General features: G+C 39.4%; 4 protein-coding genes across 22 annotated transcripts in view; all 4 read right to left on the reverse strand.

The window, feature by feature from the left end:
* Positions 1-1,043: 1,043 nt before the first annotated feature.
* fgfbp1a (fibroblast growth factor binding protein 1a) lies at positions 1,044-4,945 on the reverse strand. The gene has a single exon (XM_061787832.1). The coding sequence runs from the start codon at positions 4,477-4,479 to the stop codon at positions 3,925-3,927; it is 555 nt and encodes a 184-aa protein (XP_061643816.1). The 5' UTR covers positions 4,480-4,945; the 3' UTR covers positions 1,044-3,924.
* A 1,076-nt stretch (positions 4,946-6,021) lies between these two features.
* On the reverse strand, positions 6,022-59,535 carry prom1a (prominin 1a). 12 transcript variants are annotated; one of them, XM_061787839.1, is made up of 29 exons: positions 59,073-59,534; positions 46,071-46,129; positions 45,730-45,756; positions 43,104-43,309; positions 33,453-33,573; positions 31,351-31,414; positions 30,373-30,462; positions 28,885-28,908; positions 26,570-26,799; positions 25,733-25,807; positions 25,546-25,609; positions 24,441-24,600; positions 24,102-24,254; positions 23,077-23,200; positions 22,900-23,003; positions 22,267-22,351; positions 21,341-21,487; positions 20,859-20,930; positions 20,000-20,092; positions 17,359-17,412; positions 16,896-16,976; positions 16,751-16,819; positions 16,555-16,644; positions 16,082-16,197; positions 15,058-15,126; positions 12,708-12,816; positions 10,806-10,844; positions 9,318-9,367; positions 6,022-8,819 (listed from the first exon to the last, which is right to left on the reverse strand). In XM_061787839.1, exons 1-26 carry the CDS (start codon positions 59,320-59,322, stop codon positions 12,747-12,749), a joined length of 2,697 nt encoding a protein of 898 aa, XP_061643823.1. In that variant the 5' UTR covers positions 59,323-59,534; the 3' UTR covers positions 6,022-8,819; positions 9,318-9,367; positions 10,806-10,844; positions 12,708-12,746. The 12 variants fall into 12 exon arrangements, with proteins under 12 accessions (XP_061643823.1, XP_061643822.1, XP_061643821.1 ...); XM_061787838.1 differs by having other exon boundaries at positions 10,806-10,941; XM_061787837.1 differs by lacking the exon at positions 10,806-10,844.
* Positions 59,536-63,005: 3,470 nt separating this feature from the next.
* On the reverse strand, positions 63,006-81,916 carry tapt1a (transmembrane anterior posterior transformation 1a). 2 transcript variants are annotated; one of them, XM_061787750.1, is made up of 15 exons: positions 81,668-81,916; positions 80,424-80,554; positions 77,568-77,686; positions 76,701-76,733; positions 75,781-75,943; positions 75,254-75,389; positions 74,961-75,058; positions 74,057-74,126; positions 73,640-73,720; positions 72,235-72,344; positions 70,471-70,530; positions 70,335-70,403; positions 70,171-70,247; positions 67,647-67,819; positions 63,006-65,205 (listed from the first exon to the last, which is right to left on the reverse strand). In XM_061787750.1, the coding sequence occupies exons 1-15, from the start codon at positions 81,912-81,914 to the stop codon at positions 64,910-64,912; spliced, it is 1,863 nt and encodes a 620-aa protein (XP_061643734.1). In that variant the 5' UTR covers positions 81,915-81,916; the 3' UTR covers positions 63,006-64,909. The 2 variants fall into 2 exon arrangements, with proteins under 2 accessions (XP_061643734.1, XP_061643735.1); XM_061787751.1 differs by lacking the exon at positions 76,701-76,733 and having other exon boundaries at positions 81,668-81,912.
* Positions 81,917-84,527: 2,611 nt separating this feature from the next.
* ldb2a (LIM domain binding 2a) overlaps positions 84,528-144,179 on the reverse strand; it is a 68,328-nt gene continuing 8,676 nt past the window's right edge. Inside the window, exons 2-9 of one of the 7 annotated variants that reach the window (XM_061787691.1) lie at positions 134,099-134,201; positions 113,450-113,622; positions 105,710-105,832; positions 100,588-100,671; positions 96,461-96,584; positions 94,388-94,441; positions 92,951-93,081; positions 84,528-87,009 (exon numbers count right to left, since the gene is read on the reverse strand). In XM_061787691.1, the coding sequence (XP_061643675.1) occupies positions 86,776-87,009; positions 92,951-93,081; positions 94,388-94,441; positions 96,461-96,584; positions 100,588-100,671; positions 105,710-105,832; positions 113,450-113,622; positions 134,099-134,201 (1,026 nt within the window). In that variant the 3' untranslated portion in view covers positions 84,528-86,775. Of the gene's footprint in view, positions 87,010-92,944; positions 93,092-94,385; positions 94,442-96,460; positions 96,585-100,587; positions 100,672-105,709; positions 105,833-113,449; positions 113,623-134,098; positions 134,202-144,179 lie in introns of all 7 variants that reach the window. The other 6 variants (XM_061787690.1, XM_061787689.1, XM_061787688.1 and 3 more) reach the window with 6 other exon arrangements.

A 144,179-nucleotide genomic window follows, 5' to 3' on the forward strand; every position in this document is an offset into this window, starting at 1 on the left:
TAAACATAAATATATATATATATTATATATTGCGTTAAACATAAATATATATATATATTATATATTGCGTTAAACATATATATTGTAACGCATATATTTGTAAACAAAAAATCTTCAAATAAATTTTATTCTGGTAAAATTGTGACTTCAGGTAAATGTTACAATTATTTTCATGTAGTAATATTATAATAGATAAATGTAAATATTACTATTAACTACTAACGATTTTGCCCTCTTAAAATGTAAAGTTTGTCTTGGACTTTTTTTCCTTGCAAAATTCCTATTTCCTTCTTGTAATGTTGTGCAGTTCTAATATTATCTATATAATAGTATTTAATATTACAATTACCAATTGTTTTTAAAATATATGAGTCAGCAAAAGGTTAGCAGGCACAGTATCCATGCATGTCATGCTATGTGCTAATGCTAACAATGACCTTTGTGCTGTTTCACCACGGTGCTCTGTTCTTTGTTAGGTGCTTACAGGCCCAACAGCGCTTTAATAAGCGCACAAACACTCTCACGCACACACAGGCTTTCATCGCAGTGTGTAATCTGTTTGTGGCCCCACAGTCGGCCTGGTGACCAATTGGCCAATCAGAGGAGACGAGCGGTTGGGCCCACCTGTAAATCCGTTCCGGAGCAACTCGAGGTTTTTGGCCTCAAAGAAAGGCAATTTAAAGAATTTAAAGCCAGTAGGGGCTTGTAAAAGTTCAACGAAATAATGTGACAATAATTAGATCGCTAGCAACATACAGTAGCTAGCTGGTAAAATAGCCCCCTCGTGCAGTTGTCTGTTGTTTTGTTGATATGATTATTTTGCTGAGTTTTTTATAACTTCTTTGGGGTGTTTGTGAAAACCCCAATTCCAATGCAGTTGGGATATTGCGTTAAACATAAATAAAAACAGAATACATTGATTTGCAAATCATGTTCAAACTATATTTAATTTAATACACTACAAAGACAAGATATTTAATGTTCAAACTGATAAACTTTATTGTTTTTCGAAAATAATCATTAACTTAGAATTTTATGGCTGCAACACGTTCCAAAAAAGCTGCGACAGGACACTAATTGTTGAAGCTTTGTCGGTGGAATTCTTTCCCATTCTTGTTTGATGTACAGCTTCGGCTGTTCAGCAGTCCGGGGTCTCCGTTGTCGTATTTTACGCTTCATAATGCGCCACACATTTTCAATGGGAGACAGGTCTGGACTGCAGGCAGGCCAGTCTAGTAGCCGCACTCTTTTACTACAAAGCCACGCTGTTGTAACACGTGCAGAATGTGGTTCGGCATTGTCTTGCTGCAATAAGCAGGGGCGTCCATGAAAAAGACCTTGCTTGGATGGCAGCATATGTTTCTCCAAAACCTGTATGTACCTTTCAGCATTAATGGTGCCTTCACAGATGTGTAAGTTACCCCTGCCATTGGCACTAACACAGCCCCATAGCATCACAGATGCTGGGTTTTGAACTTTGCGTCCATAACAGTCCGGACGGTTCTTTTCCTCTTTGGGCCGGAGGACACGATGTCCACCATTTCCAAAAACAATTTGAAATGTGGACTCGTCGGAGCACAGAAACCTTTTCCACTTTGCATGAGTCCATCTTAGATGAGCTCGGGCCCAGAGAAGCCGGCGGCGTTTCTGGGTGTTGTTGATAAATGGCTTTTGCTTTGCATAGTAGAGTTTCAGGTTTCACTTACGGATGTAGCGCCAAACTGTATTTACTGACATTGGTTTTCTGAAGTGTTCCTGAGCCCACGTGGTGATATCCTTTACACATTGATGTCGGTTTTTGATGCAGTGCCGCAGGAGGGATCGAAGGTCACGGGCATTCAATGTTGGTTTTCGGCCTTGCCGCTTACATGCAGTGATTTCTCCAGATTCTTGGAACCTTTTGATGATATTATTGACCGTAGATGATGAAATCCCTAAATTCCTTGCAATTGCACGTTGAGGAACATTGTCCTAAAACTGTTGGACTATTTTCTCACACACTTGTTCACATAGAAGTGAACCTCGCCCCATCTTTGCTTGTGAATGACTGAGCCATTCAGGGAAGCTCCTTTTCTACCCAATCATGGCACCCACCTGTTCCCATTTTGGCCTGTTCACCTGTGGGATGTTCCAAACAGCAGTTTGATGAGCATTCCTCCACTTTCTCAGTCTTTTTTGCCACCTCTCCCAGCTTTTTGGGAACGTGTTGCAGCCATAAAATACTAAGTTCTTGATTATTTGCGAAAAACAAAAGTTTATCAGTTTGAACATTAAATATCTTGTCTTTGTAGTGTATTCAATTAAATATAGGTTGAACATGATTTGCAAATCATTGTATTCTGTTTTTATTTATGTTTAACACAAAGTCCCAACTTTATTGGAATTGTATTTCATTAGTTTCATCTGTTGTATTTTGTTGTTGTTTTTTTTGTTAGCGGTAGTGTTTTTTTTTTTTTTTTTAAATAATTTTTATTGTTATTTTGTGTTTTATTAAAAAAAATTTGTACTTTGTTTTTCACAATTCCAGACTTTAATGTGCCACATCAGGTTTATTTCATTCTGTAGTTTTGGTTGTTGGTCTTCTTTAGTTATTTTGTTGTTGTTGCTCCAGAGAGCAACATAGCTAGATGTTCTTTTGGTATCTTTTCATAACATTTTAAAGCAGTCTACTCAAGCAGTCAGATATATTATGAATATCTAATGTTGTGGTTAGCGCAGCACTCGCTGCAGTTATTTAGCGTCGCCCTACTAATTTGGTCCTCTGAGGTTCAAAAGCAACGTGCGGAGAAAGCAAACTGGATGCGTTCTTTCCTCCGAGAATAAATGTTAGTGTGACACCAGGAGGGCAATTTTGTGTCATTAGAGGAGGAGAAAAGTCATTTTGTCATTCTATGTGTTGTCTAGCTAGATTTTTTTTTTTTTAGAATCTCTTGGTTTACATGATAAAAGCCAAACCTCCACTCCTCACCAAATGCTAACCCAAACATTAACACAAACCCTGAATAAATCTAGACCTAACTTCATCCTATACAATCATAAACTTGATTGTTTTTTAGCAAATAATCGTTAACTTGGAATTTTAGGGCTGCAAACGTTCCAAAAAAGAACAGCTACTTCAGTTCATTCTCAACGGAAAACTTTTAGAATACACGAAGCATACTGGAACGCTAACTCGATAATCTCCTCTATAGTTCCTGCGCATGAAACAGATTTTAAATTTCACATCCACGTCGGTTGATTCACAAGCTCATTAGCATTCCAAGTATTTGAACACCTACCCACACTCAGAAAAAAAAACAAAAAAAAACAGCACGGATGTTTTCTATAGGACAGTAACCCCGTGAATAATAATAAACACCCCACAGCTGACTAAATAAGATGCAGTAATATTAGTTGTTTTTGCAGAGGATAAAGAATATATGCCAGCAAGGATTATTTGATCTGTCCACGACTATCGGTGCTATAAATTAGCCTGCCTATGACGTTTTACATTGTGTGTTAGCATTAAGCTGTTGGACTTTCCAGAGGCAACATTGATTGATTGTTTTAATTGCACAATGTGAAATTCTCTTGAAGAATTGTTCACGATCTGGCCAAACAGCTGCGTGTTGTGAAGTCACTTAAATTGAATTTGCATTTGCAGATATCTAGTGCTCAAATCTCCAATTTTTACTCGCAAGTCACGGTCTAAAATGAGTCGTGCTGTGGATCGTATCTCAAAAAACTTGAAGTCGGGACACACGTAAGTTAAGGCACCACTGTACTTCCTTGGCACCAAGATGGCGCCAAAGCCCTACGACTACTTTTCTATTGGACAAGGCTTTGGCGCCATTTTGTGGCAGTTCAGAAAAAGCACAAAAATAAGTGAGCTTTCCAACAAATAACAGAAGGTAGGCGGGGACGCTATCATTTTTCATTTTTGTCTCAGCATGCGTCTCCTTGCACCATAGTGAACAAAAAGGTGCATAAATCGGACCAGGCCTCTTTGCAGTACTCCCTGGCCAACTTCCTGTTCTCGGGGATACACGACTTCACCGAGGTTGCGGTCGGGGTCTCCGTGGTCTTCAGTCTGAAGTGAGCCTGTGGGGGTGCGCCCCTGCACAGCGCCGCCCTGACCGGCGCGCTGCCCTCCCGGCACAAACTCCCGTGCCTCCTCAGCGCCCGTCCCATTTGCTTCCAGTACAGTTTGGAATCAGCGGCGTAGCGGGCGCACGAGCAGGGCGTGGCGGCGTACTGGCAGACGAAGGCGGACCCCCGTTCGAGGCAGGTGACCACCAGGGTGACGTCACGGTCCTCGCCCGACGCGGCCCAGCTGCACCCGCGCTTGTCCCTGCCCCGAAAAAGCCGCGAGGATGCCTTGTGCGCGTCCTTGTCGGCTCTTCGGTCACTCTTCTGGTTTCCGTGACTGCTCACCGGCGCCAACTGCTGGCACAGGCACACCAGCAAAAGCAGTAGGACCATGTTGGAGACCAAAGCCATCAACACAACCTGTAGCAGGACCAATAATAAGTAACAGATGTGCGAGTTGTAAATAAGTCTCAAGTCTTTACCTTTCAGTTTCAAGCAAGTTCCAAGTTACCGTGGCAACAATCAAGCAAGTCGAGTCACCACACACACACACACACAAAAAAATCGGGTTAAAGGTCCTCTTTAAACCTCCAAACATTGGCACTTATTTTAGAGTTCTGGACTTAAAAATGAGGTCTGCAAAACAAAATAAAAATAATAATAATTATAATAAATCCTCCCAAAAAAGGTTGAGTATTTATTTTCTGATGGTTTTCAGCAGATCTTGTCCCGCCCACATTTTGATGGAAAACCTGCTTGAGCCTGTGACGTACGTCAACGCCAGAAGCCGATCTGATTTCCCCAAACTAGTCAACATACTCGGTTGCAACACAAGCAAGCTTGCGGCGTAATTGTCGACTATATTCAAAGTCCGGGTGTTTTCTTTAGACAATAACGAGTGAAAATAGTGAAGTTAGATACATTTGTGGAGGCTTTTTTTTTTTTTTTTTTTTTTTTAAATTGATTGCTGTTATGCCTCCTTATATTCATGAGTTTTGTGGTCTTTTCGCTGGCTTGATTGCATCGCTCGCCTTTGGAAAAACAGTTTTGGAAGAAGAGGTAACACAGGCGTTTGCGTTTATGCCATTGAAATACTTTTTCTATGGTCATGCGGCTCGGCGGACTGCAGACTTTTTGAAATCAACCCCAAGGCCAATTGAAGCAATTACAAACAGTAAGAAGAAAGTCAAACAAATGAACACTAAATATGTCTCTCATCTTGGGATCACGGATTGCAATGCAACAATTTGCAACATTTCACACATGAAAGTTACTTTTACAAAAATAAAACTACTCCTCAAAAACTAATTAACTTACCTTGATAAGAATAAAACAAATCTAATCGAGCAAAGCAAAATTTTTCCAGGTGAACCCGTTTGCTGCCTTGCTTCTGTTTGCAGCAATTTGAGGAATTTGCCCTCCCCTGCCCTCCACGCACGCACACACAAGCGCCCACACACACACATTTTTGCTGCAATAGAACTTTTTTTTAATGAAGTTATGTGTTACATACGTTTTATTAATCATATCATAAGGGAGAGGACCATCTGCCGTTACTCTTTAATATAAAAACCAAAATGAGTTCAAACCTTGTGAAAGCAGCCTGAAGACGTCTTTACAGTCATATTGATGGAGTGGCCTCCTTGTTTAAGCAACAGTGACAGTCAATGGTGTAGCAGGGAACTGCATCTATACTTGAAAATATAAACTTCTCGTGAAACGTCCCAAGTTCAATATTGTGGCACATCCATTTCTTATCGTTTTGAAAATGTCTTGTTTAAGCGCACAAAGGATGCAAAAGATTGGGCCGAAAAGTGACAATATGTCCACAGATGCATTAAAGCTCCGCGGATTCGACATTTTCAACGAAACAAAGCGATGCCAATCCTGCAAAAGGATCGTTACCGAGTCACCATAACCAAACACACGAGAAGAAAGACTCGAGAAAATAGATCCAAGCGCAAATGAAAACTTTATTCACAGTTTGCACATTGAAGCACTCGAGAAAAATCAAGCGCTGGCCACTCTATGAATGGTTCACATCGGAAATTATTTTTTTTTTTTCCCCACTAGCAAGAACCAAACCCTAAGCCAGAAAAATTAGCAGACATGTGGGAAGGTCTTTTAAAAATCATACTTGAGTAAAAGTTATATTACTGTATGCTATGTGTGCACTCTGTAGCTATGCAGAGAATTTTAGCGTGGAAATATGTTTCATTTAATTCAACTGTATGCAGAAAAAAAATAAAAAAAAAAAAGGGACGGCTAGCTTTCTCGCTAGCAGCTAACTTGGATTAACATCGGTAGTCAGAGTTCTTTCCGTCCATCAAAATTCCATTTTTGATATGACATTTCAACGTTACTTTGCACCGAAGACAGTGTTACCTTGACTTGCAAGTTTAATTCATTGGGCGACCACGTTTGTAACTCAATTCATTCATTTATCAAATCAATATTCCCCTTTGAAATGAAATATGCCATCCATTCTAGCGCCCCAAAGAACACCACCATTTTTTGTTACGTTTTTAATGAATACAAATAGGACTCTATTTTTATAAAAACTTCATAAAGGAGAATGTAAAGAAATAAAGTGTAATTACTGTAAGCATTGTCGTCATGTGTTGGGGTTGTCCCTTTAAGGGGCGTGGCCGAGTGAGTGACATCAGGAGCTTTAGTCGGTTAGTCTGCTTGTGAGCGTCCGGGTGTGAGTCGTGGCCTACAGCAGCTCTTTGCAAGTTCAATAAACTCCTGAAATTACATTCATTTTCTTTTACATTAGTCATGGGGCGGCGTATCTGAACTCTTAACTCAAATTTTGGCTTGCAACCCGAAGCAAAAAAAAAAAGTCACAGCTCGTAACTTGAAAAACTCGTAAATTGGGGCACTCAGAAGTCAAGGTACAACTGTAGCATAAAACCAAGCTAACAGTTGAGTAAAAATGTTCTTAAAACCTCAAGAATCAACCAAATGACATCATTTTGATGAATGGTTCACCTCAAGATGATGTTTTTTTTTTTTTTTTTCAAATAAATCTTGAATTTTTGAATTTGTATTTTGTTGGTAGAAGATTTCAGATGCTAGCTAGGCACTAGCTTGCTGTGTCGTTTTGCTTATTTTCTCTTATGTATTTTGTTTTTCCACACCAAAATGACGTATTTTATCATAAGCAGAATGTCTTGTGTTTTTTTATTTTTGATTTTAAACATCAACAGCAATTAGCAGCAACTAGCCTGTAACCACGGAGGCGATATATTAGCAGGACGTATTAGCGTTAGAGTACAATGTACAAAATGACAAAAAAACTAAGTGGAATACATTCGCTTGCTCTAGCTCAATATTCGATAAATGTATTCATGTAGTTTAGATTACAAAAAAAAAAAAGGAACATTAGTGGAAATTAGCGGGAAAAACCTGAGATCTACGGTTAAAAAAAAAAAATCTAACTTATAGCTTGACAACAATAATTCTCTCCACCTTGTACTTGAATGTTAATTCAGCAGAGATATAAATGTTGAAGACATAATGAAAGAAGTATAAAGTATAAAGGAAAAGTACTCTTATGAAAATAGCTATCGAGGATATATTTCAGCTTTTGATTGATTTGTGGGTGTACTGATTGTTTTATCTGTGATTGTTCTCCACTTCAGTCAGTAAAAAAAAAAAAGGTGGTGAGATTTATTGGAGGGGTTGGCTGTTGATTTAGCGACCTACAGAGAAAAGTACGTTTTTCGTTAAATATATCCATATATTTTTCAATATCGACATCTAATTTGTCATGTCGAATGTTTCACTTTACTAACAGAAAGCCACTCTTTGGTTCAACTGCAATTTTTGTTTTTACACAAATATAAGGACAAGAGCCTGGAGAAAACTTTGAACACTAGAACTGAAACCGTCAACTAGTTTTTGAATTATTTAAATCCATGTGGGAAAAAATGTCTTCAAAAAAAAAATAAAAATTAAATTGAAGAAAAATATATCACTTTTGGTCCATGTGAAGTATTGTTGTGAACATGCCAAATTTGAATGTGATATGAATAAAATAGTGACCTGATGAAATCGGATGGAGTCCAGTCAAATTTCATTGCGCAGAGTGCAGTGAAATTTGCAAAAGCGGACAAAAGTCGAGCGTACAGCTTCAGCAAAAAAAAAACGAGACCAAAAGGCTGCACTAAACATCTTCCCACAGAGTTGAGAAACTTCCAAAACAGCGTGAGCACTACGCAGGGCGAACAGTCCCTTTAAAAAGCAGTAAATGCCAACCTGAAAGGCAACCAGTCTTTTCGTAACGAGCCCCAAAATTTCCACAAGGTTGACGTTTTTTTTTTTGTATTACTGTAAACATTTAAAAGTCATGCTATCTCCAGTTTGTCCAGTTTCTTTTTCTTTTGTTTTTTTCCACTCCGTTGATGCCAACATGCTGCAAACATAACAATAAGCCTCATTTTTCCGTCATCCACAAGAATAACCAAGCTACCTGATTAGCAGGTCCTTCAGCAGCGCGTCGTTACCGTCCGTCCGTCCGTCCTTGTGACCACTTTGCCACTCTTGTTGTTTTAAGGAAATTGTTGCAGTCCAGTTCGGATGTTTGCTAGTTTTTTTTCTTTTTTTTTGCATCCAAAGAAATGTAAACAGATGGACTTCGGCCCATTGATGTCCTGCAGGAACGATGATGATGATGATGATGATGATGAAAAGTTCGTCGTCGTCACAGAAAAATCCTGTTTTTGAGTTTCATGGACTTCAGTTTCCTATAAAGAAAATAATAAATAAGTCGTAATAAGAGAATGAAGTCATATTTTCAAAAGGAAAAGCAATGTCAAAAGAATCATTTTAAGAAGGGGGATGTGTTTAAATTAGCCAGCGCCATCCAGAAGTGATAACGAAAACCCTACTCAATATTGTAAAAATCACTGAATAATACAGTATGTCTAATCTAAAACCAGAACTTTCACTTTGTAATGTGTTCATAATCCTTTTAACACTTTTTTTCCATATTCGTTCGAAGTAAAACCAACAATTTTTGTCAATTTTCTTGCACAAACTTGTCAGCCCAGCACGTTGTCTATGGAGGCAAATGAATGAGTTATCTTGGTGCGTAAACAGAAATGCATTTGTTCAAATTGCCGCGTGAACAACAACCTCCGAAGGTTTTATTAGCTTTCATCGAGCCGAACGATCGAAACTCGTTGCGCTCGTCCGGGGAATCTATCACCAAATAAAATAAATAAAAAGTGTGGAGAACTCACCGTGTACTTCTTTTTGTTTTTTTTATTAGTTCCAGTGGAGTTCGTGGCAGCTGCAGAGAGGAATATGAAAGAATTAGACTTTGGCGTCACGTTTCAATAAACGGCAATATTTGCTCCGGAAGTCTGGGAGAGTCATGCAGCTCGAGCTGTAAAGGGTAATAAAAGAAATAAACGAGGATTCCTCCAGGCCTCAATTATTTTGATTTTATTTGTATTTTTTTTAAAGGCTTTAATCTGCTGTTAGCCTCGGAAAAAAAACGACTGTCGCGTATTATTCAGAGAGCTACAGGCAAAAACAAGTCTTGGATGGCATTTGTTGAAAACGGCTGTGGGAGAATATAAAAGGCATCGTTTTGGATGTTGGAAATTACAAACAAGAATCAATCCCCAAAACCGAAATAAAAATCGCAAGGGGTTGTAACTTCACGAGAATAAAATTGGATTTTTAAGGGGGGGAAAAAAATCCAGACTCGAGCAAGTATAAAGTTGTTGTATTCTGAGAACGTTGACAAGAAAAAAAAATTGCATTGCCGCAAAAATGATATCATAATATAATGTTAGACAAAGTTGTAAAAGTTGGAATGTAGCTAGGAGAAAGTCATAGTAGTAATTCCACGAGAAGAGGGTTGTAATATTTGAGAATATATTCATAGCTTTATGAAAATATCGCAATTTACAAGAAAAAAAGGTGTAAAGCTTTGAAAATATTAGAATGTTACAACAATAAGACGAGTGGCAAAAAGAAAGAGAAAAATGTTGAAAAAAGTTGCGGTATTCTGATGATAAGAATAAAGTTGTAGTTTTATGAGAAATAAGAAATGTTGCAAATACAAAATGCGATACATAAAATGTACGCCAATGAATGAGACTTTACACCGATTTTATCGGCCTGATCGGTATCGGCCGATAATTAGCATTTTATGCTGATCGGCTTTAATGTCATAATTCGCCGATCCGATCCGATTTTGTATTGAGCAATTAAGTACATAAGTATATAGAGTAAATGAACAGGTCATTTAAATAGACACATTGCGGCATCTTGGGATCGGATTGGTGATTGGTTATCGTTTTTTTGTTGTTTTTTTTTAAACTCGCTCAAGTGAATCCATTTCAGTACTGCAGTCTTGTGAAGATTTCTGTTGGGTTTGCGTTAGTAGCGCTTCTCCACTGCATTCCACAAATCAATCAATCAACATAAAAACACCGTTTGGCTGCGCGTCGACGTCCTCTCGTTTATCTTTACAACGTAAAACGACACCGAGGAATAAACGAGGGAGCGCTGAGTCATACGCGTGTGTGATTCACTTTGAAATTTCCATATTGGCCTTGCAAAAATGCTCCCTCTGGCACACAAAACACAACATCGAGAGGCACATCAAGTTATATGAAATAAGCTGCATGCACAAACAAAGCAAGCAAAAGAAGAAAATGTCCTCATGCAGCGTTTGCATAAACATTGCACATGATTATCATCATCATCATTCTCACCGTGACGTCACTCTCAAGAGACGAACTGCCTAAAAGAAGCTTGAAGAAAGAGTTCATTTGTTAGTTAGTTAGTTAGAGGAAAGAGAGGTTCAAATGCACACGAAAGGATGGTTCCAAGCTGGAATAATAAAGCACTCTGCAGAAGAAGAAAAAAATGCAATGTTACGAGAATAGTCATTTCTTATTATGGGAAAACGTCTTAAAATTCTTAAAATGAGTAATTTTACAAAATAATGAAAAGAAGAAAGTCATAATATACTGTATAGTCAGAATCTTGTGAGAATAAAATTACATTTTTACATGGAATACGTTTGTCTGTGACTATTTTCATTCATTATTTCATCGTCAGGGCATTGAATCCATTGCAGTCCAGTTGCGATCGATTCAATGCCCTGAGGCGGGGGGGGGGGGAATAAACTCGTCGTGTTGAAAAATGTCAGGAGAAAACTTGCTTGCTTATAGTAACGTTACAAGAATTCAGTTATAGCAGAAACAATTAAATGTTATGTTCATACAGTAAAGTCCCAGTATGACGCGTAACAGTCAGACTATGGCGAGAATAAAGTCGTAGCGTTATAAGAAGAATAAATATTCACAAGAATTGTGAGTATTGAAAAGAATTGTGTTGTATTTTATAAGGAAACAGAATTTTTGGGGGGAAAAGTTGTGTTTTTACAAGCCAAAGGAAAAACATTACAAGAATCAAGTCATCAAGTCAAGTCATTCATAAAAAAAATTGGAATATCTTGAGAATATGGTCCAATTATTCTGGAATTTTTTTTTGAAGAAGAAGGTTGTGCAATGTGCATCTTTAGGAGAAAAGGAAACTATTCTGAGAAAAAAGTTGTAGTATTAAAAGAACATAGTTATTTTTTATTTTAATAAATATTTTCGCTAGAAAGTCGCAATTTCATGCAAATGAAGTTGTATATTAAAGGAAAACATTTTACAAGAATTAACTCATCGCATTTTATTACATGAAATAATCCTGGGAGAAGAGGGTGATGAGAAAAAAGTTAAAATAGAAAATATTCATAATTTTACAATGGTATTATTATTATTTTTAAACAGTATATTATGATTATATTTCTACATTTATGTCACAGGATGATACTAAAAAACATTTTGCGAGAATAAAGTCATAGTATTACGAGAAAAAAAAAAAATTCATGAGAATAAAGTGAAAAAGAAATGCTGGGCAAAAAAAGGTTGCATCTTTATGAAAGAACATTATGAGAATAAAGTTGTAAAGTTACAAGAAAATACTGTTAACTTGTTACAAAACTGAAAACGCTGCGGGCATAAAGTAGTATTACATGAAAAAGTCGGAATGTCATGCGAAAACGTGACAGCAGGTGGGTCAAACTCATTTTTGTCGGGGGGCCACATTGTAGTCACGGTTTCCCTCGGAGGGCCGTTGACTGTGAAACAATATAAATGTTTAGTCACCTCATTATTACATACACACAACAAATTGATGGATACCTAGTTTTGAAATCAGAAGTCAAGGATAATAGTTTGTTTAACTATTGTTCAAGTTACCATAAACAGAAAATGCTTGCAAAGTCTCAATGCTACTATTTCTTGTTATTATTTTATGAGAATTTGAGCAATAATCATGGAAGTTGACAAAGATGATTTGCTTTCGCGGGCCACATGAAATGACTTGGCAGGCCAGATTTGGCCCCCGGGGCCTTGAGTTTGACACCTGTGGGTTACAGGGGAAAAAAAATGTACGTTATATACGTAAGTTATTGTGTAATAACCATTACGATAATGGAAGACTAAAGGGCCGATTCATGCTGTAACGAGTTGTTGTTTAAAACAACAACAACAACAAAAAAAGATGGTGTTAGTGAGACACACACACACACACACACACACACACACACACACAAGTACCTGTCGGTCCGGGAGCCACAAGAGAATGTGAGCTCTCGGTCACCAGTCGATGTGCCTCGGAGGAGCCGAGGCCCGCGGGAATCGGTTCATGGTATCGTATGTTGGGATGCTAGCACAGGAACAACGACGTTAGCAGACGTACATGGAGACAGAGGAGGAAGAAGGAAAACAAAAACTCCTTTTGGGATTCAAATAACAAGCTCGGTAGGTTAGAGAGCAAAACATGACAATGAAAGTGTCGCGCAAACAAGTACTGGCAATGACAAAGAAAATCAACAAATATTTGAATTTGATATTGTATCCTAGATATTATATCCTATATACTTTTGCACTAATATTCATATTTATACCTCAATTGCTCAAAAGTGACTGTAAAATATGTGGCTATATTATTTGATTATTTTAACATCTTTAATTTCTCATGTGCAATAGAAATCTTACGCATATCAACATTTGTTTCATGCAATGTACATATCGGTTGTATCACTCTCAATATTATAATTCCCATTTTGCACTAATTGCACATCACCAAACCCTTTAATTGCAACATGATGTATCGTAATTACTGGTACTAGCTACTGTAGTTCTTTCAATTTAGCTCGTAAATTGGTTGGTGATTAGCACAACACGTGCAATTTTTTTTCATGGTTTAAAAAACAGATGTTTCTTGGAATACACAGAATGTTGCTTTAAAGAGCTCTTTATTTCCTTCAGTTTTTCTTTTCATACTCATTTTTCTCCACAAAAGCTGGTTGATTTGATGGCCAGTTGTGTTAATTAAGACAGCATAATTACTTTTTTTTTGTTCCATGTTTTGCTCTCTGCCTGAAGTTATGGGCTAATATTCAAACGGTAAGTACAAAAAAAAAAAAAAAAAAAAAAAAGAACCATGCAGTTATTATTTTTTTTTTTTTTTTTCTTGTGGGATTAGCGAGAAAATAAAAGGAAGCACAATTCAAAGCGTTTTGCCATGCTTGCCTCTCCGGGAACAAAAGGATGAGGTGCACATTCATTGGACTTTGGCTGACTCTAAACGAGAGGAAAAAGTGATTTGCTGGCACGGTTGATATGTGGCATGCAAAATGTTAGTGATGGCGTTCTGTAGCCAAAAAGCAGAACATTCAGCAGCCACCAAATTCAAGGACGGATTCACAATGGTTCCTTTTGAGCACTTTTTATGGTACCGGTATGCTTCTGTTTTCTTAGCATTAGGACTTAGTCGGGGCCTAACAGTTACATGTATTCAAATTCAGATTTTTCGTTACGGAACATTCGGTACGGTACAGAGGATTACAGAGTTTTCATGCATGATGCAGTAAACAAAAACAGTGTCGTTCAGCTTCTGGCTAACAGATGTCACGCCTCGCGATATGCTAGGTGAAGGAAAATGTTGTTTGTTTGTTTTTTAGCCCAGATAAATGCAGGTTCTGGATAAAGCCTTTGAATCTGCACTTCTATCCTTAAACTGCATATGTTGGTACCGAATGTGTAGCATAAACTCTGTGCAGAATTTGAGACAACAAAATTAACCTCTGCTAAAGGGTTAGCATTCACGATAAGCATTAGCGTGCTAGTAATTACCATTTTTGCAAAAAAAACAAAAAAAAACCAAAAAAAACACCCGCTAACTACCATTTAGCTCACTCATACATCATGTTTTATGAACATTACACATTTAATAGTGTCTTAAAAACCACTTAGAGACGCTCCTCTGTCACTTTTGGCGATGCTTTTCCACTGGCCCAACAGTGCGCCTTTCTGCAACAATTTTCCGTGCGGTAAACAGTGGCCAAATAGTTCCGGGCGGCGCAAATATGCTTTATTAACACTTTTTATCCCCTTAAATTTTAGCATCGACCAAATTTTGCGGTCGACTTGGCCAAGTTAGACTTTTCCTCCCCCCCCACTGTCCTACTTCGAACCTCTAAAAAGTTCAAATTAAGCCAGGTAAATGCAAGCGTTGGATAACGCTATACGGTCGACCACATAGTCAGTTGAATCCCTCAAAAATAAAATGAACTCATGCAGATAAATGCGGGCTGTGCTGGATAAAGCTATGCGGTCGTCCGCAGAAATCAACCGACAAAGTACACAATCGACTTAGTCTGTTGCTTTTCAAACCCTCAAAAGTCAAAATCAAGCCAGATAAATGTAAGCGCAAGATAAGATATGAGGTTGGCTGCCTAGTCAAAAAAAACAAACAAAAGAAAAGTCCAAGATAACCGAGATAAATGCAAGCTACGCTGGATAAAGCTTCCGTTTGAATGTCTGTGTGTGTGTGTATGTGTGCATGCACCCACCACCATTTACCCCCTTTGCATGCACCTTTACTACCAAAGGCCGTAGTTACCTGGTCACGGGGGGGTTTAGGATGCCTTGTGGGTGCTCGCTATGATAACCATTATTACCACTTTCCATACTGAAAACAAAACATTGCATACAAACAAAACCATGAAAAGATGTGAGATGAAACGTGGCATGCTTCTGTTTGTTTTCAATGGGGGGCACCATTTTCTTTTTTATTATTTACAGCAATACATAGTCAAGCATTTGTAAGGTAGCGATTGCGAAAGCCCTTCATTGAAAGCTAAGGGACACTTTTCACCCCCAAAACCAGCACCAAGAATTAGTAGTAGTAGTAGTAAACAATTCAATGGTAAAAGCAGAAATGGGCCTTTCATGGCAAACAAAAAAGAAAAGAAAATACAGTAACAATGTTATATGGAATGCTCCAGGAAGTAGTCTGACCCTTCTCCCAGGTTACAAAAGGAACATGCCTTCCAAGCCAGAGTCTTTGTAAAGTGCAGAGTGCGAAGAAGAAGAAGAAGGAGAGGAAGAGGAGATGCAAAAAGCAAAAAGAGATGATGAAGGATGAGCTGGATGATGGAAATAGTAGAAATGGTTATCACAAAGTAAAATGCCAAGTCCCAGAAACGGAGGAACTATGAGGAAGGAGAAAGTCAAAGTGGGAAGAAAGAGTTAGGATTGAAAAATAAAAGAAGCTTTAATATAACATCTTATTCAAATTTCGTTCTCAAACTAATGCAGGAAAGCAGAGTTGAAACCGTTCTGTTGTTTTGCGCATCAAATTGACATGTTTTAAAGTTGAAGACTTTGACTTGCAGAGTCATTTTAGGTAAAACTGCAACACATTTATTGAATTTCTGGATGTTCCAATATTACAAATACGTTAGCTAATGAAAAACAACAATTATCATTATTATTATTTTTGTGGCATACCAAAGAAACAACAACAACAGGACGGTTAAAGACAACATATCTGTCAAAGAGTGACCATTTCAGGCACATACATAAAGTTTTTTTTTTTTTTTTTTTTGTGAGGCAGCGTGTCAAAGGAAAGCAAAAGCACTCACTCGTCGTAAACGTCCTCCGTGTCCATCCTGCGGTAGAACTTGGCCAGCCGGACGGCGAGCACGATGCTCGGGATGAGGAAGAGCGTGCTGCAGCCGAGACCCATCCAGAACACGTTCTGCACCAAAAACAGCCGTTATTCATTACTAGCGGAACAACAACAACAAAAATCATAATATTGATTGTAATTTAAAAAAGTTATTTTTTTATTTTATTTTTTTAAAACAAAGCAGCCATTTGGCATCACTTTGGTAGGGCTGAGGGGGTCAGAAAGCCTTGGGAGTTCTAGTGGTAAATTACAAATTTGCGAATATATATATATATATATATATATTTTTATTTTTTTATTTTTTTGCATACCTTGAAAAAAAAATGTATGCACTTTTTTTTTGCACCCACTATAAATGTAATTTCTCATTTGAAAACTCATGGCAGAAATTTGACAGATGGATGAATGGTTGGATGAATTGGATACCATGGAGTCCACTAGGAAACTGCAGGTGATTATTTCCACCGTGTCCAGCACGTTGCTGATAGGCTTGCACGGTGCCACGTCCATGGCCAGCTGCAGCAAAGCAACACATAAACACACCAGCCCATTGTATGTTAATATACTTAATATTATTGTTATTACATTATTATTCATGTGTTATTATAATGTTAAGACTTACAGAGGTCTTGACCCACTCAATGTATTGATGGAAGTAGCTCACAATATTTGATGTGTATTTTGCACTTTCCTGAAGGAGAAAACAATGAAAATTAAAAATGACAATATTAAATATTATACGTCAGTAATGGGAATAGTGTTGTTACCCGGTCAATAAGTTGTGTTGCATTATGGGAAATGAGATACTGGGCTGCGTTGATTGCATCCAGCACGGCTAAGACTTTGTTCTGTGGAGAAGAGACATATTTGTGTGTTTGGCTTTTTCGTATTGCAACACTTAATTCTGTTAGGTTTGTGTTTGTTGTTTGGTTTTCTTTTGGTAGGTTTCTATTTCCTGGTTTTGGTTTGGTCTTGTTGGCATGATGGGACCCTCAGCCGGAACCTGTATTGACCAGCTTTGTGTGAACAAAGGACTTTGATTGGGATTTTCGGTGACTGGATTTTGTAGATTTGACAAGGAGCACCGAGTGAAGATGTAGACCGCTACATTAGCTTATAGCTAGCTCTCGCCTGTTGAGTCGACTGAAGCTGGTATCAAGCAACTTTTAGTCAGCAAAGGACTCAAATTTGGGTGTTTTGTGACTAGGTCCACTATATGTGTTGACTTACTGGCAGGTCTGAGGCGGTTCTTTCCAGGAATCTCATACTCTGGTTCAGGGCGCTCTTCAAGGGAGAACAAATTAAAAATGGACAATCAAAGAAGCAACAAGGATAAACATCAAAGCATGGCGTACGCTTGGATCATGACGAGTCAGCAGAAACAATACTCACTCAAAACTCACACACACACGCTAAAGTGGCTACGTTTGTCATATCGCACATGCAGAAGGATTGAACTCCAAAATGAAAAGATCCTTAAAGTTGAACATCCATCCATTTTCAGTGCCGCTTATCCTCATTAGCGATGCGATTAGCATCAAGTATAAGTTAAATACATACTACCAATTTTTATTAACTGTATGAATAATTTTGGTAATGGGTGCCTTTTTTGCCTTGAGCACCAGCCTGCAAAAATGTCTGTGCACGTGCCTGACAAAGTGCCATATACAAAATAAAATGGATGGATTTGAAAGGAATCTTTCCACAAATAAATGGATGAAGTATTTTCAGACTAACTGGTGCACAGGCCGCTATTTGAGGAAATCGGGTGCTTTTCACACATACAGTAAATAAAATATGTGACCCTCACTCTTAAATAGAAAGAGAGCAAAATGTCAAACTGTTCATTGTAAGCGGACGCTTGTTGGCATTTTGGCCACAAAGTCCTTTCATACAACAACCTTAAGGCAGTCTTTCCCAACCTTTAGTGACAAGAAAATTTGAGTTGCAAGCACAAGTGCTCGCTTTAAGATGTTTCTTGCCGTTCCTAGTTGAAGTTTAGCGGAAAACTAAACATAAAGCAAACAGAATAAACATGCTGGGTATTTAACTAAACCACATTAACTTTGCCTTACGAAAGTCCGCTAGCTTAGTGCTAACACATAATGCAAAACCAAATAGATGGGCTAATTCATACCAGCATTGATGTTGCTTTTTAAGAAGTTGGAATGAATTAATGCTATTTCTCTTCATTTTAATGTACAAAGATGATGATTATTTTTTTTAATACGAGTTTTTTTTAGGTACAGTACTTGTACCACCACGAGTTACAGCTCCGGCAGTCACGGAACAAATTGAACTCATAAATAGCATAGGCCGATGAACAAAGATACAAGAATTTCCAGACGCATTAAGTGAAATGGGTGTGGATGGGAATTACTGCTTTGAAGGATCTACACACACGCACACACGCACGCACGCACACACGCACACACACACACACACACACACACAAACACATTGCACACTGTGACTGTATCCTCCAAAATGTGATACACGTTTTCGGGTGTGCCGTCTGGAAAACACACACCACTCCAGTAACCTGTTTACACCAAGCAGCGCAGTTTAGCATAAACTGTATTACCGCAGCAATATTCAAGAAATATGCAAAGAATTGGAGTGACATTGGGTGCAAGGGTGGCACTATGGCTTCGCGAGAACTTCGTGTAAATCTGGATACAGCTGCCACCATTTGGAATGCTACGTTCATCCTTTTGTGTAGCACACATTTTCTCGTGTTGTTTATTTGGATTTATGCTGCAGTTTGTCCAAGATTTTGCATTTGACTTCACAATCATTCTGCCAAAATGGCTCCTTGTTACTGCCTCATTCTTGCAGAGCGCACACTGCCGATTGCAGAAACTGGGATACATAATTTCCCCGCATATTTGCTAGGCTAAGCTACCGTATAGATGGATAAACAAAGAGAAGAAAAAGGCGATTTTCAAGTTTTGTTTGAGGGATTATATTCTTTTGCTGCTTGAGTCACAATGGACGCATTAGCTCCCCCCTAGGAACAAAAATGGTGCGTTCCTGCCATCAGTAGTCATCTTTTGTGTACCACACGTCAGGATATGTTGTTAACTTCAGTTGTGTTGTATTTCCAAGATTTTATGTGTGGCTTTGCAATAATTCTGCCAAATGCTCCAGAATGGCTCCTCACTACTGCTTCATTGTTGTAGAGCGTTCGCTGATTGAAGAAACCGTGCTACACATTTTCATGTGTAATTTGTGTTATCCTTGAGTTGGATTTGTTTTGTCGTGTTTTAATGGCAAGATTTTGCGATTTACAGCCTTGTTCTTGTCAGAGCGCACTCTGTCGATTGCAGAACCTGAGCTACACATTTTACAAATGTGTTATTCTTGCGCTGGAATTGTTTCTGTCGCGTTTTTTATGGCAAGATTTTGTGATCTACTGCCTCGTTCTTGTCAGAGCGCACTCTGTCGATTGCAGAAAACGGCTGCCAGCCCCAAAATAAACATTTTCTTCACTAATTCCGTTTCCAGTATCATTACTGTTGTTTACTGTACTAACTTTCAGTGGCATTCGTTGGCGCCTTACACGCTATCTGCACCACCTGATGGAAACATGGCTTCCACGTTGCACACGGTAACAAAATGACAACCACGAATACACAACATGGACACACTTGTGTGTGTGCGCTTACCCTGGCTCTAACGTATTTCTTGACGTTGAAAGTAGAAAACAAGCATAAAGAAGTGTATTGGAACAGATGGTGTGTCTTCTCAGAAGAATGCTAACAGCTATTTTGGTGCAGAGTGAAATGTGAATCAAAAATAAATAAGGCGGGCGGGGCGCGGAGTGCAAACGGAGGCGGAAAGGGTCTTGTGGTGTTCGTCTGAGCGTTACCATGGCCTGCTGCATGGGGACCACCTGCTGGCTGTGGATCTGTCGCACGGTGCCCGCGTGACCTTTCAGAGACCTTTGCAAAGGAGCCCGAGGCTGGATCACACAACAAAACGCAGTTACAAAAGTTACACTTAGTAAGATAGTATTCATTTGCTACTAGAAACTGTTAGAGATGGTTAAGTAACTGAAATTAGACCCTCAATTATATTCAATAGCCCTTTTGAGGAAAAAAAAAAAATCATGTTACATGTTGCTTAAGAGCTAGCTAGGGTTGCCAAGACTTTGGAGGATCTCAACAGATTCGCCACGAATGTCGCCGAAAACATCAAACTACTGTCTTAAATGAGGTCATTGATGGGGAATATCTTGCTTCTCCGAACATGTCGTCATTAATGCTCCCTGGTTCATGTTCCTCCATGTTGCCACGGTCCCTGTTTTTCTGCCACCAAGAGCTCAATCAATTCAGATCTCAGCTGCGCTTGACTTTTATCTTTCTGGATTTACGCCGTGTCGTTTTCGGCTGAGGTTGAAATAGGCAGCAAGCCTATTTTGACAAAGTAAGGAGTAGAACATAACACATATCCGTTTTCAAATGTAGGGAGCAAAAGTACAAAATTCAGCAGAAAAATAAATTGTCAAGTCAAGTTCCAGATAAAATCAGAATCAATCAGAGAAATCTATTTTAGTACAGAAACAAAGAACGGTACTTATATTTTGTTACTCCCAATGATTATGTCCGGTATACTACCAGTGATGGTTATTTTTTTGCAAACACGTTGCCGCTAGAGATGATCCGGTGGAGGCGTATTAAACATGAATACTTGAAATAAACAGACAAATGAAGCGTATTGTTAAATACCATCAGGTCTGTCTGGGCTTCCAGCTCTTTGGCAAACGAAAGCAAGTCCGCCACTGTGATTCCTTTGTTGACCTGCAGGAGAGAAATCATATTTTGATGCTTCATTCACGTCAAATTAACTTTGAGATTCATCCGAGGAACATTCCCAGCTTTTTTTTGTCCGTATGAAAAGCTACGAATCTCATCGGCCTCATTCACGCAGAAACCCTGTCAAATTGCAGCATCGCAGCCGCCTTTTCCTTTCGCACAGAACCCATTGAAGACATATTGACGCCACTGTTTACTTTAATGTTCAGACAGCGACCATTGCTTTCAACACAACAGGGCAGGAGAAGAATAGTGTCAGGTTTTAATTATGACACTCATCCAGCTATTGGGGGGAAAAAAGTAGTATCTTTTTTTCACAGAAATCCCGCAAAACAGAAGACCGAGGTATTAGTAGAGGTATTAAAGAGCATGGCCTTTTGAGTGAAATGGATCACCTCTTCCAGGTAGTCCGCGTAGTTCGTTTCCGAGAGTCCTGCCTCGGAGAAATCCAGAAGATTCTGCTTGCCCTCCGCTTCCAGCAAGATGACGTCTCTCAGGTCGATTTTCACGCTGCTCAGCAGCGCCACCACGTCCTTGGTGAACTGTCAACAGTGAGAACAAGCCAATTACAAAAAAAAGTATTGTTTATATACTCCACCGCACGCTATTATCGCAAAGCCCAATGGGAAATGCACTTCAGCGGTGTGTGAAAGCTTATTTGACGAAGTCATCCTCCACGAAATGTGCCCGAACACAGCACAATTCTGGTTCCGGAATGCTCAGGAATTTAAATGAAGGCCATTTACTGCTCAACTCGTCCGAGTATGGCAGGTAATGCAAAGTTTAAGTTTTGCACGAGACGCAGCCGCGTTGTGCCTCGGCGATATTTCCCGAGATGAACGGGCATGTAGCAACCACGAAGTGGGCAGGTACTTGAATATTAAATGGGAAAACTAGATCACACAGTCAGCGATTACAAATTTTGTCGTTTGGAAGCGTTTTTGCGCTGTTTAAAAGCTTTTTTCATTCAATCGACAAAGCACGTAGATGTCAAACTTAAACCAGGTCACAGACTCATTTTGACCTATGTTATACATAAAACAGTAGAAAAGAATGGATTCTGATGGCATTTTACTTTATTCATTTATTAAATTTCTTAAATTTATTTGAGTTCTATTTGTTTATATTTAGTAGAATGTCAGCTGAATTTTCAAAATGAGTAAAAAATATACAATTAAATTCAAATATTTTTCCTTAGTTCCCTTGAAAGCACTAAGTTATTATTATTATTATTAAATTAAATTAAAGTGATCCCACCCATACAACTGTATATGCACAGTCATAGAGCAGGCTGGCGCATGCTCATGTTGCGTTCACTGACCACTGTGACGTTGAGGAAAGACGAGACGTTGAACACTTTGTCCAGGCGCAGGGCCGAGTAAATGCCTTTGTTTTCTTTGCAAGTGCTGCAAACACACAAAATGGGCACATGTTAGTCAGAGCATTTGCTGCCACCTAGTGAACATGACAGGATGTGCATGGCACACGTTCTCTCCGGACAGGAAGTTTAGATTTGCGGCTGACGCATGAAGCCTGCACAATGTAAATCTGAGTTGAGGTTTACGATGCTGTGTCGTATACGTGACTTTAAAAGGACACAATGGAGCGCAACATGATTGGGAAAAGGAATCATGTCAGACAACCCTTGCAAAAAATAAGTAAATAAATAAACACCACGCATATCTCTCTGGGGTTACAAAAAAAAATGCTGTGTACACAGGAAAAAGGACTATAAACAGGAAGTGGAATTTTCTGGGAGGTAGCACACATATCCGTCACAGTCTAAAACACGAAATAGTATCAAAAAAGTAGACAGAAAATACATATTGAACTCTTCTGATATGACGACAAACCGCGGGGCCCTTTCAACCAATCAGAAGGCAGGAAAAAGTCAAAAAGAATACGAATCGCAATACAGAATTTTTCTGAATATTTCAAAAATCCACGTTTTCACCTGTACAAGCTCTCTGCAGTCAGCTCCAGCTCGGAGTCGTTGTACAGGTACCCCGGGATGAAGTTCCTCCACTCGGAGTTCACCAGGTACGGCGCGTCCACCACCTGGAGACCAAAACCAAAGCGAGCGACGTTGACCGATCACATTGCCGTGTTGCTTGGTCTCATGATGACTGGCCTTAAAGAGTTCTTTGGTGTGGAAGGGCTCGCAGACCAGCTTCTCCGTGTTCCCCCCCGCCAGGAAGATGGCGGTCAGCAGGCCCATAAGAACCCAGGAGAAGATGAAGCTGAAGCCCACGCCACTGTGGAGGAGGACACACAGCGTTACGTCGTCATCATCATCGTCATAACAATTAGTTGTTTTACTTCTGCTAACACTTGTCGGTCTGGCGATGTGAATAGTTTGACTTATTTCACAGTGGCTAACTTAAACTGGATTTAACTGTAATTTTACATCCAACAAATCTGCTTTATTTCAAAAGTTGGGCTCAATTAAAATAACATGGCTTCTTATTTTAGTGTCCAATTAAACTTTTTTGTCAGAGGTGGTTTTAGAAGTGGGGAACCATTTTTAAAACATAGCCTCTTATATTATGCTCAACGAAGCAACTTTTTTGTTCGAAGTGATGTCATAAATGGGGATCCACTTTTTAAACTATTTGTGACTTTTATGTGCATTGAAACAGCATTTTGCTAGGTGTGCTGTCAGAAGTAGATATCCACTTTTTTTTGTGTTAAATTTTACACCCAATGGAACTACATTTTTCTTTGTCAAACGTGAGGCTCCACTTTAAAAAATAGGGTTCATTATTTTACGTTCAAACAAGCAACATTTTTTTGGGTGTTAAAAGTAGTCTCAGAACTGGGGATCCACTTTTTAAAATATCGCTTAATACATTGACCTAGTGAAACATTTTGTTAGACGTGGTATCAAAAGTGAAGATCCACAAAAACGCTTCTGATTTTATACCCAATTAAGCAACTTTTTTAAAGTGGTGGTGTCAGAAGTGGGGATCCACTTGAAAAATATTGCTTACTTTTTGTCCATTAAAACAACATTTTGTTATTTTTCTTGTTAGAAGTAGAGAGCCTCTTTTAGAAAAGAAAAAAATGGTTTCTTAATTTTACACAGTCAAAAGTTTTTGTTTATCTCAAAAGTACTATCAGAAGTGGGGCTCCCTTTGAAAAAGGACAGCTTCTTACGCCATGATCATGGTGCCCCCCGTGTTGGAGATGCACCCTCGCGTGGTGGGCGAGGCGTGCTTGTCGTATCCCAGCGTGCCGCAAAGCAGGCCCAGGTAGTTGAAGGCCAGCACCAGTACCAGCATGCAGCACAAAGCCACGCAGCCCGTCCACCTGACAACGCGCACACAAACACAATATATATATATATAATATATATTACAAATGCTATGCTTTTATTTATTTAATTACTTTTTTTTTAAAATTATCATTGAATTTGACTTCGTTAAACGGATATTGCACCCATGGATGACAGACAGGGAACGCATGTTTGTGCAAGTGTGGAGGAGGTGGGCTCACCTGTAGAAGTCCAGCTTGTCAATTTCAGGGTACTGGTCCTCGATCTTGGCGTGGACGTGGCTGATGAAGATGGTGAAGTTGGACAAGTAGGTGTGCACGGGGAACGCTTTGGATAGGTTGCCCACGTTCCCGCCGATGTCGGCCACCAAGTTCTGCACCCCTGACAGTTTCAATTAGAAACAACTTAGGTTGTTTTATTAGGCAGAAAAATAAGAAGTTTTAATTTAAAAAAGGGCCCAAATTTTGACAAAAAAAAAAAACAAAAAAAAAAAAAAAGCGGCTTTAGTGGATCCCTAATTCTGACACCAGCACAAAAAAGAAGCCATCTCTTTTTAAATGGACCCCTACTGCTGATGCCACTTTTTTTTAATGGACAAAAAACCCCAAAAAGCCTGATTTATAAAAACGGATCCCTACTCCTGACAAAAAACAAAAAAAAACAAACGTTGTTTAGTGGACTTTTCTGACACCATCTCTGACAAAAATGTTGTTTCACTGGAAATAAAAATAAGACGCCAGAGTCATAAAAATTTATGTCTACTTCTGGCAAAAAAGCTGTTTTATTTGATACAAAAATAAACTATATTTAAAAATAAACGAGCTCCACTTCTGACACTACTTCTGACAAAAAAACATTATTTAGTGGACATAAAAATAAGAAGCCACAGTCATGAAAACGGATCCCCACTGGTGACAAAAAAAAAAAAAAAAAAATAAAAAATATATATAAACGTTTTACTTGACATTAAAAAAGGAATCCATATTTAAAAAGTGTTTCCCCACTTCTGAATTTGATATGAAAATAAGCTACATTTAAAAATGGATCACCACGTTTGACAAAAACATAAAATAAGGAGACCTTTTGGAGACATTAAAGAACAGTAAATATTTTCTTCATACGACATAAGAATAAGAAACCAAATTTAAAACATGTTTCCCACTTCTAATAAAATGTTGTTTAAATAGCTTAGATTAAAAAAAATAAACCAATCTCCATTTATGACATCACTTCTGATGAAAAAGGTTTTTACTGAAGATAAAAATAAGAAGTAATATATTTCCCCCCCCCCCCAAAAAAGTACTCCAAAAATTTGCGTTGACTTACTGTCGACAACACCCCGGGTCTGAACCATCACCATGTAAGGCGTGTCGTTCAAGGATGCGTAACCCTAAGAGAGGGAACAGACAAATCAAATACGAAAACACTCGTTCTTGAAACGATTTGTTTGTTTTCCCCAAAGTCAACAACACCAGTCAAATACACAACAATAAATTGAAGACGTTGCCTTCACCTTGTTGACGACGGCGCTGAGGTCCGTTTTCAACACGTCGTTCATCTTTTCCAGCTGAGCGTTCACGTTGGGAAGCTGAAACGTGGAAGAAAAAAAAAAAGACAAGCATGTCTGGTGGGGAATGACAATGTAGTCAATCGAGCATCATATGGATTGTATTTTAACGTCCTTTCAAAACAACAACTTATTTCTTGTTGGCTATTATGTGTTCAAAATATATAAAATATAATGGTGTTAAAGTTGTGTTATTAAGCTTTTACATCAAATCTTTATAAAATGTAATTTTTTTTAATCATATTACAGTAATATATAAATTAAATAAATATAAATTCATTGGTTTATTATATTTTGTAGACACTTTTAAACTACCTAGTGGAGGAGAAAAAAACGTCAACTGTTCGTCACAAATGAGTACAAATTAAAATATGATTTTGTTTTATTTGTAAAATATTTTAATAAATAATAATTCATCATTAATAATAAATATATAAATAGTATACAACTACATTAAAAGATTTGTTAAATATTTTAAAGAACAAAATCATGATTCATTATTATTAAACACAAATTGGTAAAATATTTTGAATAAATAATAATCACTCAAATAATACATGTACTTAGAAAAAGTGCAAATATTTACAAAATAGTTTAAGTATCATTCATAACAACATACAATACATAAAGTTTAAGATGGGGCTACTATTATAGTCCAAGATTGGGACTTAAAATACATGATCTACAGTGATTATACATAAAATAATAATAATAATTAAAAAAAAAATCTAATGTATCCTGGTGCGATCCATAAAATCTGATGAAAGTGGTTATGTCCGGTACCCGCGTGAAGTTGGCGCTGATGTGCAGCTGCTCCAGTGACCGGCGGATTCCCCGGCACAGTTGGGCCGAGGTGGCGTCCGACTCCTCGTCGTGGCACCCGGGGTCGTTGAGCGAGCGCTTGATGTTGGCCCTGAGCAGGCTCAGGTTCAAGTCCAGCTTGCCCGTGGCCTCCTGCAGCACTTGCAGAGACACACTCACATTCTCCAGGGCCTCCTTGGTTTCACGCATGGCTGTGGAACAAGCACACCGTGTTAGCATGCTACCTATTTTGGTTAGCTTGCTTGCGATGTATTTTAGTCTCCTAGCCAGCTTATGTTTTTTAAAGTCATGTTATCCTAAATTTAAATGAGCTAAAAGTATCCACAGGGTGAGAATATTTGGCTAGCTATCCCATCTTCCAAAAATAAAACCTGCTCATATAACTTGCTAGCATGTTTTGATCTTCTAAATGTAATTTTAAAATGTCTAAATATGAATAAAAAACATCTATCGTAGGGTAGTCACATTTTGGCTAGCTAGCTCCACAGCTATCATGCTAGTGCTCTTTGCTAATCTAATATTGCTAGCTAGTTTCAATCTTCTAAATGTCTTTTGTATGTCTTTAATCTCCTTGAAGTATTTTTGTGCATTCAAATTCAATAAATAATACATTTATCCGTCTTTGGGTAACCATATTTTGGCCATCAATATCAATATTTTGGTCATCAATAACTACCTTGCAAGTGAGTTTTAATCTTAAAAATGCCATTTAAAAATGTTTTTAATGTCATCTAGTTATTTTAGTGCTCTACATTTCAATAAAAAAATACACCGATCTATCTAATCGCCGTCATATTTTGGCTGGCTAGCTGTCCAGCATTCGTGCTAAGACTCTACAATCATCGAAATTATTAGCTTGCCAGTTATCTTGCTAGCGGGTTTTAATTTGAAATATCTATCGATCTAATCTAAAATGTACCCTATTTTGGCAAGCTAGCCTTGCAAGCTAATAGCTTTCTTATTCTTGCTCGTGATGTATTTTAATGCTTTTTTTAAAGGTATGTTTACGCTGAGAATGTGAGCATTTCTCTACACGTAAATAAATAATCAATCTGCCAAGCAATAGCTCGCTTTTGTCCAATTAATCCCAAACAGGAAGGCTATGAAAAATAGGATTTTAATAGCTTCTAAATGAGATGCAAATTTTTGTTCTTGTCGTTGTACACGGGGCAATACAAAGTTTAAAAGCACCGGGGGACACAACAAAGAAGCGAAGGATAGGAAAATGACAAAGTCGCCACTTGGCAGACATTTTGCAAAGGGATCGGGGCATGCACGAGTCCTCTTGCATCCTTGAATGCATTTAAGATGCAGGGGAAAGTGGAAAAAAAAACTGGGAAGTGACTGTGACACACAGGTTCGATGATCACAAAAGTGATTTAAAACTGCACCAAGCAGGAGGTCTTTAATAAATGTTTCAGTAGTCCAACTCCTATTTGGTCAATTTTGAACATCCTGAAAACAACAGAAATGTCACTGAACATCCAAGATAATGTCCTTTGTTCACAAAAAGCTGCTCAACAGGCTCAGAGTCCTAACAAGCAGGAATTTAAGCTAGCAAGAAGCTAACGTAGGGGGTCTACATCTTTACTCAGTTAAATAGCACAAACAGATGGAGTCAAATGTTCAGCAATCAAACCAGTCCTTTTGTTTACAAAATGCTGGTCAGGTAGAGTCCAATCAAGCACACAAGAATGGGATATAGAGCGAAGCTAACGTAGCAGTCTACATAGTTACTCAGTGCACCTTCATGTCAAACAGCACAAACCAATGAAAAACCAGTCACAGAAGATCTGACTCAGTCTTTTGTTCACAAAAAGCTAGTCAATGCCTGTCTCAGCTAAGATTCCTATCAAGGCAACAGGAATGGGAGCTAGTTCGAAGCTAACATAGCACTTTATGTCTTCACGCAGTGCACCACCTTGTCAACCAAAACAGACAGATGAAATACTTTGTTCACAAAAAGCAGCGGCAGAGTGGCTAACACAAACAGCAGTCACAGTCGATGAAAATCAAAGTTACAGTATTTGTTCATAAAAATCTGGTGGATACCGGTTCCAGCTGTCCTATCAAGCCATGTCAGCAGTGTACATCTTCACAAATCAAAGTCCTTTGTTCACAAAAAGTTGTACAATTGCAAGTCAACAGCTATTTGACCTAATTTTATGAGTGTACAGTGCAGTTTTAATGTTCAATTAGGAGTTCACGAAAGGGGCAAAAGGGATTACCACACAGGGGAAAAACCAGACTTGAGGTCATGGTCCAGTTTCTGTTACCTTTGATGGCTCTGTCGATTTTCACTTCACAAAAAAAATAAAAATAATAAAAATAAAAAAATACACAAAAAGAAAGAAAAACAAAAAACAAGAGGCTAAACTATGATGTCATCAAAATGGTATCACAGTATCAGCAACTGCTTTTGTCTACAGTCAGTATTTGTTACTTGTAAAATATCATTCCAACCACCTTCCGTAGTTCATTATTTTACTTGACTTTTATTAATTTATTTGATTATTCTTATTATTATGTTCTTTATTTTACTTGGTTTCCATTCATTTTTCCTTTACTTGATTTATTTTGCTTGATTTTTAAAAATTGTTTACTTAATTCATATTTTTCTTACTTGATTTCTTTCTGTTTTTTAATATTTATTGATTATTTTACTTGATTATAGGCCATTATTATAATGGATTTTCCATTATCTTAGTCGATTTTTCCATTATTTTAGTTGTTTTTTTTAATTGATTATTTTATAAGATTTTTTTTCATTATTATATCTGAAAGTTTTTCTTGTTAAACATCTTTATCAATTATTTTGTTTATTTTTATTTAATTGATTGTTTCACTTTATTTTTTTCATTATGTAACTTATTTAATATTCTCATTATATAACTTAATATTTTCCTTAGTGTTTTAATTTGTTAAACTGTTTTACCTGTTTACCCCCTTTATTTGACTTGATTTATTATGATATTTTTCTTATTTGTAAATGATTTTTACATGACTAATTTTCATTATTTTATTGGATTTTTCTATCATTATAACTAGTTTATCATCGTTATTTTAGCAACATTATTTTAATTGTTTTTATTGATTATTTTATTTGCTTTGCAGTTCATATTTTGATTATTTTTCATAATTTGATGTTTTTTCATTATTTTAATTAGTTATTTTTTCATCTTGATCTTTGAATGATTTTCTTTCTGAAAAAACCTCCATATTTCTTATTTTCCTTAGTTTTTCTATTATTTTAATTGAGATTTTTCATTATTAAACTTGATTTGTTTTGGTTAGATTTGATTCTTCTCAATTATTTTACTTGATTTTTTTTAATGATACATTTCATATATATATTTTTTTATTATTTACAACACCATTTTACTTGATCCCCCCCATCATTTTAGTTGATGCTGTCATAATGTTACTATGTTTTTAATTCATTATTTTAACAGATTCATATACATTAATGGATGATGATCCATTATTTTACTTGTTCATTATTTTACTTGATTCTGATTCTTTTTAAATATTTTATTCGATTTTGATGAATTAAGGTATTTGATTGTCTTTCATTATTTTACTTGATTTCTTTTCATTATGTTTTTTTTTCATTTAAATTATCGATATCAGCATCGCAGACAGTGGCGTGTATTTCCTTATTTCCCTTCACCATCCATTCTCAAAACAAATATGACTTTTTTTTTGTTTTGTTTTCATCCTGGTGTTATCCCTTCTAGGATATGAAACCCAAAGCTCATACGCACCTCCTGTTGTTTTCAGCACGGCATCCAAGGCCGGGTCCACCTCCTTATCTAACGCATCGCGTATCCTTCCGCCTAATAGCGGACCTATGTCTGGATGACAATAAGAGATAAACAAATATTAAAAGATAACACACAGTTCATTGTGTCACTTATGAGGGCCATTTGTAGAAATACATCACACAAGGTCATCATCAGATTTAAACTTTTGGCAACACTGTAGAATCAGAAAACACAGAAAAACAGTAGTAAAAAAGACAATTGGCCTCCTCGTTCACTAACAGTACGTACACACACATTCGTTTGTTTGACGTACAAATCTGTGATTCATCAATATGTTCGAACTTTAATTTGTGCGTACTCTGCGAACAATTTTAGTTTAATTTAATTCATTAAATTACACTTCTGGGGCATTATTCTAAGGCACTGATAATTATTTAATTAAACTATTAAAGTCCAACAAAAAACTTTAAAAAAAAAAAAAAAAATTAAATTGTAATTTTTTTTCGTGAGTGTCACACAATGGGTTTTAATGGAATGGAGCCCTCATTTATAGTACTTAATAATTAGTTAAATTTCAATAATTGAATTGTTTTTTTTTTAATTGTGAAATGATTTCATTAGAATTAATCTGTTCATTTTCATGAATTAATTACATTTTTGGGATATTATTCTGGGGAATTATTTAATGTATTTAATTATTTAAAATAAATACTAAAGCACAAAAAACTAAACAAAAAACTGAAAACTATTTGAATTCTCAAATACTGTACAGTATTTCATTGAGTGTCCGACAAAGGGTTTTAATGGAACGGAACCATCATTAATAGTCAATGCTAACACACAATCATATATATACACTATATAATAATATTGTTATTTGCTGAGGCAATTAAAGCTGACACAATTTGTAATCATGAAATTGGATGTGGTGATGAAACTCGCCAGTAGGGGGAAGTGGTAGGCAAGGAACAAACTTACTCTCCAGGTCGTAGAGGACTTGGTCCTTGGCGGTGGCATACTGGGAGGTGAGGTAATCGATTTGCTGCAAACAGGAAGCACATACAAACTGTACAATTTATGGGTTCTTTTATATATACAGGTAATCTATATATATATATATAAAAAAAAATAATAAATAGTGGAATACAAATGCCGCATTGGTTTTATACAGCTAAATGCCTCCCATGCTGAAGTCTTATTTTCAAAAAATGATTGATGATTTAAAATTTTAGGCATTCATAATGGGCAACGACATCATAGTCATTAAGGAATTCCTGTTCGGTCAAGCAGAATGGAAAATCTGTATCCCTTTCATGCCGGAACAGTTTTACTGCGTCACAGTGGAGTTTTTAAGTTTCCGCTGTGGTATTATAATTGAGGTTTATTGAGAATCAGACTTGATCAGTCGAACAGAACAAAGTTTCTAGAAGGGAGAGAGAAACAAAGACAAAAGACAAAGCACTAATTGTAAACAGGATGAGAGAAGTAAATCATTACATTATCTACAACAATGAAACGTTAAATATGAGTGTTGCATGTGAGGGAAGGACAGGACAAGATAGAACAGGACAAGGACAGGGGAAGAAGCACGCAGGACCAGGGTCGGGAACCCGACTGTACAACTCAAGTGTGGTGGCATTAACTGTGTGAATTCTAAAAGTCTACAGGACGAGAGTAGAAGTGAGGGGATACACAAGCGATTTACATATTCATGAGTTATTTGTAGCAGTAAGTGCGTGACCCCACACACCCAGTGAAAGAGTCCGAGGGGTGTGAGCCTGCGGATACATGCAAGTGAATTGATACCGTTTTACATGCACAAAGACTGACAGAAGTGTCCTGTAATTGCTGTGGCCGCACCGCCGCGGCTGAGGACCCCACCCAATCAATCGAGGGGCGGGATCAGGCCCAGGGGTCCACCCGGTCCGCCGGCCCCACCGAGGCGCCAATAACGGTAAAGACATAAACAGCTTCATAAAAATGGTGTGAGTTGCACAATTTACACATGCTGCCCTACAAACTCTGCGGCTACAAGTGCATAAATGATCCTGACTGCTTAAACCCTTTTAAGATCTTTATACAATCGTAATGACGGTGAAGACGCAATAGTTGTGACACTTGCACAAATTCCTAAATATTCATTCATATTTCAGAAATAACACTGCTGTCTCCTGTTGTGTGAATGCAAAATGGCTGCCTCTTCCTGGCACTTCAACTCACAGATCCCGCTGGTGTATTGCAACAACATGACAAGTGACTCGTGACAAAGAAGGACTGTTTTGAAAAGACCCCCAAAAAGACGCTGAGATGCTGTCTGTGTTAGTTTTCTTGGAAAAGACATATTAGGCGATAGTATTGTAATGTACGAGTAATTAGCATCTTCAGAAAACATGTTGCAAATCACGAACTTTCATTTCGGACACCTAACAGTCAAGACAGTTTGCCATTAAAAGTTTGAAAAATATTACTTTAGAATATTTTTTTCTGACAAAAACGATGATGATCTTTTGATGGATAACAACTGCCAATAATTCAAATACTCATATAAATTAAAGATATGAAAATGAAACACGTAAATGAAGTAAATGAAAATCAGCGATGCCGAACTGATTTTCATTGGTCCTGTGACAGTGAAAATCAAGTTCTAGTCTATGATAAAATGAATTGATTTTGTCTTTACCATTATTGATCAAATTATATGAAAATGACCCGTTCCAAAACTCACTAAATCTCGTATCCTGGGAAGTAAAAAAATAATTCTGTCCCCGACACCCATACACCGATCGACACGAAATTGGGCGAGCATGTCTTTTGTGACAGGATGCACGAAAAAATCCCAAGGGCCCCATGAACAAAACTGAACAAGTCGGCATTTTGGGACAAATTCCAGGACTAATCGAATCGAAAGAAAGTATCCTAGACAGTAGCCAGATGGGCAATGCTAAATTGCCAAGCGTTTTATTATAATTTTTTTTTTTTACGCCATCTAATGTGGGCGGAGATTGGAATTTAACTTTGAGGATCATTTTGAGGATTTGCTATGAAAAAAAATGAAAAAAAGTCCAGACTTGCCATCCTACCATGGGCGTGTCGTTAGCGAAGGCGTGCAGGTCCCTCATGTTGCTGTTGACCAGACGTCGGATGTTCTTGACCTGAGCGCTCAGGTTCTGGTTGGCGGCGTACGCGCACAACAGGCCGATCCTGCCAAAGCGAAGGATTTTCTGTTAGTTTGGGGGACAAACTTTGTTTTGTTTCAAAAAAGCAGGTGGGAGCACGCCAAATTGATGAGGACCCTGTTAAAATGTTAAAATAGAAACCGAATAAAAAAAATGACTAACATTAACCAAATACAGTAGTATAAAGTACAAAATAAAATAATTTATTAAAATATGAAATAAAATACGATACAAAAAAAGGTGTTCAAATAAAAATGGACTTCAATAAAATAAAGAAAATAAGAACACATTGCATTATTATTATTATTATTATTATTTTAGCATCAGATTTGTCAAATGTTGAGTCGGCCTTTTTAATCGAACTATTTCCCCTGGACGAAAGAGCAAGAAGAATACATGCATATTTATGACGAAGTTTTATTCTGAAGCTTTGTCAACATATTCAAATGAAGCTTGCATAAAATAGCGCCGATTGAAGCCAGTCCCTTCGCCCTCATCAGGCAGACCTGAGCGGTTCGTCTCAGGCTTAATTAGCACGAGCAACATCAAGGCGAGGGCAGCCCATAATATAAAACCGCTTCCATGACTCACCCTCAATCCCGGCGGAATTGTCAGCGCAGCAGCTCACAGCTAAAACTACATATACACAGTATTTAGATATACAGCGCATGTGTGTGTGGATGCTCATTTTAGAATGCACAAGTTGTATAAGAGCAACTTTGAGCAGTGACAATCTTCATGAATGATGCAAAACGGATTGTATTTTCGCAAAGTGAGACACGGGTCTTTCTTCTGCGCCTCAGTGTCGTCGCCAATGTGTGAACGAGGCGCATTTCATCTTTTCCAGCCCTGAGATGAGGACCCTGCAGAACCCCCCCCCCCCACCCCCACCAAACACAACCCTTTTGTGTTCAGAATCCCGTTAATCTCACCTCTATAATCCCGTAGATGTCACCCACATTCAGTCAAGGTGAGTTACTGAACCCAAACAAACGTCTTTGTACCTCAGATTAAATCATTGGCGTCGGTGCATAATAGAGAAAAGAGCAGATTCTGCCTGTTTGTTTGCCGACCTGTCTGTCTATCCATCTACAATGGCAATAAAAAGTCTACACACCCTTGTCCAAATGCAAGGTTTTTGTGATATATCAATTTAGAGCGCCTCATTGTGGGACGTGGGGGGGCGCCCACGCCATGGAGAGAAGAAGAGCAAGGTATAATTAAAAAAAGAAAAAAAAAAAAAGTCCAACGTGGCAGCCAGCATGTGGACTGGTGTGGCCACTTTAGAGCGCTTCATTGTTGTGGCATGGAAAAGCCTCGCAACGATATATTTTCATGGCTTAAACATATAGTTACGTGAAGGCGTAAGAAAGATGCTAGATGAAGTAGCATCTATTTTTCCAGATCGTAGAAGAGGGATTTGATCGACTGCTGGCAGTTGAGTGGGGCGTGGTTTTAGCACATTGAGCAGAAACGCCTGCATTGTCTGAGAGTGGAGACAAAAACTTGATTTTTCAGGATTTTGAAGTCTCATTTACATTTGGCCAGGTTGTTAAGGTCCACCGCACACTGCGTGACAAGGTCTTGCCCTACTGGACAGGACCATTACATTTAAAAAAAATAAAAATAAAAGGACAGTTGGTGACTCACACCCGCACATTCTGAGATTTGATATATGGACACCCTGCTATGTTAAACGCTGACAGAATACTGTACTTATTTACTCATATTTACTAAACCATAAAAACACAGTAATAGTTAAGGATGAAGTGGGTTGCTACAGAGATAGGACATTGTTGAGATTAAAGAGAATAGTGCGGATATATTCAAAGGCTCAGCTAGTTCTCATTCCCTTGAACGTACCCAGTCCGTAACGCTTCCAAATATTTTGGCCACAAGCTTCGCTATTTCATCCACAGATAGATATGAAATTAGAAATACTGTATAGTTAAGTATTGTTGTAAAACTAAATATGTATATTTCATATAACGTATTTGTATGCTTTGGCGGTGGCCGACTGTGCCTTATTCGCTTAAAACCCGGAAATCTATTTTTAGCCTGTGTAAAACCTTATATCCATTTTGATTGGCTGTAATTTGCGACATTGAAATATACAACTGCGATTCAAATTATGAATTGCCGCAAAAACCAGTGGCCGACTAATCGGTCATTTGCGGAACCGCACACACTGCGCGAGAGTTCAGTCGGGTTCATTATTTTATTTTCACTTTACATGGAATTTAACGTATTTCAGATTTTAATTCATACATTGCACCAAATTTTCACCCGCTGTAAATTTTCATCTGAAAATGGCCCAAAAGTGGATTTTGTACGCAGAATTATTTTTTATCCTATTATATAATATATTTCAATAGCTTTCACATGGTAATTTTCTTGACATAATTAAAAAAATATGGATATTCAAACAAATTGTTCTGGAAGTGAATTTCTATAGGTTGGCAGCTCTGCAGTCATCGCCATAAATACAATTTTACTAATTACTGGCATTGTAATTTCTTTCGGTGTTTTGGCCTAGAATTTAATTTCGGTGCATCACGAAAATGAATGGTCAAACTAGTACATTTCACAAATTAATTCATATTTAAATGATTACTTGATGGCCGTTAAAAAAGTCATGAAAAAAATTTATAGGTCACAAAGTAAAATAAATTCAACAAAATGATCATTAAATAAAAAGGTAGGCTTTACACGATCAGGATTTTTGGGTCCGATCACAGAGTTTCAGCGAGTTTAAAAAAAACGGTAAACGATCACCGATTTGATCACAAGATGGAGGAATGTGTCTATTTAAATGACCTGTTCATTTACTGTATATACTTGTGTACTTAATTGCTCAAAGAAATATATTTACAATAAATAATGTATCTTTGTTCTCTATTTATGCCAGTGAGGCATAGTGACAGACAGAACAAACATTAAAACATTAAAAACATGACAGAAATAATGGGTGCTAATTACTTGATTTTTAATTAAATGACTTCACCCACACCGAAACTTTAGAGCATTATTCAACAGAACGGCGGCATGTTTACGTACAACCGTCCGTGCTAGCAGTAACTTGCTAGGCTACGCAACGATCACAGAGTTTCAGCGAGTTTAAAAAAAACGGTAAACGATCACCGATTTGATCACAAGATGGAGGAATGTGTCTATTTAAATGACCTGTTCATTTACTGTATATACTTGTGTACTTAATTGCTCAAAGAAATATATTTACAATAAATAATGTATCTTTGTTCTCTATTTATGCCAGTGAGGCATAGTGACAGACAGAACAAACATTAAAACATTAAAAACATGACAGAAATAATGGGTGCTAATTACTTGATTATTAATTAAATGACTTCACCCACACCGAAACTTTAGAGCATTATTCAACAGAACGGCGGCATGTTTACGTACAACCGTCCGTGCTAGCAGTAACTTGCTAGGCTATGCAACGTTTTTGTTGCCTGCTTGGGAGCCGTATCGTATTAAAAGTACATGAACAAACCTCAAGCAAGATATTTCCAATACTACGTCAAAAGACAAGCGACAACGCTAAAAATAAACTATGTTTTAAATTCAAATATACTGTGCACGCGGCGACGCGGAGTAAATGTCTTTTGCGGAGCCGATCGATGACGTCATTGATCGGCCGATACCGATTACACCGATCAGATCGGCGTAAAATCTAAAAAAAAAAAGGTCACAAAATAAAAATCGGTCATGAAATAAAAAATAAAATCAATTCATAATTATTTAAGAATTTAATAATTAAGAAATACATTTTAATGATTTCTTAAACAGCAATAAAAAGCTATAAAATAAATAAAAACTACAATAATAAATGAGTCATGGAATTAATAAATCGTACATGAAGAAAATGTAAAAATAATATTAAAACAGATGCCTGGATCATGAAATAAATCATTATCTATCACATGCTGCTGTGTGAAGCCATATCCTGTTTTGCTGGCCTCTATGTAAAAGGGACAGGCAATCTTATCTTTTCAGGTTCTTTGTGAGTAGACAACACAACATTGTTGTTGGCAAATTGTCCACTAGAGGGGGCAACATTTACCGGCACAAAGTTTTGGGAAAGCCTTTGTTCCCCCCCCGTTTCAGTACGAGCCAAAGGACACATGAAACTCAGCCTGTTGGAAAAAGTTCACAAAAGCAGAAAAATAAAAAGAAGAAGAAGGAGGGCATCAAATTGGCGCGAATGTAGGCCACTATCGGGGGTTGACACGGTCTGCCGGCGCCATAGCTTGTAGCGACGCTAACAATGGCCTGCATTCACCCACCGGACTCCCCTCCCTGCTCCCACTAGAATGGAAGTGAACCTCCATCATCATCATCATCATCATCTCTGCACAACACAACACAATAACAAGTGCAGCCGCACGGACAGGGCAGACATCTGCCAAGGCTCATAGCTGCGTAGCACAAAGACGAGTTTTCAACAACAAATCCCCCACGAGAGCCGATACAATCACTGTCAACCTGCTCGCATTTCACCTTGAAGGAAATGAATGGAAGGAAAGTTTCATATTGAGAGAAACACAATACAATAGTAATCAGGTGACCCATGACGAACCAGGTTCTACAGCCGAAAATTAGAAGTGAAAAAAGAAAAGAAATAATACATCTAAATGGCCAATAAACACGACTTTTTAGGACTAACATTTAAGAGAGGGGTGTCTGACTCATTTTTGTCACCGGCCACATCGTAGTTCTGACTTCCCTCGGAGGGCCGCTACGACTGTGAACCCAAATAAATGAAAGATTACCCATATATTCTAATTACATTCAGTATACACAACACATTGATGAATAATCAGTTTTAAAATACAAAGCCTATAAAAACACGTTTTTCAACTATTACGTTTCTTTTCAAAGGGGGATTGGTAACAAAAAAATGCTTGCAAATATCTCATTGCTATTACACCAGAACACAATGAGCAATTTTGATTTGCTTTCGCGGGCCACATAAAATGATGTGATGGGCCGGATCTGGCCCCCGGGCCACCAGTTTGAAACCTGTGATTTAAGATGACCAATGAAAAGAAACCATTGTAACTGACCAATAACTGCCGCTACATGTGATGTTGGACTGACCAATCAAGAGTGATTTAACTCAATGGACCCGTATTTTCCTATTGTTGCAAAGTCGCAACAAACCTTTTTGTTGTTGTTTGAAAATAGCCTCTGAAAACATATGTACAGTATATTATATTTTCAAATGCCATTTCAATTGAGTTTGCTGAAGTAGCTAATGGTAGTTAGCATTTTTTGACCTAAAGTGGTAATCGCTAGTGCGCCAATGCTAATCGCGATTGCTAACCATTTAGCATTTAGCTCTCTCGAATACTGCACACCAAATTTATACCATACACTCAGTGCCAACATATGCAGTTTGAGGATCGAAGCCCATCCCTTATAAATGAGGATGAAATGCATGTTAGTTGTAAAAAAAATGGATAGGCAGAAATAGTTTTTTCATAGTGTGGAGGCATGGCGATTTCTTACTCGGCCAATAATCAACTGGAGAATCGATTCTAAAAAGATTCGATAGTGACAGTCCTCGTCCCGACCCATCAGTTGAGAATCACTGACCGAACATTTTATGCATGACATGCACGCATGTAGTTCTGAGGTGAAAAAAAAAAAAAGGTCTACTTATTTTGACCCACGGTACCTTCAAAAAAAGTTGTCTTCTTTAAAAACAAGTGCAGTCGGTTGCTTTGAAGCCGTGAAAAATAGAAAAGTAATCCCCAAAGAAAAGGATTGCTTGAGTTCGAGATGGAAGAGAGCACACAAGTCAAAGCAGCTTTTTTGTTCCTGGCTTCGCTTAATCGCAGACTCAAGAAATAAAAGAGGGATCCATTGACAGTATATTCTATAGTGGAGCTTTTTATAGACACAGAAATCCTCCAAGCCCAAAAAGAGACCAAAGATGGCCGCTTAGCTGTTACTTACTGGATGGAGCTCTCAACATTCACTTTCAGATTTTATTTCATAGTATGCAATTTCAATTTGATAAAGTTTTTCATGTGTTCACAACGATGGCATTTGTTGGTAATAATTAATAAATATTAGTATGATGATGATGGCAACTATTATGAATAATTCAATGGTCTGTTATTTCAAGGGCAATGAAAAGGTCATGAAATAAATGAACAATAGGTATAAAATGCAACGTATTCGTTTATATAATTCCTAAATGCAGTCATAATTTCTTATACCTACAGTGGTCTTTTTTTGCATGTTTGTCACACTTAAATGTTTTTGCCATCATCAAACAAATTTAAATATTAGTCAATGATAACAAGTAAACACAAAATGCAGTTTTTAAATTAAGGTTTTTATTACAAAGGGAGACAAAAATCCAAACCTACATGGCTGTGTGTGAAAAAATAAAATAAAAATAAGAAATGAGGAAGGGGGCAAACACTTTTTCACACCACTGTACGTATAAAATGTACATTTAAAAATACATTTATTTTAGTGAGTTATTCAAATGAAAAAAGGTATTAATGGATTTTTATTAATTTAATTTATAAAAAATAATGTATTTGAATTTTCAATTCTAATAATCCCGAGGCCTTTTTCCATAGACATTTTTTTTTATTTTTATTTTTTTTTTTAGAGCAGGTCAACGGGGAGCCCATTCCACAGGACCACCACAACCGATCCACCCATCCGGGAACTGCTCATCCAGGAGCGCGCGAACCTCACGTAAATAATGCGCTGGGGCGTCATCTTGTTGCGAAATTACTTGCTGCATGTTAGCTACATCTTATAGTACGGAGACACGGAATACGACGTAGGCCCAATGCTTAAAAAAAAAGCATCAAGAAAAAGTCATTTTGATCTTACTGTTACCAAATAGTAGCCCCCACAATTTCTTTGTTCTTGTTTTCCAAAAATGCTGAAATATAGTATAATATAATATAGGCAACTATGCTATTAGGCTAACGATACACAATACGATATGATTCCCATCATTGAAAAGCACAAACAGGAAACTGGATGCTTTTGAGTGAATGGCTGAGCCCTGGCAGAGGTCTGTGCTCCACTGTTCCACCCCCGCCGCCGCCCCAGCTCCCTTTTCCCGCTGTCATCTCTCATTCCTTTATATTTTCCTCTCTGCGACTATTTTCTGCCTACGCTTGGGCCCCTCGCGGGCGTCGTTTAGTGGATTTCAACGCCTCCTGTTTGTCAACTGATTGTGGCGTGAGTCACTGGAAGATGTTTGTCCGTGCGGAAGCTCAGGTGACCCCTCCTCTGCCATGCTAATATCTTCTTTAATTAAATTACGAATTATTGCGATGACGCAGCGTGTCTTCTATCGCACAAAGCTGTCGCCATGCCAGATTGTGAGCGCGCCATATTTAAGGGTAACGAGGGGAGCCGCTTTGTTTGGCGGCGAATGAAGTCGACTGCGTTCGCCCCCAGAGCGGCGCAAACAGCGCTCTTTTAAATACGCCAGCCTGCGCGCGTCTGCGAAATTATCAGAACCCGGTCTAACCACCCGGAGACATTTTACAGATCCAACCTAAATGCCTCAATCATTTATATTCTGCTTTTTTTCATTCTCATATTCAACATTTCTTCCAATAATAATTAATTCCCCGGCATTTCAGTTACTTTCTAATTCATATTCATGTTATTACAAGGAAGCTTCCCTCCTTAGGTGACATGAAAATAATAATAATGGGAGCAATGTTGTAGTTTGGTAGCGTTCATCGTGGATTACTAAAGGGTCCAAGCGAGGCATTTAAATGGCTTTGAGAGTGGGCGGGTGGTGTCGACATTATTATTAATTAGACCCCCGTAGGATTAGCGCGGCGGGGGTTTTGCCGAGCTCGTCATGTTGCGACCGTTTGCGCTAATGGTGTTAGACAGCCCGCGACGAAAATAGAGCGTGGAAATGCACGCTGGGTAACGACATGAGACAAGTTGTCTTTTGATGCACTCGCAAAAAATAACAACAACACTGACTTCATCACGGTTCATTCGTTCGCATTTCTTAATAGTAATTTCTCTACTTTTTGCATACATAGTAAGATTTCCTCTAAAAACGTAGCTATTAATTAGAAACCGGTACATGCACGAAAACGTCAGCTCATGTTGCTGTTCATAAATCGACGTGTTAGGGATAAGGCTACACGCCTCAAGAGGCTAACTAGCTCGTAGAATTCCATTAACGCTAAATTCAGTTTATGCTCAATTGTGGACCCTTTTGGAATGGTTTAGCACCAGAAAATGCATGTTCATATATTCTTGGTGCGAAACCATTCCAAAATGTGCACACAAACCCATATGGACACACATTTTCTGGTGTTAAACTATTCTAAAATATTCACCCGTATACTGTATATAAGGCGTATGGATATAGTAATAATGACAGTAGGGATGCACCGAATTTTCAGCCATCAAAAATGTTTCTCCGAAAATGCCCCAAAAGTTCCTTTTTGCTTTCAGACCGAAATACGATGGTCACGGAAATAAAATGGCCGTTGTTATGACGCAAGCAAAAACCGCAGCTCGTGCGCAGTTGTGTAAACTGTATTGTAAAAAAATTAAAACGGCAGGTCCACATTGAACAATTGCCCAACCTCCCTGCTTTCCGCTGTATGTATCGGGGAATGCTTGTTGCATGCTATTTAGCGCCGCCTCAGCTACCATACGAGCTAAAGCTAAAGCGGCTACCTACAACGGCGAGCCGCAGAGGCGTGGGAGCATCTGCCCGTGAGATGTGTCCTACAGCAGTTCCTCGTGAGTGTGCTCATTTTGTATTTGTTTGTTTGACCGTCCCGTATCGGTGACGACGGCTCTCCTTGCCCACATGCGAGGGCATTACAGTTTTCTTTATTGCTCCATTTTTCTCCCCCAAAAAATTCATTACCAAGAGATGGCTCGTAACTCTAAAAAGTTAGACATCTCTACACATTGCTATTATAATCTGGTGAGTGTGTGTCAGTGGGAAAAGAAAGTGTTGCCATGGCGATGCAGCAGGAGTGTATTTACATTGACGAGGGCTGACTTTCCTCCGTGAGTGGAAGGCGTCTGACTTATTGGAAATTTCAAAGCACGACGAGCAGACACCAGGGAGCGTCGTTACTTATTAAATCTCCCCAGCGACCAGAGCAGACGCTGGAGTGAAATGAGGACCAAAATCAACCTCATGGCGCTTTCTTCTTCTTACAGTCATTCACACTTGACTTTTACAAAATTGATGCTTTCGCTGCAGGAACACTTTGGATCAAGTGAGATCCAGATAGAACCAGAAACACCCGGAGAGAGATGGAAGAGCTTGTAAAAGTGCATCACAAAATGTCTACTGTATGTGCAAATAAGGTCATTTTGGGAATGTTTTAGCACCCAAAAAATGCAGCGCTATGTATGTCTGTGGACACTTTGGAATGGTTTAGTGCCAGAAAATACAGTTAGCCATAAAAACATGTTGCTTGTGTGTGTACAAATCGTACTTTGTATGTTAGTTTGCAGCGGTGCACTATTTTTGTGTCACGTAAGCAGCAGACTCACGTGACGACCAGCGAGGTGGAGAAGAGCAACGTTCCCAGCAAGCCTCGTCGACAGTCGGCATTCTTCCTCTGCCGCTGGTGCATCTCCCCGCCGCAGTTGTCGCAGCAGCGGCACAGGCAGAAGAAGAGGCCCACCACGGGCACCAGGACGGCGAACAGGACACCCACGGCGGCGCACACCAGGAAGCCCACCTCGTAGTAGATCGCCTGGGGGGGGGGGGGGGGCGGAGGGAGGGATGACAGTCGGGGGTTACCGTTTAGGGCATACAAGAAGAATGGTTTTGCTCCAGAAAATACACAGACATTTATATTTAGGAATATTTATGGAATGGTTTAGTGGCTCAAATTCCATAGGCATGTTTGTTCATGTGCAAATATGGACCAGAAATGTATCTACGGTGTAGACATTTTACGATTCAGCATAAAATAATCCCTATGCAGAAATGTTAGTGTGCAGTTTGGAGTGGTTTAGCGCCTGAAAATGCATATGCATTCATGTATAGATGCAAACGTGGATATTTTGCAATCATTTAGCACTATAAAATGCTAATCCAAATGTGTTCATAGACAAGTGTAGACATTCTGGAGAGGTTCATGACCAGAAATGAATAACCATATGTGTTTATGCATTGATATGGTCATTTTGGGAATGGTTAAGTACTAGAAAATACATACATACTGTATATACAGTATGTTAACATCTCAGGGTAGTTATTTTGGAATGCTTTAGTACCATAAAATGCATATCCAGATATGTTTATGGGCACATGCGGACACTTTGGATTGATTTACTGCCTGAAAATGCATATTTATATGTTTATAGGGAAATATGGACATATGAATATATTTAAAATGGTTTCTCAAGTGTAGACATTTTCGAATGGTTTAGCACCACAAACCACTACGTGTCTATTTGTATATGTTTACGGGAAAATATTGATATTTCGGAATGGTGAAATGCCAGAAAAATAATATCCATTTGTGTTTTGTGTGCGAGTAAGGAAGAAAACGAGGGACGATGTAGATAGAGAAAAGTTAGAGGCCACGAGACAAATGCGATGTTGAATTAATTAACGGCGTCTCTATTGTGAGTACAAATGGGATTAGTGTACACGACAGAGTGTCAAAAATCTGCTGAAACTGTTAAAAAAAAAAATAAAAAAAAAGTCTAATAACGAACCGTCCTGCGGCGTTATTAAATATGATCAATGCCATAGAAAGCACATTATTGTTGGCGCACGCCTCACAGATCAGCGCATGTATCCCTGCGGCGCTGCCGCATCACTAACGAAGGAGGAAAGACGGAAATTTTGATGAAAGGCTCGACTTCCAGCTGAGCAAACGCAGAGAAAGTCCAAGGCCCAAAAATGATAAAAAGAAATAAAGTAAAACACGGACTGTGTTCAAAATCTTGTTGTCATGGGCTGAGTTGTCATACATGATAACAACAAAAATGTGTTGTCCCCCCCCCCCCCCACCCATCATTCTTGAATTGGCCTGCAGCTCATACTATTTTTGGACGATCACTTTGTTTTGGCGAGAGCCCGAAGGAAGAATGTGACCTTCCGCAAAGATGAGGTGGCGGCGTGTCGCTGTTAAGACGTTCAAAATCACCCAAACAGCCGCCAGAGCGTCCTCGGGCAGAGGGAAAGTTGCAGCTTCGTGCTTGGAAAGAACTCGTGCTAAATTCGACTGCACTTTGTTAGATTTTAGAATGGTTTAGCACTGTTAAAAAAGCATTTCAATATGTGTTTATGCACAAATGTGGGCATTCATGAAGGGTTTCAATAAAGTATGTGTTTATGAGCAAATCTGGACATTTCTGAAATTGTTTTGGACCTAAAATATATATCCATATATATTTATACACAAGGACTAATATTTTGGAATGATTCTGCACCAGACAATGTGTGTCCATACTGTATGTGTTTATGTGCAAAGTGTATATATGTGGAAATTGGACATTTCTGGAATTATCCAGCACCAGAAAATATCATAACCATATATGTTTATGCAAAAATGTGAACATTTTGAAATAATTCATTACCAGACAATACAGATAAATATATATCGATGCGCAAAATTGGACATTTCTGGAATGTTTTGGCACCAGAAAAGCATATCAATATATGTTTATACAAGGGTGGAGGTCTTCAATGGTTGAGCTCTCGAAAACGCACAACCATAGTTGTGCATACTGCAAATGTGGACATTTTAGAGCACTTTAGGACCCACCCACCCCAAAAAAGAATATTCATACGTCTTTATGTACACGGCTAGACCTTTTTAGTGTCAAATGTTACATAGCTCGTATCATTTAGAATGTTAAAAAAGAAGGAAAGGTATGAAGTGTATAAATCACCTGTGCAGTTAATGAAGGTTATGTGGCATGCGTTACAATATTCCCTATGGGAATAATTTGAGATTTCGCTACAGGTATATTTGAAATAGTAAAAGGACAACATTATTCCGTACGGGATGCTAAAAAGCTCTAAAACAGGCGTAACATGTTTGCTTACAGGGATGAAAAGCAAAACCATGCATTTTATGGTTAAAGACGTCAATGAAAAAGGGAGTGCGTGTCTCATGAGAAGCGGTGTTGTTTGCTTTGGAATTTTAGACTTTACCTGCAGGCTCAGCACTATGTTCTCTGGCTGAAGGAGATATCAGATGGTTTCATATGAAGAAGAAGAAGAAGAAGGAGGAGGAGGAGATGCATGCAGAAGACAGAAGCAATAAAACACAAGCGTCAAAGAAAGCGCAGGAACAAAAACAAAACATAAAACTAAAGAGGAAATAATAATTAAAAAAATACAAAAACAAAACAAGATAAATACAGCATGCACACAGATAAAGAAACTTCTCGGGATTTCTATAATGGGTCTTGATGAAAAATTGCCATGGCAATCAACATGGAATTAGCCTCGGAAATCATAAATGTTTACTCCTTTTAAATTCATCCACTCACCTTCTGATATTCAGTCTGAAGAGCTCCAAACTTGTCCTTGGCCAGTCTGATAAGAAGATCTGCAAGACATTGTGAAAAGTAACATTAACTTCAATTAAGTGAATTCAAAAGTAAATGATTCGCTAAATGTCCAGATTGTCCATTTTCCAGTGCTAAACCATTCCCGAAAGTCGCGCCTTCTCTAGGAACACACAAGGCCATTTATTTTGTGTTGCTAAACCATTGCAAAATGTCCCACCTTGTACATACACATACATGGATATGCATTTCTGGTGCTTAACTATACCAGAATTGTCCACATTTGCACAAACGTTTTTCAGGTGCTAAACCATCCCAAAATGTTTACATTTGCACACAAAAACATATTGATATGCATTTTCTGGTGTTAAACTATTCCAAAGAGTTCCTTCTTGTCTACACTATAGACAATGCACGTATTTTCGGGTGCTAAATCTTTCCAAAAATGTCCACAACTATAAATTGTATAAACACACATTTTCCGTTGACTCGAAATAATCCACAGTGTCCCAAAAAAAAGTTTGACATACAACAACACATGCATATGCACAATGTAGACATTTCATACGATTACATACAATTTAAGCGAGAATTCCTTGCCTGTTAAAATTGATAACTGCTACCTTGCTTACTGGGAATGATCAGAACAATAGAAATAATCATCAGATTCAAAAATAAACAAATAGAAAATCCAAAGCGCACAGAGAAACACACATGTGACGTGAGAGTTGAAAAGTGGCGTTGTCAGCCAAAATCTTCCCCTCGTGTTAAAAACTGACAGGGTCAAAGATTGTAATGAATTCCTTTCGATCCTGTTGACATACTGCTTACTTCAACATTCCCCCCTGCCTCAAAAAAAAAAAAACAACTATATATATATATATATATATTTGTGGATTCAACTCAAACTAGGCCATTTGAACCGTAACATGACTTCAGTTGCTGTAACTGCAACTTTACCAACTTTGTGGTTTACTTGTAGCTGTTGTGTTGATTTCTATTGTGCTTGAGGCAGTTATCATGAATAATTGGTGAGAGGAGCGATCGCATTCATCATAACGCAACAGAAAAGTAGGAGTGCTGCTTGTCTGCTTTGCAGTAAGTGAACACCTGATGTTTCTCCCAGCAAGCAATGTTTGGGAAAAGGTCAGTGTGTCCTAATTCACAGTTCTTGTGCGAGTTTGTATGGCTTTTGTCAACGTCTATTGTGTGTTTGAGGTCAGGTGTAAAAGGATCAGGGCTCTCGGAAGGAAAGCAAAAAAAAAAAAGGGGAAACCGCATAAAGGACAGCGATCATCTTTGAGGCTTTTGTACGGGGGCTTTCCCCTCCATTGACGCCGCAATCCCACTGTGCCCTGTGTTCTGTAAATTGAAGGCACCCAAATAATATAATTTAAAAACTAAAATCGCTTTTCAATGGGCTGTCTTTTGGATCTCATGTAGACTGAAAGCTGAAACTGGGTTTCTTTTATCGCCTCAGCTGTTTTTTTTCTTTGCTGCCAGGAAGAAGTTGCTTTCTGCCACCTTTCCTCCTGTGCTTGATTATAGCTGAATGCAGCAGGAAAAATAAGTACACCATGGTGCCCTGAGGTTGCCCTCACTCACCACTGTACCATTTGTGGCACAGTTGAGTGGCGCTCTTTGGTGGCACGCCGTTTCTCACACTGCTACATTTTCATAGACAAAGCCAAAGGTTTGATAGGCATGGTTAAGGCCTACTTCCCCAATATTTATGTGGCTACATCATTAGAAACCACAGTACTTATCATTTACCTTCCTAATTTAGTTTTTTTTAATTGCTAAATATTCTAAACGTTCGCACTGAATGAGGCAAGCGTTCATTTATGAAGTCCGCACCGGCTACTTGGAATTCACTTCAGAGCACTTCGAAACTGAAGAAACTAGTTTCTCTTGCAACTTTCAAAAACATTGCGAGCATCTTCATATCGCTCCTGCTCTTTTTTGTAATTGACAGTCCTGTTTATTTATTCCTCCTGACTACCATGCATTTTTGTTTTGGCCTATTTAATTACTGTGTGAATGTTGTCTGTTTTAATTGTGGACATTTTGTGTTTTTAAGCTGCTGTCTTGGCCAGGCTTCCCTTGAAAAAGATATGGTTTTGTCTGTTAAATAAAGGTTTTAAAAAAAAAAAAAACTCCCCAGAAAATAGTAATATTTTTTAACAATACCAAGTTCTTATTATTACTATTAAATAAATAAATACATAAATGAATAAACAAACAAATAAAAACACAAATAATGTAATTTCCCATCAGGATAAAATTGAGCTAAAAAAAATATATATATACAAATATATATATATATACAAATAAATACTCATCTAAAGTAACAATACAATGTTGAACTAGCTTTTTAGCAAAAATAACAAAAAAATGAGATAAAAATATAACCAATACAATCTGGAGTGGTGGGCAGAGTGAATGAATCTAATAATCCCAAAATAGCTTCTAAAAAAAATAATAATAGTAATAATAATAACCCAGGCGGCACGGTGGAGACTTATATATATATAAATATATATAAAGTTATTTCGAGATTTAAAAAAAAAAAACATTCATAACAATTACTGAAAGAAATACAAATAAAATACAAATAAAGAAAATATATTACTAACTGTCTTACTACCTTTGTTATAACAAAATAAAAACAAATTAAAGAAATACAGAATTTATAAGCAATATAGTAATAGTAATAACTGACATGACAACATGTATTTTGGATTAATATAAGTATTTAATTTTTATTATTTTTATTGGTTTGAATAATATTTTAATCACCATCAATACCATCCCCATCATCATCAGTAGTAAAAATAGTAGTATTAGGAGTAATACTTTTATCATAGTAAAAAAAAGATGTACGTGTGTGTATATTTTCTGACAACATGCATGACCAGTTGGTACAGTAGCCAGCTACTATTTTATTAATATGTCCGCCTATAGAAGCTCTGCGACGGGCTCAGCTCAAACATAAAATTTGCATAGCGGCACTCAAAGTGCTGAACGCGGCTCGCCGGTGTCAGGACTGGAGCTTATCCTCTCGTCTGATGAGTCGCTCGGGATAAGCACTGAGGAGCTAAAAGGCTGAAAGTGTTAAAAAAATAAATAAATAAAAATTGGGAAGACAGAAGGAAGCAAAAAAAAAAAAAAAAAAAAAAAAAAAAAACGTCTGTGTCGTAAATGGAAATGTGTCGACAGGCTGACAAGGATGGCGGCTGAAGAAAAGCAGAAGTGAGACGTAAAAACGACATGAATGAATGAATGGATGGATGGATGCACAAGGAAAGAAGAAAAACTAATCAAGTTGCTCTAAATGCCACCAGACTCTAATATCAGCCCGCTTGCTAAGCTCCATGCTAACAGGCTTACTGAACAAAGTAGGGGAGAAAATAAATATGGAATATGTAAGCCAGGCCGGGACACGCTGGCACGCCGCTAAACTTCATTCAGCCTTGCGCCGCTCGTAAGACGACAAAGCAAAAAGCCACTCGGGGATTTTGCCTGTGACGTTATCTCTGTGAATTTGATGTTTGGAGTCGCAATCCACGTGGAATTGGACTGCGGGAAGGGAACTTCGCTTGGCACGAACCGGGAAGTTTGCTGAAATTTAAAGCTAAAGCTAAAATTTTCACATTCTGAAAGACATTTTAAAAAAAGTAACCACTTGAAGGCAAGCAAGATTAGTTGATGATTCGGCACGTTTTGCAGTCGGTATGAAACAATAAACCCGAGTTGAAATGGGTTGATATGGTGTCAGAAGTGGGATCTCAAGCAGTGGCACGTCATGTCGGAAGACTGCTCAATTTACTGTTTATTTTTCACCTAATAGACTTGCGAGCAAATCTGATTTGGGGTTATTAAATTTTTGTGATAAATGGTGTTAGAAGTGGGATCACAAGCAGGTGAGGTCTTCCAAGTTTGGGGCTGGCTACCACAGCAAACAGCAGGGATCTTTAGCAGAATGATCAAGCTACAGGTTATTCAACTCAAAAGACCCAGGTTCAGACCTGTGTTGAGTTTACACAATATCCATGCAAAACTGTGTCAGAAGTGGGATCACAAGCAGTGGCATGCCAGGTTAAAAGCCGGCTAGCTTGCTCCATGTACTGTTTTTTTTTTTTTTTTTTTCACCGAATAGACAATCAATCATACAAATCTAAACATTTGAGGGTATTCAACTTCAGCGACAAATGGTGTCAGAAGTGGGACCACCAACATTTAGGCCCAGCTGGAAACTCGCGACCCCCACAAAAACAGCCTGGCTATTTGGCTGCATGATGAAGTAACAGGTTTTTCGACCCAGGTTTAAATGGGGGTTGAGTTTACCCAACGTCCAAGCAAAACGGTGTCAGAAGTGGGATCATTCACTGTGAGTCCAGCTGTGGCGTGCCCAGTTGTGTGCCGTGTGGGTGTGTTTCAATATTCCTATCTGCTTCTTGAGCACAGTGTAAAATTAACACCTCTGCACAAGGGCAGGACTGTTACCATAGAATCTATTACTATGGCGAGAGAATCTGCCTTTACTCCACACAAGGGCACACGAAATTTCCTGCCTACACACGTGCGTGATTGGCAGGTTCACCAGATGCGTCCTTCTGCCCGTGCAACAACATAAAATAAAAAAAAAATTAAAAAAATGTGCTCACATGCGCGGCTGCTTGTGCGCTCGACTGACCGCATGAGCATCTGGGGGGAAAAGGGGGGGAAAAAAAGAGAAAAAGACGGCATGTTTTTAACATGACAGCCTCCCCCTCGAGTGGGAATCACATTGATGGGTAGCGCGCGTACACATACACACGGAGATGAGCTTCCGTCGCGTCGGCTAACCTCAAACGGGATGAAAACGACATAGTGAGCCTGAATGTGACATGGGTGTGAGGTGACACATAGTAGTTGCTCGGAGTCACCGCTTGCCATGATGTAACATTACGCAGCAACGCAGCTTTGAATGAACCCGCGTGCCTCAATGAACCAAAAGTCACGAGGTTGAAATTTGACAAAACAGTGAAGGTTGAAATTTGACAAACAGTGTCAGAAGTGGGATCACAAGCACTGAGGTCATCCGTGACACGCCCAGTTTGGAAACTGGCTACCGAGCTCTTGGGTCGGTCATTGTACAGGGTTTTGTAACCCATTGGACCCATGTTCATAATACATTATAGATTAAATCTAAACCTGTATTTGAATTCAGGAATCTAGGTTTGCTCACACTTCTGACACTGTCTTCCACAAATTTTGAGTACCACGGTCAGGGTATCTAAGTTTATAGTATGCAACTTTTATGAAAAAAGTAGCGTCAAAAAAGTGGGAACGCCTCACAATGCCAGGGCTAGATTTCACCGTGCACCAATTTGCACGAAACTTTCCCGCTCGTCGGCCAGAGTTCCTGATGCCACGTGGTTAGCGTGTCCTAAAAGGAAGCGGTTTTGGCGGAGGAGACGAGTCAGGACGTTTAGCATCGCGAGTCCGCTTGCGCAAGCGGAAGGGAGACGCTGCGCCCGCCAACCAAGCGGAACAAAGGAACCGGGGAACGCATGACTTGCCATCCCCGCTCGCCTCGGCCGCCTCGCTTCTCTTCCGATGACCCGAATACGACGTCACCACCCTCAACCCTGATGAGACGCGGCCTCGGAAGCACCCGGAGGAAGCCGACATCCGATTTTTCCGCCGTTTTGAATGGGTCCTTTAATTGAGTCGTCCTTTGCTAGCCTTCCTACATTTTTTTGTCACGTCGAGCTCAAACTTCTTAATGTCATGCTTGGTCCGATGTCTATTTGTTTGCTATTTACATACAGTACTTGTCCATAAGTATTGAAAGACGCCTCTTGACAACTAGCGTGGTAACTAGTGGTATTCATACTTCACCCAGAGAGATAACGATACGACACTTTGCAATATCGATAGCTAAGGCTGGTTTATCGATACTGTACCCTGAGAAAAATAACGTGAGAATATCGAACGATGGTGCGACGTATGACATTCGGGGGGTTAATTTACCCTTCACTCCTCAGCGTCTTTTTCACTTACGATGTCTCACGCTGCGACATTGGAACACAAAAAGCAATATTATGCAGCACTTTAATTCCCTGCTGGCAGCTCCGCTCTTGTGAACCGAGTTCAAAATAGCCGTTGGCGACAGCACGTTGTAACTGGTGAAATGGATCCCAATCTGGGGATTAGACATGCAGACTGTCTCATGTTTAGATCGACCACAAGGTCACGGAACATGCAACAAAAACGATTGAACACAAAGTACACTAACTCTGTGTTTCCCAACCTTTGAGCCAAGGCGCATTTTAACATTAGAAAAAAAACCTCATGGGTAACCACCAAACAAAAATGTCACAATAAATATAAAGCATTCCCTAATCTCAAGCAATAGTCATTTTTCCCACAGAGCAGAGAGAATATACACTATGCCTGTGAGTATTGTTTGTATGTGTTGCTACACCGTGTGTTAAAGTAGCAGTTGTTGGAATGCTTATAATTACTGTAACATCTATGCTAATTACCATTAGCGCATCTATAGCATTTTGTATAATGTTAGCATTAAGATAGCGGACGTTCGTTAGACAACATTATCCTCTTTGGTTGAATACTTTGATGTTTAAACATACAATGTTTAATTTGCTTTTATGTGCCAGCTTTACAGTAAACTTCAACTTGGAGTGAGAAACCTCTTTAAGCAAGCACGCTTCGCCTCTTATTTGGAGAACTGTGTGAGCAGGAGTTTGAGAACAGACACTAAAGGAAAAATGTATTCACGTTCTTCACTAAGTTGAAGCGTTTTAATAAGTTTAAATGTGTTTAAAGGGTCAGAGAGAGGTAAACGTTACTGTAATATAAATCGTGTGCGATACTGCAAGATTTGTATCGATACGATACCAAGTAAATATCTGAGCAGTATCGCCGATATATATACACACATATATGTACACCAGATGATCTCTGACGGATTTAGTGGTTGTGAATCACTGCACTAACTTATGAGGACAAATGGCAAAAGTAGCATCTTGTTTGGAGGCCCCGTGGGAAGGCGCAATCAGACCGTCGAAAAGGTCAGCGCTCCCTGTGCCGTAACAGCGCAGCACTCCGACGCCGCTTGTTTTGACTGATTGCGCCTCATCGTGGGAGTTTGTCTGACAGAACGCAGCTAGAAATGTCAACGCACGCTCGTCTGATTGCTGGAAGTTGCTCATCTCTGTTCCGATAAAAGGTCGCTTTGGCGTTTGCTATTTGGAGATAAACGATAGCTTTGGTTATATGCGCCATACGGACAAAAGCATTCAAACGTCTGCCAATTGCGTCCATAATAGAATGCTTGGGAAAGTACCAAATTATATTTGTGGTATACAAAAATCGTTAGCCTAATAGCATAGTTGCCTAAGTCATAATTTAACGTTTTTGGAAAACAAGAAAAAACACTTCAAATTTGTTTTTTTTCTTTTTAGTAGATGAAAGCTGAAAAATGGTATGCAATATTTATATGTTTTGTGTACAACAGTCATAAACGCTGTTGGTGCGCTCCAGGCTACGGGGCAGCAATCCAGTCAAACAGAATGCCTTAATAAGAGCATCAACGCCAGCCCGATTCCTCAGTCTCTCTCTGGGTATGTGAACATCGTTTGCCTTATAAAAGTGAAGGAAAAAAAAAACAAAAAAAATGTTGATGAATTATTGCTTGACGACTTGAAATAATTAGAGCGTGTTGCTCAGAGTTGAATCACAGCGAACACAGCTAAAGACAAACTGCTTCGACTTTGTTTCATGACTAAACTCTGCAGGGGACCAACCAGGACACTTGTGTTATGATACTGCACTATGGGAGCTGACGAGATGATTTGTCACAATACCAATACCTGATGGTGATGTACCAATATTGTACTGTTTCAAGATCAATTACTGGTGTATCAATATTTTACACAAAGATAATGGTGTGTCACAATATCGATATCAATCGATAATATTGGTAGTGCCAAGCGACAACTTACTGAACAAGCTGACACCGTACCGGTGATCTCGCTGCCTCATTAGCTTACTAGCCAGCTAGCTTGTTAGCTCAGGCACATAGGTTTCACAGTTATCTTTCCCTGAAGCGTCTCCGTTGTGAGGGCCTACACGGGGTGCGGCTGTGGCGAGTTGGACGGCCCCAAGACTGGTGCTCTCGACCGCAGGCGGCTACTCTAGCTCGTGTGGGGCATGGAGCCGTTCGGTTCCCCGCTGCCTCGCTATGCGTGGCACACAACACAGACACTGTAGCTCAAATAATACATAAACATAACACATAAGTTATCAGTAAGGAAGTAGCAATTTTGCAGAAAAGCTACTGCATGCAATAAGGGCGCTTGGTACTAATATAGTGCGGGAGGGACGACTCATGTCAGAGGCCTGCTTGCGTCATCTGGCCTCGTTTTAGCCCTGCCCAAAAAAAAATCTGGTCAACTTAGAAAGTGAAAAAGAATTTTAGCACAATAGCTCAGCAATTCAGTACTTAATTGGTCTCAGTATTTGCACGTTTTCAGGAAAAAAAACAAACACGAAATTGACTTTACTGGGTCTTGAAGCAAAAACTGAAAAAAAGCGGCCATTGGTGAGTCATTAGCCATTAAAAATACATCTTGACTACATGCATACATTATATGCGTGTTTTCCAACTTGTGTTTCTTTCCCATTGTTTGTATTTTGCTCAGGGTGTATAGTCACCACTGGCAATTTTCTTCAGCCAGAGCAGCCGTGAGAGAATTCAAGATCAACGAATTCATGGTTCGCAAGTGGAGGAAGCAGGAAAACGAGCTTCGCCAAGTCAAGAAGACGAACCTGAGTTTTCGCGGAAAAAAAAGAAAAACAAAATGCGGAAACAAGGCGAGGTGGCCCGTGTTGGAAGACCAACTCGAGCAATGGATTCATGAGCAAAGAATAAATCGGGGCTTGCCATTATTCCGGGAGGCTTGACGAACCGCTGGACATCGGTGTAAACAGGGCGTTCAAAGTGAAGTTGCGAACACAGCTTTACCAAGACTAGGAGGCGGTATTGATGTAGTATTGATGCTGCTCACAAAATTAATGATATGTCGTAATATAAATATCAAATACTGTTCTGCCGAAACTGTATTCTGAGCGATAACAGCATGATGCACACGGATATTGGAAACTGGTTTATCGATATTGTAGCTTGAGAGATAATGATACCGCATATTGCGAGAATGATATCTAATGCCGGTGTATCCATACCTTGAGAGATAAGTATGTACAAATTGATACAGTATCAGTGCTTCACATGTCTGGGCTGATCTGGAGTCAGTTCATGTGCAGAATGAATGAGCTGCTTCCTGATGATGTTGGACAGAACTGCCTGGGGAAACGTGGAGAGGGATGAAGGCACCACTAAATATTTGAGCTTAGTCACTCAAACACACTCACAATGGAACAGCGGCCACACTATTCAAACACTGAAGCAGCAAGCGAACAACAACAACTAGTCCTACTAGTACATGACATGAGTGGTCATTTGTAACACAAAACCACAAGCAGCCATTGTGTGCAGCCACAAAGTGTTGAGTGGCTTCCCGCGGCTGCGCCCATTAGCAAACACATGGATTTTTCAAAACCTACGACAGAAAATGTCAGGTTTTGTTGATGATGATGATGATGATGAAATGATTATTACTGTCTGAGACATAAATTTAAAAAAAAAAAAGTACTTTTTTTTTTTTTTTGTTAAATGTGAAGATACTGTATTCAGCGATATTAATATCTATTAGTGGTGTATCAATACTGTACCCTAAGAGCAAACACGATACGTTGTGATATCAATGGCTAATGCTGGGCCATAGATAAAATATCTAGTGCTAGTAAATTCGGGGGCATTTTTAGATATGGGCAACTGGGGAAGTCGCCCAGGGCGGCAGTTCCTCCCCACCTCACCGTTGACGTCATTCAAGCTAGCTGGGAGGTGTATTGATACTGCACCCCGACAGATAATGATACTACAGTATGTGATACAATACATAGCAACACATAAACTGGTGTATCAATACTGTACCCTGAGAGATACCGATATGATACATATTGATGTCTAATGATAGGCTATCACTGGTAATCGGTTGGGCATCCTGTGGTCGTACAAATTTACTTCTCAAGTCACCCGGGCTGTCACCCCACCTCACCCATTGGAGAGGAAAGGCTGGGCCAGGGGTCCCACCCGGGTGCAGCCTGGCCGCCAGGACACCAATCATGCCAAGGAACCAATGCCAGTCCGCCAGCCCCACCGAAGCACCCCAACGCCCACAAAGGGGAGAATGCATCGGCCCACCACCCCCACCACAAGCTCCACCACCACCACTGGCACCGCCACTGCCCCTCACCTCCAACTCCACCCACCCTGCGGGAGCACGAGAGGCCCCCAACAGCCAACAGAGCTTCTACTGATACTGTACCCTGAGAGACAATGGTACGATACACTGTGATCTTGATATCCAATGTTGGTGAAACAATACTGTTCTTTGACCGATAACGATACGATACATATCAATGTAAAGTATAATTCTGTTGAGTTGATACTGTTCATTGAGAAATAATATGATCTACGGTAATATCCATATTTAATGCTAATTGTCGATATTATACTGATTTCTGAGGGATATGACACATATTGAAATCAATACTGTATCCTGAGATGTAACCATGCGGTATGTCATGATAGTTAATGAATATGTATCAGAACTGTACGACAAGAGACCAATAAATATAAGTTATGATAATGGTATCTAATGCTGGTGTATTGATATTAAACCCTGAGAGAACGATACAATATGCGATGATATTAACTAATGCTGGTGTATCGATAAAATAGGGCACATTGCAATACATTCCGACATATCGTAAACGACATCTTGGAACGTTTCTTACCATTTACCACAATGTGTGTCTATGTTAGTGTAGTGCTTGCATGGAGCAAAGGCTTTAAATGGCATGTGGTGCAAAGCATTACGGGATTTATCCAGTTAACGAGGTGACTCAAAGAGTGGCTAATCTGCAAAATGTCCTGTAGATTTAGACAAGGAGGGCGTCTTTGTAAATCGCGAGACCCCCTTTAAACAGAAACATACACACACACGCATGTACACGCTCTGTGCGTGTGTGTCTCATGGAGTGTGTACATGTGTTTAAGTGCATTAAGTGCAAACTAATAGCATCACAAAAAAAAAAAGAAAACAAAGCAGAGCATTGTAACACATTAGCGTGGCGGGGGGGACAAATGTTATTTTATTTTATTTTATTTTTTTACCTGTCCTGTTTGGCAACTAGGTCAAGCAGAATGGTGACATGCTAACATAGTGAATAGAGGGTAGATGCTAATATAGCTGTTGCACATTTCGATTTGACGCAAGGCTAACAAAGCGAACAAAATCTAAGTGCTAATGTACCGGTTGCATGCACCACTTTCTATGTTTGACAGGTTTAGTCACCTGTACCATTGCTAATGCTAAGCTAAGATGGCGTATGGAGGCCAACAAAAACGAACTAAAAAACTGATGCAGTGACATATTAGCGCATGGGGTTATCTATTTATTTTTCATGAAAACCATGTAGTAAATAATGCTAAGTTAACATTGCTTATGGACGCTAGCAAAATTTTTTAAAATTGACACATTAGCGCAGAGATTTTCCATTTCCGTTTTTAAACCTGTAGCAATTAATGCTGAGCTAAAAGAGCGAATGGAGGCCAACAAAAACAAACAACAAAGCTGATGTGTTCACAAATTAGAGCAGGGCTTATCCATTTCAGTTATTTTTTTAAGATATGTGGTGGCTACTACTAATCTAACATGCCTTATGGACGTTAATAAAAACAAACACAGCGGACACGTTGACACATTAGCACTGGGGTTATCCATTTCTGTTTTTATACAAAAAAAAAAAAAAACAGCAGCGATTAATCCTGAGCAAAACGGCATATGGAGGCCAAGAAAAACAAACAATAAAGCTGATGTGTTGACACATTAGCCCAGGGTTAAACCATTTTAGTTTTTTAAAAGCTGTCATGATTAATGCTAACTTAACATGCATATGGAGGATTCCAAAAACAAACAAATAGCTGATGCGTTGACACATTAGCTCAGGGGTTTTCATTTGCGCTTTAATAAAATTTACGTAGCAGCTTATGCTAAGCTAACATGTGACATGCAAAAAAAACCAAAAACAAAGAAAAAGTAGATGTGTTGAAATATTAGCACAGGTCTTATACTTTTCAGTTTATATAAACAAAAACCTTGCAGCAGCTAATGCAAAGCTAACAAGGCTTTCGGAGGCTAAGCAAGCTATGTGTACCTGTTGCATCTTTTAATTTGGGTGCAATTTTCCATGTTTAACAGGTTTAGCTGTGTCACCGCTAATGCTAAGAGAGCATGGTGTATGTAGGCCAACAAAAACAAACAAAAAGCTGATGCGTTGACACGTTTGATAAAGCCTACACTATGAGCATTCATAAAACTATGCAACAGCCAGCTCATGATATGCTAATATTTTATATGGAGATTACAAAAAAAAAAAATATATTGTAGCTAATCCTAAAATGACAAGGTTTCAGTGCTAAGCGCTAACGAAAACAAAGACAATCTGATGCATTGACACACGAGAGCTTGGGTTACATATTTCAGTTTTTATAATATATACTGTGTATGATTTTTACCCCTCAAGAAACTGTTGTGCGCCAATGGTAGGCTCTCGTGGGCCCATGTGCCTCAGTTTGCACACCCTTACATTATTTATGCTAGGACTATATGACAACTTGGGTGTTTCAAAAAATTTATGTTTCACAGAATTTTCGACTTTTACCTTTAACATAGCTCAAGGAATCGAACCAGAGGCTCTTAGGTCTCAAGCTGCTTTGACTTTTTCACAGGTTCTCCCAAAATAAAAGTGTGCAATTACAAAGACATTCAAAAGTAGGGCTTTGCTTACCTTGCGGGAAGTCGTTAGGCTGCACCAGGCTCAGGAAAGTGTGCACCATGTGGAACAGAATGCCGATGGGTCCCGGTTCGTAGTGGGCCACCGTCTCGTACACTCCGGCGGGCACGTAGCCGAAGTCCAATTTGGCCGGCGGGGGTGGCAACCTCCGCGGCTCCGGCTCCTGGAGTTCCCCGGAGCCCAACAGCATGCAGAGAAGAACCATGGTTCCGCTCTTTCCCATCGTGAGTCCGCTCAAAGGCATCGTGGGTCTTCTGAGCTAGTGGCTCGGACGAGCGGGATAAGATGTGGAAAAGTGTCCGTAAATGGAGCACCGGCCTACCGGCGATTGGGCATCGTTGTCCCCCCTACCCCCGCTACGTTCTGCGTCTCCACGCCGGGAGATCCTTCCTCCGCCGTCTCCGCTCCGAGACGAGCCCGCACTTGCGATGGGCGGCGCGCACAATCCCCGCCTCGCAGCATCCGTGCGTGCGTAGCGGTAGTGCGCGTTCGCTGGAGGGAAGAGCTCCCCCTGCCGCAGACGAGAGGAAGGACACCACAACTTTCGCTGAGAAAATACTCAAATAAATAAATACAATTTATATACACTTCCGATTAAAAGCTTTGGGGTCACTGTGAAATTTATTTATTTTTTTTTTAAAGAAAAGCGCTGTTTTTTTTTCATCAACAAAGTCTACACTGTACAGTATTATTATTTTCATTGAAACAAAACAGAACAGTGCTTTTCTTTAAATAAAGGACATTAGTGACTCAAAATTTATGAAACAAATCTATTTTCGTAGTAAATACAGTTTACGTTTAAATTTTAAGCGAAACACAGTATCTGATTATTCGTTTGATGGAGAAACAAAAAAAAAGTGTCTGCGTTTTATTTGTTGACTTTCCCCGTGTGAGATTATAATCAATATAAATAAATCAAAAAATTAAAACACCTGACAGATATTTAAAAAACAAATGCAAAAAAAACCCAAAACATAATAACAATAATATGAAATTATTAAATTGTAAATGATGTAGCCATTTTTAAAATAACTTTATACATGCACATTGTGTCCCAGATTATCGCACTACGAGTCGCTTTAAACTACATCAATTTCTTGAAGTCTCTGCGCCATTTGCACAATGGTCATTGCACCCGACTATTGCTCTACTATTCATTTCAAACTGCTCTAATTGCTAGAGGACTCGGCATCATTTTGCACAAGAAGAAAACAAATTGTACCAGCATTACCACATTACTGGCAACCTTTTATTGCTCAGTGACTGTGTTTTTATGCTTTTATGTCTCAAAAGTATTCTCTGTCAATTGACTTGTCTGTTGTCGTACTAGAGCGGCTCCAACTACCGGAGACAAATTCCTGTTTTTATGGGTTATAATCACGGGTACCCCGTGTGTAGTGGCATCACACACACAAAAAGCCAAACTATTATGCACCTCCCATAACATATCCGTTGAAATTCAAATGATATCACGTTCCACCGGATTTGATCGACAGGACCTTGCCACCATGGGGTCCCTGACATCCGGGGTGAGGACAATGATGTCATTGTGTTTCCTTAAGCAGGTATTGGATGTCTATACCTTCCCTCTGGGCTGGGAGTGACCCTCACAAAGAGGATCATGGGAAAGCTGAAAAAAATATATAAAGTGTGTGTTATTAGTTGAATGTTACAAGATATCAAGCACAAATTTTTTTAAATAAAATATAAATAGCATGCTGATACTAAGTAATTTTTTGGGGGCTCGTTACCAATAAAACAAAGCTAAGATTTAAATATTTGAAGAAAAATAAGTCTATTTAATTTGTAAAAAAATCTTTAACTCAACTTTATTTATACAACACTTCCACAACAATTGCAGTTGTACCAAAGTGCTGTACACAAAACATAAAATGTTAATACAATCATAAATAAGCCCAAAAAAGTTTTATAATAATAATAAAACAAGATTTTTTAAAACGGATATGCGCTAATACAAAATGTGTTCTGTCACCGATGAAACCAAACTGAGATTTAGACCATTTTTATGTCTTTAAATATGTTTAACTGCAAATATTAAACATGTTGTAGCATGTTTCATAACCACAAAGTGCCTCCTACCCACAATTTTCTTTCCCATTAATTTTCTGTATGTTGAAAGAGTTTGTACATCCCTGCTTGAAATTGTATTTTTCCGATTTAAAGTGGTGGTGAACAAAGGAGGATTTTAATGGTAACTGACCAAAATGCGTCTCAGCCGTGAGCGTCCTTACATAAGGAGCTTATTGGTCCGCTAATAAGTGTCTGTGGCACACTTTGCGTACAGTGTGACACACAAGAAGGCCTCTGGGACAGGTGAGGTCATCTGGGGTAAATCTCAGCTTACTGGCAGTCATTGAAAATAAATCAACAAGGTCAAAACCAGTTTCCTATTGACACTGATAAACGGTGTGAACGCCTTCTTCAAATAGGCCCATCCAGAAATGACACAGGTAGGAAGTATATAGTTTAATCTTGTGACATCTGTGAAAAAACAGGAGGTCATTTCACACAGTGTCTCTGGGAAAATTCCACAGGATCTGTGAGTGTCAGCCATGTTGCTGGGTCTCTCTGCGAAAGTAGCTGTAATTCTACAAGGTTTATGTATGAAAAGGGAGGTCACTTTGGGTTTCTGTTTGAAAAAGGCAGTGATTTTGCAAAGTCTCTGTAAATGAGGAGACAGTTGTGCAGTGTCTTTGTGTGAAAAGGCTGTCATTTTTGCAGCAGCTGTGTGAAAGAGGTGTTTTTTTTTTGTTTTTTTTTACTCAGGGTCTCTGTGAAAGAGGTTGCCATTTTATTTGTTTTTGTGCAGAATATCTGTGAGAAATTTTGCATACCAGTAATTTTGCAAGGTCAATGTGTAAAATAAGCAGTAATTTTGCCACATCTCTATAGTAGTATGAAAAAGCAAACATTTTTCGGGTGTCTCTCTGTGAAAGGGGGCAATTTTGCATAATTGCTGTATGGAAAAAAGATGATCATTTTTCACACAGAGACCGGGTCTCTGTGTGAAAAATGCAGTACAATTGCAGGATATGTGTGTGAAACTGAGTAATTTGGCCGCATCTCAAATGAGGAAGTCAGAATTTTGCAACATTCTTTGTGTGAAAGGTGGCAATTTTGCACAACTTGTGTGTGAAAAAGGCAGTACCTTTGCAGCGTTTCTGTGTGGAAAAAGGCAGTACACTTGCAAGATAGTGTGTAAACCAGGTCATAATTTAGCTGGATCGCATTATGAATAGGGAAATTGAAATTTTGCCGTCTCTGTGAAAGGGAGGAATTCATGCACAATTTCTGAATGAAAGAGGCGATCATTTAGCAGGTTCTCTGTAGTAGCAGTACATTTGCAGGATATTCGTGTGTAACAGCCAGTAATTTTGCCGAGTTTCTGTACGAATGAGGAATTAAGAACTTAGGATAGTATCTGTGAGAAAGTTGGTAATTAATGCAGAATTTGCCTGAAAAAGGCAATACATTTAGAGGGTCTCTGTGTACAACAGAGAGTCATTTTGCCAGGTCTCTGTACAAAAGAGGAGTTAATTTTACAGGCTATCTGTGTGAAAGGCAATCACATCTTATCCACACTAAAGTTTACTCACCATTTGTTTAAGTTGGTTGTGAGATCCGGCTTTGACTTCTTGACGGCTGATGAAATTCGTGGCCTGCACTTGTGAGGCAAAAACAAGTCAAAAAATGGACACATGAAGTATGATCATCATAAAATACTCAACTCACTCTCAGGCCTGTTTGGGACTCCTGCAGATGATGACAACAAACCTATTTTTTAAAAAAAATAAAAGATAAAAAAAAAAAAAAAGACTGAAAGCTATGGACAACAACTCCTAAATAAAATAAAACAAAGAAAAATGGCAAACTCAATGTTACATGACTGGAACAACATTGAGAAAGTGTTTTTTTTATTTTTTTTTATTTCAAAAAATATGCCATGGACACGAAAGAAGCTCAGTTATGATCATATCACAAGTAGTACCTCCCCCCAAAATATATTTTGAACACATTATTACAATGGCAATAAACTTGACAGAAATTTGACTCCCAAATGTACATAAAGTCTTGCGTATCCCCAACATGGCAGGAAAGTACCTTAAATAAGATTAAATAAATCAATAAATCACACTTGATATGTCACATCTTGCATCAAACAAAAAGAGGATTATTCATTCATTCAGCAGGAAACAAAATATCATTTCATTGCAATGGAAGTAAATGTGAACACAGTCCAAATAAAAAGCTTTCATTGTGCAAACCATGAAAAGGATGTAAACATGATGGGCAAAGGTTCATGAAGGCAACAAGCTAGTTTGGTCCATCAGCCATAACACTCATGGAGAAATGTGTTGGGACAGATGGTAGGAAGTCAAAATGGAAGAAAACACAAGAGCTGGTCTGCCATTTTGCAGTAAGAGCAGCTTTCACTCTGGGCGTGATCTTCCACACCACACATGTCGGCATGTCTTTATGGACCTTGATTTGTGCACTGGGAAGAGGAGAAAGTGTAATCACAAAGTTGAAAGCATGGGTGAATGAGGCGCTCATTTTGCGGTATCTCTGTGTGAAAGGTTCAGTCATTTTTCAGGGTCTTTGTGTGAAAGAGGCAGTAATTTTGCAGGACCTGTTTGAAACTGATGTTAATTTGGTATGTGTGTGTATGAAAGTAATTTTGTGAGGTCTTTGTAAAAGAGATGGTAATTTTCCTTCAACACTTTGTGAAGGACAAAGGTCCATTTTGCAGAGTCTCTGTATGAAACAGCCATCTGGGCTCTGTGCTAACAAGGTTAGAATTTTGTAGGATCACTGTGTGAGTGGGGCATTAATTTTGCATGGGTTCTGTGTAAAACTGGCAGATCTGTTTGACTGAGGCTATAATTATGGACTGTGAAAAGCATTAATTTTAAGGGGTCTTTGTGGAAAAAAACAAGATCTGTGTGGAAAAAAAAAAAGTATTTTGCAGTGTTTGCGATGTACACAGTAATTATGCTGTTTTTGTGTATGAATTGAATATGACGGGTATTTTGCAGGGTCTCTGTGTGAACCAGGCAGTAGCTTTGTATGGTCTCTGGGTGAAGGAGGCACTCATTTGGCTTTGTCTCTGTGTGAAAGGTGGTAATTTTGCAAGGGCTGTGTGAAAGCAACGTTCATTTTGCAGGAATCAATGTGTAAGAGCATCCCTAATTTGGCAAGATCTGCGTTGTAAAAAAAATGCTAGGATTTTGCAGGGTCTCTGTATGAAAGTGGTGGTAATTTTGTTGGGTTTTTGTGTTGAAGAGGCAGTCATTTTGTAAGTTGTCACTGTCAAAGATGGTGATTTTGCAGGGTCTCTGTGTGACCCAGGTAATAATTTTGCACGGTCTCTGTATGAAAGTGTTGGCCATTTTGCATGCTCGCTTTGTGAAAGCGGCTACAAACATGGGAGCTGCGTAAACTCAAGCGTTCGCTGGAAACCTAGCTCGTCTTTGAAAAAACACAATGTCATAAAAGCTCAAACCAAACACATAAGCGTGACTCGTCGTCACGATCTTCAGAAAGCGTAAACCCCATCTTGTGCAGCGTCGTGACATTCAGGACGGGAATCTTTTGGAGTCTCTCGCGGAATGAGAGTCCCCCGGCCACCTTTTGCAGGTGTTCCAGCTGTGCTCACGTGGTCCTTTCAGATCCAGCTACCACACATTATTGATTATCAATCCACTCTATCTTCCTGTCATGAAACATCTCAAAATGACAGGAAATAACCACAATGCGCGTCCAATAACTTACTTTTCTTGCTTCAATAAATACTCCCTGTCTCTTTTTATTCAGTCTATGCGGTTGCCACAGATGGTGAAGCGGTCGATCTCCAGCAGGTCCTTTTTGGGAGCCTCGGGCCTCCCCTCTGGCCCGTGCGCCTGCTCCTCTCTGGGGGGCGAGGGAGCAGGCTGCTGGGGTTCGGCTGCGGGGGGCGGCTGATGAGGAGGAGGAGGAGGAGGCGCCGAGGAGTCAACAGGAGGCGGGGGAAGGTCCCACCTTGGTGCTGGCTGAGTGATCACTGAAGAAGGGGAGGATGAGAAGGAAGGAGGGATGGATGGCGGGTTCGGGTTCGGCTTGGCGTCACCTGTTAAGATGAAAAAGAAAACGCAGTGATTGATAGCGACAGTCGTGTTCTCATCTGTGTTGTTATTATGAGGTTAAATAGGCACATGTTTGTTTGTAAGCAATTTTAACACGGATTATTTATGAGTCTTTAAAGGACAACACATTTTTGTAGGAAATCCATACTGGTAACACTTGTATCTCAAATCATCCTTTCCCATTAAAATGAATAGTAATGCTTTTAATCTCTTCTAGCGTCACCTAAAAAACACCCAAACAATGTTTGTAACCTGTTTTTTAATAATAATAAAATAGCACTATACAGTATTGCACTTCGTAAAAACATAAACCAATGACATTAAATAAATCATGCATCATGATTTCGTGCTTTAATTCAATGCGCGTCTTGGCCACCAGGGGCCAGTATAAAAAAGACGGGCTGCTACGTTTGTGTTCAAATATAAGTTGTTTAAAGGTTTATAAATATCACAGTATCAATGCTTTTTTGTGAGCCCATCTATGGCGTTTCTCATTCTGTATTAGCATTAAGCTAACTGACTTATGGAAGGCAAAGTTATCTTAATACACGATGCGTAATTATTTGTTTTATGTTTAGTTTATGGCGTTTCTCAGTATGTATTAGCATTATGCTAACTGACTTTTGGAAGGCAAAATTATATTAATACACGACGCGCAATTCTTTGTTTTATGTTTAGATTGACAATAAACAGCCTTTTTGTAAAGTATTTTTCACGATTAACCCAAACGGTGCTCCTTGTGAAGTTTGCTGCACGAGTTGGGGTGATTTCACATGATCGCTGTGTGAACAACACATTCATTTTACAGAATCTCAGTCAAAGAAGTGGTCATTTTACAGAGTCTCTGTGTGAAAGTGGTGGTCATTTTGCAGGGTCTCTGTGCGGAAGTTGTGGTCATACAACCGCAACTATGTGAACGGGGGCAAACTACACAGGATCTCAGTATGTAAGAGAAGTGGTCATTTTAAAGGCTCTCTGTGTGAAAAGGGAAGTCATTCTGCTGGATCCTAGCACAGTCCATTTTAGTATGTTTGTGCTCCGAGAGCTTGTATTTGTTTCTGAATAAAAGTTAAGAGCAAATGGCTGATGTCAATGTACTCATTGGCCTGCGGGCAAACACACAAAAGCAGATGGTGTGTCTTTGTGGTGTACTGTGAATCCAGGCGAGATTTAAAAACAAAGACACGCACATAATTGTGCGGCGGAGTGGCAGTTTCGTAAGCGTGAGGTTACAAGTGAGGTTAGCTTGGTAGCTGACGTCACGGGTTCAAATCCCAGCTGAAAGATGTGGCATCTTGTCGCTTTTGTGAATCCAGAGAAGGTGGACAGAAAGTGACACGCCATCAGGATCTTTTGTCACCTCAAAGCTTCTGTTGAGAACTGTGGGCGGAACCACACACCGAGGTGAGAGCGAAGGGGATTTTGCCGCAAATGACAGGAAGACGCTGGCACCTCCAGGAAAACGTGACTGTGTTCGGCCTGATGAACCGGGCGTCCAAAAGCCAACCTCAGTTTGTTGTCATGGCAACCATGAGACGACATTTCACGCCTACCACGTGTGTGTTAAGGTGTGCATCTGTGTCGTTGTGCGGGCCATCTCCACGTGAAAGAGGCAGTCATTTTGCAGGTTCACTATGCGAAAGAGGTCGACTTTTCATACGGTCTCTGTGTGTAAGTGGCAGTTATTTAACAGGATCTGTTCTTTTTCAGGGTCTCTGTGCTAGATAAGGTACTTTGCAGAGTCTCTGTGTGAATTTTGTAGGATTTTTCTGTGAAATAGGCAGTCACTTTAGCAGATCTCTGTGCGAAAGAGGTGGTTATTTTTCAGGATCTCGACATATACGAGGCGGTAATTTTTAGACTTACACAATCAGGATTTGTAGAGGCCGATCACCAATTAGCGAAGTTTAATAAACGGATCACAATATACTGTATCTACCCATCATCAGCTCTCAGGAACATTCTAGAACGTTTTCCTTTTGCATCGTAGCCAAAATAAACCCACGCCACCAGAAAAACTCCGAACACTAAAACGTCCTTTAGATTTTCATACTTTTATGATTAGATTTTCTTTCCTTAAAAAGTTTCAAGTGACAAAATAGTAACAGCTTTTTTATTAGATTTTTTAAATTTCAATTTCAATTTACCCAATACAATGCCTCGAGACTACATTGCTAAGTATACAATAGCGTAGTGACAGTTTAATTCTGCAAATTAAGACATTACATCACAACATTTGCATATAATGCTCAATATTGTTCGATCCTCTATAGCCAATCAGATCCGTGGCAAGTCTAGTAATTTTACAGGATTTCTGTGTGAAAGACCGGGTTATTTATTTATTTTTTGACAGAAGCAGTCATTTTGGAAGGGTCTTTGTATAAAAGAAGCTACAACTGCTTGCTGGGGACTTGGGCGGTATTACCTGAGGATTTTGTAGCCGGGGCGTGGTCGGCTTTGTTGTTCGGGATCTTTGGCGAAGAGGGTGCCGTGGTGTGGGGCTTCTGGAACAGTTTGTCCTCCATGTTGGCCCTCTTGACGTACACGCACGACTTGCCGAGCAGCACGATGCTGTTCAGCACCTTCAGTGTGACCAGTCTGCGGATAGAAAGGGGATTATGTTACAGGGTATCTGCGTGAAAGAGGCAGTAATTCTGTAGCGTATTAGCTTGAAAGAGGCGCAGGTTTGCAGGGTCTCTGTGAAAGAGGTGGTCATTTCCCAGGTTATGTAAGTGAATGAGGCAGTAATTTTACAGTGATTGTGTGGAAAAAGGTGGCTACTTTGCAGGATCGCTGTGTGAAAGAGGAGGTCTTTTTGCAGGATCTTTATGTGAATGAGGGGAATATCTCTCAGGTTCTCTATGTGAAAGAGACAATTTTGCTGTGTTTTTTTCAGGATCTCTTTGTGAAAAGGTCACTCATTTTTACAGGTTCTCTATAAGAAAGAGTTAATTTTGCAGGTCTCTGTGTCAAAGTGGTGGAAAATCTGCAGGGTCTGTGTAATAGAGGCTGTGATTTTGCAAGGTTTCTGTATAAAAGAGGCTGTAATTTTGCTGGGTCTCTGTCTGAAGGAGGCTGCAATCTGTCTGCGTCATTTTGCAGGATCCATGTGTGAAAGAGACATAATTTAACAAGTTCATCTTGTTGACCTTAAAAGAGCTATTCACACGAGACACCCCATGTTTGTGTGAATCTGTTTGTAATTGTGATTTAAATGAAGATCAGACTACATATGAGCAATTTATGCAAAAATGTAAGAAATTCCAAAGGGTTCACATACTTTTTCTCCCACTGAAAATTCTAATGTACGTATTCTTTAATTTCTAAGTGAATAACAAATGAATCTCAATGATCCAAATCAGGATTGTCTGATCTTGGTGGCGATCTGCAGTCAACCGGATGACGACGTTTGTGCCATTTTTCCTCGGCAGAATTAAAATGTGTATTGTGTAGACTTTCTCACATAGGTAAGTCAAGTAACCAAAATGTTTCTCAGTATGTTGCTAAGGGGTACACATGAGCTTTTGAGCCCATGTTCAATGGTGTGTAAAACTACTAGTGGTCCATCGTGAAGCATTTGCGGTCCAAGTGTGCCATCATCAGGTCTAAACGGGGCACCACTGATGGCAAGCAGACAAAATTAGGTCTATGGAGCTGCTGCTGCTGCTTGCTGCTGCATGTGATGAGGTGCTAAGAACGAATGCATGTCAGTGCGGCTGAACTGTTGCCAGGGCATGGCAGCGTGTTGCAGCCGCAGCTATTTTTAAACCACCGAGATGCCAGCCGAGATGACAACATGGTACCGTTCACCCCAGGGGGGAAACTCTTCAATGGCGCCGGCTCGATGGGATACGGCGAACGAGCGCGGGGACGACGCGAGGACACAATGTTAATGCTTATGTAACTGAGTGTGCGTGTGTGGGAATATTTTGAGTCATTTTTATGACGTACAACATGCATGCTTTGAATAAAAACAGGCACAAATACAAATTCTGTCAATGGGCTGTTGCTTTAAACTGCAAGGGCAAAATATTTTAAAATATTAAATAAAATAAACGAGGTCTCAGAGAAAGAGGATCTTTGTGTAAAGAGGCAGACAATTTGCAGGATATCTGAGAGGTGGTAATTATGCAGGGTCTCTTTGTAAAATAGGTGGTCAGTTAAGGAGGTGCTCATTTTGCAGTTAAATGTGAAAGAAATGGTCGTTGTACAGGTTCTCAGTGTGAAAGGCAGTCATTTTACAGGATCTTTGAGTCAAAGAGTCATTTTGTGGGATCTCTGTGAAAGGTGGTAATTTCACAGGGTCTCTGTGTAAAATCGGTGGTCATTTTGTGGGATTCCGGTATTAAAAGAGGTGCTCATTTTGCAGTATCTCTACTAATACTCTTGCATGGTCTCTGTGTAAAAGAAGTGTTGCTGTGAGAAGGGCGTGGTCATTTTTCAGAATCTCAGTGTGAAAGGGGGCGTCATTTTAGTAATGTATTTATTTATCCAGGTAAAGCAATTGAGAACAGAGTGTCATTTGCAATGTCAACCTGGCTGCAGACAGTAGAGTACAAACGAAGCAAAATAAAAGACAAATCAATATAATAGCTTCTAATAATTTTCTTGATAAGTGTAGTAATTTTACAGGATCTTAGTGTTAAAGAGGAGGCAGTCATTTTGCAGGATCAGTGTGAGAGGTGGTCATTTTGCAGGGTTTCTGTTTTGACAAAGTGGGTTTGCAGGATCTTTTGAGTGAAAGAGACGGGTTTTCTTTCCACTGTCATGTCTTTCAAAAACAACTTCCGGATCATTTTAAGCGTTTCCAGCAGCTTGCAGCTGTGGTAAATTACACATTTCCATTAGTGTAAATATGACTCAGAAAATGCTAGTTACTCAATACTAACTTATTACCATTATTTATCGGTTCAGAGAAGCAACCTGCAGTAAAGTGAATTGGGTCTTACCCGAGATAAAAGAGGAGCACACAAGTGTATGACAGAGCCCCTCGCACCTTGACTGAACTCATGACCACCCGGCTAAGCTGCTCAAACACACACACACACACAAAAAAAGGTGTTGAGATCATGTATTTGCAGGTCAACAGTGTTTCGAAGCTGCGGCGTCTTACGAGCACGGCCAAAGGCAGCGGGATGAAGCCCATCCGGCGGGCCACTGAGTCGCTGTAGTCCGTGTAGGCCTAACACAGATCACACTTGATGTCAACAGAATGTGTGCAAATTGAAAAGAAACTGTGGCCTACTTACATTCTTCTGGCGACTGCTGACGAGCTCAAAGGCCAAGCTGGCTCTGTATTCGCTGTAAACCTACCAGACGACATGGACGACAGTCGGAGGAGAAGGATTTTTGGAAAACTTACAGGATGCGAGAATGAAAACTGAAATGACGTAGCATGAAGTGAAATGAAGCCCATGCAAAATGTTAGAAAATAATACTGAATTATAGTAGTATAGCTCATACACAGAACCTGATGTTTTGATTTCTGGACAGAAAATCCAAACTGTAAATACATACGAATGCTTATCGGCATTATGTTAGACAGCGATCTCACTTTTAAACATCATGCTGATTAAGTGAGCAAAATTCTCAAACTGTCTACCCACCTGGCCAACTGCAAACTCTACTGCTCTAATATCCTTATACAAACAAGCGCTGCAAATTCTGGATGAAAAAAAGCAAGATCCTTCCATCATTGCACAATCCTCAATAAAATTAAGCTACTAAGTTGGAACAATTTTGTTATTTTCAAGAACTGCTGCCTTGTATATAAAATCCATCACATCTTATATCAACCGGCACTCTGTAGCCTTTTACAATTGAGATCACCTGTAACAAGGGTTACTGGTGGGGCTGCGAGAGGAGATTATGAAATTCCAATCACTACGACAGATGATGATTTTATAGTAGACATGCTAAAATACTGCAAAATAGGAACCTGAGAATGGAAAGCAAATGTTCTAAGTGAGCGCAACGTGAAATGTGGAAGGGGTGGGGGGCTTGTGTAAATAAGTCAAATGTCTCTTCATTTGGGAAATTTAGTATGAAAATGTGAAATATTGAAAAAAGTTGGAATTATTGTCATGTGAAAAATCAGTCCCAAGATGTCCTCAATGAACCCAACAGTTGGAAATTTTTATTGTTTGAATCAGTAGAGAGATGTAGGATGATTAGGTCTTCTTTTCCTTTGGGCTTGTCCCTTTAGCGCGCCATCCTTTTCCATGGAAGCCTATCTCCTGCATCCTCCTCTCCAACGCCAACTGCCCTCATGTCTTCCCTCACGACCTCCATCAACCTTCTCTTTGCTCTTCCTCTCGCTCTCTTGCCTGGCAGCTCCATCCTCATCATCCTTCTCCCAATATACTCACTATTTCTCCTCTGGACGTGTCCAAACCATCCAAGTCTGCTCTCTCTAACTTTGTCTCCAAAACATCGAACCTCGGCTGTCCCTCTGATGAGCTCATTTCTAATTTTATCCAACCCGGTCACTCCGAGAGCGAACCTCAACATCTTCATTGCCAATGTCTCTAATCCGTACATCATGGCTGGCCTCACCACTGTTTTATAAACTTTTCCCTTCATCCTAGCAGAGACTCTTCTGTCACATGACACAGCTGACATCTTCCTCCACCCGTTCCAACCTGCTTGGACCCGTTTCTTCACTTCCTGACCACACTCACCATTGCTCTGGACGGTTGACCCCAAGTATTTCAAGTCCTCCACCCTTGCTATCTCTTCTCCATGTAGCTTCACTCTTCCCCCACCACCCCTCTCATTCAAGCATATATATTCTGTTTTACTTTGGCTAATCTTCATTCCTCTGCTTTCCAGTGCATGCCTCCATCGTTCTAACTGTTCCTTCACCTGCTCCCTGCTTTCACTGCAGATCACAATATCATCTGCAAACATCATCCACGGGGATTACAGGCTAACCTCTCTCTCTCTCTCTCTCTAGATATATATATATATATATATATATTTTTTTTTTATATATTTTTTTTTTCAGTCCTTACGTCTGCTGTGATGTCATTGAACTTGGTGATGAAGGCGTGCTTGATGGCGTCCACGGCCACTTCGGAGGTGAGGACCATGAAGACGTCAGGGAACAACACCCACAGGTGCTCTGCAGCACAGGAAACAAACCACACACACACACACACACACACACACACACACGGGTTGAACCGATTAGTCGACTAAGCGACATGTCGACTTTAGCCACTGCGCATAGCTTGCGGTCGACTAATTATAATTATTAATTCCTCTTATTCATGATATTATTACAATTATAACACTACTGTAATTATTTTGTTCATTGTATATGAATGTTAAAACTAAGACAATAAATATATATAATAAAAGAATGATGAATCATATTTTTGTATAAAAATGTCTGTATTTTTAAAAATGTAAATATAAACAATATTGCTGACATTTTGCTTTTGCAGTATTTAAAAAGCAGTCATTAATCAGTCATTCATTTTCCCACTTTTGGGCGGTAATTATGCCGGGTCGTTTTACAGGATGTCAGTGTGAAGTGGTAATAAGTTTGCAGGATTTAAGTGTGAAAGAGGTGGTCATTTTGTATTAGCTTCATGTGATAGAGGCGGTCATTTTACAGGAACTCCGCGTTTAAAAAGGTGTCAATTATGTAAGATGTGAGTGTAACAGAGATGGTCATTTTACAGGCTCTCTGTGTGAAAGTGGCACGAATTTTGGAGGATCTCCATCTCGAGTCAAAATATCAGAAACAGCTGTCAGTATGATGCAGTGCAGTATAAAATAATAATATAAACACATTGTTAAACACAAAGATAATATACATTTTAAAACTTGATTTACAAATCTAAATCTCTATGCTAAGGAAGAAGACATCCTTTGCAAGTCCTCAAGTCCATTATAGGAAAACGACGAACAACACAAAACATGCTTTTGTAGCTCATTCTGAGAAAAGCTTGCTACACTAGCTTATCACAACAAAGCATTGAGGTAAATGATGTTTAAGGCGAATGAGCGAATCTGTGTCACGGTGTGGCTGACAGGCGGCTTCTGTCAGTCAGCGCCCGCGCGTTTGCCTTTCGGAGCGTCACGACGCTTGTCACGCCACGCTCCTCACGGAGCTGTCAATCGTGCTGTCGGCCCATCGCCGCGCAAGAGGGTTCCCTCTAGAGGACAAAACCGATCACGGCTCAGCATGTTTGTCCCAACTGTGATCGAGCCATTCGCTGACTGTGCTGTGTATGCTTGTGGGCTCGTTTGGCCATCTGTATGTTAGTTAGCAGACTACTTCATGGAGCCGTGACGATTCTGAGTGGGAGATGCTGCCACTGATGCCATAAAACGGAAAAGGGTAGGTGATACTGTTCTAACTAAAAGAAATAAAAAAAAAATAAAAAAAACAGTTTTAAAGGTTATTACCCAGGTTCCATGAGAACTGCTCCATATTTCTCAGACACACGATGAGCATGAGAACGTAGCTGGTGAAGCGCTCCTTGATATCTGCCAGGAGAAGACAAATGACAACTGCTGCTGTCGCATCGCGCTTGTGAGGAAAATGTCTGCCGCGGTCATAACCACACACAGCTTCCAGGACATTTCATCTACAGCTGTAATATTACTTTACGCTCAAAACAGATATTGGGTTCATAAAAGCTCAAGAAAGAAAGCTTTTCTATACACCGTTACACTTTTTCTGCGGCATGCCAGTGAGCAAATGCACACTTGCAAGCTCCAAGCTATTGTTATACAAGGATAAACAGTATCAAAGATGATATTTCGGAATGTATTCCAACTTTTATCTGTTCACTCCTGATAAGACACTGAAGCATATCATACCGCTGTTGGACATTTGGAACAAGTTGTTCTTCTCAAATTTCTTGAATACGCTGCCTTTGATCTCCACAAACTGTGAAATGAGAACCGGTTACGTGACATTAGCTATATTTAAAATTAATCATACAAAATAATCCTGTGTACAGTGGAACCTCGATAAAACAGACTATAACGGGGGAGTGGGGGTGCTGGTGGGGGGGGGGGGGGGGATGGGTGTCATCCGTTACAGCAGATTGTCCGATACTTTAAAACCCAATTTTTTTTTCTGTGGCCATATATATACCATATTAGTACAGTAGAAAATAAATGTTTTGTACTCTTTGCACGGCCTAAAATGCCATTATTGTAAATAAATATAAAAAAGCTTGAAAATGTTTGAAAAGTTTCAAAATGTATCTAAACGTACCGGTATTGTGCTTTATTTAGACATTGTTGACGTAGTCGTCATAGACGAGTCGCTTTCATGAGCCGCGAAGAATTAAGTGCTTGTTAGTTCCAACTCCGTTGTCATAGATGAACGGCTAGACAAAAAAAAAAAAAAAAACTGTACCAAAAATAGCATGTTCCAGACTGCAGAGACTTGTGTGTCGTATTCCTCTTTGCGTTAACACCACAGCTATCCATGTGAGCTCTCTCTGCAGCGCAGAGCACTATGCTAGTTAGCTACTTTAATAGATCAACTCCTGCCATCATGGCAGCCACATGGAAATGTTGCCACATGCAACAATGGCCGCCAGATAGACACATCTGTGGGTTGGATCTAGTCATATTGGCTATTTATGCCCCAGAAACATTTGTCTGCCTGTCTCTGCCTATATCCGTTATGTCGGGGTAAGTTCGATCGAGGTTCCAGTGTACTTTCGTCTTGTGGTATGATGTGAATGTGTGCGTTTGTGTTTGTACTTACGTTGCTGGACATCATGATGGTGAGCAGGGACTTGTTATGCGAGTTGAAAGCCACGTTTAGCGTTGAGGCTTGGACCATGATGAGGATGGCGTGGAGGACTGATTATGTGACGCTCAAGGAAAGATTTAAAGCAGTAAGGAGTCCCTGGACTCAAAAAGTGAACGAGAAGCCCTGATTTTAAGCAGCATCATTCATTTGTGTGCAATGACAAGCAAGGAACACAAAAAGAACCCACAATCTACACTTGCTTCCTGGTATCAAGTTTTTAAACACCCAACACTGTGGAAGGATACAAACATAAAAGACGGCCATGAGGAAGTGAGGGATGACCCCGATGCTGTCCCTCTTGCGCTCTTTGGGCTCCGTGGCGGTCCAGTAGAGAGCATCCAGGATGTCTTGGCCGAAGGAGGAGAAGAGGCGATCTGCCACCTTTTTCCCGGGATGATGTTTTTTTTTTTGCCCCATAGGAAATAATAGAAATAGATCAGTTCCAATATCAGGTCAAATTGTCACCACACTCATGAGCTAAATAACACTGTTAATTGTCACACGAGTATTAAAAGAGGTTTAACACTGTGAAATGCAAAAAAACACAAAACAGTATACCTTAACATGGAAGTCTCATGATGTCCAATATTTTTCCTTATTTTTACTCCATTTTTAACTCCAATTTCACTTGAAATAATTTGTAATACACTGGCAACACGGTTTAACATTACTGTAGTGCCTCCACCCATCTGCAGTTGAGTTAAATAAACTGCCCCAGCCGCGGGACATTAATTGCAGCATTTCTGCGAAGCGTTTTGTGTGAAAGTGGCACCTCTAGCATGTTGTAGATGATGTAGAGCTTAATGACCGACTGGCCTCTGATCAGGTGGTACATCATGGCGTAGTCCACGTAGTGCATCATGGAGAAGCACAGCACCAGGATGAGGCCTTTCAGCATGTCGCACACCTGCGCCGGCTGCAGCAGCCTCGACCCGCTGGACACACACACACACACACACACACACAAACACACCACTGACTTATACGAGTGACTATAGTATACTTCTTTCACTTTGAATTATTCCTCTTCTTCAACAAAGTCATGCACGCCAGACGTCTAAAGACACTCTACTTAACATGCAAAAAAAATAATAATTTTGACTAAGAAAAATGAACACATTTAGCGGGCCCAATGTGAACATGGATGCTTAGATTTCCAGTGCTTATGGATCAAAAATGCAATTTTCCAAACTAGCATCGATGCTGCTTTGACAAAAGAAGAAGAGAGCGGGGATAGGCTCCAGCGCGCCCGCGACCCAGCAGCGCCTTTTGCTGGTTGTAGCTGAGTACTGCATACCACTGAGCACCAGTTTCTTCACAAACGCGACACTCGGACATCAAGCAAAAGTCAAACACTACTTCTCATTCTTGTTCTCCTTCATATAAGACTCCTCAGACACATTTGGCAACTTCACAATGCTTCCAACATACATACAGGCTGCTTTTTTTGGCATTTCAAGAGCAAACAACGTGGAGGATGAACATGCACGCTCAGTAAACCGCCGCTGACGTGGTTGAAAGCAATATCCACAGTAATGGGGGGGGGGGGGAACTAACCACTAAGGTGCTGTTAAGTGGACCGTGATGATGATGAGCAGCTGAATGTCTAAGGGACATGATGGAGATGAGGATGAAGGTAGAGAGAGGGTTGGAGCTTGTGAATGAACATGAGTAAGACTGATGGGAGCGTACCTGCTTCTTCTGCAGTAGGGGCATGTGCGTGCCCTACAGTGAGAGAGGGAGAAGGACGGGCACAAACATGTCGTAGTTGTTGTATGAATAACTAATTACATTTTTTAAGAGAAAAAAAAAAAAAAAAAAACTATAGTAAATAAACTGATTTTTTATTTATTTTAATAATAATATCTAAAAAAAATTAGCAAGTCTACAAAGGATTAATTGACACAAATTTTCATCACACATTCTTTTTCAGAATATTTTTATTTTAATTATTTTTGCACGACTAAACTTCCTATTTTTTTCTATTTACTCTAAAATATTTTTGATGTTTTGTTTTTAGTTTAATTAATATTCTTTGAATAAATTACTAAAGTTTTTTTCACTAATGCCAGCGTGTTCTTGGGCTGTCCCCGGTCTCCCCTCGGTGGAACGTGGCCGGAACACCTCATCTGGGAGGCGTTCGGGGGGCATCCTAACCAGATGCCGAGCCACCTCATCTGGCTCCTCTCGCTGCGAAGGAACGGAAATCAACGAGTAAATCGAGAACTCAGCTCTTCCTCCAGGCCTCAGATATGGAGGTGCTGTTTCTCATCCCAGTTTTTTCACCAATGCACTTCCTGGATAGAACTTTTTTATGTTTTTATTTTACAATAATAATTTGTAAAAATATATATTGTTTGTTTTTTTATTTGAATTAAAATTACTTTTCATTATTAGATTGTGTGTTTTGTTGTTGCACTAATGCACTTTCCAGAAATACACAAAGCAGACCAACAGTTCCACCGCTGTTTAAGTTTTACACTGAATACAGTGACTTCACACAGCATGAAAGTGTATGTACATGTATTATGTACAGTCTGTGTATGTGTTGTTTCTGACCTGAAGCCACAGCAGGGCAGGGTGAGGAGGCGGAGCAGTGCCAGCAGCACCCTGAGGGGCAACAGCGTGAACACGTACAAGAAGGCATCCACGCACAGGAAGAAGCCAAAGATCATCAACTGCCACAAATGACAACGACGGAAAATGATCAACAACACGGGTGCGACTAAAGTAATGACCTCATAAAGGCGTACCTTCATGCGGTCATCTGCTAATTTCCTTTTCATTTTTGTGCATTCTGTGCTTCAACAACGTCGCACTGTTTAAACTGAGGGAGCTGTGAGCCAAGTAAAGGTGGACGCCTCCGATTGGCAAGCGTCCACGTGACTTTTCATGGCGCAAACAGTCGATATTTTTTATAGAAAGCCGAGGTTGGCACGCTAGGAAGAGCGATAAATGAATGTGTGGGTCAGGTTGGTTGACACAGTGAATGTACTGAGCTTTCTCATGTTTACACATTCCTCGCCTGCCTCCCGGCAGTCCACTCGGGAGTAGCGAGAGCTACTCTCAAGACAGCCATCTGGTGGCTCATGACAGTAACAGCAAACTATTTTAACGGGATACAAAATACTGTGCACATTATTGGATGGAGAAAGTGTACAAGTAATTGTTAACCAGGCAAATTCAGCTGAAACTAGGGCTGCACAAAAATACGATTTCAATAGATTTTTCCCCTCATCGCCCACGATATTATTGGTGCCTTGAGATACGAGTCCCTCGACTTATAAGCCGAGGTGGGCTTGAGACCAGGGGTGTCCAAACTTTTTGCAAAGAGGGCCAGATTTGGTGAGGTGAAAATGTGGGGGGCCGACCATTTAGCCTGACATTCTTTTTTACATGGAACACCAATAAATATAAACACATTTTGGCAAACCAGTCTGCCTTTCATATTTGACTTTTTTATTTAAATGTCAAGATTCTTAAACATGTCTTTTGGTTCATTTGAAACATGACATATCATTGGCAATTACATGTTCACTGAACTTTTAAAGTTCCAAAACAGGGAAATCAGTAACAGTTTTCACCAGTGCAAATTACCTTTCAAACATGAAATATCACCACTGGCAATGAAATGTTCTCTGAACCTTTTAATTCAATAACAGGGAAATATGTAACCCAGCGCAGGGTTCATTTGAAACATGGCATATCGTTGAAAATAAATGTTCACTGAACTTTTAAAAAGTTCCAAAACAGGGAAATAAGTCATCTTATTCAGAAGTGGTTTTGATCCCAATAAAACAAAATTAATTCACTGATTGATGTATTGATGCGCAAGATGTCACGCAGGTGGGAGTCAGTTAGTCTCGAACGAGGCTCTTGTTAAAGTTCATAATCGAGAATGGCTCCTCACGCAAATACGTCGATCCAAACAAGCCCTGCATTTTCTTAGCGAATGTACGAATCTCACGAAACCTGCCTTTATCCAACTGTCGGTAAAGGTTGGCGAGAGAGAGCCGCTGGTGTCGACCGCGGCTCTCGGCGCCACACTGCAGCTCAATGAGCTCCAGCTGCAACTGGTCAGGAGCATCATCAAGTCAAGTAGCTCTTCAGTCACGTTCATTTCATTGTCCACTCCCCTCAAACAAAATAAATCACTGAGCAGTGTCAGATGCGTCCGTGCTTTCGCCGCAAATGAAAGAAAACAAGTCAAACTCATCTCCTCTGGCTCCCAACTGTCACTTGATATCTGATGACACTTCTTCAATTCTGCGCGCCACAGTATTACGTGCCAGGCAAACCTTGGCAAAATCTTGCTGCTTCTCAGGACAGATTTCCTTCACCGTGGTCATCACACAGTCTTTGACAAACTCACCCTCAGTAAACGGTTTGCAGTGCTTAGCAATCAGCGCTGCCACCTCAAAACTGGCCTTTGTGGCGTTTTCATTTGACTCTCGAGCTCTTGTGAAAAACTGCTGCTGTGACATTAAACTAGCTTCCAGTTGCTTCAATTTTTCGCTGCGTTCGTTCGCTGTAATCTTGTCGTAGGTGTTAGCATGTCTTATTTGGTAATGTCTCTTGACATTGAACTCTTTAAAAACAGCCACAGTCTCCTTGCAAATGAGGCAAATACAGTTGTCGCATATTTCAGTGAAAAAAATTCCAATCTCCACCTTTCCTTGAATTGTCTGCTCTCGCTGTCAACTTTCATTGTCACCATATTAGAAACTGTCCGGAAAGGGTCACACAGGGTTATGGAGCTGGACAGAATGCTGCTACCCTCTTGTGAGTAAATGTGAAATTGCATTTAGCGTGTGTTTTATACGCTGGTCAACAGGGCTACGGACCAGACGTTATTAAATTTTATGACAGAGGCTGTTGGCCGGATAAAATTTGACCACGGGCCGCATTTGGCCCCCGGGCCAGACTTTGGACATATCTGCTTTAGACCCACATTGCTACATGGCAGCAGCAAACTTCACAACATGTGGCCACCATCAATTCACATTGGTTTCCTTGCAGTGGAAGGATGATATTAGTTGGTGGCAGTATTGCACATTAAGCTAGTTTGCCAATCGCCAACAAACCCCACAGAGGAAGAAGGAAGGACAAAACATTAAGTACACTTGTGTTTTGGGCTCGCATTTTCCGTGTTTGCAGGTTATGTGTAGAGCAAGTGTTACTACTGTGTGTTTTACTACAATACTGTTGAGTGCAACTTTTCTTATGAAAAAACATCTACAAACACATTTGGGTGTTTTTTGGGAGTGAGTTGGAATGGATGAATTACATTTCCATTCCTTCCATTGGGGAAAGATATTGATAGATACGACTGTTTTAAGTTAGGAGTGTGATCACGGTGCAAATTAAGTTTGGGTTGAGTTTTTTTTTTTGGGGGGGGGGGGGGGGGGTGGTTACCTTTTCCAGCTCCTTGGGGATGCGCATGCACGTGTACACCCTCTCCCGACGCTCGGTGTACTTGGCCTCATTGTGCTCCAGGAAGTAGCCTCGGGTCAGCTCCGTGCAGATGAAGCGCGTCAGCGATGTGTCTGGAACAACGTTGCGTGTAATGAATAAAGTCCCCATTGTCACGTCTACTGTCGTGACAACAATGACCATTCAACATTCACAATGTTATGTTATGGTTAGCTTTGCAAACATGCAGAACTGTACGTGGTGATACAGTTGAAACCACACATCCGGCATGTATGACTCGTCAAACAAAAGAAAAGTCTAAATTTCTATTTTTTTTTAATTTTTTTTTTTTAACCACCTTTATTTGTCCAGGTAAGACCATTGAGAACAGATTCTCATTTGCCTTGGAAGGAATGAAGGAGTGACTTCAACAGAAAATAACGTAAATTAAACAGATTATGATATGAATTTACACAAAGAAGAGCTCTTTGATGAATGTAAACAGACCATTATTTGGCAATTAATCTTGACCCCTTTGGGATCAGGAGATCACCGACATTTTCATAATGTTTGTAAACAATAGGTGCCGGTGTACTTTCGGGTGTTTTGTTAACTATATCCTGAATTTCCACCACGTCTATTTTTGGTATCAATTTACCTGTTGAAACGTAAATGCTGTTGGCTGTTTTGAAGCAATTGACCTCAGGTAACATCTTGTTTTCGACTGACGATTCACACTACTACACTAACGCGATAGGGAAGAAGGATCAAAACACAATTCAAGCAATTTTTCCCAATTGATCTGCCTTGGTCAAATTACGTATGAGGAATATAAATATATAAATATATATATATAAACATGCTGGCATGGAGAGAGAACGCGAGCTTTAGCCACCCGGAAGGACATGTGACGTCATGGTATATATATAAACGCCATTATTAATTATCGATGTTTTTGTCTGAGAGAACTGGATTTACTGTTTTTGTATTGTAGAAATAATAATATTAATAATGAAATAAAATAAAAACACTACGTTCACGAACTAACTTTAAGCTGATTGGTTTTCTTACTGTGTGGGCCCTAACTAGCATTTGGGGCTAAGCGTCCCAAATTGACAGTACTTCACGTTTTAGCTTTCTTCACTCAGCTCGCTAAGCATTCAGCGGAAAGAATAAATGTGTAATGGTAACGTTTAAGTGTCATTGTTGTTAGCATAAAAAGGGGTGGGGGTGGGTTCAACGTTTACCTGGCGAGTGGTCCCTTCGCTCGCGCCTGATGTCAGCGCTAATGTCGTAAATGCCCAAAGTCTCGGGCAGTGGTGAAGAAATGACGACTTTCCCCGACTTGTTCGCATCTTGCCACGGTCGCGTCTGTTGTTTGTTTTTGCGCTCAGTGTCTGCTTCTTTCTCTTTCTCGTCTGACAGCTCGGTCCCCGACGCGTCCGCCATCTTTACTGTGGGACCGGACTTTGTGTCGCGCCGTTCTGACGTCATCACACAACGTCGGCCAAGGTATACACTTCGACTTTTCAGTTTTTTATTTAATTTTTCGATCATGTTTATATACTATGGTGATCTGCCTTGTAATCTTTATTTAAAGTAGTATTCTTATACGCAGATATACATGCTGAAAATTGTAAACGTTGAAATGTTGTTTTATTGTTTGTTATTCATTCAGTAAGAAAAATGCTTCACATTTTTATTGAGCAATATATTTTCTCGGGAAAGGTGTCAATTCTGCTCTTGTTGGATCTCAGTGCGGCTTTTGATACGCAAGATCGTAATATACTGCTGAACAGGTTAGAAACGTGGGTGCGACTAAATGGAACAGTCCTTAAATGGTTCAGGTCCTACCTGGATGAAAGTTATTTCGTAACCAATGTAATTCTTCAATCTCATCGAATGGCAATGTCCTGTGGGGTCCCTCAAGGGTCAATTCTTGAACCCCTCCTGTTCAGCCTTTATATGCTACCCTTGGGTCAAATTCTTCTGAACCTTAACGTTGACTATCATAGCTATGCAGATGACACACAGTTACTGTATATCTAGCAGTGTCTCCAGAATCAGAATCAGATCAGATCAGATCACTACAGTTCGATTGAGGCCACTGTCTAAAACAGATAAATAACTAGATGAGCCAAATCTTTCTTCAGTTAATCCACAACAAAACTGAGAATTTTTTGGGGGGGGGCAGCCAAGAAAAGAAAATTGCTGTTATTAAGTCCGAAACCTTGGTTTACTAATAGATTCCGACCTGACTCTCAACAGTCATATCAAATCAATTACTAAAACAGCCTTCTTACCAGCTGAAGAGCATATCCAGAGTGAAGGCTTGCATGTGCCAAGGAGACCAGGAGAAGCTTATCCATGCATTTAGCTCAAGTAGACTTGACTATTGTAATGGTCTTCTGACTGGACTCCCCAAAAAGAGCATTAAACAGCTGCAGCTCATTCAGAATGCAAAAGCTCGGGTTCTGACTAGCACAAAGAGGTCAGACCATATTACTCCAATTCTGAAGTCTTTACACTGGCTTCCGGTCAGCTTTAGAATAGATTTTAAAGTTCTGCTACGGGTCTATAAATCACTAAATGGCGTAGGTCCTGAATATGTGAAAGAAATGCTAATGCTATATAAACCCAGTCGGGCTCAGGTCAAATCGTGGAGCACAGAGTCCAAAGCAAACATGGTGAAGCAGCATTTAGCTATTATGCTGCACACAAATGGAACAAGTTGCCAACAGAAGTGACGTCAGCCCCAGGTGTGAATCTTTTTTAAGTACAGGTTAAGAACTCTTCTTTTTTCTCATGCTTTTTAGAGCATTTCGACTTTTAAAATATCTTTCTTGCACTGTACGCGGTTTTAATTGTATATTTATTTTTCTCTTTGTTTTAAATGTTTATAAGATGTTTTTTTAAAAATGCTTTTAAATATGTAAAGCACACTGAGTTACCTTGCGTCTGAAATACGCTATATAAATATATTTGCTTTGCTTCAGTTCTTTTATTTTATCGTATGCATTTTTACAGCAAACTATGTGCTATATTATTGTTTGACACATGTAAATTACATAAAGTTAAAAAACAGGGCACGACAGCGAGGTTACATTTATTCTTTCAATGGAAAGATTCAAGACGTTTTATTGATTAATGTATGCACCCCTTTTATTGTATTTGTATACAGTGCTCATGCAATGTGTTACTAATGTTTGACACGTGCATTTCTTGTTAAAATAAAGTTCATGTTTTTTAAATGAAAATATTCTTCACGTCAAAGAGAGTTAGGTGTTAGAAAAAGTCGTTTTTGATTATAAATAAAAAAATAAAAAATATTTATTAATTTTACTATGTATTTGATATGTTATAAAGATTTATTGATTGTCCCTGCGATCATCTTCTGAATTTTTTATTTTATTTTAAATATTTAAAAGTATATTTTTTCTTGAATTCCGCCACTATTTTTTTATTTTTCCCTTTTTTGTTTAAATCATATAAAGTGAAATGTTTTTTTTACTTTTACGTATGTCTGTACATAAATTCTACACAATAATTTCTTCCATAAAAAGATTATATATATACTTGTTCATGTTAAATTATTCTGTACAGTTTAGCTCAAATTTGTACTCTTTCACAGCATTATTATGCAAGTAAAAATGTATGTATGCAATGAGAATGATGTTGCAGTACCCTACAAGAGCTACTTGGTGTCGCTAAAGATCCACCGAGTCGCCTTGCAAAGTCTATTCTACCAAACAACAGAACTCAGTCCAGAAGAATCCACGTTTTATGGCATAGCAGGTTATTCCCATTGAAATGTGAAAATACCCTTATTTATTTTTTTGCCCTTTATTAATCCAGTGATTGGAATCTTAAATTTTCTCCCACATTGGTTTCTCATTCTGGCATCGTCCCCAATTACCACGTTTTAAAAGCTAGAAAGTAGCCCCCCCCCAAAAAAAAATAAAATAAATAAATTTGAAAGCCATAAACCTATCCCAAAAATGCTGCTAATTAACATAATCTGCTGGCAAATCGTTTTCAATTAAGTTGCGAGTTGATTTTCCACCTTATTAAACATCTTTATTCGTTTTAAAGGAGTCGCCCTCCATGTTATTTGTAAGCACGGTTTTATTGGCACAAGTTAATGGTAAAGCATACATACCAGACATCAGATATGACACAGAACACCTCTGCTATATAATGTACAAACGGTGTCTAATAACACTAGCCTCAAACATATTCAGAAATTTGTGTGTTTTGGTTCCTTAAAAAAAAAAGCTCAAATAAATAAGCAGTGAAGACGTGTGCCCTTTTGTCTTCTCAGGGAAAGTTCGACCAAAAAGCCTCCATTCACACGGAGAGCCTGCGAAACAGCTGAATCGGAGCTGTAACAACAACGCGATATCAATGTCGCAATTGCGGAATCCTGCGATCTGTCAAGTTTCTCCCCCATTCGGCTTTGGTGCCGTAACAACAGCGGGATAGGTAAAAGGAGGTCAAAATCCCGCTTTTGGCAGGCAGTGTGAAAGGGGCTACTTGTTCACAAGGTTAGCTTCATTGTCATCTTGTTCATGCAGAGATCCCGCAGACTTTCAGCATCGGAGCCTCAACAGATTACTCCACATTTATCCGCCTTTGGTGTTCAGACAGTGCCGGAAATTGCCGCAGGTTTCCTGTCCTGGATGATAAAGATATGTGCCATTACACATCTGCATTTGCCTTTTCACACAAAACCCAGCAAAGGCGGGATATTGCCATGTGTCCAAAATTCCTTCAGACACAGCTGTTGTCACGTCTCTGTTGCGGCCGTGTTTTTAACCACAATGATGGCAAAAAAATGCTATTTTAATGTCATTACATTGTTCTGCTGTTTCTACAGAACAGAGACACAGGGGAAAAAAGGGAAAATTACACTTTTGGGACGAAGTGTGAAAGGGGCTACTGGTTCACAAGGTTAGCTTCACTTTTTCACACAGAGATCCCTCAAAGTTTCTTAAAAGAAGAACCATCATTTCTCCACCTTTGGAAAAATGGTGTGATGTATAAAAAAAATGCTTGTCAGACAGCAACAATTGCTTTTAACACAAGTCGGACGGAGAAGTGAGTGTTTGAAGTTTTCCTGACATTGTGGAAACTCATTCCTGTCTGTTACGGCTCTGATACTACCGCCAAACACCGTGTCGGTGCTGTTTTTGCAGAACATTGGCACAGGGCAAAAAAATACAGAAAAATCCTGACTTTTGCAGGAAATGTAAATCAAGAAGTCTCGTGAACACAATTAAAGGGACGGCGCAGCACTTCTACAGGGTGGCTTCGTGTTCATATACGTCACCAAATACACAAGAAATGCGACCGTGTTGTATTGTGGCTTTGGCTGTGCACTAGCTAAACGAGGTCGGGGGGTGGGGGGTGGTTTGCACATTTAGGACCCCCCTTGAGAAATTTGGAACCTTGTGTGGAAAACAAAACAGCTGCGGGAAAGAAACTGCTTCCCTGTGGCTAATAGACAAAATAAACCGGACTTCTATTTACAAACCTTCCCAAACTGATAGAGGACAATCAGATTGTTGTGGTTTTTTTTTGTTTTGTTTTTTAAAGTAAAGCACATATATCAAATTAACCCCCAAAATAATAACCCTATAAAAATCATGCAGTTTGGGAGTATTAAAGGGAGAAAAGTCCAATCTTTTGAAGAGAAAGTCACGGAGCGGGAAACACAATCCAAACCTTTTGTATGAAAATGGTGGTAACGAGTGGGGGGGAACCAAAATATCCATTTTCGATACTTTTTATCCTCATGAGGGTCACAGAGTGAGTAGGAGCCTATCCCAGCTGACATTGGGCAAGAGGCGGGGTACACCCTGGATTGGTCCCCGGCCAATCGCAGGGCACATATAGACACAGCCATTCACATTCAAACCTATGGTCAATTTAGAGTCTTAACCTAACATGCATTTTTTTGGGATGTGTGAGGAAGCCGAGATCTGAGATTTGAACCCAAACCTCTGATCTGTGAGGCGGATGTGTTGCCCACTCATCCACCGCGCTGCCTAAAAGCCAAAACAAAGGGACTGTTATTCCCCGCTAATTTGAAACAGAAAACAACGAGAACGACTGACTCTGCGGTGGCCTCAAACAACGTCAGCTGGTGCTTTCAAAAACAACAAAATGCCTTCTTGCCGCTCTGCTGTGTGGTGTCATGTGACCCACGTCCACCAGTCACAGCGGCGATAGTCCACCGAAAGCTTTTCTTGCCCAAAAAGAAGTCCACACCTTGCAATTTGTATTTTGTACATTTACATACATTTTGAAAATGTCCAGCTTGTGTGGCTATTGCTTTGTTCCTTATACGCCGCTCCTACTGCGAAGCCTGCGACGCCGCGTTTTCTGCTTTGCCGTCAGGCCCGCCGTTGGGCGCCTTGCCGTTCCACGGCCCGTTGTTGGTCAGCGCCGGCGAGCCGGTGAAGTCGTCCTCGTCGTCCAGGCCGTTGGTGGCGTCGTACTGCGTGTTCTCCAGACGGGTGATCAGGCGCTCGTCCTCGTCGCCGAACTCGCCGCCCATCAGCGTGGGCTCGCCCACCACCATCACGTCCTGGCGAAGATGGAAAGACGAGCGAGAATGAGCTTGTTCCGTTTTGTGTGCATCTTATTAACATCACTTAATCACTTCGACCAGTGATTCGCAACCATTGTGCCAATCATCAGAGATCATCAGGCGTTTTGTCAATCAAATAATGTACAGTGAATCTCCGCCCATTTGTGGTTCGCTATTGACAAATTCACCTATTCACATTTTTCTCACATGGATCCTTATCCTCAGCTATTCGCTAAAAAACGCACCTTTTCACATTTGTGGTGCGCTTTTTTTAACGCCCTAAAATGCCACAAGATGGCGCCAAAGTCCTTGCGATTAGGAAAGTAGTAATTGGTGTCAAGGAAGTATGCTGAAGTGATACATCTCAACTACAACACTAAGACCTGTCGGGGAGGAAGAAGAGGAAAGTCGCAGTAAACTTTATTCAACTCGTTTTTCACAAATTAGGAAGTATATATGCCCGTGAGTATTGTTACATTGTTAGATATTTTTATGATCGTGAGAAGCCAAAATCGAAATCACGAATACATTTCGATTAATCGCCCAGCCCTACCGTACAGTGACAGGCAGAACAATTAAATGCTCTTCCATTAGATGGCAGAATGTACAATTAACCTGTTTATCCACCATTGTTCAACTTTTTAAAAACATATTTCTGCTGATAGCTACTTGTTACTTTGCAGGATTCGTTGGCCACACATCAGCACAACAACAGCACTATCTGCTGGATCTGGTAGGACGGATAGTTCAGAATTAGATTGGATTTGATTTTTTTCTTGGTCACAACACGTGGTCACTTGCTAGCAGGCAGAATTCGTGGGGCACAAACATCTTTTGCCTCACAGGCCAAAAAAAACCCCAAAAACTATTTATGCCTGTTAGACTCTTTCAATGACAAACACCACATGGAATCACAAGTCTGTATTAACTATAAAACATATTGTGATTGTTGAAAACCAGAAACCTCGGCTGGATTATTTGTTGCTGCTGTTGCAAAGGTTTGTGGGACATACACCAAACGTTAATAAAAATTGGATTATGCCAGCCTCGCCAACTAGGCTGTTTTTGAATGGCAAACACCCAGTTCGAAATCACAGCTCTGTATTAAATACAAAAAAGATGAGAAACAGCAGCGATTCACATTTACTTGGTTGTTTACGTTCACACTTGATGGATAGGAAGACCCTGGAGAGATCTAACTATTTGTATGCAACCAATTAAAAAGTCAATTATCCATAATACGTACCCTTTAAAACTTAATTCCATGAAAAGCATTTTAAGATGCCGAAAAACAGGACCAAACAAGGCCCCCCACTGAAACCTGGGTGGAAGCGGCGCCGCTAAATGGAGCGCACGCTTCAGTGGTCATGTGTGTCAACGCCGTCTGGCCCGTTCCGCTACACACACACACACACACATACATACAGTACATAACACAAACATGTACACAACCCAAGATATGCTTACCATTGCAATCATATCATAACAACACAAACAGGCAGATAACCTGAATGCATATTTGCACACACTCACACTTTAAAAAAAAAAAAAAAAAAAAGATGATCCATCTCCGATACTGCTTATTCTCATTAGGGTCTGACTTTGGGTGAGATGCAACGTACATCCTGGACGGGTCGCCGGCCAATCACAGGCCACGTATCGCCACTGTTGGGTAGAAACCACGCGTCCAAATTTGGTGAATTTCATATTTTTATTAAACCAAATCAATACTACTAGTCGCGGCTCGGTGGGCGACTGGTTAGCACATCTGCCTCACAGTTCTGAGGACCGTGGTTCAAATCCCGCCCCTGCCTGTGTGGCGTTTGCATGTTCTCACCATGCCTGCGTGGGTTTTCTCCGGGTACTCCAGTTTCCTCCCCCATCCCAAAAACATGCATATTTTGAACATATTGAACATGATTTGGGGGTGAGTTTGTTATATGCGGTACTTTAAAGCAGGGTTTCAAACTCTTTTTTGTCACACTCTTGGCACCATTTCCCTGAGAGGGCGAGTATGACTGTGAAAGCATATAAATGTTGTATTGCTTCATCATATTATTACATTCGCACAACAAATTGATGGCTAGCTAGTTTTTAAATCAGAAGTCAAGGATAATTGTTCGTTCAAACGAGTTACTGTAAAAAAGGGTTTAGTAACAAAAGAATGCTTGCGAGGTATGAAAATAAAAAATGTTTGGTTCAGATTTTAGTAAGAATCATGGAAGTTGATGTCCATGATTCGCTTTCGCGGGGCACATAAAATGATGTGGCGAGCCGGATCTGGCACCCGGGCCTTGAGTTTGACACCTGTGCTTGAATGATGCGGTGTTGGTAACTCAAGCAAGATTTATTTCTTTCTTTTTTTTTTTGTCATTATGGGGATGCGATGACGGCGCCCGCCGAGAGCGACGATATAAACAAACAAGCATTCGCGCTCACATTCACACCGATGGACGATGAAGTGTTCAATGAACCGCACAAGTATGAGTTGAAGTGCGAGGAAGCCCGAATACCCGCAGGAGAAAATGGAAACTCCACAAAGGAAGGCCGTAGCCGAAATCCGAACCCCAAACCTCAGATCTACGAGGCACTAATCACGTTTCCACTGTGCTGCTCACTTTATTTATCAAAGTCCCTCTCAAAAAAAAAATCACCCCCCCCCCCCCCACCCCGCCCCAGCGACCGTTTTTCTGCCCAGCTATGCCTTAATCGGGCTAATTAATTTAGGTGAGCTTTTGCAACTAAATGACAATATCCACACTGATTTGTCCATTTGCATAGCTAATTAAGTCATTAGCTCCAAAACGTGCTGATTGCCAACAAGTGCGCCTCGTTCGCCATCTGTTCTCGTGAGGAGGCCCGTCAACCTTCCTCTGGACCCCCCACCCACCCACTGCCAAAAACTCCTCTGATGACAACAGCTGGTGGCGAGTGCGAGACTTGGCGGTGTGTTAATTGCTCGCTAATTACCGCTGCCTACTTGACTACTCATCTCGTTATGAGTTAGCCTTGGTGCTAGCAGCGGCAATGCACCTGAGCTTTTGAATGGGCCCGTGCCAATTGTCCCTTGTGCCTCATCAGCATATTTTTTTATAGCAATTCAATTTTATTTCTCAAACCTTTGATAAGAGGAAAAATGACAATAAACATAGAACAGGAAATGGAAGTGACAAGTGTCTGAGTCTGAGGGTTGTTACTATTGCGGCTGCAGAGCCCAGAGTGTTGGGGGAAACAATTGAGTGCCCGCAAAGACAATACCGGAAAAGCTTTTTCACCCGTACAGGCGGCACTTCATAAACTGCACTGTGCGTCTGTGGCGCGTGGACACATCCCTCGACACAAAACCACCGCCACCACGTTGATAAGCAATCAAGAAAAATCGCCGCTTATCAGAAGCTAACACTGTTAGCTAATGCTATTTTGATTACTGTATGTTTTGACAAGGCTGTGACTCAGTTGGTAAAGTGGGTCATCCACTAACTGAAGGGTAGCTGGTTTGAATACTGGCTTCGACTGTCCGCCGTTGAAGTGTCCTTGGGCAAGACACTGAACCCTGAACCCCAGTGGGCCCGGCAGCGCCTTGCATGGCAGCAGCCGCCCGTGTTTTAAGATGGGTGGCTTTGTAAAACTCTTTGGGCACCACATGGTGTAGATAAAGTGCTAATTAAGTGCACTTTATTTCCCATTTTTCTAAACTACAATATTATAGACTGCAATTTTTTTTAACCCATTACAAACACTTTTATTTCCGTTCACGTCAACTGGGAAAGATGATTTGAGAGACTATTACTAAAAAAAAAAATAAACTCCTATCACAAGGCACCACTGTAGGTGAATTTGTGAATAGGCGCTGGGGGTGCGTCTTATAATATTATTCAATCCTCACTTGGCCACTAGAGATCACTGTTGCACACTGTAGGCACCCAATCCTCAACACGCACACGCACACGCACACATTCTCTCCTCCAGCGGTTGTTCACCACCCCATCTCCCCCCCACCCACCACCACCGCAAGCAGAACCCCCCACGCTCCCCCCTTGGCGAGGGTCCACTGCTTGTTGTCATTGGGCTCACGTAGGCTCGCACACACACACACACACACACACACACCAAAAAAACTCAACAACTTCTCAGACAAAGACAGCAGGTGTGCAACATATGTATCCAGCGTGTTAGCATCCTCACTGCCGGCGTTCAAGAGGAGTGTGAATGTGTGTGTGTGTGTGTGTGTGTGTGTGTTGGGTGGGCAGTAGATGGGATTGGGGGGTACACACATGCAATAATGAGAGCTGGCACCAATCCAGGCTGCCTGTTCGAGAGAAAACAATTGCATGCCTGGTGTGTATGTATGTGCGCGGTTGCGCGTGTGTGTGTCTGTGTGCGTGTGGGTGTGTGTGATGCCTGTGAGAGTGGGAGAGAGCGACGAGGGCAACAAACGCGAGAAAATGACGAGACAGCAAAGCGTGGCACAGACAGACACGGCAGCGAAAGCAAACGAGGACACAGTGTGTGGGAGACAGACGGAATACGTTTGTGTGTTTCTTTTTTTTTCCCCCTCCACCTCTCGTACAGCGAGCGGCAGCACTTAGAGAGACAGAAAAAAGAAAAAAAAAAAAAAGATTTGTTTTGGAGGTTCAACTTTGCTGGGAAAAGTTTTCACAGTCAATCTATATTTAGTCGGCTGTGAGAGTGCGGAACCTGTGAAGCCCTTTCACACTTTTGTCTTGGATCGCTGCTTCCGATTGGGGCTCGTTTAGTAGTTTGTCAAAGTACAGTGGTGCTTTGAGATACACGTTTAATTTGTTCCATGACCACGCTCGTAACGCAAATCCTCTTTCAGTAAGCTGCAGTAATGTTCGTTGTTTTTTGCAGAGGATAAAGAATACATGCCTGTGAGTATTTGTGTGTCATATTTTATTACATTACTTTTTCTTTCAAGGGCAACATACATAAAATTCAAAGGAGTTTAACACAATAACCAAATCCATCTTTTGGGGTGGCCAGTGGCACTACTGACTGATGTGAGATTGGTTGAAAACAAGGAAGTGAGAGACGAGAACAAACTTCTCTTCTCCTGCGTTGCTATCCAGTGTAGAAAGTAACTACTGTAGTACAATGCATGCAAACAGCAAGGGCCGTGTCAAATGTTCATTTTAGTCTATGCCGTGGCCTGAAAAAAAAAAGAAAAAGAAAAAAAAGAATGGCCACAGTTTGGAGACTCCTTTTTTTTTAACCATTCAATCTTTTTTGACCCTTTCCCCTAAAAGAACCGTAATCGAGAATCGTTTGGAACCGCAATCAAAATGAAGAACCGCAATCTGAACCCGAATTGTTCAAAATTTAAACGATGCCCAACCCTAATTATATTCCCTCCACCCGAGTGGTCAAGGATTGACATAGGTGCCGGTGCACTTTCAATTGCTCTCCTGAACAAACTGTAAGAAAACAAACTCGCAATTAGCGCATTCATTCACGAGCTGCCGATGGCCACGTCTTATGCGGAGTAAACTCAGCGTGGCAAATGCTTAGTCACTTAACAGCCAGCGCGATCCTGAGCCAACAACTACCAACTCTACGTCACTCAACAGGCCAGGCCCCGCCTTTTAAAGCGACACACATTCATTCAAGTCACGGATGCTACAGTGTAGAATGTGATGAAAATAATACCTACACTATTCATGCAAATTTTGTTTTGGTACTATGACTAGCGCTTTAAAAAAATTATATATATAATCCAATAAATATACAGTCGGTACTTCATGGATTCTTGTCTATTAGGTTGTGTCTGGAACACAAGGTTTGGAAACACTGGTTAACACAATTGTCAGGTAATGCATACAAAACTTCTTTGGTAACATTTTCTTAGCGTTCCTATGAAAAAAAAAAAAAAAGCAAGTAAAGGGAGTCAAACCAGGATGGAGCCGATGCTTACAGGTACCTGACTGGAGAGGCTGAAGTTGGTGGCGGGGCTGCGCTTCTTGCCGGCGGCGGCGCCTACGCTGCTGCTGGCGCTGCTGGCCGAGTTCTTCCGTTTCCTCCGCTTGGTGGTGGTCTGTCGGGCAGGCTCAGCTTTGGCGCGACCAGCAAAGACAAACAGAGGCCATGCCAGGGACATAACGCATACAGTCGGGCACAAAGGAGACGGCGGCCGGGCACATGCAGAAGCGTCAATCTATGAATGCACTAGTAGCGGAAGCTCTCTGTGGCAGGGGTTTATTTATTGTAAAAAAAAAAAAAAAAAAAAAGAGTCCAAAATAATTGTACACATACATATACTTTCATTAATTATAATTAAATCAATTATAAAATGGGATTAGCATGGATTTTTATTTTATAATTAAAATAAGGTATTTAATGTTGCATTTACAATTTCTTATTAAATTGATTCATTAAAAATATATCTCATTAAGTATTAGGTCAATTTATTTTTTGTACATAATAAAATTCAAATTATGGATAAAATAAACAATTTTACATATACATTTAATTTTGTTTGTATTTAATTATAAATAATAACATTAAAAAGGAGCATTAATGATATTTTATTATTAAACTATTTTATTTTTCATGAATTCAGCCAATTTCCCCCAAAATTGGTTAATCAAAATCTATTCATTATAATTCCTTCTCAATTCATCTTTTATTCATTCATCTCAATAAATGTCTAGTTGATTGACTGTAAAAAAATAAAATAAAACATTCATTAAAAAAAATTTATGCATTTATTAAACATATTTATACATTAAATATTTGGTTGATTATTCATAATTAAATTATTTATAAATATTTAAAACGAGACAGAATTCTTATTTCATTATGAAAATAAATTAGCACTCACAATATTAAGAATTTTAGTCATGAAAAAAATGTAAGTTATTGGAAAAAATATTTGTTTAATTATTTAAACATATATTACAAACTACATTAAGTCATAAAAATCCCAAGAAATGTTTCTAATTTTTGGTAAATATTCTAATAGCAAATAAAAATTATGCAAATTATAACATTATAAAATGAAGATAAGTAGAACTGGGTGATAAAAGTACGTATACCAAAGAGTACGTTTGAATTACTAATAAGTTTTAAAAAACTATAAATAAGATTAGTTTTAATGACATATAGTTTGTTTTCAGGTTAAATTTCACATAAATACCGTGAATCGAGCATGCAAGTTTTAAATTTAAAAAAACATTTTTTTTTTTAATCAGGGCCACTGATGTGAGGCACAGGTCACATTCATGCTTCAATCTGCTTTTAATCTATTGTGCCTTTCGTCACGAGAATTCCAACATGCATTCAGTTCCATTGTTTGAACATGTAGAAGAGTCAAGGCAGTCGGCGGGAAGATTTTTGTCCGTCTGGGAACAAAAGATACCTTTTTTGTGATTGGTGGGGAATATTTCCGTTTTGAAGTTCTGCGGGTGTCCAGCTGAAAGCCAAAATGATGTTGAGTTTTTTTTTTTTTGTTTTGTTTTTTTTTGTCTGCACTGACTCAAAGCAGCGAAGAGAGTGAGGCATGTTGATCACAAAGAAGGTGAACACAAATATCCAAACCTTCAACAAAACCCTGTTGTTGTGACACTTATATGAGTTAAAAAAAAAAAAAAAAAAGACAAGCGATCACCTTTCTCCCCATTAAAGTTAAAATTGAGCGTTTGATTGTGTTTATGCTTTAAAATGAACAGCGGTTAAATTGTAGTACGACAGCTAAGAATGTAAAAATTATGTGGGTTAAGTGGACTCACATTCACAGCAGTAAAACCTCACTTGTTATCAAAGTTAAGCTCACTGTTTGGTTGTTTTCTTGTTGTTTTGCATTGGTTATCTTATTCGTTTTACACTTAGTAATATATGATGATAATATTCCTATAAATACATAATAACAATACATGAAATAAGAAAAATAATAAGTTTGATATTGTATAAAAAATATGACATGAACATATTTATATTCACATGATATAAAATGACATTACGTCTTCATTTATGTGCTCTATTATTATATTCAATCATATAATAAAATACATTCCAAAATATAAATAATAGTATATATTTTTTTGTAAAATACAGGTTTTATTTTCTTTATGTTCACTTCCATTATTTCCTACGGGCACAATTGTGACCCTTACCGCTTTTTTTGTTCTGTACTTGACTTTTTGCTTATCCGCATCTTTCCTCTTTGCATTGTTGACATTGACAGATGCGTGTGCGCCTCGGAAAACTATTGTCACAGATTTGTGTTATCGGACGGGTTTTTCCTGCGCCGCTGACGCACTGCAATCGCTTCCTGTTTCCCTCCCGGAAAAAAAAATAAAATAATGAGAAAAAAAAAAAAAAAAACTTATCATGGGGTGCAAATCCTGTGGATGCTTCCTTCCTGGCGGGAGAAGGTTGGAGAAGAATGGCAGGAAAGCAAAGAGGGAGAAAAGGGAGGGGAAGCACCAAAATGGAAGCTTTAGGTGTAAATGTTCAGTTTTCAAATCTGTAATTAGTTTTTAGAGTTTGACTTCAGTCCTTTTTTTTGTGTTTAGAGCATTGTACTGAGTAATGAAAAAGGTAAATGTGAAAAACACATAATAAATGCAATAAGAAACAATGGATAATAATAATTATTATTATTATAAACAAATTATTTTATTATAAAATATCATCAAATAAATCGACTATTTATTTACAAATAGTTTATTTGTATTAACTAATAGTATTATTGAAAAATACCAGATAGCAATGACTAATAATAATAATAATAATATAACAATTTAAAATAATAATAAATCTATTATTTATCTTCTAATAATGTACGTTATTAACTAAAATTACTATTTAAAGCATAAGTATAACACAAAAAAATTAAATAAATAAAATATATAATAATATTCCTTTACCTCAAATAAAATAAGTCACAATAAGGAATTGATATAAATACCCATATGCAAATAAAAATACAAAATAATAAAATAATAAAATAAAAAAAATGTAAATTGTAAAATCCAAAAATAATAAAACAAAATCATACAATAATAACAATGATATTCTTGGCATACATATTCAAATAAAATAATACAATCATAAAGTCCTGAAATTGTAAACTACAAAACAAATCACAAACGCACATTTGTAATAAAATACTATATCCCTCCCCTCAATCTAAATAGAGATAACTTCTGTTGTGAACTGACGCCATATAAGTCAAATTCACTTGACTTGACCGTTATTAGTAGGAAAAGTATGAAATATATCTTTATTTTTTACTCTGTCTGCTGCATTTTTAAGACATTCAAATGGTGGATTTAAAGATTATTTTTGATTGTCAAGCAGTGCTTTTCTTGATGTTTATCTCCATGAAGCACATCAGCGGGCCTGCCACCTCCTCGACTGTGTGTGTGTCTGTGTGTGTGTGTGGGGGGGGGGGGATGAGGGTCCTTTAAGAGTAGGGGGTTTCGCTTACCTGGCGGCGCCACCATTCTCTGCCACTTTTGGAACAGGCATGTCTTGAGACAGTCGCGCGGGCTGAGGTTGTACGTCTTGTGTCGGGACATGAGCTCCTGCATGGGCTCCAGGATGACACACAACTGCGCGGAAAGGACGGGTAAAAGACAGAAAAATACTCGTAAATTAAAAAAGAACATGCAAATGAGCCACGCTAAGCGTTGCCCCCATTAAAAGAAATCCATAAAAAGGCAGGCTTTGCTGCTCTGCTCGCTTGATGTGTTAATTGCCCCGTAAATCAGACTTTTATGGGCGTTTATGAAATAGTCTGAGGAAAGAAGTTTATTGTCATGTGCACCGGAGCAACTCGGAGTCTGTTAGAACACACATCCTCATGGCGCAAGACGATTTTTCTTAGTTTTGTTTTAATATGTGCAGCATTTGTTAAGCTGTTTACGCCTCAAAGACTTTATTATCGAATGTTTAAATGTGCAGGAATCCATTTTTAATTAAGCTTGATCACTTGCTTGTGCGAAAAAAACAACAACCTGTAAACCCCATACATATATGTATATAATATATACACTCACACATATATATATAAACAATAGACCACAAAAGAATAAAAGAATATTGCACAACAAATTCAATATTTTGGGGGAAAATAATGAAAAATAATTGATAGAAATAAAAACTAAATGTGTTCAAATAATGATTACAAATTGAGTAAATAAAAAGACAATATTTTAAAATGAAAACTAGAAAGTCATTGGAGTAAAATGTTACTTATATACTGCATACTTTATGGCTTTAAATATTTTAAAGACAAAATATAATAAAATGAAAATATTTGAAATAAAGGTTTGAATTCATATTTTAACAGAGACATTTAAACAAATAAAAATTGCTAAATATTTTAAAAGAAAAGATTAATTGAATAAATTCTTTAGTAGTTATATTCCAATTTTTGGGGAATATAAAATAAAAAATAACAAAATAGCTTAAACACAAAAGCAAAATGTACTGTATTTTTTAAAAATAATAACACAAAGTTCAATTAAAAATACAAACTAATTTCCTGAAAAATATATATGCTTATATTTATATAAGCTTATATATTATAAGCTTATAAGCTTAAATATAAGCATATAAGCTTATATGCTCAAAATAGCTTATATGCTCAAAATAGAAATACAAAATCATTAACAAATGTACATTTTGAACAAAAAAGTACAAAATAATATATAGAAATAAAAAGCTCAATTTTCTTACAGAAAAAAATCCAAAATAATTGAAATTAAAAAAGAAAACAATCCAGTCCTTTCCCCCCGCCATATTACAACGACGGCCGCAACGAAGGACGATGTCGCCTAGCAACACACACTTCGAGCTGAAAAGTTTACCCAACAACAATGACAACGTCAACAACAACACGCTATTTCTTCAGTTCGTGCTATTCGACGATTTCCAACGCTGGCCTGTGATCGGCGTTGCCAGTCAACGCTGGCTCTCTTCCTGAAATCCGCGTCTATTTTCAGACTGAATAGAAGGAAGCTCGGCTACGTGCTGTATTCCCAAAGAGAGAGAAGGGGAAGGTGTCAGGACTTTTTCCCTCGCTCTCATACGTACGAGGAAAGGGTGTATTGTATGGACTGGTGATCTAAGATAACAGAAGGGAAGCTAACATTTGTGTGCCATGATGGATAAGATTGATGACTGCATAGTCAACAAGATTGTACAACAACAATGTGTGTGTGTGTGGGGGGGGGGGGGGGGGGGGGATACCTTGTTTTCGGCCAAATTTTGCAATTGTGAGAGCTTTACTATACGCAAAAACTCTCCAAATATTGCAGACGTTTTCATCCTGCTAAAGATTTTGATCTGGCCGAAGTCGCAGGTAGAAGCTAGGAAGAAATGGTAGTTCGCCATAGATGATTTCTTTCTTTCTTTCTTTTCTTTCTTTTTGAAATCCGGAAACAATTCAACCCCCGAAGCTAGCTCCGCTTAGCAACATGAAATTTAGGAGACATGTCTATCAGGAGTAGACCCACAAAAATGTCTCAAGAACCCATGCCCGAAAAGACACAGAAAGTCTGCCATTTTGTTTTGAAGCAGACATTTTAGGCCATTTTCAGGGGTCGTGTGAATAATTACTTGACCTAAAGATGTCAGATTGTTACCAAATAAAAAAATTTAAAAAAACAGCCCTCAAATCCAGATCGACTGAGCAACATGAAATTTGGTAAACATGTCTACCATGAGTAAACCCACAAAAAAAAGTCTCAGGAAACCATGCCCAAAAAAAAAAGTCAGCCATTTTGGTTCAAAACTAGCATTTTAGGGTTATTTTGCCCATTTCCAGGCGTCCTTTAAACAACAACTTGCCCTCCAGATTTTGTCCAATTGCTGCTAAATTTGGATCACATACTTGATGCTAAATTCCGCAAAGGTTTGTGTTTGTTCCTCAAAAGCAGACATAATTAGGCAAAGGACAGTCTATCGGCTGCGTTGCAGATGCTTTTATGCATTAACAATCATTGTGAAGGGAAAAACAAAAACAGGCAACCACCTTCCTCTCTCCTTCCCTTCCCCAATTCCTCCCTCCCCCAACCCCCCTTTGTGTCTCCCTCAATTGGGTTATTATAAGCAGCCGAGGTGCCCTTACCGCCCCCCCCCCCCCCCCCATCTCATCACCAACCGCACCCCACCTCCACCCTTGCCCGAATCGCGTGCCATTTCGCAATTACGCGTCTCAACAGGGAGCGTTCATTAATGTTATGCTAATTTTCTGTATCCAATTAATTCCTCCGCCTCACACTCGCATCTCACCATTTGGAAAAATACGAGCTTGTCAGTCAACAGCTGAGTTATACATATATTTCTATTATAAAAACAGCACCTTCCAGTTTGCGGTTATCACGCAGTATAGCTTAGACACACTACCGAAACACGCACAAGTAAAGAAGAAATGTTTGGCTGTTTTTTTTCCCTCAAGTGCCAGCATAAACTAAACAAAGTAATTGTAATTTTTGTTCAATGAGAAAGTAGAATATTGGAATATTAATATAACATTCTATTATATATTCTTCTGTAATATGTAACACGTAATGGATATTATGTACTTTTCAAATACGAAATGTTACAATGTATGGATTTTTATTGATTAATATTATTATTATTAGTAGTAGTAGAAGTAGAAGTACATTTTATATGTCATGATCTGTGTTTGTGGACTTTTGCATTGTTTTGAATGTATTTAGTTTTGTTTCATGCTAAGTCTCGTTTCCCTTCCATGTCTTGTCAACTCGTTAGGTTTTTGTCTCCACCTGTTTTTGTCAGCCCTGTTCCGCCTTTTGCTCCCTCCAGCAACTCGTGTCTCGTCCCGGGTGTGCCTCGTTGTCTCGTCAATTTCTTTATTGTCTTGTCAATTTGTTAATTTAGTTCCCTGCTTTTTTTTTTATTTTTTTATTTTTTACCCATTCTGTGTCGTATTGTTGTTTTTAGTCATGTTTATAGTTTTGTCATATTTCCTGTTGTGAGTATTTTGTTTTGTTTTGTGTTTGTAACTTTGAATGTAGATTTTTTTAGCGACTTTGCTAATTTAGTATTTTGACTTTCCACATACCTGAAGTCCTTTTTGAGATTCATCCTGCCTCGCTTCCCTGCGCTGGGGTCCTCCACTTTTTACACCATCACCGCAAAACCCTGACATTATATTACTTTGGACAACATTCTGCTATAGTATTACATGTAAGAATCAATGCATTTCATTGTACTTGATTTATTATTGATAATATATTTACTTTAATCTATTTTTTTTTTTTTTTTTTTTTTTTTTTACAATATTCTGTTAAAATGTGACAATTATTATTTATTGACTCCAAATAATGTATTTTTATTCATCTATCTATGCCAACGCCGTATAGTGGTAGAACAATGGAATGCTCTTTCTCTCGATAGCAGAAGGAACAATTAACTATGCTATAAATTGTATAGGCAGTGTTTTGGGGACATGTCTTCGGTGGTGTGCTGTGAGATTTTTTTCCAATGTAAAATACAAAATATATGCCTTGGCTCAATAACAGTTGGGAATCACTGCTCTACATTGTTCACACATACATAAAGTACATACACCCACAGACTTACCCTGAGGTAGTTGAGGGTGAAGTTGGTCAAACCCATGCGTGTGATGTTTTTGGACAGTTGCTCCAGCACTTGAGGGTCTTGTGCCTGCAGAAGAAAAAGCATGCAGACAAAGGCCTCCCCAAAAAAACACAACAGAGTACTCGCTACATAAATCCAAATACAAGCAATTATCCACAGCCAATTACGCTGATTAGCATTCATATGCATTCGACGCACTCAAGACGTGAATGCAAAAAAAAAAAAAAAATACACAAAAAAAAAAAAACAAACACATGTTGCCATTTTAAGTCAAGAAGACCTTTGTTACTGTCGCGCTAATAAAGCCATATAATTAATAAAATTATGATTTCCATGTCCAAATCTTTGACACTAATTGAATTCTCAGCCTCCAGGGGGAATTCTAAAGAAACAACAACAAAGCAAACTGAATGCGTAATGCTAACCGATGGGCTAACCGCTAGGCTAATGGCTAACAGTGAGAGTCTGACAATTAGCGGCAAAGATAGGACAGTTCCCCACAAGTTCCAGGGGAGGGGGCGCTATGGCGAGACCAATCAACGAAACCACCATATAGCCCAGAAAGGATGGGGGGAGGTGGCACATACTAAGGAAATTATGCAAAGAAATGTGAAAACAAATGTATTTATTTGCATTATTGTTTTATAATTTAAGCACGAAAAAGAGATTGTAACAAAAGGAGGAGCCTTCATTTTGAACTGCGGCACCATCTTTGTGGTTTTGGTGGGTCACTGTGCCACTTGTCCCCCAATGCAAAAAAAGAAAATAAAAAATTACTAGCTTGATCTGCACCTTTATTTAGCCTTTTAAATCAATGAAATAGCTCTGATTCTTTGTACATCACGCACAGCCACATGTATCTAGGCAGAATTTGTAGGGCACCAATATCCCCCCCGCAAGATCCATCATATAGCGCTGCAGTGGGAAAATTCAAGTGCTCAAAAAAGTGTATACATTTGTGTACAACATCTTTCTTGTGTTTCTCTGCTTTTTGGAGCAGTGGAGCCCTCTGCCCCAGGTTGGTATTCATCAGTTTGTCATTGGGTCTTGGAGCCACAAAGGGCAGTGCCCCACAAAATCTGCCAAGCAATAAGTGGCAAATATGTTGAGACGAGATGTCATATTTTGCGAGGGTCACAAATGAAGGTGACCCTGCAAACAAAGCATACATACATTGGGTAAGGAAAGTTTTCAGACCCCCTGAAATTTGTCACTCTTTGTTATATTGCAGCCATTTGTTAAAATCATTTAAGTTCATTTTTTCCCTCATTAATGTACACACGGCACCAGATATTGACAGGGGGAAAACGGAATTGTTGAAAATTTTGCTGATTTATTAAAAAAATAAAAACTGAAATATCACACGGTCAAAAGTATTCAGACCCTTTGCTGTGACACTCATATATTTAACTCGGGTGCTGTCCATTTCTTCTGATCATCCTTAAGATGGTTCTACACCTTCATTGGAGTCCAGCTGTGTTTGATTATACTGATTGGACTTGATTAGGGAAGCCACACCCCTGTCTATATAAGACCTTAAAACTCACAGTGCACGTCAGAGCAAATGAGAATCATGAGGTCAAAGGAACTGCCTGAAGAGCTCAGAGACAGAATTGTGGCAAGGCACAGATCTGGCCAAGGTTCCAAAAAATTCTGCTGCACTTTAGGTTCCTAAGAGCACAGTGGCCTCCATAATCCTTAAATGGAAGATTTCTGGGACGATCAGAACCCTTCCTAGAGCAGGCCGTCCGGCAATACTGAGCAATTGAGGGAGAAGAGCCTTGGTGAGAGAGGTCAAGAAGAACCCAAATATATATCCCCAGTCGTGGAGATGGGCATGAGTTCTAGAAAGTCAACCATCACTGGCAGCATCATGCTGTGGTGTTTTTCAGCTGCAGGGACAGGACGACTAGTTGCAATCGATGAAAAGATGAATGCGGCCAAGTACAGGGATATCCTGGACGAAAACCTTCTCCAGAGTGTTCAGGTTCACCTTCAAACAAGACAATGACCCTAAGCGCACAGCTAAAATAACAAAGGAGTGGCTTCAGAACAACTCCGTGACTGTTCTTGAATGGCCCAGCCAGAGCCCTGACTTAAACCCAATTGAGCATCTCTGGAAAGACCTGAAAATGGCTGCCCACTAACGTTCACCATCCAACCTGACAGAACTGGAGAGGATCTGCAAGGAGGAATGGCAGAGGATCCCCAAATCCAGGTGCATCATTCCCAAAAAGACTCACGGCTGTATTAGCTCAAAAGGGTGCTTCTACTAAATACTGAGAAAAGTGTCTGAATCCTTATGGCTGTGTGATATTTCATTTTTTAATAAATCTGTCAATATGGAGTGCTGTGTGTAAATGAATGTGGGAAAAAAATGACCTGAAAGGATTTTAGCAAATGTCTGCAAAATAAAAAAAGAGTGAAATATTTAAGGGGTCTGAATACTTTCCGTACACACTGCAAGTAGCAATGACATGCACGACCACTATGCTAACACTGAGGCAAGTGGGGCAGTGCCCCAGAAGATCCACCAGGGGCTGCAGTGGTGAGAAAAGCGCTCTCGCTCTGATTTTAATGTCATACACAGTTGTTCAAATAATTTTTTGGAATATCACTGGCGCCAGGCAGAAACCTTACATCTCCAAAACCATCACTTTTTAAATTGAAAAATTAATGACAATACATGCATACATTTGTTTAGCGTGTGCCATTTCTCCCATTTATGTAAAAAAATCTGGTATTGGGGGCCCAAATGACCCACAAATTCTGCCTAGTACAAAAACGCATAGCTGTTACAGTCTGCTTGAATTGGGGACAAGTAGGGCAACGAGCTGTGGTTTAAAATAAAGTTTACTGTTGTGGAACACCCACTTTGTAATGCTTATGACTGCCCCCTACAGCACTGGAGTGGAACCACACGTAACTCATGTTCAAGATTGTTTTGACATAGTAACAATAAGCAAATGTAGCATTGTTGTTGATAGTTTTTTCATCCACCGAAGGAGCCATTGCCTTACAATGGTCCATTATGTATTCACACACTACATTGGTTCTTCGTGTATTTTCATTTTCACACTAAGCTAAGCTCGCTAACATTTACTTAGGTGATGATTTATTTGACTTTATGGCTACTGCACGTTCCCACGCCACTAAGCAGCGATCTCGTAACAGCTTTATATACTCTCACAGAATATAATGTGCGTTGTAAAATGTGATTGTAGCAATTATTTTCTTATTCTTAACCATAAGTGCATGCTGCACCGGGCAACTTGGGATACATAATTCATAAAATAAAATGAAATCAAATAAAAATTAAAAATTAAAAATCCTACACTGCCCAGTTATTCGTGACAATGCACGATAGAAATATGCAAAATAACAAAGTAATCTACAGAGTAAAAAAAAAACGTATCCGCACGCTAGCATGTGTCATATGATTAATGTGATGGCTCCTCTTGCTAAATAAGCAGAATAACAAGAAAAGAGTCAAACAAGTTCCTCGTCTCTTGAGTTGTGGACTCTACTCTTATTTCCCAGTGTGTGTGTGTGCGCGCGAAGCCGTGCGTATGCATATGTGTGTGTGTAGTCTGCAGTGTTCACTCATTTTGATGGCTGCACCTTCTAATGAAGGCTCGCACGCGCGCGCGCACACACACACATACACACACAACACCCACAATGCACCTCTTCTGGAATTAGTGAGACGGCACCCAGAGGGGCCAATTTATCGGCAAGGTAAAATTCTTATGAAGATTTGGCCAAAACACACACACACGCACACACACGCACATCATGACCATCACATACTGTACAGTACACGATGCAACGTATGGACGCAAGTATTGCGACACGTCACCTTTGTTTAGACAAAAGTGCAGTGGTTCCTTGACTAAGGAGTTGAATTCATTCCGTGATCACGCTTGTAACTCAAAACACTCGTATCTCAAATCTTGTTTTCCTATTGAAATGAGTGCAAATGCCATTAACCCCTTCCAGTCACACATTGTGCTCCTTCTGGTGACTTGGTGTGACTTGGCCACCAGGGGGCAGTATAATACAGAGATACAGACACAAACGAAGAAGACTTTAACAACCAAGTGACTCAGTCAGCATTGTTATTATTATTATTATGAAGTAATATTGTTTTTTTTCGCTGAGTATAATGAATATCCACATGAAACAGAACGTCTAGAATATCTGCCAAAATGTGTTGCTGCACCAAAAGTAGCCATTGTTTAAAAGCTTATAACACCACAACATAAATGCTATTCATTAGCCCGTCAATGGCGTCTTGCATTGCGTGTTTGCATTAAGCTAGTAAGCTAGTAAGCTAAGTAATGTGGTTGTTCTAAATACCCAACGTGTAATTCTCTTAATTTGATGTCTAATTTGACAATAAACGGCTCGAAGTCTCTTTTTTTTTTTTTAAGAAGAAGAAGAATTGTCCGCTGACTGCCTAACGGATGAGTTCACTGCCACCAACTAACGCTGGCATGTCAACTTTTTTGGTCGCAAGTCAAAGCAATGAATCGGCCGAGCGACGGTTCGTATCTGGAAGAACTCGTAAGTTGGGTCACTCATCAGTCAAGGTACCACTGTATTGGGAAAAGTGTCACCAACAGGACACAAAGAGTTGATTCCAAACGTGTGTAATGTGCTTGCTCTTCCTCACCATCTCACACCATCCTTGCTTTGTGTACAGCCAACATAAAAAGGACCTTCTCATTCCCCCAAAACTTTTCCCACAAAGTTGGAAGCATTCAAAATACAATCGAGACCTTTGTTCAAATGATTAGTTGATTATCAAAGTGCCCACATGGAGTTAAAACGGCCTGGTGTATTATAATTGTGTGGAATATTTTTTTTTTTTAGTTTTGTTTTTAACACAGCTTCCATGTCTAGACATAGTCGACAGATTAAGGGACTAAGTATCACTTACTGGCATTAAGCCGATTATTATTACCCAACCACTCCAACAGACAATACCGCTCACTTTAAAATTTAAAAAGATGCATTTTCAGGTTTTCAATGTGTGTGTGTGCGTGTGTGTGTGTGTGCACGTGATACAGTCACAGAATGGTCATAGTGTGGCACAACTCACGTGCATGGCCACTATGCTGCGGGGAATGAGCTCTCGGTACTGCCGGATGGTAAAGTGCCACGTTTTAATCCTCATCAGGTCGTCGAAGGCGAACTCCACGATCAGACGGCCCTCCGTGCAAACCTGCCGCGACATTGTCACTTGTTAGATTCATTTTGAAGAGAAAAAAAAGACCTCTGCCAAGGCTTTAACATCTATCAGTAGTGAAATCAATGCGTGAACAACTGCAAAGAAGGGACTAAATATCTAAAGAGGAGGTGAACGTTTATATAGCTCTTTAAAAGGGAACAGCAAGTAGTAAGAGCTGACTAAAGCACAACAGATATGTATAATACTGTATTATGCTAAATTATTCAGTATAACATAAGAGCTGTGTGTGGGGGAATGACCCAAAACACATTGTCAAAGCAACAAAGGAGTTTATCAGGGGCAAAAAGTGGAAGGTTTTATATTGGACGAATCCATTTCCAGACTTAAACCGTATAGAGCATGCATTTTATCTGCTAGAGAGAAACATTGCTAAAAATTCACAAATTTTTTGCACCTGTGTGTATTCTGTTGGAAATGTATTTATTTTAGCGGGGCCCCAAACCCAACCCCCCCAAACTTACTCCATAGCGCCCACTAGCGAGTTACAATTCTTTGTTGCCCTTCACACCAGTTAACCCATCAATTTTGAAATTAAGTCATATGTCTATCATAACAGGATGCACCAATGTCTCAATGACCCATGCACAAAATTGAACAGGAAGTCGGCCATTTTGGTTTAAAGCAGACATTTCGGGTGAATTCTAGGGATCGCACATTAACAAACTCCTACTAGGAAAATTGCCTAAATTAGCCCCGATCGGAAGCAGGTTTTCTAGACAGTTGGTCAGCGCTAAACCACCCAGATTCTTTACCTACGGTATGCCATCTAATGTGGGCGGAGCATGGCGTCAAAGTTTAACGACTACGAGTAAGTTAAAACTATTTAGCCCCTGAAACCAGTTTGACTGATCTATACGAAAATTGCTGGACATGTCTATCACAACAGAACGCACAAAAGAATATGAAAGACCTGTGCCCAAAATTCAACAGGAAGTCAGCCATTTTCATTTGAAACAAAAAAAAAATAGTCCTGAACACCAATTTCACCTTTCACCAATTGGATGGGCATGTCTATCAGAACAAGACGCACAGACAGGTCTTAAGGACTCATGCCCGAAATTAAACAGGGAGTCAACCATTTTGGTTCAAAGCACACATTTCGGTGTCATTCCAGGGATCGCACTTGGACGAACGCCTATTAGCGAATTCGCCCAAATGAGCCGCCATTAGAGGCACGTATTGGCCTACTACACAGATGAGTTATGCTAAATTACCAAACTCTTTGCCTTTCCTGCTCATCCAATGTGGGCGGAACATCATCATTGATCATCATTTTGAGTATTTTTAGAGTATTTGAAACACCAGTTTCACACGAAATGGGCCTATGCCCGAAATTAAACAGGAAGTCGGCCATTTTTGTTTGAAGCAGCCGTTTTGGGCAAATTCTCGGGATTGCATTTTGACCAACTCCTACGAGGGAATTTGCTCGAACTGTACCAATTGTGGGCGAGCTTGACGTTATATTTATGGGAGTGAGGCGTATTGGCTTCGGGTGAGGGTTCACATTGGCGTGCAATATGGCCGGCAGCATCTTTCTTGTTGATCCTCAGGAGAGCATCTGCGCTGGGGGGGACATTGATTAGAGCGAGTGTGTCTGCTGGGATTACATCTTGGCCGTTGCCATGCCGACTAATCAGCTGTTTTTTTTTTTCCTCCGTTCCTCTCTCGCCTGCTGGTTGTCACGGCAACACGGCGTGAGGAGAAGCTGGAGCGAGCGAGCGCCCCGGCGAGCGCTGGCTTCAGCTAAAGGGAGCTAGAAAATGTTCTCTTCATCGTTTCTGTGTGTCTCTCTCGCTCTCCCTCTCGCTCTTTTGCTTTCGCTCTCTCTCTCGCCTAATTGGCAACTCTGCCTGACCTGAACTTCTTTTGTCTCGCGCGTCAAAACAGCCTCACAGGATTATACACTTTTACGCTCACTTTTTTTGTCGTTTTTTTTTGTTTTGTTTTTTTTGTTTTTTTTTAACGGCAAAGCAAGGCTGCTCCATAGGAGGCCCACACACAGAAAGAAAAAAATAAAACACTTCATAGCTGGGAGCAAAAACTGGTTCAACTTTTTTTTTTTTTTTTTTTTTTGGCATGCTTTTAGTAATCCAAGCTAATAATCACTCAAACGATCCATTAAGGATGTTTTTCTTCAACATACAAATAACTTTACACACAATTATAAGCCTTTTTCCTGTGTTGCTGTTGTGTATAAACAGCGTAGTCATGAGAGAGAGAGAGAGAGAGAGAGAGAACTAGATAGATCTCCAGAGGTATATCAAGGAAATGACAAGGCCATAAAAGGCACAAAAGAGGTTGGGACAACACCTACACTTCTGTCCAAAATTATTAGGATTAAAAAAAAAATGAATTCAATTTAAATGAAATTAAATCAATCAAAATGTTTACATATTTATAAAATACAATATATATATATATATTCCACTGAACATATTATCGAGGCATGTCGTTTTTTATGAATTTGCCATGACTGACTGCTTGTATTGGGGCCGAGTGGGACAGTGATGACCAGATCCAGCAGATGGCACTGTGGGGGGGAAAAAGCTGAAAGTGAAAGTGTGTGGCAGTTGGCATCCACTTCGTAATGCGCATTACTTCAATTGACAGTACTGCAATGAAATGGAATCAATGGAATTGAATCATTTTGCCCAATTGAAATGAGTTGATATGCCATTAATCTGTTCCCACACAAAAAACAACCCCAAAGATATTTGTAATGTGTTTTTCAATAAGTAAATTAACACTACGGTAGTTTTTTTGTGATAAAAGCCTACTGTGATATCATAATTATATTACCTGTAATGAATTAAACAGTTTGTGTATCATGATTTCATGCTTTAATTCAATGGGTCTCCTTCTGATCTGTGATCCTTGGCCACCAGGGGGCAGTACAATATCTAAATATTACATGTAGATTTGACGATGAACCACAGAAGAAGACAGTTGCATTTAATCTTCAATAATATGAATCGTTTTTCGCAGCGCACACAGGTAAATAATATATGCCCGTGAGTATTGTCGTATGTGCTGTCTTCATACGTTGCTACCACATAATAGATGCTAGCTCCGTTAGCCCGTCTTTGGCATTCTGCATTGTGATTTAGCAGTAAGCTAGCTGACTTTTGTAAGGCAAAGTTATGAGGTTTGGTTGAAGACAAAATGTGTAATTATTTGTTTCATGTTCAGTTTGACGATAAGCTTCAACTGGGCATAGCGTTTAACAGTTGAAGCAAGCACTCTGTGCCAAACGTCTGCTTGTTGGGAAGTTCGCTGTCACCACCTCAAACATTTGCTCGCAACACGTGACAAAATAAACCAATCAATCAATCAACCACCATAATCTGGCAAAAAACTCCGGTCATTCCTAAATTGAGGTACAACTGTACACGTGTACATTTATGGGTTTGATTTGAATGGCACAACCTGTGTGGTTAGCTAAGCCTCTGCTAGCTCTTCAAATAAATATATTATCACAGTGCTAAAATCAGAATTCATTTACCATTGTAATAAAGCTGCTGAAATTCATCTTGGCGGCAAATTTGCGGAGATACAGTATATCACACCCCCGAATGCAAGCTTTTTGTACATGGATTCGATCAGACGCGCATATATTTTTTGTCACGGGCACAATGCTCTCCAATCAAATTACGTGACGATAAATAGCCACTGAAAAGATGAAGGAGAATACCCCGGATTAAAAAGCGCTCCATTAAACAGTCGGAGGCCCCTCGCAGACCACCCCCTCCCCCCTCCATTGATTTAGGACCGAGGGGGTTATAAATCTTGCGCACGGCGACGCCGAGACGAGGGCATCTCCGACGGCGACGAGCGCCAAAGGACAACACAGCGGTGCTCAATCAGTTAGTGACTTGCGAGCCCAGCGCGCTTAAATCAATTTGGATGATCCGAGACATTGGCTGCGAATACGAATGACAAGACAAAAGTTGACAGAAATGCATGACAACAGGAATTATAGCGCATAATGTAACTTTTTGATACGACGACTTTGATGTTACTTTGAAGCAAATGAGTGTAGCTGAAGAGTACATATTTCAGTCCAAAACAGTAAAATAAAGGGGGAAAAAAATAAAAAGATGCCTGTTTGCTTCCAATTCAAATTGTGCACAAAATAGTACATTCCCGAAAATTCTACATTTTTACATAGTTTTTGTGTGTAATTAGAAGGTACTAATATGCAAATGAGTGTAGATTTGATGAGAATGTAATAGCCTACTCAAAAACAACGCCAAACAATGTAACAAAAGAAACTGACATAAAAAGATTTACCGCAAAATCCTATACTGGAAATGTTTTAAATTTTTACTTGTTAACATGATTGTAATGTTGTTGCATGTAATTCGATGTTACTTTGATGTAAATTAGTGTAGAGCTAATGAGATTATATTACGCAAAAAATGTAAGGCAATTTACGTCGAATGTTTTTCACCAATCAGTTTTGCACAAAATCCTACAGTTGGAAAAAAGTTTTGGTTTTTGATTTTCACGTCAATATGAGTGATGTTACTTTCATGCAAATTAGTGTCGGGTTTATGAGAATGTATCACAATCAAAAATATTGAAAAACTTAAAAACTGACCTTAAAATATGCTTTCTATTTAAATTTTGCACAAAACCCTACACTCAAAAAAACTATTTGATTTTTACGTGAACATGAGTATGTCTTAGTGACTAATTAGACTTTCATGCAAATTAGTGTCGAGATGAGACACAAAAGGTTTTGTAGCAATTTAAGTTTTGCTCAAAAGCCTACATTCGAAAAAAAAATTCCACTTTATATAAACGTAGGACTGTTTTTGCATGTAATTAGAATTTTATACAAAGGAACATAAGGTTAATGAGATCTTACACAAAAGTTACCAAAAATGTATGGGTTTTTTTGCGCATATTAGGCTACAGTTGTGGAAATTATATATTCTTGAAAAAAATGACTGAAAACATATGTATGTACGTTTTCCACCAATTAAAGTTTTGCGCAAAAGCCTAAATTTTAAAATATTTTACTTTTGCACTTAAATAAACAGATTTTTTTGGTTCAAGTTATTTGTTTACTAAAACCTTTTAGGTTTATTTTAAAAAGATGTTTAATTTATTATTAAGGATTGTTATTACAATGTTATTACCAAGTTATTACACAGTTAACATGCACTCTTGTTAGCACACTGTCATTACACATTTATTACACAAAACAAATTATGCATTGTTATGACAGCATAGTGAAAAAATTAAGAAGAAAATGAGACTAGCGTGAATTGCAATAAAACTCAAAATGTGCTCGCGCCGTTAATGTAGAATTGTGGGCGAGAGACATTCAAAGAAAGAGACAGACAGAGAGAATGAGCAAGAGAAAGAGGAAGAGAGGGAGAGGGCGGAGGAGAGCGAGATGGGAGCTGGGGATGATTTCTCTAGGGATGAAGGATGCATGTGTGTGTGTGCGCGTGTGTGCGTGTGTGTCGAGGGTGCGCAGGGGGGGTGTAGGAGAGAGGGGAATGGGATGAGAGGGAGAATGGTGGAGGAGAGAGAGCGAAGGGAGAATGAGTGAGCGAGCAAGGGAATGATGGGGGGGTGTTGAGGTGAGGCTGGGTGGGGGGCAGGGGGTGGGGGGCGTTTGGGGGGCGGTGGAGGGGGTGCGTGAGGGAAAAGCGAGGCGAAGCAGAGCTGATTGAGATTCGGGCATCCGGAGCTGCGAGGCTCGGCGGCGCTGCTGGGAGCTGAGGGAGAACATGCTTGCTTATTGGAATTCTGCTTTTCTTTTCTTTTTTTTCTTTTTCCTAATAAATTAATTATTCTCATCCAATTTAGAGCCAGATGAAAAGAGGGAGAGAATCACGGCGGGCACACAAAAAATGTAGCTTTGTGTTGACCGGGCCCGCGGCGCCACGTTCGTATCTGATTCGTAATTTTATGGATTGTGTTATTTATCATTAGAGGGCTTCTTAAAATTGCTGCATGGAAATTATTCTTAGTCCAAATAAAAAGCCATTTTGAGGGCTACTCAAAAACTTACATTGCTGATACTGGTGAAAATTGTTTATGCATGAAACCCAGGAATGTTGGGAAAATTCAGCCCCCAAAGCCAGTTCCAGATAGCAACAAGAAATCTGGTACGCGTGACGATCATGCGGAGACCCCAAAAAAAGTTTCAAGAAGCCATGCCCAAGAAATTACAGGAAGATTGGCATTTTGGATTGAATCGGCCATTTTACGGTCATTTGGCTCATTTTTTGCTGTTTTTCAAAGATGAACTTGCCCTACAGATTTTTTTCCCCCCGATTGCTACCAAAAAATATTTTAAAAAAAATTCAACCTCTGAAACCGGTGTCACTTAGTAGTCAGGTCTATCATGAGTTGACCAACAAAAAAAGTCTCAAAAAACCCATACAAAAAAAAAAAAAAAAGACACAGGAAGTCTGCCATTTTTGTTTCAAACAGCCATTTTAGGGTCATTTTGAAACTCCAGTACATAACTCCACAATTGTGAAAGTTCATCCTCTGACACAAGTTGAACTTAACATGAAATTTGGTAGCCATGTCTGTCATGAGTAGACCTACAAAAAAAGTCTCCAAAAACCTATACAAAATGTTTTTATAAATTCAGCCCCCGAAGCCAGTTTCCCTGAGCAACATGAAATTTGGTCGGCTTATCTATCATGAGTAGACCCACAAAAGTGGCAATTTTAGGACCAATTTGGACCATTTCCAGATGTCGTTCAAAGCTAAACTTGACCTAGAGATTTTCCCATTTGTTACAAAGTTTGAACCACATACAGTAGACTAGACAGATGAACGATGCAAAAATGTAAAACATTTTATTTTTTGTCATTGCGTGTGGGCAACAACGTAGTGAAAAAGGCCATAAACCAGGGAACTCTAATACAGTAAGTCCACAAATCTGAAAATTTGGCCCCAGAAATAATTTTCATTTCGCAACATGAAATTTGGTCGAAAACCCCACAAAAAAGTCTCAAAAACCAATGCCTGAAAAGACACAGGATGTCTGCTATTTATCTTTGGAGCAGATATTTTAGGCCTGTTTTGCCCATTTCAAGGGTTCCTTCAAAAACCAAATTGTAATTAATGTGTAACATCTGAATGGAGCAAGGAAAAATGTGGGTTAGGTGTGTGTGTGGGTGGGGGGGATTGGCAGGGGTGAAAGTCTTTTTAATTGAAGTGCAATGCAATTTTGCCCCTGGGAAAATAATGTTTTCATCATAAATCAAAATTGAACACCTGACAAGGCCTCTCAAATATGTATATTAATAATGTGCAGGTGTGAGTTGGAAACAGCAGCGAGTGAAACACAGAGAAAGGAAAAGCACACAGCATTGATGTTTACCAGGTGAAGATGCAACCAGCTCTATGATGACCGGGAATAGCGGCTGGGTTACATACTGGGTTACAAGTTTAAGCATGCTTTAAAAAGATTACATGTGTTTAAAGCATTGGGTAGGAGTAAAACTATTTACATTTTTTTTGAATGGTCTCTATATGTCGTGCATTTTCACCTATCACTGGCAGGTTGGTCTGGAACATACTGTATCCCCTGCGATAAACAGGGGTTCACCGTACCTTGGTGAACATGGGTTTGCCGTGCTGGGTGACCATGGTGCATTGGTCGCAGTCCAGCGTGATGCACGAGTTGTGGAAGGACTCCTTGGAGTGCTTGAGGATGTAGTGCAGCTCGCTGACGCCGCCCTCGAACACCGTGCTGAAGTAGCGGGGGATCAGCGTCCGGCCAATCGCTGCAGCAGAGGGAGGTACAAAGAGGTGGTCAATGAGACACTGGATGTAGAATGCCAACATGCTAATAGTTGCTAACATATGTATACAGAAGCAAGACAGCACCTTGAAGAGAGAGTAAGAAAGGAATTTTACACTACTTCCTGTCTTCAGATATCCTTTAAAATGGGAATGGATAAAATGCTAACATGCTATTAGATGGTGTGCTAAACAGTACAAACATACAATGCAGTAACATTTAGTATGCTAATATCTATCTGTTTATTCGGTAACATCTTCATGGACTATTTAGAGTGCTAAGACATGCTAAGAGTAACTCACAGAGTTGCTATGCTAACATATCGCAAGACAGCCAGTTGAGTACAACAAAAAAAGCAGAAACACAGGACGTTTACATCATGCCCTGTCGTCAGATACCCTTCCAAATGAGAATGCGCAAAAAAAAAATCCCAACATGTTAAGACTTTGTATGCTATCTTAAAGCGTGATAGCAACTTGAATACCACATATTTGTGGTTCTGCATTCATCCATTCACCTATTAGCGGATTTTGGGGGGAACCTATAATTATTCACCATCTTGTGACACCTTGGTGCCACGGAACTATGTTGGAGTGAGTTGAGGAGCTTCTTCTGGAATTTTTTTTTTGTCCTTTGCCGCAATCTTGTCGCATCTCAGTGCCAAGGAACTATGTGAGCTCAGGAGCTTCGTTTAGACAAAAGTAGTGCTTTGCCACCATTGTGTGGCATCTCGGTGCATTGGAACTGTTAAGAGAGTTGAGAGCTTCATTTAGATAAAAATGGTGCTTAACCACCATCGTGTGGCATCTGTAGGCAAATATAAACCTTTTTAGCGGGCCTAAATTACTAACAGCTGTTGCTAACATGCTAACAGATGCTATGCTAAAGTGACATCACATTCAAATCAGTTAGACTCCAGCAACACTGCATGTTTTGTCACTTTTGTTTTCCTCCAAATTTAAACTAGTGTGATTCATTGTTGTCCTTTTTTTACACTTGTATGCAAGAAGGTTAGAAGGTTAAAACATCACGTAAAAGCATTTACCATGGCTGCAGTTTGACTTCAGAACAGATTATTTCCATTTCTATTGCTACTTAAGGAAAATAAATTCTGTGTGTTTGTGTGTGTGTTTATTCATTGGTGTGCATGTGTGTGTCTGTCTGTGCATAACAACGATTGGCATGTTTTTCCAACTCAATACAGTCAGTCATGGCTAAATAACACATACAGTGTTTGGCATCGTGAGCAGCAATTGGACCCCTCACGCTCTCTCACTCTCTCTCTCTGTCTCTACCTCCCTCGCTCGGCCCGCACTGCAAAACAAAGTACGTTTCGCAATGGAGCTGACTGCTAATGAGCAGGAGCTCTAAGGGGTGGGGGATGAAAGATGGAGAGAGGGAGAGGTAGAAGGAGGGAAGATGAAAAAAAAATAAGGGTTGTCAGCGAGCTAGAGAGGGACGGAGGGGGCTAAGGAGAGAGAGAGAGAGAGAGAGAGAGAGAGCGGTGGCGAGGTGGAGCGAGGCCTAGAGTTTGTCTTGCCAAAAAAGGCGTCACAATCAAACCCAGCGTGCGTCGCCGGGGGTGACAGAGTGATAGATGGCGAGTAATGGCGGCCACGCTGGGATCGTTTCAAGCGTTGCCGTCGTCGCTCGGCTTTGGTCGGACTTTTTTTATTTACACTCGAGCCGGCTCGACTGAAGAACGAGCAGCTTGGGGTCCCTTGCAAAAGCCCGCAGACTGTTGACAAGTCAGCTGACGTCCATTCATGGACTGGTCCTGTTACTCGATGGCGAAACTTCAACATAATCATCAAACTTTCACGCCTACTCAACAACTTTAAACGTGGTAGGCTAAAATCACTATCAATTTAGATCCGCCCGTTTCCGTAGGACACCTCTTACTGATTGGGGCTTCAGAGCTTTGATTTCATGAGTGCGAGGAGGGCTCAAATAGACAATGTATTGTATGTATGTACTATGAGAGACGTGTCCACCAAATTTCAAATTAATGAAACTGGTGTTTAAGCTAATGTATAAACAAATATATAATAAAACAAAAAGGCTTAGCAAATATTTAGCATCACCCGTCTGTGACCGGGACTTAGTCAGAAAAATTTCCAAGTCGGAGTTTGTCAAAGCATGAGCCCATGATTTCGTCCAAAATTGCTGCTTCAATTCAAAATGGTTGACTTCCTGTTGAATTTCAGGCATGCGTCCTTGAGACTTTTTTGTGCATCCTTTTTATTGGATGATAGACGCACATTTTCCTATATATTTAGAAAGTAATTATTAAATATTTTCCTACATCAGTGTTTTTTCGGCTAGCTATGTTTTCCTTTTTTATTGGCAGATCATCTTACTGAAATTAAAATAATTGAATTACTTTTTTATTTTTTAAGACAAAATATCTGTAGTTTGTTTATTGTCATACAGGGATGCCTTGAGCTATGAGTGCCTTGACTTATGGGTTTTTCAACATACAAGCTGTCGCATGGACAATTTTTTGCCTTGAGATAAGAGTGCGCTTCAGACCCTTCAGTTGTGTTTTGTGCTCACATTACAGCAAATGTTTCACTATGTTTGTATACAGTACAATACTGTAGAGTGAAAATTTTCTTTTGAAAAAAAAAAACCAAACAAACGAAAAAATGAATTTGCGGTGTTCTTTAGGGGGGGAGGGAACGGAATAATTGCATTTCCATTCATTTCAATTGGGAAAGATGATTTGAGATAGCGTTAGCTGGTCACAGAACTAATTACACTTGTATCTCAAGCCACTACCGTATATGATATTGATTACACTAGTACAGCACATCTCACTTTTTTGTGTAGTCTTTCCCCTGGCTGGCTTTCTGGCTGGCGCGCCTTCAGAGATGCGCGATAGCTGGCACGGGCTCAGGAGGGAAGACAACGACCGGCATATGCCTCTCAAGTAATGTGTATCCAAACATGCAATTTACAAATAATTAACGCCGTGTTAATTAGTCACATTAATTCACGCCACTTTGTCGAGATTGTTCCCCCCCAAGTCCCCCCTCCGCCCCATCCCACCACCGGCGGTGCCCAGGACTCCTGCCAGCAACGTCAGCCAGCCAGAAAATACGTCAGGAGCCCTTTTTGTTTGTGCTTTGAATAAAGAGGGGCCGCTCGTACCCACACTTACGCGCACACACACACACATATAAATGCACACAGATATATTACACAAAAGCTTGTACATTCAGTGCGCATATAAAATGTATGGAGGCTGCACACACAAAATAAACTGAGGCAAGTACACAGAGTACCACTGCCAACAAATACACATCACCTACAGAGGCGGATATACACCCAAAAATGTGTTGGTACAAATAAAGGCCTCATCCAATCTGAAGTAAATAAGTAAGTCAATAAATACTGTTTACGGAAATATGATATACACATTTCACAATAAATGTAGTCACATTTAGCTGCCATGTTACACCTACTGTACGTGCAATGGCGAAAACCAAAGTGCTTCACAATTTAGCGTCGTCCATCTGTCAAGTATACGTAGTTCAAATTTATTAGCAACCGTACCAAAACATCTGGTTCAAAACAAAACGTCTTTTCGGGCATGGCTTCTTGAGACTCATTTGTGGCTGTGCTCATGGTAGATACCCCTGCCAAATTTCATGTTGCGAAAGGAAAGAAAGAGGCAGATTTTCTTTTCTTTTTTTTTTTTTTTATCTGGTTGCAATCAGACAAAATCTCTAGGACAAGTTTGTTGTTATAGGACCCCTGAAAATGTTTCAAACCAAAATGGCAGACTTCCTTTGCATTTTTGGGCTTGGCTTCTTGGGACTTTTTGTGTGGCTCTGCTCATGATAGACATGTCTACCAAATTTCAGGATGTTCAGTGAAACAAACTTCAGGGATTGAATTTTCAAAATATTGCGGGGGTCACTACATAAAACACATTTTGACCAGGATGAACTATCCTTTTGTGTGTAGTTGAGCACTATTTACTGAAAAACTGGACATTGACATTTGACAATAAATACTTATATTGTTGGTATTAGCTTTGTTTCCTATGGTACTGTGGAGGTGTCTTTGCAATGCTTCCTTTGCTTGTTTTTTTTAGCCATATATGGACCAAAATCTCTGGCATGTATGGTACAAATGCAACAGTAGACTGCAATGCTTTGAGCTGCCCCCACACACACACACACACATATATATATATATGTAGGCATAGACACACACACATACAATATAGAGGATACATACTGTACATTTAGAGTCGTAATCTTGCGCAGAGTGAGTGGAAAGGCTGCTGGGCGAACAACACCCACATACAAGAACATCATCAAACATCATACTGTACATCCCATAATACACATACTGTACATAACAAATGAGTTTATCATCAGATACGACAGACCCTGTAAAGTCATTTCTGTGTTTTGTTTCTGAACAGCTGAAAACGTGCAAAGACTGCGAACAATTTAGTACTGAATTGTTGCGATGTAGCGTTAAACTCTTTTCATCATCTCAACTGTCCGGATTATTTAGGCGAGGCTAAAAACAAGGCGAAATACACACTTGGGCTTTCAGGCATTAGTTGGCCCTACCGCACTATAAAACTACAGAGCACCGTCATTCCATCGGTGGCTGTTTGGCACAATTGCGCGTTACTTAATAACGTGGCCCGTTTCGACCACCACAGCATGCAGTTAGCCATCAATCTATGCCTAAAACCTGTAAAAAATGTATTTTTGCTGACGTGGTATGCCATATGCGGTGCACGGAGCGAGGTGATGGCGAATCGGATGGCTCCACTGTCGGTTTGCAAGCCCGCCAAGGGCTAATAGTCACTCCCGGCTCGTAGCTAGTAGCCGCTAGCGAGCTCGTGGACCAGCGTTGGTTCTCGTCTAATACGCCGGAGCCTCGCCCTAAGCGCCGTGCGTAGATCCACACAACAGAGACATTGAAGGGAAACTTAACTATTACATTCACTAAACCGTGAGCTCATGAGCTAACAAGCTAGCGAGCTAACAAGCTTGTGAACTTGCGATACCAGTGGCGGGGTTGTCTAATATGTTAGTGCCTCGCTCGGTGTTGTGTGTGTATGTGGGGTGGAGGCATTAAAAATAGCAGCACACGTTATTATAACATTTGAGCACATACTGAACGAACAAACTTGTTTGATTGACAGGTGAAGGTCAAACAGGCGTGTTTTCACAGCATTCAGTGGACACATCCGCAGTGACCGAAAGCTTGGAGGTGGGCTCTATTTTTTTATGGTTTTGGAGCCTCATTTTATATACTTTGCAATTTTTTTATTCATTTTAAAATTGGCAGGCTTTTCTCTGTCGTGTGCCAAATTTATTTTCACTTTACAGGGCCTTTAATTATTCATTACATATATTTTATATATATATTTTACTTGCCATCGCATATCCTGAAGGAGTCTGTTCTAATGGAAAATTTTGAAGCATTTGACACAAAAAGTAGCAACGAGACATATTGCAGGATTAGTTGCCTAAACATAGTTTTAAAAAAATATATAGTGTAACATGATACAAATTTTATTAAAATATGAAAACTGGGGAAATGCTTTGGTTAAACCATAAATGGCCAATCTCGCGAGACACTATACGTCACGGGAATAAAAAAAAGGAAATATTTGGAGTAAATAATTCATCATTTTCAGATCAGTTCCGTCAAATATGATAAGGCACAGTGGGTGCGAATCACTGATCTAAAGGATTAACTCCACAAGTGTGTTTTGCTTTGTGTTTGGCTTTTTAATTTTTTTGTAATTTTGTTCTACAATACACAATATAATATACAATATTTAATATACAAGTATTCAATAACTTTAATATCAGCGAGAAACATCAATAAATTTCGCCAAGCACATACCAACGTCGATAGCATATAGCCGGCAGCATAATGGCTAATGACTAGCATCAACAAATATAAGCAAACGCATTATAAGAGCAGGAACAACAGAATGGATCAAGCATCTGGCTGAGGTCTATTGATTTCCTTACAGTGCGAGGCGTTGTGTACAAACCCGCGCTCCGTTCCACCTACAGTGCGGCCCCTGATCAATATGCTAAGCTAAAAATACTACCCCAATCGATGATCAGCCTTCGGCATTCGCTGGTGTTGTCGATCGGCGAGACCAGCGAGGCGCGGCTGAAAACCGAACCGACGTATCGATCGGCCCCGGCTCGATCATCGATTGAGCCGGGGCCGGTTCCGCCGTCGCAGCTCGAATGGGAGGGAGGGTCCTAGCTTCATTGGCAAAATAATTAAGTCGACTCAAGTTAAATGTTTGCCCTGCCTCTGGGCGAGCTGTCAAACGTATATGTGGTTCAAATTTGGTAGCATTTAGACAAACTGGCCAAAATTACCATAACATGCCGGATTCAGACCAAAATGGGAGACTTCCTCTGTCTTTTCAGGCATGGCTTCTTGAGACTTTTTTGTGAGTCGACACATTATAGACATGCCAACCAAATTTTATATTTCGAAATGAAACTGTCTCCAGGGGATGCATATTCAAAATTGTGGCGTTACCTATTAGAATTTCAAAACAACCCTAAAATGGCGGCTGTAAGCCAAAATGGTAGACTTCCTGTGTCTTTTTTTGGGCATGGCTTCCTGAGACTTTTTGGTGGGTTTACTTGCGATACACATGACTACCAAATTACACGATGCTAAGTGAAACTGGCTTCAAGGGCTGAATTTTCAAAACTGTTACTATGTAAATGAAAACCACAAATCTAGAGGAATACTCACAACTAGCGGGGGTCCTCCTAGACACACCCACACACACACACACACAGACACACACAAACACACACACACACACACACACACACACACACAGTATAGGCACTAGACTGTGGGAATCACTGCCCAGAACATGAAATATTCATGGGTCATAAAAGTTTAATTCCGTCTCTGGTCGTCTTCTCTGCATACTTCCTGTCATCAAAGCTGGCATCTTGTGTTTTTTTTTTGTCAGCTCAACAACTTTGCTGCTGCAAAGACAACAACAGCTTTAATTCCACCAATCAGAAGGTCTCCTTGTGTACGAAGTATGTTGATTCCTTTACAATTTCGACAGTCATCATGTCAAAAATCGGATTCTTCTTCATTATGGAGTAAGCGTTTAGAAAATGTTCATAAACACAATAACTCAGATTTGAAACCCTAATGTGAAAAACAAATATGGCTTGAAACTATAATCATTAATAATTGACAACCCTAATTTAAACCCTTAACCATGATTTGAATCTACTTTGAAAACCCTAACCCAGGCTTGAAATACTCATTTGTAACGCTGACTTAAAACCCTAACCCCAATTTGACACGCTAACCCAAGCTGGAAAACTTAACCCTAACTTGAAACCCTATCCCAGACTTGAAACAGTAATTTGTAACACTGACTTGAAACCTTAACCCTAACTTGAAACCCAAACCCTAACTTCACTTACCTAGCCTTGAAACCTTGAGTTGGTACATCCCTGTGTCACAAAGGTGAAGATTTAAAAAAAAAATTGTTTCAATTCAGCCATGTTTAAAAATAGAACAGACTTTCCTTCCATTTCTGTGGTTTTTACGCCCATCCAGGAAGTTTTCCATCCAAGAAGCTCCTTTAAACCTTCAGAATGTGCTAACAAAAAACCACAAAAAAAACCCCAAAAAGTCAATTTAATCTCAGAGCGGCAAGGAATTAGCGTGCGGATCCAGGAATTATTCTGTAAATCCTTTTTTCCATGAGTGGGCAATAGTAATTGTGTGGAGTGTAGACAGGCTTGAGTGGGTCGTGTCAGATAAAAGGTACGAACGAAAGTTGAGATGGGCTAACCCCTGCCTGAAAGACCATTTAGCCAATCAGAAACCTGAACAACTTAAAAAACGTGATAGGAATCGTCTATATGTGGAGCAAACCTGGAAAACAGGCTAGCTGACTTCCTGTGTATGCTACGAGCCTGAGCCAAATTTGCTACATTTTTGTTTTATTTATGGCTCGTGTCTTCGGACACAAGTAAAATACATGTAAATCATGTATTTATACAAATATGATAATACATATGTAAACAAGAACTCAGCCTAAACATGGAATATTGTCATCTTTGGTGGCTGTGTGTTGACATCTCGTGTTAAGAATTTCCCCCTTCGAGGAAATGCTTCGACCCGTTTTGCCGAATGCGGAAGTAGGTTGCGCATATACCGGAGTCAAGTGGCAAAAAACTCATTTGAAATCCTAACTGTTGTTTGAAACCCTAACAAAAGTGTGAAACACCCCCTAATTTGTAATCTTGATTTGAAACCCAAACCCTGGTTTTAAACTTTACTTTGACTACATAACGCTACCTTGATACTCCAATGTGAAAACTTTAATCTTGCTTGAAAAACTAACCAAGGCTTGAAACTGTAATTTCAAATACCAACCCTCGTTTGAAACCCTAACCCAGGTTTGATACCCCAATTTGAAACCCTACTTTGAAACCATAACCCTGTGTTGAAACCCTAATATCTGCTTGAAACCCTAACCCATGTTTGAAACCCCATTTTAAAATCCTACTTTGAAACCATACCCCTGTCTTGAAACCCTAATTTAAAACCCTAATGCTTGTTTGAAACCCTAACACGGGTTTAAAATGCTACTTTGACAGTTTAGCGAGTGCTTTTCAATGATTGAAACTTTGTAATTCACGCCTTCTGTCTCTTGATTGTTTTTCCTCGGGCGCGGCTGTTTCTTGTACACTGCTGCTTTTTTTCACAAATAATTTTTTATCATATTCTACAGTCATGCCATAATGAGTGTTTTAACAAATATGACAACTAAATATAGATAAATATTTTTCCGCCCTATCTATAAAACAATTATTGCAAACTCCCCTTGAAGAAGGATCATGTTAGTTTATGATTATAATAAACGTGGGATCAAAAATGGCATTTTCATTTGACAATAATGTTTTTTTTTAAATCTATATATACACAGTACATTCAAACATTTTCAGGCTGAAGTAGGTTTAAAACGACTCATTTCAAGTGAGGGGGGGGGAGGGGAACAGCAGTTTGTGGCTTTTTTTTTTTGGTCATTAGGCACAAACAAGGGTGAACTGTCCATTTTAAGGGTTAAATAGCATAACGCACGTTGCCGACTAGTTTCAGCAGAGTGGACCGATGTTGGAGGAAGAGAGGGATGAGGGTGAAGGTGCGACAAAAGAGGGAGAAAAAAAACATGAGGGAGAAATGAAGATGGGGGTTAGGCTGGAGGATGGAGGTAAGGTAAGGGGAGGAGGGGGGGTTTGTTCCCTCGAGGCCAGCCCTCATCCCCTCTTCACCTCCATCCATAATTCAACAGTGCGGAGGGGGGTGGGTGGGCTCCTGCACTAACCCCCCCTAGGGAAACGCGAGACATAGATGCACCCCCCACAACCCTCCCTTCCTTTACCCCAACCCCTGATAACCCAACAGCAGCACCACCCAAACACTGTAACACCGTGTATCACTTTCCCCATAAAACAGTCATTGCCAAGGACCGCTGTGACAAGGCGTCCCCACGCTGTGTCGTTCAATACCAACCACACACACACACACACACACACACACACACACATGCGCGCACATTCCCGGGGAAGTCGGAATCAATGATAATGAGCACCGCTTGTCTCTGTTTGGCCTCTGATAATCAAGCGCTAATCCGAAAGGGGCAATGATACCTGGCAAAGAACCCACCACCTATTTAGTCTGTGTGTGTGTGTGTGGGGGGGGGGGGGTCTTAGGTCATTTTGGTTGATGAACTCCCCCCATGTCCTCCCCTGGATGCTTCGGAACAAAACAACAACTTGATTGTTTGCATGCCGCTCAGCTTCACATGGTCAACAATGTGAGTCATTACGGTAACCATGGCGCCGCAAGTCAACATAACCTTCAAGGAAATGACAATTGTGAATTCTACATGCACACACACACACACACACAAAATTACATACAAACCCTAAATTAAAGCCCTAATTTGAAACCCTAAATCTGCCTTGAAACCCTAAATTCAAATCCTAACACAGGCTTGTAACCGTAAATTGAAACCCCTAACCCTTGTTTGAAAACCCTTAACCCAGATTTGAAACCCTAATTTGTAACCCAACCTTGAAATCTTCATTTCGTACCCTAACCTTGCCTTGAAACTCCAATTTGAACCCTTAACCCAGGTCTGAGACCCCAATTTGTAACCCTACCACGAAAACACAATCCTGCATTTGAAAACCTAATTTCAGAGATTCTAAATTGAAACCCAAAACCTGATTCGGAACCCTAATTGCCACCTAATTGTTACTCTGGCATGCAATAACAGCCTGCAAATCTGGACACAGGATTCAAAAAAAAATAAAAAAAATTCCAACAGTTATTGATATTTTGAAGGGAACCGTAGAGATAAATTGTGAGGCTTAGATGAAGCAATTAGGCAAATAAAATCAAAATATGTCTATACAGTCAAATTTGCATGTGTGCGTGTGAAAAAGGCCCACATAAACATTTCATGCCTTAAGTAAAGCCTCGCGTGGACCAGAGAGGCTGATGGGTCTCCTGCACACTGTATTATATATAAATATGGATTTTTCTTCCATGTGTCAATAACTGTGTGTGTGTGTGTGTGTGTGTGTGTGTTTGTGTATCACGTCGCTTCCTGTCAGTGTGTGTGTGCGGATCTTTTCTAGGTGAATGTGTTGCCGCGCGTCCGTCCGTCCGTCCGCTTTGCAGATGAGGCTGGTATTCATTATTAATCCAGCTCTCCTCTCCCTGCGCTCGCCTCGCTGACCTTCCGCCAGAGTCTTCCACTGTTAAAAGCCCGGCCGCTGCACTTTGCGCGTCATTTTTTCATGAGCGCCTTGTTTGTCGCTGTAAAAAGAGGCTAAATTACACAGGCACAAAAAAAAAAGAAAACAAAAAAAAAGAGTAAAAACAAAATGGCAGATTTGTTCGGTAACGGACCTCGCGGGACGACCTAGCCGGGCCGGACACTTTAAGATGTAAATGTGTGTCATGTTTAGAAGCAGTCAGACATTGAGGCTTTTTTCCCCCAAAGAGCAAAGCTGAATTGGCTAAATTGGAATTGAAGATGGGGCAGAACGGTGTGGTAGTGGTTAGCATGTCTGTCTCGCACATCCGAGCTTCTGGGTTCGGATCTCGGCCCAGGCCCTTCCTGTGTGGAGCAACATGCAGTATTACATCTGAAATATTTGCTTTTGGGCAAAGTGTAATAGCAATCGTTTTTCTTTGGAAAGTGAATCGTCAACTTTGTCTTCTGTTTTAGAAAGCGCAAAATCAGTTTTGTCTTTTTGAAAAGTGCAACACTGATAATTTGTCTTCTTTCTAAGGAAGTGTAACATCAATAGTTTTTTTTTGGGGGGGGGGAGTGTAAGATTAATAGCTTGTCTTTGTTTTGAGAAAGTAAGCATTGACAGTTTGCCTTCTTTTTAGCAAAGTGCAACACTAAGCTTGTCGATTGTTTGTAAAGTGCAAAATTAATTCTGTCATCTTTTTTTGAAAGACAAAATAAGTTTTGTCTTTTTGGAAAGTTCAACATCAAAAATTTTTGGGGGGGGTGGAGTCTAACATCAATAGCTTGTCTTCTTTTTTTTGCAAAGCAAACATCAACAGATTAGCTTCTTTTTGAGGAAAATGCAAAATCAAACTTGTCTCTTTATTTGGAAAAGTGTCAATGTATTTTTTGGGGAGGAAAGCGCAGCATCAAGTTTGTCTACTTTTCTGGAACGGGAAAGAATATTGTGTCATCTTTTTGGGAAAGTATAAGAGTTTGTCTCTTTTTGGGAAATTTTTTGTGTGTTGTTTTTGCATTGCTGCATGTGCGGTCTGCGACACAAAAGTAGAAATCGGAGTGGGCGTTTGATTATCCCTTGGAGGGACAACATTGTGTATATATATATTAAAAAAAATAATCAAAATGATATTCTAGCGTTCAAAATATCATTTTGGACGAACAATTTCGACATACTGCTATACTGTATTTGCCATTACAGAATCCTAAAAGTAACTTTAGAAACAAAGTTATCCCACCAGGTGCTGAAAATACGTCTTTTTCGTCAAGCACTCAACGTACTGTATACAAACGGTGAATTCCGTTCGAAATTCCTCCTTCAGTAAAACGCAGAGAACTCTCCGAATCCGAAAGAATCCGCATTAACGCACGTCACCATGCCGGATGGCCTTTACAGAAACGTGTTCAGCAGGGGCGCCGTTTCGACACCCACTGTCGTCCCAGTGAAAGGGTTGAACACCCACACTTTTGTCGCTGTTATAAAATAAGCACCGTACTGAGTGTACATCTCCCACACGGTCACCCACTGTAAGAACTTATAGAACTTGCGATGTGAACAAAGTTAGCCAAGCGCGTTCACACTACCCCGATGCGTCGCCCGCCACTTTTCTTCACTCCAGATGGCAGAGAAAAAGTCCCGCGATGGCGGTGTGTAATTTATCCTTTTGCCGCGTCCTCTCCGTTCACGCACTAATTCACTCGGGAGATTTGTGTCAGTGACAAGTCTCCTCGCCGTGGAGCTCACTTGTTTAATTGGCCGGAAAAGACGACACAGAGAGGCCGAGCGGGACGCGGCGGAAATACCGGGTCCGTGGACGTCATACGGGCGCGCAAGTCACTTTAGATTAGGTGCGTGTGTGTCAGCCATGACACACTAGCAGCTAACTCGCTCAGATTTTTGAATAAATAAGGTTAGAAACATGTCAAACTAGAAATCTGCAGGTCTGAATCCTCATCTTCCCTCATTAGGATTCAAGACGAAAAGAAATAAATTCAATTGGCACAATTGAAGGGAATCTTAATTAACGTATTCCGCAAGCTCCACAATTTGATGGAGTAGTTTTTGTCATCCTGGGCGATCACAAACAGGTAACAATTAAAAAAAATGTTTATTTGTAGGTCTTATATTATATCATAATTTTTTTAAAGGAAAATAAGTACATCATATTTTAACGTTGTTGATTTTTGTATTGATATTTTATGGTTCTATGGTTCTATTTTGTTTTTGTTAATGTTTTATTTCATATTGTGTTAATTTTCTATTTTTATCATATTTTTGTTTTTGTATTGTATTTCATCATTTATTTTATATTTGAGTTTTTATTTCATAAATAAACGGTTGAAGTCCTGAATACACGAATGGAATATAAAACCAGTAGGTCTCTGAGATCGACAGACTCGGGTCAAATAGTCCGAAGCAAACATGGCGAAGCAGCATTTAGCTATGATGCTGCACACAAATGGAACAAGTTGTCAACAGAAGTCACGTCAGCCCCAAGTTTGCATGTTTTTAAGTCCAGGTTAAAAACTCTTCTTTTTTCCCATGCTTTTTAGAGCATTTCCACTTTGAAATGATATTTCTTGCACTGTATGCTCTTTTAATTGTATTATTGATTTATTTTTCTCTTTGTTTTCAACGTTTATAAGCTATTTTTTTCTTTGTTTTTAAATGCTTTTAATCATGTAAAGCACATTGAGTTACCTTGTGTATGAAATGCGCTACATAAATAACTTTGCTTTGCTTTGTTTTACTTCATTCTGTTGTATTATTATTGTGTTATATTTTTATTTCATTGTATTTTGTCGATATTTGTATTCTGTTTATTGCAATTTTTGAGTATTTTATTTATTATATTATTAGATTTTATTTTTCTATTTAGTTTTATTGTACTGTGTTTTTTCTATTTTGTTGTACTTTATTTTTCTATTTTATTGTACTTTGTTCTCTTCATTTTATTTTACTATATTTTCTAATTCATTGTAGTATATTGTTCTATTTCATTGCAATTAATATTTTGATTTTATACTATTTTGTTTTGTGCCGTGGTATTTCATTGCATTTTATTGTATATATATATTTATTTTTTTGGGGGGCCGTTTATTTGAGGATTGTATATTTTACTGTAATTTATTTTTCAATTGTAAAGTATTGGCTGGTGACCAGTTTAGGGTGTACCCCACCTATTTTTTAAAAAAATCTATTTGAGTGTGTTCTATGATTTGAAAGTGCTAAATTCTAAATATCAATTGTAGTAGCAGTAGTGGGAAATGTTGCTCACAAGCACTCACGGGCCACCATGATACATTTTGACATGAGAGGGTCAAAATAGTAGAAAGCCGCTAATAAACCGTCCATTGTTAACGGGACTATGCTTGTGCTCGTTCTGAATGTTTGGCAGTGACAAGAGACAGCACAATGCAACAGTTGATAAAGACGCACTGGTTTAGGACAGGATGTTGATCCACGAGGGGGAAGATTCGGAGGAAGGATGACTCGCGAGCTCGCGTTGGCCTCGTCTATTGTTTCTGAGGCCGCGTTTGCGCTTGTTTTGTTTCGGCAGCCGCGGCGAGAAACGGGAAGTCCGAGGAGCGGCCCATCCTCGCGGACGGCTGGCGCACTCCGATAGCCGCCGCCGGCTTTCCTGTCGGCCGCGTTCCCACCCTCCGCCGCCGACTCCCGTCAACAGCCACAACATTAGGGACACCGCTGACCCGATCACATCCAATGCAAGAGATAAGCAAAAAAATCTAAAATCAAAAATTTTAAAAAATCTGCATATGGGTCGACTGGTAAACTAATTAGCGCCTCACTGCACACTTGAATTCCTCTCAGAGAATATTTCCGTTCCTCAATAGGTACTGCTGTTTTGACTGGCAACAGAGTTGAATAGGGCTCACCAGTTAACTTTAATGGCCGTCTGTGAGCTGACATAATACAAGTTTAACTACCTTTTTTTTTCTTGCTGTAGTTTGTGTATTTTTTGTTCTTTAGAATGTGAAATTGTTTGTTGGCAGAGGTAACAATTACATCTTTATTTGATATATTTTTTATTTTATGTATTGTATGTGAGACTGTATGTATTTATTCCACTTGTTGATATATTATCTATTGTTTTATTTATTATTATTTTACTGTATTTATTTATGAAATTCTCGATTTCATTTATTCATGTATTTTCTTTGTTTTAACTTTTTTTCGCTTCCACCTGTAAAGCGTCTTTGAATCTACTGACAATTATACCATTAAATATGTGTATGTATTTTTATCAGATATATTTAAACCCTTTGTGTCATTATATTTGATGTTTTGTTCGGAAACATTTAAAAATTAGAATTTTATATATTGCTGTATTTGTTTGATATTTTTAATTGTATTATTTACACATTAATTCAATTGTATATATATATATATATATGTTTAAATGTTATTCCAAATGGATTCTTTTTATTTTAACCTACATTTTTGGGTGTCACGAAAAGCTCAAAATAATTCTCATAAATGATATTCTGCTGGTGCGCTCTCACCCGACTAAAATAAATAGCGCGCGTGTGCCCACGCCCACTTGAGTCATGCAGACTGCATGAAAAAATCATCAAAGTCAACCTGCATCAATTTGAGCTTTTATTATTGATTGGCAGCGCTGCAGAAAAGATTCCCTTCTCTTCTCTTCTTCAACCTGAATGGATGAATTGTTCCATGACAAAGCGAGAATATAATAGATTTTCAATCACGTGTTGACAAAAAGTGGCCGACGTAGTTGAGGTCAAAGGTTAAATCTGTACTTGTCACCTTAAGTCAATGGCAGCTTGAAACAAGCCTCTTTTACAAAGGTTTACAGCAACGCAAGGACACTATTGACTTTTAAATGTATCTTTAATTATTGTGTCTTCACAACCTTGAAGGAATTTTCCCATTTATCAACCAGCCAATCATCTTCTTTGCAATACAGGTCAAAGGTCAAAGTTTATCCAACCAACCATCTTATTATATATTTTTTTATCAGTCATTTCTTTTTAATATTTAGATATTTTTTTCATTAAAAAAACATATGATGTTTTTATGCTTTTTAAATTAGTCATATTGTATATTTAAACATTTTACAATTCAATGAAAAATTAATTTTTATCAGAATTCTTTTGGGTACATTTGACATGTTTTTGTTCCAAAGACTTTTAAAATAAAAACATATTTAAAATATTATTTTGCACTCTAATTTAAAGAAAATATAATAGATGTTCAATCTTAAATAAACTTTTAAAATTAATCAGCGTTCTATTTTATATTTAATCATTTAAATGTTTTGTTATTTTGATTCTTATGAATAACTAAAAGCTACTTTTGGAATAAAATAAAAATGTGATTTTTTTTTATCAGCACTTACCTTGTATTAGTGAATTTAAAAATTGCAACATTCAATTTAAAAATGTTTTAAAAACATGTAGTGCAATATTTTGTAAAATGGGTGACAATCCAAGCTATAGAAACCATACAAAAATACAGACATTTTTTGTATGGTTTTACCCCTCCCACATACTTAAGACACATTTAATCTTAAAACACACATTTTAAACCCATTGTAAACGTATTTGAACAAACACAAACAAAATGCAGGCGTAAAATGTATAGGCAAACGAGTACGTATTGTGTACGTGTGCTACATATGCGCTTTTAAGAGGCGGGGCCTGGTGGGGTCACTATGACGTCGGCAAGTCTGGGTGTGAGCTGTGGCCGACAGCAGTTCTTGCGCGAGTATGCTCGTTGCGTTTGTGGTTTACTGTTCTGCCGGCATTCAATAAGCTGCGGCTGAAAAGTCCATCGGCCACTGTGGCTCTCCTTTCCCACATGCGAGAGCATCACAAATAAACACAGTATAGTGGGAACACTGTATTAGAAGTGTGGACCAATACCAGCTAGGCAGCAGTCAGCAAATTGCCCCTGGGCCAAATTTTGGACACCCCTGGCACCGAAGCATCAACCACACGAAACAAAAGCGTCGAAAGCTGCACGAAATAGTGTTTCAGTCAACAACCCCACGGAATCTTCCGCCGCTGCGTTAGCGAGGACGGGGCTCAGCTGTCAATCAACGGCGAGGAGAGGGAGCGGGGTTACATCTCCGCTCTGCAGCTGAGCCGCCGCCGCCGCCGCATCATCCCGCCTGTCAATCACGCCGTGCCCCTTCAATCCCCCCACCCGCCAACCCCCCCACCACCGCCTTCTTCTCAAAAAACACCCGCTCTCTCCACCCGTTTTCCACTCCTTCAACACACACTCCAGCAGCCGATTCAATAAAAGCAGCTTCCCACTCCGACACCCTCGCCGCTGTCAATCTTTTGATTCGCCAGAAAGTGAGTCGGATGGCGGACTTCACCTCTGAGCCTCGACACCACCCGCCTCGAACCCTCCCCCAGCCCCCTTTCATGCGCACAACTCTGCAAAACATCCCTTTTGATATTGTACACTGCTGCTAAACAACCCGCCCCTACCTGTTAAAATGCGTGTGGTAAAATATGTCAAGACGAGACTAACACGTTTGGATTTTTGGTGTTTAACCATTTCTTGGGTGTATAATACAGTGAGCCCCTGTTTATCACAGGCAATACGTTCCACACCTGCCCACAATTGGTGAAAATCCACAATATAGAGAACCCATATATAAAAAAGAACATACCTTTATACAGTGGCGCCTAGACTTGCAAGTTTCATTTGTTCTGTGACGGTTATCTTAACTAGTCAAAGTCTTGTGTCTCAAATCATCACCGAACATGTTTTTTTTTTCAAAGATAAATAGCATTCTACAGTATTGTTTTTTTTTAAATAAAAATATACAGTAATAACATGCAAAGAATTAAACAGTTTATATACATCATAATAATTTGTGCTGCTCCTTCTGGTGTGTGCGCCTTGGCCACCAGGGGGAAGTATAATAAATAAATAATAATAATAAATGCATGAAGAAGATGGTGTCTTTCAAGTTAATTAAACTGCAACGATATTAGTCGTTTTTCGCAGCGAATAGAGAATATATTCCTGTGAATATTGTTATATTGTCTGTCTACCTGTATTGCTGCTTCGTTGTTCAATAATAATAATAATAATAATAATAATGTGTTCATTATTGAGAGTTATAACTACCACGACATCGATGCTAGTTTCGTCAGCATTGTGTGTTAGTTAATTTAAAAATTAGGAAATTAAGTCAACATGTGTTACAAGCATTTAAACAATTACGTAATTATTTTTATTTTATTAATTGAGTTTTTTATTTTGTTAAATTAAAAACTATTGTCATCATTATTCTCATTAATTTAATTATTTTCATGTTTTAATTAGGAATTAGGAAATCCTTTCCCACAGCATTTTATCTTGTAATTCCTCAGAATTGTTTTATCTTAACAATACTACAACAAATAAAAAAATATAATCACTTTATTTTTAAATGGAACTTTAAAAAATAAATACATATATAATAAATACATCGATTAATTTACTTTACTTATTTTGTTAAATAGAAAATAAATAAATACAATTATTTTAACAAGCTTCTACCTTTTATTTATTATTATTATTATTATTATTATTACTATTATTATTAATGTATTTTTGTATTATTAAGATTTCCTTTTCTGGTTATGGAAAATGCTTTTCTTTAAAAAACAAAAACAAACAAACAAACAAAAAAAGAACATTTATAAGTGACCCCCAACCTTTCGAACTCTAAGGTAAGTAGTTCAAAAAAATGTATCACTGAGTCAAAAATTTAAAAAAAAAGGCTAACAGGAAAAGTAGTATATACGTATATATGTATATATATTATTTTTTTTTTTACGGGTTGCGTTCTCACACTTCCGCTGCATTTTTTTCCCAACTGAAATCATCTGTAAGCCAATCATTTTTTAGAGTAATGTTGTATAATTGGCGTTTAAACTATTAATATAGGCACTTCTAAACATTCTTTGGTGTGGCGTATATTATTGGCAAACTTTTTGCTGTCGCAAGGGTTGACTGTAATACGAATAACACTGAAGTTCCATTGACTCGGTTAATTAGTGGTCATCTTCCTGTTGCAACGATTGCGAGGGAACACTTGCACGCCGTTGTTCTCATTTAGGGCGAAGCGAGCCTTGCTCTTTGGTTGCATCACGACGCTTTCATCAGATGCCTCCAGCCAGACGAGGGCCGTGGTGGCTACTCGAGGGGTAGTGCGTAATTATACGCGCGCGTGTGTGTGTGTGTGTGTTGAATATTCGGCACAGCGCGGCGCACAATAATTGTCTGATGGAGAGTTGTTTGGCGTAAACAACACACCTCTCGCACGCTCCCGCCAGGCCATTTTTGACACTCAGGCGGGCATTAAAAATATTAGCAGGAACAAGGCAATATAATGTCATGGCTGTAAAAAGACTTTAATGTGCTCTCTTACGACGTGAGGGAGACGCTACGCGCGCCCCCAAATTGTCTTTTAAAAGCAAGACGAGGAAGACTGAAATGTGATTGGATGAGCCGCCGGTGTTGTTATTACTGATTGTGCAATAACAATAAGACGCAAAATAACAAGCAGCTGCCTAATTGATATTTTAAAAACAGAATTTGTTACAGACGTATGTGACGCTAGGCTAATGTTAGCTTGTTGACTTGAGAGAAAAGTTGTTTTCAGCTTTTCATTGAATACACCGGAGTTGTTGTGGAGTTCAAATCTCCTCGACTCTGTGTTGTGTTGTGTTGTTTTTATGAAACGATCGACAGGTTTGGACTCGTTTACTGTACTTCCTGAGTGAAAGGGCTAGGCTAATGTTAGCACGTTGACATGAAATTAATTCATTCAAAAAAGGCCAATTGTTATTGAAAAATAATTTTTCAATCAGTCCCCAACTTGTTACCGGGGCATAAAACCAGAAGCTGACCACATTTTTACTTTTCATGAATGTATTTTTTTTTACACATTTTTCTAAAATTATTATTACTTTGGGGGCAACAAACAGAAGCTTTGCTGCTAACCTTGTAGCTTTTCTTCCAATTGTAAAATGAATAGCTGCCTTTTTCAGTGTTTTGGTAAAATCCTGCTCCCGCTGCGGATCACAGTTTTCTCCACAGGTGGATACATAATCGGAGAGTGAACGACAGTGAGTCATCGCTGCTTTGGATGCCGCTAAGACTCGCGCTCCTCGGGGGAAACGAGGTTTCGGTCTCAATGCCGTCCGGGGGTTTTCTTTTTGTTATTTCTTTTTGAATTTTTATACCGAAAGCGAGACATCGCCTCGCCTCCTCCGTGACGGAGCGGAATCACGCGAGCGCCGCTTCCTTATCTGCGCCAATATGTCCACTGCATGCAGATGTGACCAAGGCGCAATATCGAATAATAATCACAATAATGCACTCATCTTTACATAACTGATCAAAAGCAGCGTTACGCCACATTGCGGGGTGACTGAGTAGTCCCGAGTTTACTGTGAAAATGGAGTTTGGAACAAACAAAAAAGGAGTATTATGGAGAAATCAGCAACAAGTGAGGTAGACCGGGTGGAACAAATAGGTCTCGTATTTCCAGGGAAGATTAACATGGACGCACACAACATTGTGGAGCGACCACATGTCGGAGTTTCTCAGCAAGAAAGCTCAAAGCATTGCTCTTACTGTATCTCTTTGGTCCATCCTCTAGGCAGAAGGACAGTGTGAGCGTGGCGTCCTCCTCGAAGAATTCTGCGGCGAAGGCGTCCCACCACAAACTGTCGCTTTCCTGTGCAAAAGACAGTCGCGGGAAGATGTTAAGAATCTCGCCATGGCGTGGAATCTGTGTTGATTAATTGCGTCTTCAAGACACAAAATGCATACAAAACATGTTTGGTTCATTGAAGACCAAATGATCGTCAACATTTACATAATTATGAACATTAGGCCAATTAGAGACTTTAAATTGTCTTTTGCTTAAAGATCATTTACGATTCTTGTATTTATTTCTATTCTTTAGCAGAGATGGGGCGACTCCAATCAAATGACTGGACTCGAGTCGACTCGATCTGCCCGTTTTATGACCTGCGACTTGCTTGCCAAATACTTCAGAAAGACTTGACTTTGATTTAAATCAAAGGATTTGACCAAGTCATCTTGTTTAAAGTTGGAAATCTGCACTTTAACTAAGACAGGTTGCTTTTTTTTTTTTTTTTTTTTTTTTTAAAAAGAAAGAAAGAAAGGTTTTGGGGGGGTCGTTCGCGCCAACCTGGCAACACAGTCTGCATTGGTACGTACTTGCCAGTGTGACGTAGCCACCTGCGTCAACAACGATGGAACAAGCTCCAAAGATAATAAAATTTGGATTCAAGGATTATGTTTTCGATGAAGTGTGCAAAAAGAGCCTGGCAACCTGCATGGTTTGCAACTTGCGCATTAAAGACACAACAACGACGACGTCAAACTTTATCCGTCACTACAAAACCCACAGACAGGTAAGCTAATTTAACAGTTTAGCTAACTGTTAAAACATTAAGTTTCATTGACTGGTTTGAAACGGTTAAAAATAAAAAAAGATGTGATTGTGAACATTTTAGTACAACTAAGTAGCATAACTAGGGGATGGACGGTTCATGACATTCGTCCGAACCTTTTTTTCTCTCTCTCTCGTTTACTAACGAGCGAAACAGTGTGCACTTTAGAATAGGAAGTAGCATCTAAAATATGTCATCCGCTGACTAACCCGCTAGTTAGCTAGCTAGCTAGCTAGCTAGCTAGCTAGATAGATAGATAGATAGATAGATAGATAGATAGATAGATAGATAGATAGATAGATAGATAGATAGATAGATAGATAGATAGCGCCTTTGATGTTTACAAAACAAGTATGTTTGGTTCATGAAGACTAAATAGTTTTGGATGTTTCCTTAGGTTCATATAAGACATTTAAATTCTCTGTTTGTGTGTTTACAAAAAGTAGATTTAAAAAAAAAAAAAAACCTATGTTAGGTTGATTGAATACTAAATAGTCTTTGCATCCCACAGGCCAGCGTGAAGAAGCCTCAGTGTGCTTTTGACTATTCTTCACCGTGGACTTCGCCTGAGGCTCCGACAAGTCATAGCGAAGTCCAGCCACTTTGAATGCTACATGCTTCACACCAGGGGAGGACGCTCTATGCTGCCTTTCAAAATCCCACACTTAACTATTCCTTCTCCATCCTCCGTGCTTGTCACAAATAACACTCCACACGCTAACGTGAGCTTTAATGATAATGGGATTACATTGGAGACTGGCAGCTCTTCAGTGTTGTTACATTCGTTCCCAGCAGTCCAGATGGGATTTGCTGACTCTCTCCTTGCTCCCCCCTCGTTTAAGACTTAGCATTGATGCTAATATGCTCTGACAAGTTATGACATATCACCACCTTTCTTTAAGCGCGCCGAGCACTTCCCACATGTTGACAATTAGCCCTACCGCCATCCAGATGTGTCCGACAAACTCGCCCATCATGCAAAGAGAAAGTAACGTTCACATATTAAATCAAGGCGGGGGCACCTTACGGGCCGCGGCCCACAAAATCAATACGGCCCTCCAAGAGATTCTAAAAACAAACGCTTGGTTCATCTTTGACCCTGTTTTATGGGGAGTCAAACTACACCGCACGCAATAGTGAAAACTAGGCTTTACCCGATCAGGATTTTTGGGGCCGATCATCGATCAACAAGTTTAAAAAAAAAAAGATAACCGATCACCGATCCGATCACAAGATGGAGCAATGTGTCTATTTATATGACTTGTTCATTTATTGTATATACTTGTGTACTGTATACTGTATTCATCCATCCATCCATTTTCTGTACAGCTTATCCTCACTAGGGTTGCGGGCGTGCTGGAGCCGTCCCAGCTCAAATTATTCTCTAGCATTTTAGACAAAAGTTAAAACACCAATGACCTCTAGGGGGCATTCAAGGATTGGCCACTGACATAAGTTTAGGTCAAATCAACATTACATGACAGAAATAATAGGTGCTAACTTACTGCAATTAAATTACTTTATTGCAATTAAATTACTTTAATAAATAATGGTAATGACACGCTTACTCTAACTTTCTCACTGTCCCGGCTATATGGACGGGTGTTGTCCAGAGTTTGTCCGTTTGACTTTTAAAAAATAATAATAATAATTCCCCCCACGCTGCATTGCTTGAACGCGGCACGCTCCTCGTGTACGTTCTTCAGGTGCACGATCAAATTTGTTGTTTTGAAGCATTTCGATAACGTTCCCCACGACGTACTTGAGTTGTGCTCAGACACCGCAAAATAGTCCCACACCGACGACGATTTTGACCGACAAGATTGGAAAAACTTTATTGGCCGTCAGATAGTTACGGTACTGCGCTACAAAACACGTGACAAGGCTAAAAATAAATTAGCTTTTGGATTCATACGTGACGAAGACGCGGAGTTAAATGTCTTGTGCGGAGCCGATCGATGTCGGCGACTTATGGCATAAAGCCGATAAGCATAAAATGCCAATTATCGGCCGATACCGATAACACCGATCAGATCGGCGTAAAGTGTAGTGAAAACTAAAATCTTTGGCAATTTAGTACTGGCCAACAAATCCATATTTATTATAGGTTGTTTAAATTTGGTTTCAATATGACAAGCCCGCAAATTGAGCCTAAACTGTCCGCTTCAAAGCAAAATGGCAGATTTTCTGTGTCTTTTCGTTTTTGAGAATTTTGTATTTTTTTTTTGGTTGGTCTCCTCATGATAAACATGTCAACCAAGTTTCATGTTTCCAAGTGAAACTGTTGTCAAGCTGGGTTAGAATTTCATGTTTTATGGCGAGTCATCGAATTTCACAGCCACGCTCTGACCACACGCTATGACGAAAACTAAAAATTCTTGCAATTTAATAGCGCCCATCTGTCAAACTGGCTATCAATTGAACAAAACCTCCAGGAGGAGGTGGTCATTGACGGCCAAAATGGCAGCTTCAAACCAAAATGGCAGACTTCCTGTGTCTTTTCAGGCCTGGCATCTTGAGACTTTTTCGTGGGTCTCGTCGCTATAGACATGCCTGCTAAATCTTATGTTGCTCAGTGAAACTCACAAATACAATTCTTTTGTCTAAATGTCTTTGTCAGTGACTTATAGTGACAGCCAGAATTAAAGATGGCAGGAAGTACATACAAGTGTACCGAAACAAAATCTAAATGCATCTCTTTTGTTATTGCTCCTATTTTTCACGAGCAGAACTCAAAGATCTAAGGCTTTTTCGATGGACACAAAACACGTATCGAGATGCGAATTAGACAATATGATTGTTGCATATGTCTGTTGAGAATGTTTAAATGAAATAAACAAATATATATGAAATCAAAGAAATGACAGTACCAGGTATGTTTGATTTTGGGGGCATATAAATCCTGCAGCGCCCCTCTAATGCCAGCCAGCATCACCAAACCAACACTGCCACTTGTAAATGATATATTTAGCGTAGTTCAAGCTCCCCGCGGCTTTAATGTGTTGCGGTGCGCCGTGCCGCTCGCCTCCCTGCAGCTTCCTGACAGACAACATCCTCCCTTCATTCACGCCTTCAGCCTCCCTGACGAGCCGCGTGGCGTGACCGTGTTTGTTGTCATATGCTACAAATCAGGCGCACCCGCCCGCTTGCCCGCCCGCCGCCAAACGGAGGTGGGGAACCCGCTCGGTCGCAGCCGGACGCTGCATCAGAATTCAAACAAACAAAGTGTGTCCGCCTTATGGTGAGTTTTTAATATACAGCGGAATCTCAGTTTGCGTATGCCCTAATTCTTTTTTTTTTTGACTCCATTTTCATCCAGTTGAAAATGATTGGTGGCAAACTCATCTGGCCACCCGTGTGACTCAGCCACTCATTTCCTGGAATCTAGCCTTAGTCATTTATATTTCTTTCATATTGTTTTCTGTATGTTAAACTATAGTTATTCTCAATAAAATGTATTGTTTTGTTAATTTTTTGGGGTGTCTGGAACATATTAATTGGATTTACATTATTCCCAATGGGAAATTTTGCTTCAGTTTTCATATAATTTGGTTTTAGTCGGACGTTTTTTATTTTTATTTTTTGGAATGAATATATCATTAAAAGCAAGGTTCCGCTGTAATATTGGACAAGTGGAGACACAATAACACAATAAAGTGCCTTTGGTGCCCTAATCACAATCACTCAATCATTATGAAAATGTTGCAAACATTTGCACACATAGCAGTAAAATTATACGGCTCTTAATATGTTTCTTTCATTACATACCTTTTGTTTCAGTGGATGTAGGTAACTTTGGCAAATCCCACACACTGCTCTGCTAACTGACGTGTGTATAATAAGTGCTTAAATGCTACTAAATCTAATTTTGTACATGGGTTGGTTGTTCACAACAAATAATTTGATAACACGAGTCACTCATCGCTGGGGTTACGTTCCAGACCATCCCCGCAATAATTTACTGTAAATACACCCCTATGCATGTTTTTATAGCATTTATGACACTGAATTGTTTTTTAAGGTCTCTAAAGACAGTTTCAAAAAATATAAATACATTTAAACACATAAAATAAGGGCAATGGATATCACAAAAATATCGTACAAAGAGTATGGGAAAAAAAATGGAGGAACAATGTTATAACAAATTCCGCAAGATTGCGGGAACCACGACTACTGTATTCTATTTTCATAATCATATTTAACATTAAATTGCTGTCCACCCTTTAAAAACTCTGATGTTTTTAGTGACATTACAACCAGTGTTTTGTCTTTATTCAAAGAAAGCTAAATATATATATATATATATATATATATATATATATATATATATATATTTGCATACATTTTTCGTTATTTTTATCGTAGTATTATGTGTGTAGTTGGATGGTGTCGAGCTTAACGTGTCCACTCTGCCATAGTGAAATATCAATTAATATTTATATATATATATATATATATATATATATATTAATATAAAAATCCTTTCAGAAATTGTAAATATATTTGTTAAAAAGTACATAGTCCACTGGCTAACTGAATCATTTTTGCAAAGCTCGACCATATGCTCATTAAATGCAAAGATTAGCCAAAAATATCCACCCTGTCACCAAGCTCAGTTATTGTTTGCTTGGAGTTAATTTCTCAAAAATTTCCTCTTTCAATATATATGTTTTAAAAAAACAAAAATTAAATTAAATTTAAAAAAAAACATTTTACCACGTAGCTTTCACTAGTCTGGCTGAATATTTTTCCCTGTTATTGCTTCCAGCCTCTTGTAAGACTGTAGCGTGGGCGTTTTTAGGGGCCGTGATCTCTGAGAAATAACATTTTCTGAAAGCCTTTTCGGCTCCTGAATAGAACGCAGCCCCTGCGAAGCGACCGGCGGGAAGCAAGTTTGACTGAGACTCAAAAGAGCCTCGGGTTATATTGTACATGTGGGAGTACAGAACAACTGAACGGCATACATGTAGGAAGCTTGTTTAGCAAGCAAGGCTTTATTTAATGGTCTGCAAGCAAGATGACATAAACGGGTATTAAAGCATTAAACTGTTACTCCATAAAACGTACAGTTTGAAAAAAAACAAAAAAAATTCAGCCAATTAGAAACCAGAAGAAAGTCATAAGTGACCGTTGTTGTTTCTGCCCCTTCAACAGCAACAGAAAAATAAAATAATGGAAAACAGGGAAGAGCAACGTTTTTTTACCATCTGAAGAACATATCCAGAGTGAAGGCTTGCATGTGTCAAGCAGACCAGGAGAAGCTCATCCATGCTTTTATCTCAAGTAGACTTGACTATTGTAATGGTCTTCTGACTGGACTCCCTAAAAAGAGCATTAAACAGCTGCAGCTCATTCAGAATGCTGCAGCTCGGGTTCTGACCGGAACAAAAAGGTCAGAGCATATTACTCTAATTCTAAAGTCTTTACACTGGCTTCCAGTCAGCTTTAGAATAGATTTAAAAGTTCTGCTACTGGTCTATAAATCACTAAACGGTTTAAGTCCTGAATACATGAATGAAATGCTAATGGAATATAAACCCATTCGGGCTCTGAGATCGACAGACTCAGGTCAAACAGTGGAGCACAGAGTCCAAAGCAAACATGGTGAAGCAGCATTTAGCTATTATGCTGCACACAAAGAGAATAAGTTGCCAACAGAAGTGACGTCAGCCCCAAGTGTGAATCTTTTTAAGTCCAGGTTAAAAACTCTTTTTTTTTTTCCCCATGCTTTTTAGAGCGTTTCCACTTTTAAATGATATTTCTTGCACTGTATGCTGTTTTAATTGCATTTAATGTTTATAAGCTGTTATTTTCTTTGCTTTTAAATGCTTTTAATAATGTAAAGCACATTGAGTTACCTTGTGTATATAAATAAATATCTTTTGCTAAATGTAACCCAAGCATAGAAATCAGCTGATGTATGGTGAAAGTGATGTCATAGAAATGAGAAAATTTGAGGGATAAAAAATAAATACATAAATAATCAAAAATAAATACATAACAATAAAATGCATACCATTTAATAGAAAAGAAAAACATCCAAGCCAAGCTACATTTTCCAAAAACACACTTAAAATTTCAAGTGTGTTTTGGGAAAATGTATGAGTGTGTGATACTAGAACATCAGAACTTTATTTGGGGTTAATCAGAGTCACTTGAAATGTAGGCGGGTGTGTGCTGACTCTCATTTGACACGAGAATGTGATTGGTTCATTCTGAACACAGCCACACCACACTCAAAAAGGCAGGTGCGTGAGCACCACTAGGTGTCTGTCTATGTGTGCACGTGCCTGACCATATGTCACCAGCCGTTTGGATAACTTTGACAGGCGCTCACATTTTTCTTTGGAAATGCAATTAAAAATGTATGTCTTCCAGTGAATACCGTCCAAACAGTCACCACTTATTCCAATCCATTCCCTCTGAATCGCTTTTAAACTGTCCGCTTTTGGGAAACCCAACGCAGCCATCCTGCCGACGAGCTGCTTCGTGCCACTTGGGGGCAGTGTTGCAGCTTTACAAATCACCTTAAACCACTAAGGGCCAGGTGGCATGACTCCTTCTTGTGACTGGCTCCCTTCGTCACGGTTAAAAAGGACATTGCTGAATAGATGATACGTCCTGATGTATTTTGTTTTTGGCATTTAAAAAATGTTCAAAAGAGTGGAAAAGTTCTCATTTTGCCCGCACTATGCTGGTCCCGCACTTGCCTCTCAGTCGCGCTATTTAAAGCAAGCGCAAAATGAACCATGCAGCAATTTAGCGCATATGGCAGAATGCTGGTTGCGCCCCGGTTAGTAGATCAGCTTCCACATCTGTTAGCACGTGCAATCATGTTTGTGCCAGTTTTCTCATGCACAAACATTTAGTGAATCTCAGCCTAAATGAAGAAGACAAAAATTAACATGGACAGGCCCTGATCAGTGTTCAAAAACCTATTGATTCAAAACCAATTTCTGGTCTTAAAAGTACCTGAACTGCTACTTTTCGACCGCAGAGTGTTTTAATCATGTCCAGATGTTATGCAGGTTTTACTCTCTTGGCCCTAAAATGTTGCCGCACTTGGCCGACGCACAGCAGCCACCACCGGCAGTCATGCATTAGGCAAATGAAGCTAAATTAATGCAGAAAAAAAAAAAAAAAACACGTTGCCCTTGAACGAGCGCACTTTAACCGGGAAGTCAGACCATAAACATGGCCGCAAACAACATGTGGAGGGACCACTTTGAACACGAGAGACGCATCACTTCCGTAGTAGTGTGTATTTTCCTGCCGCCTCTCCCTGTCCTTTTATCTGCTATGTGGCGCAGTGGACCCAACAAATTCCGCCTAGCAACAGGCCACCACGCCACACAAAAGTTTGACATGACCACAAATTATTTTGAAAAACAAATTCTGCCAAGCACCAAATAATCATCCCCCAAAATTGACAGGACCCTAAATGATTTAGCACAATTAATTCTGCTTAGCAACAATGGAACGCACCAAAGTTTGCCATGACCCCTGATGAGTTTGCTCAATGATTTCTGCCTAGCAACAAGTGGACACCCATACGTATGACATGACCACAAATCATTTTGCCTCACGAATTTCGCCTCGCAGCAAGTCACCACACTAATTTGTAAATTACAAGTAAATGCACAAACGTTTAACATGACCCCAATAACGTCTGCCTAGCAACAAGCAAACACGCAAAAATATGACATGACCACAAATGATTTTGCCCAACAATTTCTTCTATGAACAAACGAACGCGCAAAAATTTGACATGGCCACAAATGATTTCACCCAACAATTTCTGCCTAGCAACAAGTAACCACACAGAAACTTGATATGACCACATTTTTTTTAACCAAACTAAACCTGCCTAGTAGCAAGCAACTGCGAAAGTGTAACATGACTCCAAATGATGTTTGCTGACAAACTCTGCCTAGCAACCAACAACCATGCGGAAGTTTGAAATGACCAGAAAAAGATTCTGAGCATCTCCGTTCCATGCTAACAATTAACTCAGGAAGGGAATGTTTTATACAACCACAGCTAATATTTGCCTCTGCAGTTAGGAGAAATTGGATGTAAAGAAAAGTTTTTGTGATCTTACACCTATTAATTGTTCCGAGCGTCAGTTCCAAAATAAATAGACACACGGGAGAAAAATAAACAGTCATCAGCTGCGATATTCTGCTCTCTGTTTTGATGCAGAAGAGTTCAACCGAGTTCATCTCCACAGAGAATATCCGCAAAATGATGAAACATGCAGAAAGCGCAAGCCGCCTGCTAACTAATCTCAAGCTTCATTTCTTTTTTTAATGATGAAATATCATTCTGGTTGAATATTTTACATGGCAACACACGAGTTAGGGGCCTGGGAGAGGGGCGGTATGGGTTAGTAGATTCCAAGTAAATCTCCGGCAGCCGGCTTTATGCGTGGGCAGAAAAGGATGAATAAAATCCACTTTTTTTTTTTTTTTTTTTCCTGCTAATCAGCTTATAAAACTTGGTTGTGGCTACCATGTTGGGAATGTAAAGCATGGCACCACACAGCAGCTTCCAGCTACTTTCCTTCTTCAACTGTGATTTAGCGCCACACAATTCGGCAACTCCCCAGAAAATAATGCTAACTAAGAAACATAACTGAAACCAGGCTAGATTCAAATCTTGCTAGCAGTTTTAATACTTGCATACATCCCCATTCATTAATCATGATGCCCAAACTGTTGTTACCGTTTGTTTTTATAATAAAGTACAATATTGTATATATTTATGTAGACACACGTCTCATTATATCAGGATTTCTTAGATCGATCACCTGTCATAAAAATGAGCATGAGAGCATCAGGCATTAAGAAGCGCTTTAATGTGGACTCTTGATTTCGGCGAGCTCTCGACGTTTTACTATTTTGAACGGTATTGAGGAATTTCTAAACTGAATTTGCTATCTTATACCCAAATTTCAGCAATCAGAAATGAATCAAGTGTAACATTCAATCACTAAAACTACTTTTTCTTAGTAAATAACCAGAATTTGATATCAAGAAATCAAGAAAAATTAATGTGGTTCATAATGTATTGAGTCTTTTTGTTGTGGTTGTGAAAACAGTCAAACAATAATTAAAGTGGCGAGTAGCGAGATGGCATAGGCAAATATTTAGCTCATACATCTGTCCCGGATACCTGCTTCTGATCGGGACTCATTTAAAAAGTCTCGAAAAAGAACTAGACCATGTTCTACA

This window comes from Phyllopteryx taeniolatus, chromosome 10 (assembly GCF_024500385.1).
Source record: "Phyllopteryx taeniolatus isolate TA_2022b chromosome 10, UOR_Ptae_1.2, whole genome shotgun sequence".
In the NCBI taxonomy this organism is placed as follows: domain Eukaryota; kingdom Metazoa; phylum Chordata; class Actinopteri; order Syngnathiformes; family Syngnathidae; genus Phyllopteryx; species Phyllopteryx taeniolatus.

Excerpts from the sequence above, each read along its gene's own strand:
- fgfbp1a (XM_061787832.1), bottom strand. The coding sequence starts at position 4,479 with ATGGCTTTGGTCTCCAACATGGTCCTACTGCTTTTGCTGGTGTGCCTG.
- prom1a (XM_061787837.1), bottom strand. The coding sequence starts at position 59,322 with ATGCCTTTGAGCGGACTCACGATGGGAAAGAGCGGAACCATGGTTCTT. Across the intron at positions 16,820-16,895 it reads CAACACAACTTATTGACCGG|GAAAGTGCAAAATACACATC; the intron begins GTAACAACACTA and ends TTTCTCCTTCAG. Across the intron at positions 16,198-16,554 it reads GTTTCCTAGTGGACTCCATG|AACGTGTTCTGGATGGGTCT; the intron begins GTATCCAATTCA and ends TTTTTGGTGCAG.
- tapt1a (XM_061787750.1), bottom strand. The coding sequence starts at position 81,914 with ATGACGTCAGAACGGCGCGACACAAAGTCCGGTCCCACAGTAAAGATG. Across the intron at positions 74,127-74,960 it reads CCATCATGATGTCCAGCAAC|TTTGTGGAGATCAAAGGCAG; the intron begins GTAAGTACAAAC and ends CTCATTTCACAG. Across the intron at positions 70,531-72,234 it reads TCAATGACATCACAGCAGAC|GTTTACAGCGAATACAGAGC; the intron begins GTAAGGACTGAA and ends GTCGTCTGGTAG.